This window comes from Electrona antarctica (assembly GCF_951216825.1).
Source record: "Electrona antarctica genome assembly, chromosome: 8".
In the NCBI taxonomy this organism is placed as follows: Eukaryota; Metazoa; Chordata; class Actinopteri; order Myctophiformes; family Myctophidae; genus Electrona; species Electrona antarctica.
In genome coordinates, this window is record NC_136789.1 from 13,857,079 (window position 1) to 13,999,942 (window position 142,864).

Consider the following 142,864-nt stretch of genomic DNA (forward strand, 5'->3'; position numbering starts at 1 on the left):
TTTGTTGTTAATTATCATTTCAAAACATAAATATTTGTTTTGTTTTTTAAAGTTTTACAAACAAATCCGAAGATGCTTTTTCTCAGTAATTGCATGAAGAAATCAAAGAAAAATCATAAATTAGAAAACTAATGTTTTAGGTAGTAATGAAAATAGCCGATCTACAAGCTCACGGTGCTGCTCAAAGCAACGTTTGTGAGCTTGTAGGAATCTTTCGAAGGAATCTTTGGAAAAAAGCAGATCTACAAGCACACAAGTTGCAACGTGTCGCAAGCTTGTATAGGTCGAGAAGTATGACTAAAGTGGATAATGCATGTTTTGTATTTGTTTTAAATCAAAATCGAAAAAGGAACTACTAACTAATGTTTTCAGATAATTGTAGTGGAAAAGTACAACATCAGTCAAATGAATTAACTTATGATGACTGTAACTCATCTAATGGATTGATCAACAACCAGAAAGCTTAAGAAAGAAATGCCACCAAAAAGTCCAAATAAAGTGTGCCATGATGAAACATGAAGCCAAACTCCTTCACACGAGTTGAGTGGTGCTGTGTTTGATCATTCTGCTCCCTGGAGGACGTGGACTGTAATTACAAGTAACCCGATATGCCATTTCTGTGTTAGTTTATAGCTACATCGTTTAAGGCCTCACTGGAATTAATAGCCACGGACATGTCAAGCCATCAATCACCACAAACAAGAGAAGTGAGCCAAGTCAATAGTCCAAAAAGTGTTCCAGTTGCAGGGATGATTACAGTGTTAAATATCACAAGTCTACTCTGTCGAGCAGTTGAGACGAATAACAGTTTAAGTCCAAATTGTATTCTGATCCCTCCAGGCCTAGCTGTCCATCATATCCATCATGTATACATTATGGATAGTGTGGACTTAAACTGTTATTCGTCTCAACTGCGATTAATGCCAAAACACTGGTCATTTTAAAAAAGTTTCATTATTTTTGCATGTTAATAAATCTGATTTGAATCCATGTTGAAAGCGGTACAAAAATAGCCCAGACAGCCAATATTAAGCTTGAATTCAGTTCCTACTCAAAATATGCCTTACAGTATGTTGCAGTTTAATGTAAGAACACACACACACAGTGTGTGTGTGTGTGTGTGTGTGTGTGTGTGTGTCTGCGCTACTCAGGAAGTGAGGCAGTCAAAAAACAGGGATTAGCAAGTGCAGTGGAAGTAATTATAGCTTTATTCTTTAAGATGAGCATAACTCATCCAATCTGACTGAATTTCACCATTGAAATAAAATTTTCAAACAAGGTGCTTTACCAGTTTTAACACAATGCTGATAACTTTCATTTACATAGATTGGTCTATAGCTCTTACTATTCTCAATGATCAAAATGCTGATGCTTTAAAGTATGCTTGAAATTATTGCTGTCACATTAAAAAAATAAATATATATAACACATTTGTAAGGGGAAATAATTGTTCATAATATACTATTTATGCTTTTTGAGAGGACCACGAAAATATTAGTGTGCTGATTTATCAGTTTTCTTCTCCCCGCCAAAGGCATCATCCTATAATTTAGCGTTTCAAACAACTGTGCTCGCTCAGACATTTTTTAAATGGCTGCAGGCACCAATCAACATTGATGTTCACTGTAAACAGTCCCATGGCATACAATATCCCATCGTATACAGAGTGTCCTCCTAACAAATTATTCATTCCCTTTGTCTTAAGCAAACCACAACTTGAACATCTCTCTCTCTCTCTGTGTGGCAATAATGTTGTGAGGCTCTCGTCTCAGTAAAGCCCAGTAACATTGTGACCTTCGTGTTCCATGACACAGAAGGGACTAGCATTACGCTAATAGCCATAACAGATATTTTGGTCCCGGGCCAGACTCAAATGCTCCTGTTTAGTAAACTGGGGCCCGATTCTCGTTCATCAATGTTCATTAAGGGGCAACAAGTGCGTCATAAAGGAAAGAATTCATGGTGGGAAGTCTTTTACAGTACACCTCTTTAGTTTTTCCTGCTTTATGCTGTCCGTACATCTGTACTTTGAGAAGTAATAGGTTGAATCACCACATTTGATTTCCTTTTGACAAACAGATACAAATAATACAGCCATTTCTTTAAAGAAACGAACAGAAAATAACAGTTTGTTATAATTAAGCACTTTTCTTTAAAGAAAGGAACAGAAAATAATGATTTGTTAGACTTCCTGATCATTATTTTCCTGTGCAAACGTCATGTTTCTATACGCTCTGTCATTTCTTTGGCATAGTCCGATATGAAACGGTTTATAAGCCTGATTAACCCTTAGTTGTATGCTCCTGTTGCATGCCGTGAACAGCAGACACACAAGCTCACAACGTGCCACATTCGTGCCGCGTTGAGAGCTTGTAGATCTGCTATTTATTTACCGAGCACAACTCAAGCACACTAACCAAGTCAAGTATAAATCAGGCTTTAGACAGAGATACGGTCCCATGCTGTGCTTGTCCCGGCTCGGCTCAGCTCAGCTCTTCTCCGCCCTCCAGCTGGGCGGGGCAGACTCCACGTTCGTTGGAGAAGGGGGTGGAGTCAGCCGTACGAATGGCACCTGTTTCTGTGCTGCTGGGCCCAGAGAACCCTTCCTGAAGCAGGACAAAAGACATGTTGAGGTGCCAGCACCACGTACCTGTACAGTACAGATTAGCCTACACACTGCATAGAGTACATACTCAGCCGGCATGGACAATGTAACGCTCCAACGGAACTGGCGAGCATAGTTCTCTGAATAAATATGTTCATGTTGAAGTATTAGGGCACCGCCGCCAGGGGTAGAGTGGCTGGATGGTAACCGCAAGGTTGCCAGTTCGAACCCGGACTCCCCCAGAGTCAGTGTCTAAGTGTCCTTGAGCAAGACACTGGACCCCCTAATTGCTCCTGATGTGCTGGTTGGTGCCTTGCATGGTTTCCGCCGCCATCGGTGTATGAATGTGTGTGTGAATGGGTGAATGTAATGCACAATCTATGTAAAGCGCTATATAAATGCACCATTTACCATTTATTAGGCCTACTCACATAGCAGCATGCATCTCAAGAGTACTGTACTATAAATGCAGACTGTAGCTTTTGTTTTGTACTTCTATGAATTAATGAATGCATGAATGAATGTCTTTGTTTTGCAGACTCATGGTCCATAGAAACACGTGTACAATTACAAACCAACATTAACCCAAACCAAATGGCGTTACCCTCAGGGAGAAAAATGTCATGTTATCCGAGCCCCAACAATAATAGTATGCCCTGTATTGGTTCAAATTGTACACATGAACTCTAAATTGGACGAAGAAGCCGTTTAGTGCCCTTGTAAGGGCCTACTAATGTAATAGTTAGAATAGAATATTGGGGCCCAGGCGGTGGCGTAACCGCCTGGGCACCCGACTGGTAATCCAGTCGCAGTGTGCCGCGGGTTCGACTCCCGAGCCCGACACGGCCTTTACTGCATGTCTTCCCCCATCTCTCTCCCATTTCCTGTCAGCCTACTGTCTGTCCCTTCAAAAACCAATAAAAAGGCGTAAGCCGCAAAAAAATATCTTAAAAAAAAAAAAAAAAAAGAATAGAATATTGGCTGCAAACCCTTGATTATTATCTGCTGTTTGCCCGATAGCTCACTCAGGACTTGGATGTCGGCCTTTAGTCATTGACTCATTTGAATCATCACATTTGAATTTGAAATTGAGTGGAGCGGGACAGACAGCTCTATAAAACAGTGGTGTCCGCAGACTTTGAGTTCTTTGAGGAGGTTTCAAATACAAGTCTTGTGATTTGACACTTTTTTATTTTTATTTTTTAAGATTTGTTTTTGCCAATTGATGCCAGGGTATTAAGTTTAAGTTCTTGTTGCAAGATATTCCAAGAATCAGGTGCACCGATGCTGAAAGCAGCCATTCCAAGTTCAGAGTTGGCAAAAAGGGACCAGAAGGCCTAGCCAATCACTGGAGCGAGTTACAATGCGACTAGGTTTCTGATGTAACATGATTATTGTGTCTTTCAGTCAGAGAAGACCAGCCCACATTATCATATAGGGTACAGTGATGAGTATCGTAGCTGTCTCCAGTAATAAACCTCAGAGCCGAGTGGTAAACTTAGTCCAGTGGCTTGAGTGTGGAGGCAGCTGCATGACGATAGATTATGTCTCCATAGTCCAGTACGGATAGAAATGTGGCTTCAATAATACGTTTTCTACAGATCCTGGGAAAATTTGCTTTATTTCTGTATAGGAAGCCAATTTTCTGACGTAGTTTTTTAACCAGATTATCAATGTGGTAGTTGATAGTTACAGTGATAGTTGATAGTTACAGTGAAGACGGACAGGAAAGAGGGAGAAAGAGAAGGGGAGAGACACCCAGCAAAGGTCGTCATGAACGGGACTGGAACACGTGACGTGCTGTCAGACCAAAGCCTATATGTGGCATGTGCCCCATGTGATTTGCCACTTTAATGAAATTGAATTGAATATATAAAAATAATCCCACTCACTCTCACTGTGACCCTTGCATAGCTTACATGTGCACTCATGATGATTTTGCTGTGAGGTTCTTATACCTTTGATCCTCTCCCGCCTTGCCCAGCTGTTCCCTCGCTGGAGAGTCTGGGGTCTGCCCCGAGGACCCCTCGGCCTCGTCATGGCCCATGCGGACCTGCGAGGGCCACCGGGGGTCCTCGCCCTCGTGCTGATCAGTGGGCTCCAGCACGATGGAGGGCAGGCGGTCCCGGTGGTACATGATGTCCTCGCTGAACGAGCTGTCCGAGTCCTTCTCCGTCGGGGTCTCAGGGAAGAGCTGGATGGAAGGAGGAGAGAGGTGATTAATGGACATTGATGATGACACTGACAGGGGGGATGCGACCCCAGACCAGAAGGAGTTAATTTCCCATTCAAACCGGGAAAGCATCTATATCATTCTAGATTTTGGCTATATATATAAACAAGTGCGTCATAAAGGAAAGAATTCGGCTGGTATATATATATATATTAGCAAAATACATACGCATATATATAGCAACATACGCATGTGTTTTTCAGAAAAATCTTATAGGATTTAGAACAGTGGTTCTCAAAAATAGCACATGTACAAGTTCGCAGCACGTCAACATCTGCCATTTTCACATTTTCTTGAAAGTGTTGTCTTGAAATGTTTGAAACACAAAACTGCTCTTCTGGGGTCCCTGGTACAAAACATTTTCAGATGGGGCGGCCAAATACATATCATTTTGGAGGTCCTTGGGACAAAGATTTGTGAACTACTGATTTAGAAGGCATTTGTAGAATCGGCCGCAGAAGGGGTCATCAATATGTCTGTACACGGACAAATGTGTCTGTGGCAAAGACCTGTCCTTGTCCGTGGCAAATGTTTGGTTTTCTCTTTTACACATCATTTTATAATGTTCTTATTTTGATCATGAGACCCAATTACCGAATGTCAGTCTCCAGGTTTTCTTCAGAATACAGTATGTATGACACTGGTTTACTAGGACACTATGGCATATTCCACAGTAGTACTAGTAGTTCTCAAATGTTTTATTTGCAAAGGACCCCCATAACTCAGACCTGTTATGTGTTTATTGTCCACTCATGTTGTATGGCCGTGGCAAAAGAAAATATTTTGACAACATAGCAGGGGAATGACCCCTGGGCCGCAGGTCAGTATGGGTTAAGCCAAATGTTCGTGCGAGCCCACCACGCATGCATCTCAGTGGGACAGAGTAGTGTGATGTGCATTCGTGCAAAATGGACGTGTTCGTTAATAATGCACCTGGTAGACTCTGCTCCCTCTTCTTGGATTCTCTTCCATGGCTGAGTCGGCTGGGTTCAGAGCTGTGATCCCACTGCAAGGGCAAATTAAATGTGTCACGTGTCGCATGTTCCTCGATTACAATGTAATGCTGTAACCGATGCACTCTCTACTTAGCTGCTTACCGATTGTACAACCTTGCCAAATTCACAGATGTAAAAGAAAGGCTTGTAAAAATACGTGACCAGAGAGAAACCTCTCAAGAGGGATTACAAACTCAAACCGAGCCTATAAAACTATGCACCAAAACGTTGTGCCTTACATTAGGCCAAGAGTATGGAAAGTAACGGTCTCAGTGCGTGCATGTGAAAATGACCACATATTATAGACAGGCTCTGGACTGGATAGGAATAACCTACTGAACAGAAAATAAAATCCAAGCTTTCCGCAGATGCTGCGGAAGGCTGTGTGTGAGGTAACTGAGGTTAAGCCAAGACGTGCTCAAGCACATGTTAACGCAAAAGGGGTTCAATTTAGGGAGCAGGCAAGAGTTTCAACAATGCACTAATCCGCAAGTAAGAACTTAATGAGATAATAGACTTGAGGAACTAGTGACTCCTCATCTTCTAAGAATGGAGGAGGGAGGGAAGAGAAAGTATACGATGATGGGGTAGAATATAATTCATACAAATTAACCATTTTACCGCCAGTGGCAGAATTTTGTTTGGAAATAAATATTTTCTCTCTATAAAAAGTATGTGATGAGTTAGTCAATGGGCCAGGCCACTGGTATGCAGAGAACATGGATGGACCTGTCATGGGTCTTGAACAAGGCTTTACGGCCACTGTTTCTTTTTTTTTGCATTCACAATTAACCCAATCACTGCATTTCTATGGCAGGTGTAAATCCAATTATGAGTATACTGTATATATATTATAATAAAGTGCTCATATTGGGGCTATACTACACTTGATTAACAGTTTGCTTAAAGCACAGAGGTACCGTTATACACTAATGTGTGGTCCTGTAGGCCTACACGTATTCAGGTCGTGTCGCAGGGGTAACAGTCCCGGCCACGTTAGCCACTTCATACAGTGTAACATATATATGTTATACATTTCACTTTAGTCTGTGTAGAGGCCTTACCTGTGTGATGCTGGAATACAACTCATCTTCGCTGGGCCGAAAACAAGGATCCACTTGACTGAAATAGGGAGACAACGGTCCACTCCTGTACTCCTGTAAGAAATCACTTTCCTTCAAAAAGCAATGCAAGGTGCTCTATCGGGCCTCATTCTTTCTTGCTGCGGTCCTTTCCCCTCCGTCTGTTCCAGCAGCACTGTCTCATTCGGTGACGCACACGACTGCAAATACTGTACTGATGGTCACGCAAGCCAGCTTTACCAACCAACAGGCTTAGCGTCAGATCCAATTATTAACCAAGCGGTGGGTGCACTGAGTGCACAGCAACGCAGCCGGGCACACAGATTATGGTGAACTCTCCGAGGGATGGACCCATTCGATATTTTACAACTTGGTTACATCATAACCAAGCCGCTATAGCCACAGGCTCTTCCTAAACTGTGTGTCTATCACCCTCGTTGTTGATGCTGGCAGCTAATGGAGTGTCCCTAAAAGTGTGTTTGTGTATTTCATACCTTTTATTTATCTGTGTTAATTAATGACTTAGTTAGTTACAAATACAATACTTACTTATTTAGAAATGATCATCGCTGAAGTGATTTTATAGTACTATTCAACTTTTGTTGTTTTTAAATGTTACTTGATTTGAACACAGGTGTTGTGAGTTGTGGTGAGTCCAAGGGACTTTGATCCATGCATTAACCTTTCCATGTCCTCTACCTACACTGAAAGTAAATGATTGTTCTGTTAATCCTGGGACTGGGAGTGCTTGTTAGGGAACAAGGAAGGTGTGACAAGTCATTTTCTGTCCCAACCACAAGGAGGCACTAACACGTTTGGGGCACTATTGGCTTTTAGAACTATGACGCTGTACTGGATAGGACACATTAACAGGATGACTGATTTTGTATAACTCACAAATCACAACCTTACATTGTTTGGAAGGTTGCATCCTCTTTGATTAACCTGAAACTAATAGACAGAAGGACAGACAGACAGACAGACAGACAGACAGACAGACAGACAGACAGACAGACAGACAGACAGACAGACAGACAGACAGACAGACAGACAGACAGACAGACAGAGTATTTCATACCTATAGATAGATCTAGATGTGTCATTGAAAGCAATACCAAAGTGAAACTTAAACCTGCAGTTATTTGTTTGAAAATAATAAAGAGAAATGCCTACATAATAGTGAACGTGTCACTCCCTAACTTTTTATAGTGCTTCTTTTATATTTATGGTTCACACAACCTGGTCAAAACAAGTACACAAGAACTGCAGTAGAAATAAGTCAAGTATCTTCCAAGATTTGAGATTCAAATGGTGTATATGCAAATCATTCATACTTGACGAACAAATACGCAAGACCATATTCAACCTACTGTATCGGATTCCATTTGAATAGAGATCAGGTCAGTTTTATTATAGTATAGTCTAAAACTAAAGAAAGTTTAGTTTTATTCACATAATTTCACATAACAATGTACTTTTCATTTCATAGCTTTTGTCCCCACACGTCTCAAGATTTGCCATTGACAATGAACGAAGAAATTACGTCAGAATTCCACTAAATAAATTAAACATCAAAACATGAAATGCCATTGACATTGAAGGGAAAATGTACGTCATATGTAAACAATCAAATCAGTTAACCAATCACAGGCAACAGGCATTCTGATTGGCCAGTATGAGATGATGATGTATGATGATGATAATTCCGCTAAATATGAAGTAAATTAAACATCAAAACAAAACATCAAATCCTATGTAAACGAGCAAATCGGCAAACCAATCACATGTTGGTGGGAGAGCTTGACCAATAAGGGACCACCTTGTGTACCTTATGTAGCAATGTCAAATGTCCGCTAACATAAATTGATGTACGATGACAAGAGCGCCCCTCATTTCACATGGGTGTGATTTTTTGAAAGTCATCTAACATTGTAATAACATGTAACTGTCCTTACAACTGCTTGTGAATATTCAAGCTCAAATGCACAAAACACATGTGATGCTTATGTTCCATGTGAGTGAGTGTACCCTCGGCCTCTATTGCAGGCTTGGCAAAACACAATAAAACAAGCACATGTATACGAGTGCCTTTGTAATTGTAACCAGTGGTGGAATTCCATTTGTACTCAAGTAAAAGTACAAAAGCATTTTACATTTTCAAATGGATACAAATCTTTTGAAAATTGCCGATCCATAAGCTCACAATGCGTCGTTGTGGGCTTGTAGATCGGCAATTTTCAAATGGCCGAAATGTATGTAGGGCTGAAGTGATTATTGTATGTTTTGTAATAATCAAACTCTACAAAGTAACTAGCAACTAGTTTTCAAATAATTGTAGTGGAGTAAAAGTACAATATTAGTAAAAGTATTGAAAATCGGAAATACTCAGGTACAAATACCTCAAAATTGTACTTAAGTATACAGTACTTGAGACAGTACTTAGTTACTTGTTACTTTCCACCACTGCTTGTAACACAAGTTCAGCCCAAGGAAAAAAGTAAAGAAACGAATTACAATGTATTGTACAGCCTTGAAACGGAGTGGCTGACAAAAGCAATATTGGAGCAGAGTCTGCACTGTGACCACTCTGGTAATAGCTGAACAGAGAGCAGGAGAGGAAGGAGGCAGGTCACCCAAAAAAGTCACAACAGAAAAGTTTGGAGGGAGGGCGGGAGGGATACAGAGTCAGCGAGCGAGACAGTTGAGACAGACACACACTGAACCACCCCAGGGGAAGAGGAGAGGGACAGCCACAATGAACGGATGAAGGGACACAGAAGTGGAGGATTTTCATTTAACCTGTGAACTGGTGGGAGAGAGAGATCACTGCTGCACCAGAAGAGTGAGCGTGTGAGAGGGAGAAAGAGAGAGTGTGAAAAAGAAAGACAGAGAGAGATGCACACTACAGTGGAGGAAGGCCGAGGTTGACACACAAGTGAGAGAGGAGAAGAGAAAGGGGTGAGATGCCGCCAGCAGGGCCACACACAAAAATTGAGACACCCGAGTGAGAGAGTTTGGACAGTTGACAAAATAGGAGATTTGCACTCTTCCAAACACACGTAGAGGGTAAAGCGCTCCCAGTGATTCAGGTCAGTGGTTCCTGTTTACTCTGCGGACAGGGAAGCTAGTAAATGAAGAACAACAAGACGACAAGGTAATGACAGCCAATCATTAACGAGTCAGCGACTGCGAGGAACTTCATAGATTCTTGTAACGTGGATGCACAAAGGCTGTCTGTCGGTTGTTGCTGAGGTGCAACTTTTTGGAGCACTTTGAATCAAGGGAGTGGGGCAACAGAGAGAGAGAGAGAGAGAGAGAGAGAGAGAGAGAGAGAGAGAGAGAGAGAGAGAGAGAGAGAGAGCACACACCAAAAAAGGTCTGGAGTCAGAGCTGGAAAGAATTGCAGACTTGACAGATGCTGCACAGCCATGGGGAGAGAAAAATAAGGAGGGAGAGAGAGAGAAAGACAAAAGAGAGAGACATATAAAGACAAATAGAATGAGAGAACTAAAAAGAAGAGAACAAAAGAAGCAAAGGGAACAAAGTGGTAGAAAGAAGGGGAACAACAAAATGTTGAAAGAGGATGTGTGCATCATAGGACACACACTCCCCTAGAGAACACAGAACGGCATAGATAGGAAGAAGAGAGAGGTCAGGGGATTGCCCAGAGAGAGAGAGAGAGAGAGAGAGAGAGAGAGAGAGAGAGAGAGAGAGAGAGAGAGAGAGAGAGAGGTCAGGGGATTGCCCAGAGAGAGAGAGAGAGAGAGAGAGAGAGAGAGACAGAAAGAGAGAGAGAGAAGTCCAAAAAGATAGTGACAGGGGGAGCTATTACTGTAAGTGTGAAGTCAAGAGAGAGAGGGACAGTGGGTGACTGATATCAAGCGCAGCGCAACTAGTGAGTCAAAGGTGCAGCTTAGCGCCAGCAGGCGTTGCAGAGACATTGCACCCAGCTCCACACACACACACACACACACACACACACACACACACTCTCACACGCACACATACACAAACACACCCAGGACTCATGGACGCCAGCAGGGATTCCCAGCAGCAGCACTACTGAATCCACAGGCGGAGAAGGCCCTCACCCTGCCGGGCATCATGTCGACACTAGGCCCCGGTCCCGGACGCGCCAGGGACCTGCCAGGCCTGGTCGTGGGCATGGCCGAGGGCATGCAGCTGTCCACGGGGCCGGTGGGGCTGCAGACCCTGCTGGACCTTCTGGTGGGGGTCTACCAGGAGTTCTGCTCCTCGCCCCTCTCCGGGGAGAAGTATGTGTCAGGCTTCCTGCAGTGGGGTGAGTGAGTGCTCACCACTTCTGAACTAATGCCTGATGTTATGTATATGCTTTGTCGTACGGAGGTGTCGCGCGCCGCATCGTTGAGCTTGTGAATTTTTGCTATTTTTGGCACACAACGGACAGCGTACGACAACAGAGTACACGCGTTTCTGTGTGAGCATGTTAGAGAGAGAGAGAATTGTTTTAAACTATTGACCCAAGTTTATATGAAAAAAAACTAAACAAGAAATGAATGGCATTAAACACGGCATGTGACTTTTGTTATGCTTCCACTCTTTCAGTTGAAACACCTATAAGAACGGCTTTGAAAATGTTGAACTTGATATAAATAAGTAAGCCGTTTTTAGACGTCTTCATTTGTTTATCTGCTGCCTATTTTCAGTCTGGTGAGACTATAAGTGGTCATTGTAGCCTAGGCAACAGTACATTTGTTGACATCTCCAACAGTGTGGCACACATGTTCATCACGACACATACTACCGTTCTGATTATCTGCCATATGCTATGTTTTAAGAATCTGTAATATTATTCCCCTTTTAGATAATAATAATAATAATTTGTTATTACTACAAAAATCTCATATTAATCCAAATTAGATATAAATTAAAAAAATGTAGGAATCCCAGGTGAATTTAACAGATAAGGTACAGTCTTAGTCGTAAACAAATTGTTTAGCCTACTAATGGGTACAAAATGTTGACCCAGACATTGGGAAAGCCATAGATTATACTGGATATATATTATAGATCTATACTCATGACCTATAGCTAAGAACACCGTTTCCTAATAGGAATACATTAGATAACGCTGGAAAAAAACAAGGTCATGCAGTCCAAAACTCCTGGGACACTTCAACATGCAGCCAATTTACTCAGTCCGGACTAAAGCCCTTCACACACACACACCAACTGTATGGAGTCACATACAGCACAGTATACACACAACACAACCACACACAGTGTCCCAGGGGACATCCTGACAAACATAATTTACTCGCAAACACGCACGCACGCACGCACACACACCCACGATGGCTCAGAACTGTTGTCCACGGCAGGCTTACTGGCCAACTGCCATCACTCGGTGTTCTTCCGCTGTCACCTGTCACATCTCAACTCCCACAATCCATCCCCGTGTTCTCTTAATCTCTCTCTATCCCTCCATGTTTGTTTATATACTCTCTCTCATTCTCCGTCTCCCCTACCCTCTCTGTCTCACTCTTGTTCTCTCCGACCTCATAATAGTTATCCGTACATTGTGACTTGTGACCGTGCATCTTGTCCAGTGACCGGGGGAGGGGTATCATATGTCCGTTGTTCCATTTTTAACTACAGCATGTGTGTGGAGATGAGGCTCCAGTGTCACGGTTGGCTGGCTGACCTATGATGATGAGGCAGGTTCCTATATGGCTTCAGCCAGACGGACAACAGGCCTGACATACTGAGTGAAGCTGCTGTAAAGCAAGGCTCAAGACAACATCACAGGGGTTATGTCTTGTCTAGTTTGTAGATCATCTGCTACGTTCGTTCGGTGTGCATCACTAGCACGCCACCAAGTAGCCTATAAATCAGACTGACGCTTTCCATGGTTTAGTAGTGTAAAAAAAAGAAAAAGAAAAGTTTGGTGAAAATTATTTCTATTGTGGAAGTCTGTAACGGAGGTGTATTCACTTTGTTTAGATTATAATTCCATCGCCAAATTATGAGCTGAGATGGACAAGACTATATGGGAAAACATCCAAGATGACTGTGTTGAACGTGTCAAGAGATCATGTCGACAAATAGGCTTCCCATCATATCTATCTCAGTCATGTTGTTTCTCAAGCTACCTTTCAGTCGGTTTCCCCCTCCATCTATGACTCTGGGTGTATATGGACTGGTATTCGGTATCCCCCTCCATCTATGATTCTGGGTGTATATGGACTGGTATTCGGTATCTCCCTCCATCTAATGTATGACTTTGGATGTACAGTATATGGAATTTGGAATTGGTATTCATGCAATCTTTCAGTCTGTCGGTATCTCCCTGCGTCTATGAGTCTGCGTTTATAGGGTCTGGTCATTGTCTGTCGGTATCTCCCTCCCATTATGAGTCTGTGGCCATGGTCTGGTCACTGTCTTTTAGTATCTCTTTCCTTCCCTCTATGAGTCGGAGAGTGTTCATGCTACCTTTGAGTCTGTCAGTATCTCCCTCCATCCATGAGTCTGGGTATAGGCCTACATGGTACCTTTCAATCAGTCGGTATCTCCCTGTGTGTGTATTATGGTCTGGTCACTCCCTACATGGCTTTCCAAACAGGACAAGCAGTCGATGGGGACAAGGCCAGAGTCAACATTCACAGGAACAAGCCGTGACTCTGGCTGTTTTTCCACTCTGTGTTTTGAACACAAAGAAATCGTGCCAATACTGTTGACAGTTTATACGGTTGGTGTTCAGCACGGTGGTAACATAATTACATTTTGTACTATATAACTCAGAAGCGTGTTTAGGATGTGTCCATCACACCAGCTAATTTGGAGTAGGCCTTTGGTCTCTGGTATATTGTAGTAGCAATTGAATTACTTCATTGGCACAAAGATAAATGCAATTGATTAAGTGAAGAAAAAAGGGTGTTCCCAGGGCCCAGATGACAATGGAGTGAAAAACTAAAAATACCTTTACTGTGTTAAAAGTTATCAACAAACTACACTATCAAGAACTAGTCAAGAGTAAAAAAATTAAAATAGCGGATCTACAAGCTCACACATGAGCTTGTAGAAACAAATGGAATTTCCGTAGAAAGATGATTTTTTTTTTCAAGGGGGAGTGGTTTACTGGGTCCCCAGTTCAGATATGATTATTTTGGGGGTTCCCAGTTCAGATATGATGGGGGGGGGGGTCGCAGCCTGAAAAGGTGAGAACCACTAGTTTAAAGCATCAGTGACACAGGGCGTATGGTACAGCAGTGCAGTATGGTACAGATGCAAGAGTGAAAACACCCAGCAGTAGAAATTAATTGAAAGGACTGCCAGAAAGTGTAAAAGGTATCTATGTGCAGAGTGCAGACTTCCAAAAATCTATTATTGCGACGAAGGTTGCAGTTAACTATGAAACCTTGCGTTTTTTTTCACGTCACGGCACGTACAATCCCCACACATGGGAAAAGCCCCCATATATTGTACCCAGGTCTCGTGACATCACTATGACATCAGGGATGATAGTAAATCAGGGATCATATCATAGTAAATGCAAATTCTAATACTGCCAGGGGCAGTATTCCCACAAACAACATGCACAACCAAAGCCAACTCTCTGAAGAGGCAGCACAGACCGGCCCGTACATCAATGTGAAGACGACAGATGCTATTTGATTCAATAATAGGAACTCCCAATCCACCTACAGGGAGAAAACATCAAAGAGACAGACCGTACGTAGTCAGCAAATATGGCGGATCAGATAATGATGTCAAGATTAAGAACTGAATCAGCAAAAATCCACAGGGAAGAGAAACGTGGGGATGCCAAAACAGATCAGGGGAACAACGCAAAAACAAGCAGACTGACATGGTTCCATAGCCGAAGATTTGCCGGCCCTATTCCTGCAGAAATAGCTCAAGTCAATTAAGTCAAGCTCCACTTTACAAATACACTTTTATATTCAACAGTGGGAGGCTTCCAGAGAGAATAGTATTTTTCTAGACATTTACATACAGTACATACAGTACAGTCAATAGCAACTTAATCATTACTATGCAGTTTGAACTGTAGAGTTGCATGTTCAGAACTTGATCATTTCCATATCATTATATGAAAAAAGCAAGATGTTCTGGTCTATATTCTGAAGTTGTCCCTTAACTGTTGCCCTGCCTTTAAGGCTACATGTGGTTGCGTATAGAGGCATTCTAGAATGCATGACCTGAGTGGTATTTTCAGCACACAACTTCAGAGACATGTTTTGGGGACCTCCGAGACCTAGATGAACTTGTTGAAAAGGAGCATAAGTGACCTTGTAGCTCACCAAGGCACACGGCCACTTTATGTGCACTTATAACAAAGCCCCCGAAGACCTACAAAGTGAAAGTATTGTTGCACTTTGGTTTCCAGATCTAGGTCATCCATTTCCATTTGCCTTTTCCAGACAGTTGGAGCCAGTGGCCATGCGCACGCATGCACTTCTATACTTGTTGGATGGATAAATGATGCAAGACTTGTAACAGCGTTTCTCTACATAACAATGAGAATGCCTAACTTACAAGGTATTCTGTAGGTCTAAGAATAGCATGACCATCATTCATGAATTAAGGCAAGGCATGTTTATTTTCCTTCCTCCACCTCCTCATTGCACCGTGGAATGCGAGTGAGACAGAGGCATATTGTAAACTGTTTTTCAGAGGAGGAGTACAGAGCAACTCCCAGACTCATTTAGTCACCCAGACCTTAAAAGCTTCCCAAAGTGTAATGCTGTGACTATAATCCTTTATAGCCTCTTATTATGGAGTCCCGTGGTGGTGGCACCAGACCGTGACGGGTGCTGCCGTGTGGTCTTGTGTTTGTCTTAGATGTCTTTGACCATTAATGTTTCACAAAGCAAAACAGACATGATGGAGCTCCTTTTTGAGGCATTTCGAGGACAACCAAAACCACAAGCACGTCGGCAATTGTAGCAAATATTCTACTTTGTTCCAGTTATGTAACTTTCATTGTTTCCGCTCATGAAACCTACCCATCTAAAACCCATCATCTTTGTTATATAAGAAGAAAAAACAAAACAACTACTCCTGCCTGATACTAAAGACTTGATCCATTCTGTGTGATCAATGTGATCCCCTTTTTTAGTGACAAGGATACTGTACGTTTGCATTGACTTGAACTATAGTTCAAAATGTATACAAAATCTTTAGAAAATAGCTACAATATCTACAATCGGAAGCATTGTGAGCTTGTAGATCTGCTATTTTCAAATAGCCAAAATATATTTATATTTAGAGCTGAAGTGGTTAGTGTGTTTTGTAACAATAATCAAAATCTACAAAGTAGAATTTGATTGTAGTGCAGTAAAAGTCCAATATTTTCCTCTGAGGTGTAGTGGGGTAGAAGTAAAAGTATTGGAAATTGTAAATAGCCTACTGAAGAAAGTAAAAAAAAAAATATATACAAAAACCCCTCAAAATTGTACTTAAGTACATGGACTTAATTAATTAAAAATGCTGAATGACCAGTGAAAAGTAGAGAGAGCCGGTATACTGGGTAGGAAGGGTTGGAGGACCAGTGAAAAGTAGAGAGAGCCGGTATACTGGGTAGGAAGGGTTGGAGCACAGGAAGAGTGTTTACTTTCTGTAGATGTCCTTCCTGCAGCTGTATCCTCCCAGCGAGCATGCGAGGCCTTGGCATGCAGTGTGCAGCCATGTACATGTACAGTATGTACTGTGTTAGGTAGAGGCTATCCTGCTGTACAGTATGTGCTGTGTTAGGTAGAGGCTATCCTGCTCCGATGCCTGTGTTTATTCAAGACCTTCACCGATGGAAAACTGCCAACGTTTAGGAATGGAAATGTCCCCCCGACCACCAAGCAAAGAAATGACGGCTACAGTGTGGTGTTTTTAAACCCGGTGATTATTTAGTGATTTACTGGTTGTGGGGTTAGATAGATCGTCTGTGTAGGAGGTCCGTTGTGGGGGGGGGGGGGGGGGGTTCGCGAGACATGGCCAAAGTATTTCCGGGGGTCGTCAGCCAAAAAGGTTGAGCACCGCTGGTGTAGAAGGAGGCCGACATTGTCAGGCAAATGTTGAGGTATTGAAGTTGTTTAATGGAGGTCCACAACATGAGAATGAGCTGATGCTCCCCATGCTCACTCCGGAACTTGTTGCCTCTACACAGCTGTCATCTGCTCCATCCCCATTTCATACAGTATTGTCACTGTCGCGGGAAGAAACCTCTTATCTCCATATTTAACGTTGTGTTTTTCTTCTTAAATGAATGTCTTACTTGATCATACCACAGCGTCACATAAAAGCATCAAAAGTAGCAGATCAACTTATAAGTATTATTGGCAGCTAGTAAAAAAGCTATTACAAGGCTATGGTACAAAGCAGATGCTCCAATGTGTGAGCAGTGGGTGGCTGAGCATTGTGGAGGAGGTATTTGTAATGGAGAAACTAATTCAGAGCATACCTATTTACACGGACATCGACGGTGTGTTATTATTTACTGCCACAATGAAGATCCTGCAAGATCAAAACACTGTCCTGAAATTAAGTAAATCCTTTGCCTGAAACTGGTGTGCGGGCCCCATCTCCTTCCATATGGGCCTTATAGAGGGTATGCGCATGCTTAAAGTGAATGGCAAATCGAGTGGCAAAGCAACATGCAAAGTGAGTTTAACATTGTTTAACGTTGTTTAATGCAATCAGATAGGACTTTTCTGTTTGGATGTATGGGCTGTCAAGGCCAGAAAATAGTTTTTTGCCACTCAGTAGGTATTCCTGCATAACTTCCGGGTTTGATGATGATGTCACGCGCATACCCTCTATTGGCCCAGCACTCACCGTCGATGTGCGTGTATGCTCTGAAATAGTTTCTCTCTCCTTCATATAATGGAGAAACTAACATGAGATTGCAAGACTCTAATCCTCGCAAAATGCGAGAAATGGACTGAATACAGAACACAACTAGAAAAAGTGCCCTTCTGGGCACAGGTCTCCACCAGGAGGATAGGACTGTGTGAGATGTTTGGCAAAATGTTGAGTAGTAATATAAACATGTTTGCCTTGTATGGCAATTGGATGATTTGAGGCATTTTGTTCCAATCAACCTGTTTTGCAAAAATCAACCTGTTGGTGGCGCTATAACAGGCCAATGTGAAAAGGGTGGGATATATTCCTCAGCCTAGTAAGAAAATGTGTGAAAGATTTCACGTAAATTGCATGCTGTGTTCATGATTTGAGGCTTTTGTTAAAAACGGGGCAATCTTGCAAACTGTGAAAGGCAATTATAGCCAATTAGGGTGGAATATGAAATATGGGACAGATCCGACTTGAGCACATGACCATAGAGATACTGTGTAACGATTTGTGAGATTTTTGGACAGAATCTGGAGGAGTAATATCCAAAAATGTGTTTTACAAAAGTCGGCCTCCTGGTGGCGCTATAAAAGGCAGATGCGGAAAATGCAGGTCAAAGGTTTGTCCTTGGCCTCTAGGGAGTGTGCATGCAACGTTTCACGCAGATCAGTGCAGTTTTAGGTAACAAATGTGAAAAGCTGCCTCATGGTGGCGCTATAACAGGCCGTTCTGGAAAATGGGGGGCAGAGGTTCATCGTTGGCATCTAGGGAGTGTGTGTGCAAAGTTTGGCATCGACCGGGTTAACGGTGCCGGAGATTAGCTGGTAACGGACGGACGGAAGGACACACGGACGGACACACACACACACACACACGGACGGACACACACACGGACGGAGTGCAAAACATACTCTCTCACCATGCCTTCGGCCTGGTGGAGACAACAAGACAACACCACTAACAATTTACATTCATGAATGGACTGGAATATGATGCTTGATAATGTTATATGAAACCCTGCACTGTGACTGTAAGTGTGAATGAAAATCTGCAAATAAAAATTAAGTAAAAATAAAAGTAGCAGATCCACATGCTCGAAACACGGCACAAACTGTTTTGGGTTTATGAGGTTTCCACCCAACAGACGATATCAAATAATCCCTGAAAAGGGGACAGGATTATTTGAATGTTTTCCCACTCGATGTAGCAGGGGGAGAGGCAGTCTGAAAAACATGGCAACACTTTGTTGCCATGTTTTCTTATAGACAAATCCATGGAGCAGTGCCCTGTAGGCCAGGTGTAGCTAATCAGTGCTGCAGTGTAAAGCTGCGCTTAATGGTACACCACATATATGGGTGCGCCCAGTGCACCCCTCCGTGGATCTGTCTATAGGCCAGGCAGTCCACAAGAAACTACCTGATTTCAGTGATTTGTCTAATTTCACAGATTAGGCACATCAGAGACCCAAATGTGTGTGCCTAAGTACCGACAAGGTGAGTTTTTCATATATGGGGCCTTTGGAGTTATTATTATGCCCAATCATCTGCCTAATTGGTACCCTAAACATACGGACAGACAGACAGACAGACAGACAGACAGACAGACAGACAGACAGACAGACAGACAGACAGACGGACATTGCTGGTTCTAGGAGTGGTTGCACCACTCAAAAAAGGATAGACTGAGGTAATAAAAACATAATGTGTTTTCTTTTCTGTCAGTCACAGTCTCTCTCATCTCCCCTCCAATCACAGCGGAGCCCCTGGTGAGGCAGGTGAAGAAAACCCGCATCAAACGGGATGACTTTCACATCTTGAAGGTGATTGGCCGAGGAACTTTCAGTGAGGTGAGAGCCGATTCTGAATGGATGAATCAAACCAAGCCAATCAGACACTTCACTCTGTTTTAAGTAAGCGACAAAAAAATCTATATAATTACATCTCCTGAAATGGCTGCCATTTTCAAACAGTGTCTCATGCACTGCACTGTATAATATGTGTATATGTGTGCCTAATGCCAAACATGGTGCATGTATTTATCGCTTGGCAATCAGTAATTCATAGCGAGTGACACTGTCGTGCTACAAAGTATAAATTAGAGCTATATTATTCTGGTCAAATCTATACTACTATACTAGACACTTGTAGGTTTGATGTGTTCACCATGGGTCGCATCATTCTTCTGCCTCTCCTGCAGGTTGCTGTGGCAAGGATGCACAGCACCCAGCAAGTATATGCTCTCAAGATTATGAATAAGTGGGATATGCTGAGGAGAGGAGAGGTAAAAGACCCACAGCGGAATGACACACATTCAAAGCAATTCCTTTGTGTAGTTGTTTTAAGTACTGCATGGATGGTTCCGGTATACACTGTAATCTGTGCACCTGTGTCCGTTTTGTCTTGTGGTTGTTCTGTTTGGATGTGCCCCGGCTCCTGTGTCGTGTGCAGACAGCCTGCTATCAGGAGGAGAGGGAGGTGTTGCTGAGGGGCGATAGACGTTGGATCACAGAGTTGCACTACGCCTTCCAGGATGACAACTACCTGGTATATACATCAACAACATGCATTAACGTCTGCTATACAATTACAATACTGGTGGTTCTCAAACATTTACATTTCAAGGACCGCCATAACTCTGAGTGTACAAATGTTTCCATGTTTACACTCTTAAAAAGGGACACTTCACCCAAAATAATGTTATTGACGTTTAGAAGATTTAGAACACTTTCCTGGGGGTCTTTATGTGTGTAATATGTGGTTTTAGATATTTTAGATTTTAGCAGTGAGCCCAGTGTCTCTGATGTCATCGACACTGGGCTCACTTCTTTCCTGGACTACAATTCCCATAATGCTTTGGTGCACTGCTCCTCCTTGTGGATAGGGGAATGCACATGTAAAATATCTAAAACCACATATTACACACCCAGGAAACCCCCAGGAAAGTGTTTTAAATCTTCTAAATGTCATTAACAGATATGTTTTGTTTCCCTTTAATTAAGAGTTATACACTCAGAATTACAGACCTGTTAGGGTCCATTTGGAACCCTATAGGAACCGTTAAGGACTTGCAGCGTTAATAGGGAATCGTCAAGGAACCTGAATCGTTAAAATCCTAAAGGATCCCAACCTTACAAACGACTGATGATTGTTTATCTGTTCATTTTGCATAATCCAAAGCATGTCTTGTCCCTCTACGGCCCCTGCAGCAGCTCTTCCGTAACCTCGCGGCAAATGACTTCTCTTCCAGTACTTGGTGATGGACTACTATGTGGGCGGTGACCTGTTGACGTTGCTCAGCAAGTTCGGAGACCGGATCCCTGAGGACATGGCTCAGTTCTACTTGGCCGAGATGGTCATGGCCATCGACTCCGTCCACAAACTCGGTTACGTGCACAGGTAGCAGCACAGGTGATGCGTTGCATCGTATTTTCTCTGTTGAAAATCAGTCTTCAACGAGCGCCATACGACGAAGTATGAAGCAGCCAGTAGAGTAGACCATCAGGCCAACATCAGAAAACAAGACAAGACAAAAAACTGCCTTATAGCCTTTGCACCCCTAACCGGTTCATTGGTTTGAAACGAGGACATGCTTAGAGGGGGGCTGCCCATTATAGACAGATTATTCTGGTAATAGGATAGGATATTTCAGAACAATTGGCTAGTGGGCGGTACTCGGAAAGGCCATGGTGTCACCAAAATCAGTAGGGTTCATCCTGCAATCTGCCAATTAAACTGAGATATGCAAAGCTGACATTTGGCCTGAAGGTGGCCATGTCATGTGGTCCCTCAGGTTAGTGCTGCTCATCCAGAATGCTTGGCAAATGCACTCAGCAGGTGGCATGCTAAGTGCAATTTTGAGATACCTTGGGTACATTGTGAGCTTTAGGGAAAAGGCCAAGGCCATTGGGCCAGCTCAATCAATAGGGGGTATTCTCCAGCGGTCATGGAAATGCACAGCAAATTCCATGGCAATCCGAACGTCGTTTCGTTTTTCACATTACTCTATGTTGTTTGGGACCAAAATAATGGACCGACCAACAGACAGAAATAACTATCCTTAGAGTCCCTGCACTAGCGGGGCTAAAAATAGTGTCGACTAGGCATTCTTGTGATTCTGGGGCTTGCTGCTATGAAGTGAGCTCGATAAAAATCGCCCTCCATCCATTCTTATCAACCACGTGAAATCTACGTATGCTCCAAATTGACCACTTTGCATGTCCCTCATATAGACTAGACACTAAACATCTTTGCATGTCCCCCGCAGAGACATTAAACCTCATGTCCCCCACAGAGACATTAAACCTCATGTTGTCCCCCACAGAGACATTAAACCTCATGTTGTCCCCCACAGAGACATTAAACCTCATGTCCCCCACAGAGACATTAAACCTCATGTCCCCCACAGAGACATTAAACCTCATGTCCCCCACAGAGACATTAAACCTCATGTTGTCCCCCACAGAGACATTAAACCTCATGTCCCCCACAGAGACATTAAACCTCATGTTGTCCCCCACAGAGACATTAAACCTCATGTCTTCCACAGAGACATTAAACCTCATGTTGTCCCCCACAGAGACATTAAACCTCATGTCCCCCACAGAGACATTAAACCTGACAACATCCTGCTGACAGCAGATGGACACATCCGACTGGGGGACTTTGGCTCCTGTCTCAGGCTCCTGGAGGATGGAACAGTAAGCGGACACTAAGGAATCTCACTACATGTGGCTACTGACAACAAATATGTATATCCAGCAACCAGGGCCACCGTAAGGGGGGTAAAACACTGAATGATTTAGAGGGCCGAGACCCAGACATGGACCCTGGGACACCCAGACATACTACTAGGCTAAAATGCATCGCTGAGAACCAATTCCTTGTTCCTTTTGGAGTATTAGATTGGTACTGTTTGCCAGTCAATTCAAAGACTTGTTTTTACAAGTGACATCAGACTCATATGCTGCAACTGCATGTTTCTATTAACAACATTGATCCCATAACTATCTAGAAGGGATGGGGCAAGCTGTTTGAATACCATAACCTAGATGCATTTGTAATTGACTCTTAGTTGTTAAACAACTGCCATATGTAATTATTGAGTAAAATTTTTGCATTTATTTCTGTAACTTCAAGGGTGGAAATCCTGCTCAGTATACATTTAAGCTACAATTCTAAATATTGTTGTAATTGTTGCATTTCATACTATATTGTACTCAAGTATATAGTGCTAAAAAAAAGAACTCCTACCTGGCCATTAAAAAGTGTCAGTCAGTTGAAGTTTAGCTGTTTATTGATATTATTAGAGGGCCGGGATCCCAGGTGGCAGGGGGCCCAGGATGTGCCACATTTATTGTCTACTGTAAATGGTGGGTATAGAGGGTATGCGCATGCATAAAGTGAGTGGCAAATCGAGTGGCAAAGGGAGTTTAACGTTGTTTAATGCAATCAAATAGGACTTTTCTGTTTGGATGTATATGGGCTGTCAAGGCCAGAAAGCAGTTTTTTGCCACTCAGTAGGCGTTCCCGCATAACTTCTGGGTATGCGCATACCCTCTATAGTTTACCAATCAATATACTGTAGTCACCAAATGCATGCTCCAAATGTGTGTGTGTGTGTGTGTGTGGTGTGTGTTTTTGCAGGTGAACTCATCCCTGGCAGTGGGAACTCCTGACTATCTGTCTCCAGAGATTCTGAGGGCGGTAGAGGGAGCGGGAGGGTATGGCTCAGAATGTGACTGGTGGGCCCTGGGTATCTGTGCCTATGAGATGCTGCTGGGGACCACGCCCTTCTACGCAGAGTCCATCTCCGAAACGTACGCCAAGATCATACACTTTCAGGTTCGTTGGCTGCGGACGTATATTCAAACACGCTGTTGAGTTCCACTGTTATGTGAAGACACAATGGGCACTCCCTTCCGTTAAGCTTTTATGGTTTTATTTTATGGTTTATTTTATTATTTTATGGTTTTAATTGAAATAAATGGGGTTAATTGCATATGGCGAGGGAAGAATGACCATCATTTCCTTGAAACAGTCCATGCGAGTCCAATTTGAACCACATTATCCACATTTGTTTATCCAAACATAAACATTCCATTCGGATGTATCCAAGGGGCCTATAAATATCAGCTTGGATGACGAAGTAGTATTCTGAGAAACACTATTTTTAACATGAAGACTGAGTAACATAACAAATGTTGAATGGATATTTGCCAGTGACACTCACAGGCAAGTTAACGTTTGCCCGCTAGCCAGCAAAAGAGAGAGAAAGAATATTTACTTAACGGTGAAGTCATGACATCATTTGGAGGAAGAGACTTGAGAGGGAGACAATTACAGCACCGTTCATTCCACTCACATTTACTGTAACTAACCCAGCTGACCTCTGATGCAAGTTGCTAAAACAGACACTTGTCAAGTTTTTACTGTTGTTTTTACTGTTTACTGTGGAAAGAGGACGTGTGCTTCACCTATTCCAGTACAGTCAGGGATGACAGCGCCACGTGCATCACTGCTATAAAACATGATGTACGATGTGTAGCATTCCTAGCGAAGAGGGCAGAACCGGTCACAATTCTAATCCTGAGAGTCCATAGTACACAAGTCCATAGTACACAATAAATCACACTCAACTCAACCATAAATCTACAAGGAAAATACAAAACAATTAAACGGAATTGGCGAAGATGAAAATTGGGATGAACATAACCATGATAATAATGATTATTGTTATTCAAAATACATTTCCCTAAAATAAACATTCCCTCTCATTGTACAGGATTGCTTTGAGATTCCGCTGACTGGCCCAGAGATCTCGGAGGAGGCCCGGTCGTTCATCACGGGGCTGATCTGCGAGAGGGACGAGCGTCTGGGAAACAAGGGTCTGAGCGACTTCAGGAGCCACGCCTTCTTCCGCGGCCTAGACTGGAGGTCCCTGCATAAACTACCTGCCCCTTTCTGTCCCGAAGTGTCCAACGCAACCGACACCTCCAACTTTGACGTACTGGACGACTGTCTGAGTGACATGGTACTGTTTCCACAGGATTTAAGATATCTACAGAAAAATAATGAACATCAAGCATTTATGTCAGTTATGAGTTACAAACTGAGCAAATCATTTCAGTTAATCATTTTTGGGGATTCTTAAAATGTAAATGCAGTTTGTCGCCTACAGGAGACGCTGTCGGATGTCATGGACCGGGCTCCGATTGGGGTACACTTGGCTTTTGTGGGCTACTCATACACGGCCACCAGGTGCTCTTAAATTTATGAAAATATTGACATAGGCCTACATCATCATACACCAAAATGAGGCAGACATGTTTTGCCTATGACCGTGGTTCTCAACCTTTCTAGGCTGTAAAATCATAAACTGGGGACCCCCCAAAATAATCATATTTAAACTGGGGACCCACAAAATTAACATTTGAACTGGGGACCCCCAAAATAATCATATTTGAACTGGGGAGGCGACCCCCCAACCTGATAAGCACTTGGAATGTAGGCATTCAATTTTGTTGAAATATTGTCTACAAGCACACAATGTCACGCAACGCAAGCCATTGTGAGCTGTGGGTTTTGGGGGTCATACTGTAGCTGAACTGGGCTTATCCTTCTTTTAGCTTGACAGGTGCCGTGGACCGCAGTCGAGACATCATGATGCAGATCGACCACAAGAGTCTCAGGGAGGGTGAGAGGATGTACTCCCCAGAGAAGCAGGTGAGAACTGAAGACCGCTGTCAGAAATGACCTCAGCAGCCTGAAATGTGGCAATCAGCTGTTTCGAAACTACACTTCCTGAACAGATGCTGTGTTGAATTTGACAGGTGTAGCCTACGCACTACAGTAATATGTCTGGCAGACTGGTATGCTGAGAGACGATGTTAGGTTTCTGATTACGGTTGCATTTCCCTTGTATTGTGTGTGTGTGTGTGTGTGTGGGCTTCAGAATGAAATCTGGCAGCTTAGAGAAAATGTGCGGGTCAATCTGCCTGCCCTGCTCTCTCTGGAGTGCCCCCTAACACTGGAGCAAAGTATGGCAACCTCTACTCACTCTCCCCCAGCAGAGGAGGAGGAAGAGGAGGAAGAGGAGACTGACCAAATATCAGGACTTGATGAAGACTTGCACAGGTGATACTACATTATACAAATAGACACCATGATATTACTTCGAAGTAGTAATTAAATCGAGTGGAAATGTGAGTTTAACGTTGTTTAATGCAATCAGATAGGACTTTTGTTTGGATGTATGGCTGTCAAGGCCAGAAAGTAGGTTTTTTTGCCACTCAGTAGGTGTTCCCGCAAAACTTTCAGGTATGATGATGTCACACGCATACCCTCTATTCCAGGGGTGTCCAAAGTACGTAAAAAAAGGCTATTTTATTTAATTTTTTACCTTGCACGCACGTCTGGTTATATTGGTAATGTAGTTGGCCCTTGGGTGTTTTAATATTTTCTAATATGGCCCCCTTTGAAAAAGGTTACCTGCTCTATTCCCAAAGCAATGTGCATGCACGGTACAGTAGGCCTACATTAGGAAGCAAGCCAGGCATAAGTCCATGTAACATATAAGGCCATCATTGGGTGTCCATGTTTAGTTCAAACTAAATTATGTAATGATGCTGTCTGACCATCTGTCTATGTCACTCATATCTGTATTATTTTTGTCACTGTCTGCAAAGTTGTCCACTAGAGAGGGTGATGGAAAAACTAGTAAAGCAAACATTGGGTCAAACACAGCTCAACTATGCACACCTCAACGTCAGTGGTTGTCAAACGTTTTAATTTCAAGTACTTGGATTTGGTACGCATCCACTGACCGCCAATAACTCTGAGTGTACAAATGGAAACAAATGTCAACTCGTTAAGTTGTTACATACACCATATGGGTCCATTTGGTTCCCAGCTATCAATCATTGAGACCCCACTTTGAGAACCACCGCTTGACAAAAAAAAAGCACATACCTTCTCAATCTGAAAGCCCACAGGCCACACACACCTAGCCTCGCGTAACGTAGCGATACTCACTGTGTGGGTATTAGTGTCGTGACTCTCGGCCCTCTCAGTATTCAATTGTTTTCCTGCAATGTCCCGCCCCATATTTGCATATTGTGCCCTGGTTGGTTATAGCCTGGTTGGCTGGTTCCAGACGAATCTGGTTGGCTCGTCACCACTTCGACCGTGAAGTCTAATCTGCCTGGGGCAATATGCATTGAAAAGGCAGATAAAGGCTGGCTATGCGAGGCTAACACACACACCTGCATACCAACCCCCCCTCCCCTACAAACACCCATCTTCCCATCCCATTCTTACTTGAAAGCCCCCACCCCACCATTAGCCATCTGTCCTTATTAATTCCCCAGACGGTTACAAGAGGCAGAGAGGAGATACTGTGAGCTGGAAAAGGAGATGGAGAGCCTCAAGGGAGCGATGCAGGACTGCAGGACCCCCAAGGAGACAGGCAAGGAACTAACATCATCCATGCTTCCTCATGGCATCATCCTCACACCTACTGTAGTCTGTATCCATAAACCATCATTTATCTGTGATCCTATCATGACACTGACAGAATCATTGACTTATGTAGTGTTGTGATCGAATCAGCCGTTATTACGACACAGCAGAGACGAGTATCACGAGTTCACACGCAACAGAAAATAATAATTTAAGGATTATTATTATATTATTATTATTAAGAAATTATTAAACAATTATTAAACCACTTAGCTGACCGAGGTCACCCAGCAATTCCCCTGGCACCCTCATTTTCTGCCTCTAAACCAAATCTCCTCACCGGAAATAGAATATTTACAAGCTCACAATGTGCTGTGTTGTGATGAGCTGTGAGGTTGTGGATCTGCTGTTTTTGGCAAATGTTCGACTATTATGATTATTATGTCCAGAATAGGGAGGAACGGTTCATGTGGTTAACCCACAATGTTAACAACACTGATCACTTTTCCACAGTGATGGAAAAAGTATTTGTATTTATTTTACCTATCAATACCACAATGTAGAAGTTACAAGTTAAAGTCCGGAATTCCATTTGTACTTGAGTAAAAGTACAAAAGTATTGGCATCAAAAGTACCAAAAGTACTCACTACACAGAATGTCCCACCCATTTCACAAGTTTTCTGATGATTAAAATGCGTACTGTAGGCTATAAGAATTATTTGAAAATAGCACATCTACAAGTTCACAACGCGTTGCAAAGTGACTCCTTGTGAGCTTTTAGATTGGCTATTTTCAAATAGCCAAACTATATGTAGGGAGGTGGTTAATGTATATTTTGTAAAACTTGTACAAAGTACAATATTTGCCTCTGAGATGTAGTGGAGTAGAAGTAAAAGTATTTAAATTGGAAGTACTCCAATAAAGTAAAAATACATCAAATTGTACTTAAGTACAGTACTTGAGTTCATGTATATTTTCCACATGTATTCATGGAAAATCTGTGAAACTGCAAACATTTTAAGCCAAGGCCATTTAGAGGTATAGTGTTTGTATCTGTACAACTCATTCAAATACTTCTGAGACTCTTGGTCTATTTTCAGAACCCCAGGTATTTGTGTGATATTACCTAATCCCACAGATATCCATACAACTTAAGGAGTACTTTAACAGCCCCCGCAGTACCTAAGAACAACATAACTGTAAGATGGAAGCAGGAGTTCCAGACAATATGAGCCACTCTGAATAAACAGAGAGCCACATGCAGCAGTGCCCCGGCAGCATCTGCTTATGTTGGAGACCTCGGCTAGAACAGGGGGGGATAAATATCTACTCTAAGAATAGCCTTGGTATGCAAGAAGGACCTTGTGTGCCCAATTCCATAAATCAATACAGTGTCGTGAGCTTTTTAAAGATGCAATGTTAAATGTCTCGTCTGAAGCCTGCAGGTCCGTCAACCGACGGGTGGCATTTATTATGCCTTCTTGCCACAGCTCTGATCGATAACAGCATGCGCAGAAAGCATGCTAATAAGCCCCAGCTCCATGTTTTACAGAACATGGCCTGCCTCCTTCCAACACACCCTTTTCCCTCACGGTGGTGGAAGGTTATCTAAAAGCACTGTAGGCACAGTACAAGTACAAAGGTACAGGCATCAAAATGTACTTATATTACCAAAAGTAAAAGTAATAATTATGCAGAATGTCCCATTTCAAGTTTTCATTCAAATGTATAAAAAAAAATAGCAGATCTGTACCTGCTATTTTCAAATGGGCGAAATGTATAGGACTGAAGTGGTTAATATATGTTTTGTGATAATCATCAAAATCTACAAAGTAACTGGCATCTAAAGTTTTAAAATAAATGTAGTGAAGTACATGCACTATATTTGGATCAGAGATGTAGTGGAGTAGAAGTAAAAGTACTTAATTTAAATTGGACTCAAGTACAGTACTTAAGCAAATGTACTCAGTTACTTTCCACCACCGAGTCCCTCATCACTCTTTCCCTGCGTCTGTCACACGCCCGCTCGCTCACTGCAAATCCATGCAAAGCTTCCATCAGCGCAAACCGTGTTGTTGTGGTCCTCTGTCTCTCTCTCTCTCTCTCTTTGTGTGTTGTTTACAAATGTTTGGGTCTGGCCAGACGCGCCGTGCACCCAAGGCAGCGCCGCCGCCCCACCGTGCCACTGGCTCTGATGCACCTCTCTCTCCTCCACTCACAGAGCTGAGTATCTGCCCAGCATCTCTTGCTCTGCCTGCCCACTGTGTGGACTCCCCGGGGGATGTAAGACTCTTCACTCCACTTTTCATGTTCATCTTCTTTTGTGATTTTGTTTAAGAAGACACTTTAAAGAAGGCATGCAAACCTGTTTGGCTGGCTAATTATGCATCGTCAAGACATCTCTGGTGTTTTTGTCACCAATAAGGATGTCCGATATTGACTTTTTTGCCGATATCCCGATATTGTCCAACTCCTAATTTCCGATATCAACCGATACCGATATATGCAGTCGTGGAATTAACACATTATGCTTCATTTTATTGTGATGCCCTGCTGGATGCATTCATAAATGTAAGGTTTTCCAGATAAACATAAATGTGGGCTGATAAATTAAAACCGATAACGATATTATACGATATTACATATTCATGCAAATATCGGCCTATAATATTGGGAGGCCGATAATATCGGACATCCCTAGTCGCCAATAATTTGATGATTCGCCTACCGAGTCTCCTACTGACCGATGACCCGGTCATCAAATTATTGGCTTAGGACTGCAACAAAAACAAAACAAAAAAATCTCCATGAATTCTCTCAAGGCTTCATGGGGTGTGTAAAACACGTCTTTTTTATTTGGGTGAACTACTCCTTTAAGAGCTGCAGCCGGGTTCGCTAAGCGGGCGAACACAAGAAGGTCATATTTATCATGGAAATAGACATGAAAATAGAGGTGCAGGAATGGACAGGCCCTTTATCTTGTGATGTGCCTCTATTTATATTCTGGCAGAAAGGCTGTTATGCGTTCACCTGCCTGACCTAACTGTGTTGCAGAAGCAGAGAGCGCCCCCTGCCTGCCATTATCCACTGGTGATTGCCCTCCACCGCCACATGCTCCTGTTCCACAGGGTATGGAATGGATGGACATGATGATGTTTAAATATGTTTCTGTGTCAGTGCTCAAACCTTTTCATGTCAACGACCCCAAATATACAGTTGGGTGCCACTGATATTGTCCCTTATCATTTGACCCATTTAGGCCTGACCTCAACATTTAAAAAAATCCTTCTAAATCCTCCAGTTTTCTGAAATAAATATTTTCACGATTTTTCAAAAATAGCAGACCTACAAGCTCGTAGCGCGCCACTCGGTGGCGCGCTATGAGCTTGTAGATCTGCTATTTTTCAATAGCTAAATTATAACAATGTTTAAAACACCAAAAGGGGTTCCCGCCCAGAATGGGTTAACTGTCCTTTTGCGCAGATCACGCAAACCTCAGCAAAAAGAAAAGGACAATATCGATGGCCTCCAACTGTAGGCTAATTGACCGCCGACCCCCATCTGAGAATAAGTTGTTCTAGGGACCCCTCAGAAGCAGAAGTTTGAGTTAAAAACGTTTGCCGGGAAAGAATATATGTGTTTTATGAATATATGTTTTCACGATTTTTTAAAAATAGGCTAGCAGATCTACCAAGCTCATAGTGCGGCACTCGGTGCCTCGCTGTGAGCTTGTAGATCTGCTATTGTTCAACCGCTAAAGTTTAAAATAATGGTTAAAAGCTGAGGTTACACAGATGTGTTCCCGGTCTTAATGGGTTAAGTAAAAGTATCAATACTGCAATGCAGAAATAGATCTGTTACAACATGCAAAAGTCTGGATAATCAAAATGTACTTGAGTAATAGTACAAAAGTATTGCCATCAAAATATACCAAAAGTAAAAGTACTACTTGTGCAGAATGTCCCGTCAAAAATGTGTTGAGTCTTTTGAAAGATCTACAAGCTCACAATGTGTCGCAATTGCAACACATTGAGCTTGTAAATCTGGTACTCAAATCAAGATTTTTAGACATTTTGAAAACATGTGAAACAGGACCTTCTACATAATGAGTGCTTTCTACTTTTGGTACTTTAAGTAAATTTTGATACCAATACCTTTGCACTTTTACTCAAGTAATGTTTTTATTCCAGACTATTTCTACATGGCAGTATTGATACTTTTACTTAACATTTTGAGTACTTTTTCCACCACTTTGTACCATGTACCTCTCGCCCATCTTCTTAACGTCTCACTTGGCCTTGCAGGTGCGCCTGCCACAGGTGAGGAGTGAGTCGTACCTGCTGGTGTGTGCAGTAGGTGGAGAGCTCCAAGCCTGGGAGAGACAGCGTTACACAGAGCTCTCCTGAGAGCACCCCCCCCCCCACCCCAGCCCCATGGGGGGGCCTCTCCCTCACCCTCTCCCATTAGAACAATACTATCGCACTCACCCTCACTCCCTGGAACCCAAAGAAGGCCTCCAAAGCTCTCAAGACTAGAAGGCTGCAAAGTGGGGAGAAGGATGGGGAAACCATGAGAAGAAAACAAGGCTTCAGGAACGCCGAAAGCGACCGCGTATTATATCAAAAATAATTGTGAACGTTACGGATATGAAAGTTCAAATGAGAACTGACCGTCTGAGATGATCGTTCATTATATTCACAATTCTTCAGCCCTTGAGATTGGTGAGTGTGTCGTGAACGCTATAATAGGAACATGGGTTGAAACAGCCAGGAACTGTGGCATTGTCAGGCTGACATGGATGAACAGGGAAGAAGGAACCATAAAGGAACTCCTATAGTGACACCTGCTGGTCACATGGGAGAGAAACGCCTCAAAGGTTCAGTTGATACTACAGACAACAAACATGCTCAGGCAGGGGTCATCAATATGTCCATATACACGGACATGTGCCAAAGACTTGGTCTTGTCCGTGGCAAAATTTTGATTTTCTTTTTACACAGCATTTCTCCTTTTGAGAAACCTAGTTGCTGTCAAGTCAAAAAGAGGTTTTTTTCAGAATATGTATGACACTTATTTACTACAACACTATGCATATTCCATAGTCCAACTAGTACAGTGGTTCTCAAATGTTTTATTTGCAAGGACGCCCTTAACTCTGAGAGTGGACAAATGGAACCAAATGGACCTGTAAGTGTCCATTTGGTCCCATTTGAACACTATCAGAGTTACAGACCTGCAATGGTCATTCGGGGCTAGCTCTTTGTGTTTCTGGTAATATGATTGCCTCATTTTGTAAAATTTAATTTTGACAAAACAATGTCCACCACAAGCACAAGCCAGCATGCATGGTGATGACCCCTGCGTGCAGGGTATGAAGAGAGACGTACAGTTGGGATGGGCCTGTGAGGTCATCAGCTGTGCATCTATCACCAGTTGAGATGGGCCTGTGAGGTCATCAGCTGTGCATCTGTACAGTTGGGATGGGCCTGTGAGGTCATCAGCTGTGCATCTATCACCAGCCACGTTTAGATTTGACTGGTGCATTGTAGTTGTTGTTAGAGTGAATATGAGTTCTCTTTTGTATCCTGTATCTCTGCACCTTGGGGGTGGTTTGTATGTACTTGGTGTGTTGCACTACTATAGGCATGTTTTTGTTGTGCCTGTTTTGAGTATTCAAGAGATTATTACTAGTAGCTCGGTATTGCTTGGTATTTTTAAAAGGGATCTGGATATCAATTAAAGCCGTATTGTTCATGGCTTTCAGGGTTAAATGTGTGAGCCGTGATTAAAGGAACACATGGTCAGACCCAAAAACGCAAAACACTGGTTCAGAATCTCAAACAGAGCATGGCTAGAGAATGGATTTTCATTATTGACTTTGATGCCATGATCATTTCTGCATGCACTATTCACATGGCTCCTTGTTACCCCCTAAGATCAGGATGAAACAAATATTTAGAATATGTATTTACAGTGTCAATGGAGGTAATATATATGGAGTGGACCCCTACATGCTGTAACAATGTTCTATATAGTGCACTGAAAGACACCTATCCACTCACAATGGAGGATAAATTATACTTATGTATAACGTAAATATTAGTATAACATTTTTGAGTATTTGATTGGTCATATGTGGTAACAACACCATTTATTGAGACACATGATTTGTAATAGAGAATACATTGTGCCTTTTACCTTGTGTTTTATAATACATTGCATTACATTTTAGGCTATTAATTAGAAGCCCTAAAATGTAATTTAACATTGTCTATGTCTAGATTACAACATTGCCTATGTTCCAATTAGACAGGGAGAGCGCGTTGTACTGTAAGAATCGATCAAGCAAAGGGTTAAAGCAAATTTGTATTATTAAATTGTAGATTCAAGAACGACCCGTATTCAATGCCTTAATGTTTTTCAAAGAAATATCTTGAAGTGATTGAAATTAGTGACTGGGAAATGTACCTACATTTATCATCCCAATTTAGCTACAAGCCCTATATAAACATCTTTTATAACATCTTTTATACGAAATACTGTATAGTATACAGTATTTCGTAAACAGATCTTTTCCCCATTAATGGTCACTGATAGCTAAATATCATTGCAAGTCATGTTTGAATTTAGCTCATAAGTCAACCACCAAGACACCAAGCTGTTATTTGACAGTTTTATTTTACAGCACATTTTTCTCTGGCGGAAATGTTGCAAATAGCTTCAATACTTTTAGAACCGTATGTCTTAATTTTCAAGTCACTGAAATGCTCTTTTATCACATCACATTATATTTTACACGAGGCATTATTTGCTATTGAAATGTATTGCACTGATCTCATTGAGCTGCTCTTATCTCCGCCAGGCCAAAGGCAACAGGGGGGGATTATGTCTCACCCGTCTGTCTGTCGGTCTGTCTGCGCCTAATCTCGCAAACCGCTGGACCAATCACCACCAATTTCCTGTTCACGCTGCCAGTAGGCCAAGGAAGTACCTCTAGTCTATGCATATTTTCCACATACCGTAGGTTATACTGTGTCTTTGTTGTTGAATGGTCATGCATAAATACGTCATAGATGACTGAAGTCATAGATTGGACCTGGTGGAGATAAAATGTGCTCCACCTCTGGTGAATAAATTCATTTGATAAGCTGGCAGGTTATCCATCATTGTGAAGGAGTATGCTATACGCACACCAGTCCTAATAGTGGTACCAGCTCACGGCAGAAACATCTAAAAAGAGTGGCCGCACACACTGATATCCAAAGTGCTGATTATTTAATAGGATGCAGAGTAGGAAAGTAGCCTAAGTAGGTTATCCATCATACCAGAACGACCAAAATAACTAATTGATTCCGATGGACACGATGGAAATGAAGATGACAGATATGATTGGGTCCTTGTGAATGTGAATACAGTATTGTCCACATCACCAATATGCTGTAAAGATGAAAATAAATAAATGTCACTGATTACATTTTCTTTACTTTGAGGGGTGTCCCATTTACAACTTAGCAGCAAGAACTAAAATAAAGCCAGTGATCTAACATAACCTATATTACAAAATAATGAATTAATACAATACTAATACAGGCTAAAAAGAAAGACGGCAACAATGATACAAAAAACAGCAAATGTAAAAAGGACATTACAAAGTGCAATAAACATGAGTATATCTCATCTCAAAACTCACATTCCTCTATTAATATCAATCTCCTTAAAACAATGTGAAATTCAGTCTCACATGAAGTATCCAGCCTGCGTCGAGTAGAGCAAATAAGGGTTGAGTTTACGGTCGGCCGAAACAAAAGATGTGGCATTCTCGTGGGCCTGGCGTCTGTAATAACGCCGTAAGGCCGGGCTTCCCGGGTGACACTGGCGCATGTGGAGGAAGTACTCGTCGGGGCGGTTGGAGGTGAAGCCGCAGTCCTCGCAGACGAAGATCTTGGAGCGTCTCTGGCGATAGGCATACTGCTGCTGCACGCCGTGAATCTTCCTCATGTGTGACTCCAAAGAACAGCGCTGCGTGAAGGCCTTGTCGCACAGCTCACACCGGTACGGACGGATACCTGCAACAGCACAAACATTGTTTAGGCCAGTAGTTCTCAAACTTTGCCTGCACCCTGTGAATAAAAGGCTTTAATTGTCTGAGTTTGCTCCAGTGCCTTCCTTCTACATATACCAGTCCCACTCCTGAGATGCACTGGAGCAGCCTAAAGTTGGCTTGAGTCTCGGTGCAACCCTGTTGCGCTTGTATACAGTATCTGCTATTTTTGAATAGCCCTAGAAAATATGAATAAAGTGGTTAAAATGATTGTGATGCTACATTAACTACTTTTAATGGGGACCCGATGGAACCCCCTCAAGGACCCCTGGGGGTCCCCGGACGCCACTTTGAGAACTTCTGAGTGGTTTAGTCAGTGTGTGTATGTGTGTCTAATGTCTATGCATTCTGCTTCTAGGAATACGAGATACTTTGCATATCTGAAATCCAGGAGCAGGAACAAGCTTATGAATGATACTGTATTGTGTGATTTTAGATTTTAACCATGTCACTTTGTGCCGTGCTATGAGCTTGTAGATCTGCTATTTTTTTCAAAATCTTGAAGATTTGTGCAAATCTTTGAATATACCATATTTTCTATATATATATATATATATATATATATATATATCTCAAAAATAATAACTCATATTTTGAGATGGGCGTCAGCGTCCGCCAGCCAAATGCAGATAATGTAGGGCCATAAAAAGGTTTGAGAACCACTGATAATAGAAACATAGGTTTTCCAGAAAACTGTAAGGATTTAGAAGGCTTTTGTAGAAAGGGCCTCAGGTCTTATTGGGACATGCACCAGACCAGTTTAAAACCTTGCTTGAGGCACAGTGGGAACCGTCTTTGTTCATTAATGACAGTCAAAACACATTGTGTAAACCCGGGTGTGTCCCTCACCTGTATGCGTACGCATGTGCCTCTTGAGGTCAAACGTGTCGTTGAACCCCTTGCCACAGAACCTGCACGGGTGTCTCTTGACGAGGCTGTGGCACTTGAGGTGCCGCGTCAACATGCGCTGCAGGGGGAACACTTTATGGCACACCGCACACAGGAAGTCTCCGGCGCCAGGGGACGAGCGTGGCCGGGACTATAGATGTGGGAAAGAGAGTAGTGGCTGTGTTTTAAATCGGCACACTTAAAACTAAAGCGATGAAACACATTTCATTGAACTATTTATTGCAAGTCAAAAATTGAAGGTTCAATAAATGTCTTCTTTAATAAAAGCAACAGAAATAAAGGTGGAGCATTTTTTGTTTTAAAGATGCATTTGTGTTTGTAAACTGAAACAAATATTAGTCAGATTACAGATATATATTATTATTATTTTTGATCAGGTATAAATTTAGCAAGCAACTGATTTGGACTTTTCTTTTTCAGAAAAGCGAGAGCAGAAGTCAGCCCAACACATTTTAGACAAACATACCTTAGCTCGTGTTGCAAGTGCTAGTGCATTAGGGTGGTAGAAGTGACCCTGAGGCAGCATGGTGGGCCAGTCCAGGCTTGTTTCTGCTGCTGATCCTCCTGGTCCTGACAGTGGCTCTGGACCTTCAAGGCCCGCTGTCTCCACAGACTCTAATGGCTGAGTGAGAGAGGCAGGCTTCGGAGCACCAGTGTTGGTGAGGATCTGCTCATTGGCTTTCCACAAAAAGAAACCATTTAAATTGTTTAATATAATATTCCATTTTTGGTTGATAATTTAAATTGCATGAATTTACATAATTCAGAAAATCGCAAGGCATATGGTCCCAAACTGATAACATTATGATTATGTTAAAAATGGACATTGCTTAACTCTGATCATCTCACCTATTGCATTATCCTCCTTCCATTCAGAGTGCTCTGGCTCTTTCCATTGCCACGCTCCACAAGTTGCCTGCTTCTTTTTAACAAGGAACGACCGTGGCATCCTTGCGACCAGTTCCACTTCTACCTTCCGATTATATTTCCTTGGTTCTGATCGGAGACACTGTGCTCGAATGCTCCACCACTTCTACTTTGTGATCAGCTTAAAAAAGGACCGGTCTAGATATCACCTTCCCTCGAGCTCAACAACATCCCAAGTTCAACTTGCAACCAACCCACGAGATAACCCAACAAAAAAAAATCACTGTGCTCATTTACATAACACTCTCTGCGATGAGTGGCGAAGACATGGATTTCAGGGGGAGGATGGTTGGGTGTTTTGACTGGTGCGCACCTGTGCTGACTGTGTGCATGTGCCTCTTTAACTGGTCCCCCGCTGGTTTTGCATGTCAGGCATTGAGAATCCGGGGTCCTGCGCATTCAAGTGGCCCTCGGCATGCAAATACGGGCTCCGGGCCAAGCCCTGGTCCCAGACAAAGGGCACGGTCTGAGTAACAGGAGCATACACAGAGGAGCCACAATCTTAACTGCTAGGTAAATCAGCCATTTCAGTTTTTTTCACCTCCTGTTGTTTTAATTGTTCTGTGGGATTAAGGAGCTTCAGAAAATGCGGACAAAGGCCATTCAAACGCATTGAAAAGATGTCAAGCATATACCTTTTTACTCTGTTTACTCTATTGTCTAAGTAATGGCATTCACCATCCTCGTGGATTGTTACTACACCACCCCACACTGCTGTTAAGAGTACACAATCTAGATATTTCAGGTGCAATGTCGAAATACATATGTGTCAAATCCAGCATTGGTTAATGCAGTTTAACGTTTATCAGACTGCATCTCTTTTAAATATGAAATAAATTGATAAAGCCTAATCATGCTCAATACGTTGTCTGAAAACAAGGGGGGGGGGGGAAGGGGGGAAAGAATGCTGTTGAAGAATCAAAAGTTAAAGCTGTCCACCTTGTCAGTTGTCTAATGATCTGTGTGGCAAAGTAAGAGAGCGTGCAAATGAGTGAGAGAAGAACATGCATGTGTCTTATTTCACTGGATTCTGCATGGCAAATGCAGCTGCTACCGGCGGCAACTAAACCCCATCATGCAAATGAATACCAACAGAGGTCACTCCAAGAACAGCCAACCCATCAGACAAATTATACAATACCTATTGCGCTTAGTGTTTTATGTATACAGTAGGCTACATGTATGCAGTGCAGCACGTGCTGAATGCCATTGCTTTTATCCTGTGTCCGCTGCCTCAATTTTGAGATTATTGTACAGATTGTTATCTGTTGCTTTTAATCGTTTGAACTTTGAATGCTTTATGCGGTTTTAAATCATACTGCTTTATAATTCATAAAACTGTATGAGAAGTGCTATAAATAATATGTACACTACTAGGCACGCATACAGTATGTACATTTTATGTAGCACATTTATGTGTGTGTGTGTGTGTGTGTGTGTGTACATTATATTATGAAGGTACTCAAGAACGATCTGCAATATATTGGATTGCCATATATATATATATATATATATATATATATATATATATTAAACCCAAAACCTCCCAAATAATTGATGTTAACATTGGCATTACTACAACTACTGACAGGAGACTGTTGACTGTACTGTGTCATGCTGCCGTCCGGAGCTGCGCTCTAACTGTATGCAAAGTCCCATCCCCCTGCTGCAGCAGCATGGAAATCAAATGGTAAAAAGGCAAAGGCCAAAGAAATCAGCTCAGTACGCTCATCAAAAACAGCCAACAGAATGACTCTCTAATCCCACTTAGGATAGAAACCTCAAACATTTTAATTGAAAGGCCCCCCAGTTTGACATGCGTTAAGCCACGGACGCCCGCTTTGATACCACTTTACAATCCTCAGAAATGGAACCATGTGACCACTCTCAGAGTTACAGAGCCATAAGGAAAAATGTGGTTGCTGATCATCAATAAATTAGCTGGGCCCCCTGGAACCCACATATTATCACATATCGAATTTGAAGATTAAAATGATGGGTAACACGCAGATCCGACACACCAAAGGTCCGAAGCGCGGGGAGGGGACTTGCGATGCAATGTGAAAATGCGATGGTCCGACATGCCCATTATAAATTATATACACATTATCATGTTTTACAACATTTTAACACAAAGAAAACACATAAATGGTACCCGCCTCCGGCATTTTTAGCCATGTGATCTTTCTAAGCAATGGCCAAAATGTACCTACTATACCATACTGTACTGTTTTGTATTGGAGGTGACACTATAGACACAAACAGACAAGGCTGTACTAGTGACGTCAACTTCAATACATTAGACAGAGGAACAAACAGTATAGTTACTGTTTGTATGAGCAACAGGCCTGAAAAGCTACATTTACCACATTTGTTTAACTAAAAGATGGGTCAATATTTAAGAAAGAAAGAAAGAAAGAAAGAAAGAAAGAAAGAAAGAAAGAAAGAAAGAAAGAAAGAAAGAAAGAAAGAATAAATATAGCCATGACTGAGGAATAGGCCTACATAGACAGACAGAGGAGGAATTATTGATGGCTGTTAGCCTGTTACGTCAAAGCCCAAAATGACCAAGAGCCACACACAGGGAACACATGCTGTTCCCTAGCTGTTACAACTCACTGCCTATAATGGCAGACACAACACAACACAGGGAACACATGCTGTTCCCTAGCTGTTACAACTCACTGCCTATAATGGCAGACACAACACAACACACCATACAAACTAGCATTCAATTTCAAGCAACTACAGCTTGAATCACATTTGAATACCGGTACACCCAACATACAACACAAGCAGCAGCAGCAGCAAAGAAAAGTTCAGGACTTCCTACCTTGAGCAGTCTTCTACTTGACTGAATCAGTTGTTAATAGAGCAGGTTTCAGGGTCCGGCATTCACAGCTGTATATAAAAACGGACTTTACAAGACTGAGAAGAAGCTTAGCTTGATATGGTGGCCATGCCATTCAGAATGCTCCATGCAAGCGAGGGTGGTCCCCCTGCAACATCTCTGCCAAGATGTCAAGACTGTTGCCGCCTGGGGTCATCACCTTGGCTCTTGTAGCCTTCTTCTTTCGTCGATCATCAGATGACAAGCTTAATCTCATGCCATAATTAATAATTTTCTCATTAATGTCTACTCTATACAGAGGACAGGTGGTGTGATCGGGTTTTGAAGCAGCCAACCCCAGTAAGCAGTCGGTTCAGCAGGGTCCATTGCCGGCATGGCAGGTATTCTCCTTTGATGCCGTCTCCCGGGTCCCGGATGTAGCGTTTGGGCTCAGCTGAATCCCACACCTCCTTGCAGGATGCCGACATCCATGCCTTTGAAGACAGATCCTCTGCAATAGAACTGAGCATCTCTTGCGCGCCTTGTTGTATGGGTGGCGTGACTATATGGTTTCTTGGGTCTGGAGTAGGTTGGGACGAACACCATAAGCCTTGAGTGTCTGAAAGAAAGAAAGAAATGTAGGTGATTAAGAGTCACATACTGTACATACATAATGTAGATGGCATATGACGTGACTGTATCTCATATCAACTTCAAGTACATACTAGACTTAATTTGATGGCCATGGACAAATATCCTAACATTGATTAATTTATTGTGTTCTGCCCTATGGCTACCTAGCCCCTCTAGCGGGCAACATACTAGGCTACTGTACTGCTTTATGGCCACAGCTCCTCTGGGGGTGAGATTTTACCTAGGTGTTATATACCATTCTGTTTTGTAAATTGTCATTCTGAATCTGGTTTGCAGCATCAGAATTACTCTCCTCACACAGGACCTTGGGAGTTATGAGACTGTAAGTTTATGTTGTTTAGTTTTGTCAAAATGTTTGTACTGTGCCAGCAAAGGGCATCTAACTCTTTATTTGTTTCAAGAAATTAGAATCAGAACTAGCCGCAATTTGCAACTCTAGATTTTTTTATAATGGGATGAATCTAGAGTTGCAATACCCTCCATTGACTCCCCATTCATCCAATTTGCGTTTGCGATCTGCTTGTATTAAACAACGTTAAACTCAACAAAATTGCAGCTCTAGGCCAAGCTTGAATTATCCTCTTTCAATCTGCCGAGCTTTTGTTTCATAAAAATCCACCATAGACATGTTATGAGCTACTTTCTGTCAAGAAATTCTGTGCAGGTGATTCTTCTTCTAAGTGTTGGAGTTTGGAAGCACTCGTTTTTATTAACGGGTCACACTGCTGCCTTCTGCATTATGTGCAAATTCGAAACGGGTGGTACGCAGGGCCGTTCAGTGATTTTGACGAGTGCTTCCAAACTCCAACACTTAGAACACTCCTGAATGAAGTGTCTGGTGCTGGGAGTCTGGTGCAATGCACTGGTCCTGGCGGTACTCCTGGTGAGAGCAGGAGTGGACCTGGTGAGACACAGGAGGGTCCCAGACAGGAGTCAACCCACAGAGCCTAGTACCTCCACATGCCAGAATTGTGCCTCCCAGTCCCGGCAGAGTAGTTCCGGAGTGGATCCAATGGATTGTGTGGCCCTGGTCTTTCCCTAGTGGGTCTGATCGAGGGTAGCTACTGGGACGTAAGTCGGGACTTGATCACCCCGGCTGGGTCACCCGATGTGAGGGGTATGATGTTCGCAAAACCCGAAACCCTGATGACCTTGGGATACATCACTGAGGATACGTCCCAGTTGCATCCAAGCGATGTATTTCCGTTCGTTCAGAAAAAGAATCACCTGCACAGAATTTCTTGACAGAAAGTAGCTCATAACATGTCTATGGTGGATTTTTATGTAACAAAAGCTCGGCAGATTGAAAGAGGATAATTCAAGCTTGGCCTAGAGCTGCAATGTTGGTGAGTTTAACATTGTTTAAAGGACCTATAACATAAAATTCAACTTTTTCAATTTATTTTGTGTATAGAGTTGAATATAGCCCGTCTCCGGACCCCCCGGGTTGAGCTCCTTTGGACCCCTACCACGTAGGGTCCGGTATCACCGGCTTCAAGCGACATGGGATGCAATCTGATTTACCCTGACTTAGCCCTGTGCTGCGCTGTGGGTGTCACGCTGACATATTCCAAACGAAGCATATGAACGCTATAGGAGACAACGGACCATCTGACCCCCCCCGCGAACGGCTCACAAGCCGTTAAGTATTTTTAATGTTTGTACGACCGTTTTGGCAGCTACCTGCGACAGAGGCAGGAACGCGCAGATAGCCAGTTCCGGCGCTCTGTCGCAGGTGATGGAGGCGGTACAATAGGATGTCAATAAGGAAGTCAAGGAAGGAAGGAAGAGAGCTGCCAAAACGGTCGTACAAACATTAAAAATACTTAACGGCTTCTGAGCCGTTCGCGGGGGGGGTCAGATGGTTCGTTGTCTCCTATAGCGTTCATATGCTTTGTTTGGAATATGTCAGCGTGACACCCACAGCGCAGCACAGGGCTAAGTCAGGGTAAATCAGATTGCATCCCATGTCGCTTGAAGCCGGTGATACCGGACCCTACGTGGTAGGGGTCCAAAGGAGCTCAACCCGGGGGGTCCGGAGACGGGCTAAGTTGAATATAGAGTTGCAATACCCTCCATTGACACCCCACTCATCATATTGCGTTTGCGATCTGCTGGTCTTAAACGACGTTAAACTCACCAACATTGCAGCTGTAGTCCAAGCTTGAATTATGCTCTTTCAATCTGCCGAGCTTGTTTTTCATAAAAATCCCCCGTAGACATGTTATGAGCTACTTTCTGTCCAAAATATTCCAAGTGATATTCCTGCCGTAATATTCAACCTGCCGTAAAACAAGACGTGTGGGAGAGCGCTTGTTTAATAGAAGGCCGTGTGTGACGGGGCGTCGCGCTGCGTCGGCCTCTTCTTTGGGTGTCTTACCTGTGCAGGTAAGATTCTATTAAACAAGCGCTCTCCCACACGTCTTGTTTTACGGCAGGTTGAATATTACGGCAGGAATATCACTTGTGGAATATTTTGGACTATGTCTACGGGGGATCTTTATGAAAAAAGGTGAGTAGTCTACTTATAATGCCGCTGCAACGGTCTGGGCATAGAGTGACTTAGCCCTGAAACATGACTGCCATGATAATCATGATGATTATCATGGCAGTCATGTTTCAGGGCTAAGAGTGACTATGGAAATGTATGTTTATCACTATCCCGTCTCCGGACCCCCCGGGTTGAGCTCCTTTGGACCCCAAGTCATCAAAATGTCAGAAAACTTTAACGTAGGGTGCCGAGAGGGGCTAGTTTATCACTATCAGTGCATTCCATGTTGCAAAAAACAACAACATTTCAACTGCATTCCCATATGCTATGCACACAGCACCGAACTCCTTCATGCCGGTCTGTTAATTGTTTCAATTCTCAAACACACACCCGTACTGTATAACTCACCTGGAGAATAAACACTCAGTTGGAAAGGAAACACCAATCAATGCAGTTTGTCACGAACTGTCACAGACAGAATTAAGTCACAGTTGCGACTCGGCAGTTCACTCTCAGACAGCACTGCCACTGAGCACTCATCACAACTCTACTGAACTTCCATGACTTGTAATGTTGTTTATTTCATTACCTCCAAATATTATGGAGCTTCTGCTTCACTCGGCTTGTAATGGAGACTTGTGTTGTGTGTTTACAACGGGTGTGGGGGGGAAAGGGGCGTGGCAATTGGAGGATTTAAAGAGCCCGCTTGTCCGCTTGAGTACAGTCTACCAATAACCTGCATTATCAATTAATCTGACAATAACACATTATTGTATGTCTCAATTTGCTCTCCTTTTTCTTTTCTTTTTTTTCTTCTTTTTTAAGACTATTGTGCCCTTTTGGATGTTGCAGATTATTTTGTGGACAGATTACACTCATTCAGCATAATCAAACAATGTTTGTATTTACAATACAAACTATAACATAACAGTGTCATTCACTTCTTTAAACACCCCAATCGCCCAGGACGAAGTTCACCGTCCTTTCAATTAGTAGCCTAACACCCAGTGCCCAGGACGAAGTTTTATCCAAAATACGAAGATTATTGATATCAAAGCCGATCTGGGCCCTAGTGGTAAGAGGGAGGACTGCAGGTGGACCCGTGGATTAATGACGAGGAAACCCCGTGCAGCTGGGCTTTAACATTGGGCAATCGGAGTGGCTATAACTGGCTGTCGATGGTGTCGTAATAAAGATTACATACATAGAGGCATTACCTTTAATCAACCCAACACTGAATGCCTATATATGAATGCCTATATGTACTACTGTATATGTAATTTGTAAATTGATGAGTAGTAGCCTATACTGTGGTTACTTGGGTTGTTTTATGCGTATGCCGTAGCTGCATGATTTGCTTTACAGAGCAATGGAGAAAAACATGATTTGAGAGTGACGTAATGAGGTAGGTTTCAGATTACATATGCCTTGCTTTTATTACGTCACCATCGAGAGCCAGTTATACCCCGGCATTGGTACATATCTTCATGCCCCTGTTTGTTAATTTGGTTGGAAACCCATTAAACTACCATACTAGTACTTCATGGTTGTCTAGAAGAACATAGATATATTAATATTTATATATTTATTCCATGTAATTATTTATTGCATTGTGTATTCTTCTAACTAAAAATACCTTGTTGAAATGCGGTGAATAAACTACAGTTCACTTTCCAGCCTTGTTGCATCCTTTAACAACCAGACCTAAGGGAATGTAACAGATGTCCATGAAATTATACCTGCTTATAAGACAGATATTTTTGCTTCATGCTGCAGGACTAGATTGTTATTACAAAATGTAATGAACTGTCATCAGTATATTATAACATCAATGATATCAAAGAGCATCATCAGGAAACTAGACCCTTGTGAAATAATGTAAATTACTTTGGATTGATGTTCAGGCATGAGTGATTATTTTACTGATGTTTACTTATATATCTTATCTAAATTCTAAGACATTACCCCATAGGGGTCTATATATGTTGGCTATTTACCTTCCAAGAGCACTGCTTTTTAAAGTGTCGATTGTTGAAAGTGTTTGATAGAGAGATTTTATTTTATTTTGTATCTAACTTATACACAGTATACCAATGTTCTTTATATGGTATAAAATAGGTATTGTTGTTTTCTTTTTGAATGCAACAAATGTTATACAAACGTACTGTTAATATGTTCAACCCAGACTTCAGTCAATTGTATAATAATAGTATTCATTAACGTTGCCTGTGTACAGATAATAAACTATATTTGTTTGGTTTAAGTGGTTTTATGCTAAGTTGAATGTCGTGCCAATGCTTGCCCAGCAGGTGGTATCACATGAGAATAATGACACAATGACAAAATGTTTTTGAGCTTGTTCCTCATTTCACTATCTGAGGTTCTCAGCTTATACCCATGGAGCAACAGTGCAGGTGTGAGACACACACACACACACACACACACACACACACACACACACACACACACACACACACACACACACACACACACACACACAGGAAGGCCATAGAGTTAATCTGGAAGAGGCACCAAATGTACTGTAAACACACAACTCCCACAAAGGCATGGAGGGAAAGGGTGAGTTGGGAAGAGTTGAGAATCGCACAATTCTCCAGCAGGGCGAGATCCAGAACTAGTGTTAATTAATCCATTTGTGACACAAATAGTGCACAAATAGCCAGTAACCAAATGGACTGTGAAAGGTGTGGTAGGTCCATTCGGTTATATGTATTCACTCTCAGAGTGAAATGATTTGAACCCTGAGGATTCTGCAGTGCACGTGAAGGGGGGTTAAAGTGGCAATGAACATACAGTAATGATCATGCAGCCAACGCGCTACACGTAGAGATGAGACTAATGCAGGAGGAAGAGAGAGAGAACAAACGCAGTCTAGGAAGTGAGCAGCAGACAAGGTCAGAGGTTGTGGCCATGTGTTGGTCTAGAAGGGGAGAGAAAGGTGTTGCAGAGTGTGACAGCGCATTCGGCTCGACAGAAGGGGAACTGACGAGGAAAGGAGGAAGCAAGTGAACTTAAAAAGTCACTGACAGACGTAGATGCATGGTTGAGTCGAGCTACATTTGCCAGAAGACAATCACATTGCAAACATGGGGTGAGTACAGCTGCCGATATGGGCCATATTTTTTGTCTCTACTGATACTATAACGTGCCAGGCAGCTACTGAGCCTAGATTCAACCTTCATAAATCAGCCAGAAGACAGGAAAAAGGAGAAACAAGCATCTGTCAATGAGCCCAGCAACTATTCCAGTCTATCAGAGGGGTTGCTGGTAAAACATTACTTCATGCATTTCTCATAAGAATTAGATTGTTTGTCTGGAATTGAAAATATTTATCCATAAACAGGAAAAGGCTGTTGAAAAAGTATGTATCCTCATTGTTGGTATTGCATCCATCTTCATGGATTGTTATGTATCTGCAACATTGTGTGGATGCAGTCTTCATCGCGCTTGTCATTGCAGATCATGCAAATACATCTGATATTCATAATCAGTACAATACATAATACATATACACAATAATACACAGTACATAATCAGTACAATACATTTTCAACATAAATACCAAAAGTAGCAGATCTACAAGCTCACAATTTGTTGCGATATGATGGCCAGCTGTACTGTGTGTGTGTGTGTGTGTGTGTGTGTGTGTGTGTGTGTGTGTGTGTGTGTGTGTGTGTGTGTGTGTGTGTGTGTGTGTGTGTGTGTGTGTGTGTGTGTGTGTGTGTGTGTGTGTGTGTGTGTGTGTGTGTGTGTGTGTGTGTGTCTTAACTATAACAAAACCCAAAGGCAGCCGTATGAGAGTGTACTCAAGGTAACAATGTGTAGTTTTAGCCAGTCAGTATATCTCTACCTGGGACACAGAACCATATTAGGCGGTGTGGTGGTAAAAACACAGGAAGTGGTCAGAGCCTGAGAAACTCTGGGGAGGAAGTGGAGATCTTACAAAGGCTTCGTGTCTAAAAATGTAACCCTTGTCTTGTTGCCAAGACTACAATTCACTTTCACACAGTTTACACATTTTCACAATGTACGTGTATTACCGTAATACATGGCACTTTGAGCATAAGCCAATTATCAGCTAGCTTAATACAAATGCTAAATGACATCATATATGACAATCATAACAATGTTGTTGCATACATAATCTTTATCACAAATACTTGGGTCATTTTCTCCCCCTCTCCTGAAATATAAATGTACTGTAAATACACTTTTCGGATTTAGTAGCGATACTAATTTCCATCCGTAGTCCCCAGACAGTTAACACTAAACAATACTGACATACACCTGTAACAAGACATGAGTGGACAGCATACAAATACATAGTACATTTCAAACACACTAAAAGGAGAATTCTTTTTTTTTAGAAGAATAAGAATTGATTAAAATCAATTACTAGGGTAGGCCTACTCTAATTGTGGACTGAAAGTCATACGTGATCACATGGCTGGTTGTTTTTTAACCACTGTTTCATCCATTTTTTCTGTTTTATCTCCTGTGACAGTGAGTCCAGTATCTGCCAGGTGCGGGCTACAGTCATGCTGTATGATGACACCAACAAGCGTTGGGTACCAGCAGGATCTGAAGGCCCAGCCGCCTTAAGTCGTGTTCAGATATATCACAACCCTGTGGCCAATACTTTCCGGGTGGTGGGCCGCAAAATGCAGGCCGATCAGCAGGTAGGGTCTAACCATGCATACTAGCTACTACCGGGCAGAAACCTTGTTGAAAACGCTTACTTTTCATGAAATGGAAAAAAATAACCTTATTCCATTGCATTCAGTGCATTATCATTTAGTCACAATATCTTGTTAATACATTTGACTGGTTAAATATCTATAAAAACCCAGACATAGACAGACTTAAAGGGGAAAACCACCCATTTTCAACATTTTACTATGTCATTAATATACCTTAGAGCTGTTGTGTGGAAATAATAAAAAGCCCCCCCATTTTGTGTTTCCTAGAACTGTAATTATGAAAAAGATCATTAACATGGTGAAACACATCTTGATGACATCATCAAGATGTGTTTCACCATGTTAATGATTTTTTTTCAGACCTCTAGTTCTAGGAAACACAGAATGGGGGAACTTTTTTATTATTTCCACACAACAGCTCTAAGGTACAATAATGACATAGTAAAATGTTGAAAATGAGTGGAATGCCCCTTTAACTACTTTCAGCCTGGTGTATGTATTTGTCATTACAGGGAAAGATACACATTTTCAACATAAATACCAAAAGTAGCAGATCTACAAGCTCACAATGTGTTGTGATATGATGCATTGTAGTATAAAGTCGGGCATTCATTTATTTATGAAAAAAAGATGAAATATGGATGTAACCCTACATGTAAATGTTTTTGTCTAACAGTGACAATATGTAGGCCTACTGTGTGTGTGTGTGTGTGTGTGTGTGTGTGTGTGTGTGTGTGTGTGTGTGTGTGTGTGTGTGTGTGTGTGTGTGTGTGTGTGTGTGTGTGTGTGTGTGTGTGTGTGTGTGTGTGTGTGTGTGTGTGTGTGTGTGTGTGTGTGTGTGTGTGTGTGAAAACTGAAAATGCATAGTGTAGCGACCCTGCAAAAGACCTGGCCGTAACTTACTCATCCAAGGGAGCTAGGCTCTCTTTAAGTGGCTTGTTGCCTGCCGGTCTGCCGAGCTGGAGACCCGGGGTTCGATTCCAGCTCGGTGCGCGAAATGTTACATTGGTGTCAGAAGTGGTTGAGGACCTCTGGAGCATGCCCTGGCATGAGGGACATGAGGGAAGTGAAGCGAGAAGCGCGAGGGCATGCTTCAGAAAGGAGGTGGGTAGTGTAACGACCCTGCAAAAGCCGTGAAATGGCCGTGAAATGCTCCTCTTGGCGTTGCCTCTGCCGAGCTGGAAACCGGGGTTGGAACCGTACAGCTCTGTGCGTGAAATGTTACAATATTATTTTGTGTTGTTGCGTACATATGAACACAGCTTTGGTAGGTGATCCTATCTCTCATCAACCAAGCAGTCCTAGTAATTCTCACTGGAGTCAGAACTGCTCTCACTCTCAATTTCCCACTGTAATCTGACTCATCTCGTCAGACGCCCTTCACTCGGTAACGTGTCATTGTTCGGACCGCTCATTAGTCCGATCCATACTAACCATATCCCAAATCCTAAACGCACGCGGAAGCCACAGGCAGAGTCTTAACCGGCCACGTAGTCGGACTAAAGGCCTATTCATACTCCATTTTTAGGTGATAAGGTGACCACCGAAAACTACAACATGACATCACATGTGAGTTTCTTATCACGCGATGATAAGAAACTCACCGCTCACCCAATCACATCTCTCTGTTTTAGACCTATGTCCAGCTTTGTGTGTTTGTATGTACCAAATTTGAGATGATTCGATTGGCTGAGCATGGAATGTGATGTACTGTACTGTAATGTACTGTATGACGATAAGAGCACCTCTCACTTCACACGAGTGTGATTTTTACTATGGTGGTCAACTTATCACCTACAACTGGAGTATATGAATAGGCCTTAACAGGATGTCAGACTAATAATGTGAAGCCCCCCTTCGCACTCCCTGGACCCCTTCTTGCCACCTTCTCTCTCGATTGATGCTAGTAGCAACTGACCATATGGTTACTATATGCAGACATATCTTGGTCACTGAGTCATTGTCATTAGAGATGTCCCGATACTGTATCGGTATCGGAAAAGTATCGGATCAGCCCTTATTTGGTCATATCGGGTCATATCGGTATCGGCGAATATGCCAGTCTAACCACCGATCCGACACAGGGGTAAGCAGTTGACACTATGGCAGGTAAATACAATGTTGGGTCATGTGGAGTTTGCTTTGGAGTTGCCCAAACTGCAAGTGCACATTTGAGTGAGGAGTCTGCTATAAACACAACACGATATATATATATATATATATATATAGCTAGATAGATAAACACTATTCCCGGTCAGTGGACTTCAAAATAAGATCTTTTTTCTTTTTGTATTATTATAAATATTATTCTCTATCGGTATTCGGTATTGGTATCGGCTAACACAGAAATTGTGGTATCGGGATCGGATCGGAAACGAAAAAAGTGTATCGGGACATCCCTAATTCTCATGTTTTGTTTCTTTAGGTTTGTTTTTCTTGACCAAAAATGCATTTTAATTAGACAGATACCAGTTATTTAATTAGACAGATACCATGCAGGTTCATTATTTAGTTTCAATGTACAGTTGATGTTTAGAGAACATAATTTGTCTCAACAGAAGCTAGGTTCATAGTTTAACTGGTATCTACTATCTAGGCTTCTACACCAGTGGTTCTTAATGTGGGGACCGGGGAGTCGGGGACCCCCAGGGGTCCCCAGCAAAATTAGTTAATATAGCATCACAACCATTTTTAACCACTAAATTCATTTATACGTCAGCTATGCATAAATTGAAGATCTACAAGCTCACAGAGTGTTTGGAAGATTTTGAATAATTTTGATAATCTTCTCTTCGGGGGGTCCCTGGCAAAACATTTTCAAATACATATTAATGTGGGGGTCCTTGACATGAAAAGGTTTGAGAACCACTGCTCTACACTACTCCTTCTGCATGGGATTCTTTAGCCTGGCTAAAATACCCAGCCTGGCTAAATTATCGCTCTGGATAAGACTGTCTGCTAAATACCTAAAGTGTAAATGGTTTCAGTCTTCACTAATCTCAATAGTGCGAAGTAAGTGAACTCAAACCACATAGTGTTTCACAAGATAGCTTTGGGGAAGAAACAACTTTGCATATTTCTTAACTTAGTGTGAACTACTAGATCTACAGTATGAGGTAGGTTTAAAAATACCTTGTCGAAAGCAAATCCTTGGTGCAGATCGAGCTTAAGGCAGTGGTTCCCAACCTGTTCTTGAACTCCCTATAGCCCCTACAAATGTGTGCATGCATGTACGCACGCTACATTTAAGATTTCCAGACATGTTAAACACTTCAGCTCTACTGTATCTAATTATTGTATATTGTACGATGAACACAGAAAGTATCTGAGATAGCTTGTAGACATGCTATTTTGCACATTTTCTTTTATTGTTTTGAGACATTTAAAAAAAATACTTTCTGTATGATATGTTGTAATATAACTGATGGCCAAAATGTATATAGGAGTTTTGTAAGTTTTGTAATAATAATAAAAATCACAAAAAAAGTAACTAAAGTTTTCAAATACTGGTAATCGTAGTGAAGTAAAAGTATAATATTTGCCTCTGAGATCAATGTAGTGGAGCATGCATTACCAAGTACATGTGGAAGTTAGTGGTTATCTGATGGCATCATGACTAGCACCATGACTAAGTCTAACTTCCTGCTTTTCAAAGTATGAAATTAGTAGTTGAGGTTGTACTGTATTTTCTTGGCTTCCTGTGCTCCTCCTACCAACACAGTCCCTGCATCGTGCATTATGTTTGGAACCTTAATCTTAAAGCGTAGATGGTTCATATTTCATTAAAGTGCAGCTGTTAAATGCACACCAAAAGTAAATAAAGTGGGGAGAACCCATTAAAGTGGGTAAGATGAACCACTTTTTGCTTAAGTTGTCCTGGAAGCAAGGCAAAATGAGATGGCAGTAAAATCTAACGATCAACCTAGTTGATCCAAGTCGAGGGGTAAGTTGAACCACATGATATTTTAATGTTAAAAGCTTAAACTTGAACAGATAATGTATTCACTTATCGATAATAATATAATAACAGTTTTACCTTTTGCAAATAGTCTTATTTATTTGTTTATTTATTATTTAATCAATATTAAGACAATTAAATAAAGTTTGTTATTCAGAACCTTATATTTGCAATATTGTTAATACAATATTGCAAACTTCTCTTAAATGAGTATATACATGCAAATTAAAGGTCATTCAGTATAATTTGAGTAGCAAAGACTTATTAAAAAAAATATGAATAGTGATTCCCATTGACTCAATTTACCCCCGGACATTGGTAGAAATAGAATAAGCTACTTCAGACAATTTATTTGCAATTAATTGACTGTGATTGGTATAATATTGGCATGAGTGTAGGCCTATGTTGTTTTCTTTTCTCAATGTTGGGATGAGGCAGACTTTTAGCTGTTCAAACACAGATTCAAACTGTATAACATATATTTTGTAGTACAGTATAGCAAAGTATAACATAGGTAGGCCTACTGTTAGCCCCTTTTCTTTTCTTAAAAAAAAGAAAACCCCTTGACCCATCTTTGAAATTGTCTAAGGAATGTCACTTTTGGAGTGACATTGTGAGGTTGTGTTACTTTTCTTCACCAATATTTCCGTTTTTCAGAGACACCCTTGCTGGAGGACATTTTTGTTACTTTTGACCAAAAACGTCTCAGCTCCATCTAGTGGGCTTTTACTTGTATTGCAATCAGTTCAAACTTCAAACTATTGTGACACAAACATGGAAATTCACAGCCTCCAGGCTGCAACCTCTCAATTCAACTTTTTTTCTTGCTGTTTCTTCTTTTTGTGCCAGGTGGTTATCAACTGTTCAATCATTAAAGGGCTGAAGTACAACCAAGCTACTCCAAGCTTCCACCAGTGGCGTGATGCCAGACAGGTGTGGGGGCTGAACTTTGGTAGCACTGACGATGCCACTTTGTTTGCCAACTCTATGACGCATGCATTACAGGTGGTCAGCGGAACAGACTCGGGTAAGTACAGCAAAGTGAGGATTGGACTATACTTACTGATAGGTTTGGATTGGGTATATAGGGACACTGAACATAAACATGCGTACAGTATTAGGCCTGAAATAATTCATTTTTATTTCATTTTAGGACTTGTGAAAAGTGGGTCTTAATCCACCATTCATAATTAAAATAAATAATTATTTGCATTGAAAGGGGGGATTTCATGATTAACAAATGACAAAAGACCATAAAACAAAACATTTGGCACAGAAGCTCTGAGATTGACAAAAATTGTCATTTTTGTCTAATGGGGGTAACTTTCAGGGTACATCGGGGCCAGGGGTGCCTGCCGGCCTGGTGGCATATAGCCAGTTAGTGCAGGTGTTTGGACATATTATGTAGAGAATATAATAGCTCACATGGCTTGACAAGTGACAACAGACCCATTCACATCTGCTTTCCACCAGGCCAGTCGTCTCTCCCCCGTCCTAAGAGTGGACCCACTCCAGAGGAGATTGAACAACAGAGGAGGTATTTATAATATCCTTAACTATTCATCGGACCGCTATTGCCGTTCTAGATTCACTGGCCACATGCAGTTTATAAACTCAATCGTCTCACACAGACTAGAGCAAGAGAGGCAAGAGGAACAGGAGCGGGAACGCCTTGAGAAAGAACGACAGGCCGCGGCCGCCAGACAGGCAGCTGCTGCTCCCCCAGCTCCCCCAGCTCCCCCTGCTCCTGCGCCCCCCAGCGCCGGCCCCCCACCACCGCCATGCCCACCTCCGCCCCCTGCCGGGGGACCCCCACCGGCACCTCCACCACCTCCCATGGGAGGCGCGGCCCCACCAGCCCCACCTCCGCCCCCGTCCGGAGGGGGTGGAGGTGGAGGCGGAGGGGGTGGGGGAGGAGGAGGAGGGCTTGGTGGAGCCGGAGGTCTGGCATCGGCTTTGGCCGGGGCTAAACTCCGCAAAGTGGCCAAGGTATGCCGGGGTTTCCAAAAATGTTATTCTACATCAGTGGTTTTCAAGCCGCGACCCCCTCAAAATAATTATATTTGAACTGGGGACCCCCAACCATGAAAAGCACTCAAAATAAATATTGTGAAAACAGCAGATCTACAAGCTTACACCGCTTCATCGCGAGGCGTTGTGAACTTGTGAGCTCGGTTATTTTCAAAATGTTTGCCTCTTATATTATTTGACAATTTGGGGGTCCCGATCCACAGGTTGAGAACCACTGTTCTACAATACATGACCAGCCGTTGAAACGTAATAGCTTCATGCAATGTCTCTGTGTGCTTAGAACGAGGATGGAACGCCAGCCCCAGCAGCTTCCTCTCCAGGTTCATCTGGAGGAGGAAGAGGAGGTGGAGGAGGTGGAGGAGGTGGAGGAGGAATGATGGGAGAGATGAGTGCCATCCTTGCCAGACGGTAACTTAACCACTTAAGCCCTATTATATATCCTTAGAAATAGTTGGTGATCTTGCCTAGGGTGCCATGCAGGATGGCCCGAAAGGGACATTGTGAACGCAATCGCAATTACGTTGGCGTACATCTTCATCTGAATGATGCACTCTCTAAATTGTAAGAAAACAATGAGCGTGAAGATGAGCACGTAAGTAATGTAGGCACGGGCCATGAAAATGACTACTACGTCAGTTGGAAACTATAGCAATGACACGTGTGTTCCATTTTTGTGACGCTTTGCACCAGGTGCAAAATAGGGCTCAATGTACTAAACAAATATTGTGAGGATGCATTGGAATTGTTTAAAAAATGAGCAATCAATGTTTGATCAGTAGATATCTAAGGTTTTATGTGTGCACTGGAGCTAAGGCACAGTGTGTCTGAATGCTTGTGTTGTGTCTCTCTGTTAAATAGAAAGAAGGTTTCAGATCCAGTGCAAAAGAAGGCGGAACCCAACAATGTAAGTCTCCTATCAGTCACTTTCTGTTGATGCTCAAATCCATACAAATTGCTTGATGATGTTATAGTATTGCAGATACTGTATAGTAAAAAAATAAATAAAAATAACTTCACAATCTGCCCATACTAAACAATGGGCAGGACAATTGTCTCCACAGCAGCATATTTGTGATCACAATAGATTGACACATACTATGTTAACACATTTGTAATTTAATATTTCCTCTTATCTACAGGATATTTCTGAAACCAACAAACCCACCATGCCTGTGTAAGATTCAATTCCTTTAATTGTTCATGCTGTACAGTATGCAGATGCAGCCGAACAATCAGCTGCAGATATTTCAGTTAATTACAGAACACTAGACCGGTGTCCGGTCATAACGTCATCATGTCGTCATTTGGCTTGCTGGGCTTTTATGCCCATATATGGAGATTTCTGTATCTGTCTCTTGTGTCCCTTTATTCCTATATATGGAGTTCTGTGTCAGGCATGCCCAAATATGGAGTGTTGTGATGTCAGAACAGGCCAGCTCCATATATGGAGCCTGGGCAGGGGCCCTTTCCAGAGCCCAGGCAGAGGCCTTTTGTGGCAGTTCTGGATAACCGTGGGTCCGACCAACTCAACACCGGGCACTGCACTCCCTGTGGGGGTGTGGAACGCGTGTGTCGAATTTGAGGTTGGCGGGGCAAACGGTTATCGAGTTACGCGGACACATACAGAGATGTGGTGGATTTATAGATATTTCAGTATATTACAATAAACCATGCCCATGGAAATATGACACGCAAACATTAGCCAGTTTACAAGTGTATTGCATTGTGAGCTTGTAGATCTGTTACTTTATTTACTTATTTATTTTCTACTTTTAAAATGATTGCCCAAAATAGGGAAGCCAGAGTGAAAGTAGTTAATTTCGTTTTTTGCATGTTGTGAAACAGATCCAGGTCCCCGTCAATGCAGCAACGAGAAGTCAACCACAGTCCTGGCTCCACATCTACCTCGAATTCCACTTCTTCACTATGGTATAAACTCCTTATCTTGTCACAAGCATAGGGCCTTCTGCTCTGTGGCAGCCTGTGGCTACACAATAAAAATGATCAGTGTCTATTTTTAACCTCTGCTTGTGTTCAAATGAAATGTAACCGTATACATTTGTATGCTCACATAGTTACAAATGGATACATTAACAAACACTGAGGTTTTTGTATAATGCATGGAGTCAACCAGAATGGTTTAATAACTACACCCTCCAGAAAAACGCGATTATGCGATCGCATAATTCATTGCATAATCAGCCATTATGCGCTGATTATGCGGGGATCCATTTATTTCTAAAAGGGCGCATATTTCCCGCGATAATCGCATATGTCCGCGCTAATATGCGAATTATGCGGGGCTCGCTTGATTTCACAATCCCCGCATATTTTCGCATAATCGCAACTGTCCGCATATTCCGCAACTTTCCGCATATTCCATAAATTTCCGCATATTCCGCAACTTTCCGCATATTCCGCATAATCGCAACTGTCCGCATATTCCGCAACTTTCCGCATATTCCATAAATTTCCGCATATTCCGCAACTTTCCGCATATTCCGCATAATCGCAACTGTGCATATTCCGCAACTTTCCGCATATTCTGCAACGCTCCGCAAATCCCGCAATTTACCGCATATTCCGCATAATCGCAACTGTCCGCATATTCCGCAACTTTCCGCATATTCCGCAACGTTCCGCATATCCCGCAATTTACCGCATATTCCGCATAATCGCAACTGTCCGCATATTCCGCAACTTTCCGCATATTCCGCAACGTTCCGCATATCTCGCAACGTTCCGCATATTCCGCAATATACCGCATATTCCGCATAATCGCAACTTTTCGCATATTCCGCAACTTTCCGCACATTCCACAACTTCCCGCATATTCCGCAACGTTCCGCATATTCCGCAATTTCACCGCATAAAAGCGCAGAAAAACCCCGCATATTTAATCGCATAATCAAGGATTTTGGCCCGCTAAATCAAGGATTTTAACCCGCACAATCAAGGGTTTTTGCCCGCGCTTTTCTGGAGGGTCTATATAATAACATCACTGCACTAATTAAGTGCTTGCCGATGTGTTGCTACTAGTTGGTGAACATGTTTCGTGTCCTTAACAGGCCGTCCTTGTCAATAGGAATTTGCTCTAAAAGACTAGTGTATGGTCAGCCATGTACTTCTTTGGCAGTACATTGAGTACAATATTAGTGGACTCTGAGCTACTGCCCTATTGCGGTCTGTTGCCGAAAACGGCACAATGCCCACTGCTGTATCACTCTTTAGCCAACAACTCTCCTTGAAATTCAGTATTTTTAACACTCAAGATGTTCTTGACTTCGCTCCCCTGCACAGTACAGCTTGTGCTATGTAGAGGAGGTACAGAATGCTCTTCTGTTCGCTGTTGTGTTGTTTAGCTGAGTGCTCTGCTTAAGTATTACTCAAATTCAATATTCCACACAGGAATAAAGTTGCACTCCAATTTAAAAGGATTAGAAGACATCACCTATTTCTCACACATGACATGTATAACCAATTTATTTTCTGGGCCGTGACAGCCCCAAAAATAAACTGAAAATGAGGTTACTTAGTTATAGCCTATGTGACATATTTTAAATTGGAATGCCACTTTTCATTCCTTTGTGAACTGTTTAGACCAGCGGTTTTCAGAGTTAGCTGGTTCAGGGCCCACTTGGGTGGGCAGAGTGCATTTTCAGAGCATGTTAATTCCGACTTGGATCAAGCAGTATACTTCAAGTTACTATTCATCGGTATCACAATGACAATTGAACATTTTCAATGAACAATGATTTTTTTTTAAATATATATACATATTTTTTATATTAATGTTATAGCCTATTATCAATACAATCTTTTTTACCAATTATTTGGAGGCCAATTGCAATATCCTCATGGCCCACCAGTGGGCCCCGGCCCACAGGTTGAGAATAGCTGGGTTAGACTTTAAAACAGTTAGACTTTTTCCACTTAAATATCTGTCTATCAATGATTATTGTGTAATGTGTCAGCTCCTCTGTCCCTCTCTATCTCTCAGGAAGAAGCCCATGAACAAGGCCCAGTCCTCTGATGGTGGCCGAGCTGACATGGAACAATTCAAAAAGGTTGGCTAACCGCTTCTGCACAGGGCACTTCACAGCTCCTATTACTCTGATATCTGTTAACAATTCACACACTGCAACAAGCTTTATCAGCAGAAACCAACCCAAAAGGCATACAGGTTTGCTGTGTTTTTCCATGCTGTATAGGCGACTAGCTTATCTGTCTAATGACGTCTATTTATCTGTGTGTTTTTGAAGGACATCCTTGAAGAAGTGAAAAAGGAGCTTCAAAAAGTGAAAGATGAAATCATCACAGGTGAGTTCCAAGGCGGACTATAACACTCCATTTAAAGGCATTATTATTAGCCTTCGAATACCACATAAAGCAGTTATTACAGTTTTCTTTCTGGACATCGGGACAGAGTGGTCTATAATGACTGGGACTGAAAGACCTTTCCTCTGTTTCGTCTATCTGGGGGGAAAACACACCTTAATTAATCTTAATCTTAATCTAAACAACCATTAATTGTCATTAACATGACTAAAAGTATTATGTATTAAGTTATTATTTTAGTTTCCTCAGTGTCGTATTAAGGATTTTGTGTGTTATCATGTAAAAATGAAGCAGCTGAACTGATGTAAATTACATCCTATGCATGTTATTCCTCACTGTCTTCCAGCATTTATTCAAGAACTGCAAAAGAGAGTGGTTGAATGATCTACTTGCACATACATGCTGTCATCCAGCAGACATTCAAGATTCCACAAAGACCCAAAAATGGATATAATTAAAATATTTATTTCTTCTTCTTCTTCTTCTTCTTCTTCTTCTTCTTCTTCTTCTTCTTCTTATTATTATTTACCTCTAGTAACCTTGGCTGTTGGTAACTGCATATTACGATTTTCACATATGCTATGCTATTCAAGAACTGCAAAAGAGAGTGGTTGAATGATCTACTTGCACATACATGCTGTCATCCAGCAGACATTCAAGATTCCACAAAGACCCAAAAATGGATATAATTAAAATATATATTTCTTCTTCTTCTTCTTCGTCTTCTTCTTCTTCTTCTTCTTCTTCTTCTTCTTCTTCTTCTTCTTCTTCTTATTTACCTCTAGTAACCTTGGCTGTTGGTAACTGCATATTACATATTCACATATATGCTTATTTTAAGGGCGCTAGCCCCTCCTATGCACAGCTTTGTGTGTGTGTGTGTGTTTGTGGCACGGAATGTGATGATTTGATTGGCTAATGTATGATGATGTATGATGATAAGAGCATCCCTCACTTCACATGTGTGATTTAATTTAATTTAAATAAAATTTAAATGTAATGCGTATTGCGTACACTTACATATTATTAGGCCTACACCTTAGTACAAACTCAAGTAAAACAGCTGCATATAATGCACGGGTGAGGGACGGTAGTAGCAGTTGATTGTTTTAAAATTGTGTTTTTGTGCCACTTTTTTTATTTTATTTATTTTTTTACCACATACTACTACTAAATTGTGAAAATAGCTGAGATCTACAAGTGACATTGTGAGCTTGTAGATGTGCTATTTTCGCTCTTCACATGGGAGCTAGCTATGCTTTTGTACAACATGTTTAAAATGTTGAACCTCCAAACGGGGCATCATGCAGCCCCCTCGTGATCTTTGGCTCCCCCTCAAGGGAGGCCCAGACGCGGTAGGGAAAGGTTGCTGTATATATGTAATATGAGAATTTCCAAATGTATGTGCTTCTTTCCAGCATTCTACTACGTGCTGTGCAACAATATTGCACTTTTGTATTTGTATACTGCAAGCACCGAGGAACAAAATGGAAACTACTGTTTTAACGTTGATTTATTTGATCCTTCATAAAAAACAATACAGTCACAAAAGGTAGTAGAACACCTGTCTGCCACTGGATATCAAAGGTCTTTCCTGACTGCAAATATGGGTGAATAGAATAGCACCAATGCCCACTCCCAGCACATAATATTGCCTAATTTATGCTCCATTGTATGCCAGACTTTTCTTTTTGGCTGTTCCCTTCAGGGGTCACCACAGCGAATCATCTGCCTCCATCTCATCCTGTCCTCTGCCTCCTCTTCACTCACACCAACTAACTTCATGTCCTCCTCTTTCACTACATCCATAAATCGTCTCTTTTTCTTATAGGCCACCTGCCTGGCAGTTCCAACCTCAGCATCCTATACCGATATACTCACTTCACTATCCCTCCCCATGAACATGTCCAATTTCCAAACCATCTCAGTCTGGCCTCTTTGGCTTTATCTCCAAAACATCTAACACACGCTGTCCCTCGGATGTACTCATTCCTGATCCTATCCATCTTTGTTACTCATTTAATCTCTGCTACCGCCCGGTTGGCTTCCTGTCTTTTACACTCTGAAAATAGCAAATCTATTGACACCTGTGTCCGACAATGTCATATGATGAAGTATAGACAATGGTGGAAATAACTAAGTAGGCCTACATGCACTCAAGTATAGTACTTAAGTACAAATTTGAGGATTTCTTTTTACTTTATTGGAGTAATAAATGTAAATCAGTAAGTCCATGTCTAAAAGAGAAGATTGTGATCACTGTGTCCCAATACTGTCATTGTGTAAAGAAAAGAAAGGAAACACTTTTGTTGTTTGTTTAACTTAGTAACCTGTGCAGTTAGCAAGAAGTTAATAATTCTGTAAATCAAAAAAAAAAGGTGGCATATGTTGTTCCTCAAGCATAGTTGTTTGACAACAATGCAGTCAAGGACAGTGACTTCCATGTTCGGGAAAGGAGGATTCCTTCTCTAATCTACAAGCTTGTAGATCAGCAAAAAATAAAATAAATGTGAAAGGGTGCCAATGTGAAAAGGGTGCCATTTCTTCATATGCCTTTGATGGCAATTGGATGATTTTGTTCCAAAAATGTGTTTTGCAAAAATCCACCTGTTGGTGGATAACAGGCCAATGTGAAAAGGGTGGGATATTTTCCTCAGCCTAGAAAGTGCGTGAAAGATTTCACGTAAATTGCACGCTGCGTTCATGATTTAAGGCTTTTTGTTCAAAACGGGCCAATCCTGCGGTGGCGCTATAACAGGCCGTTCTGGAAAATTTGGAGCAGAGGTTCATCGTTGGCATCTAGGGAGTGTGTGTGCAAAGTTTGGCATCGACTGGGTTAACGGTGCCGGAGATTAGCTGGTAACGGACGGATGGACACACACACAGACGGACACACGGACGGACGGACGGACGGAGTGCAAAACATACTCTCTCCAAACTCTCCCATATGCATGCCTTCGGCCTGGTGGAGACAATTAACAGCAAGACATCATTATTGGAGGAAGAAGAAGAAGAAGAAGAAAGACAGACAGACAGACAGACAGACAGACAGACAGACAGACAGACAGACAGACAGACGTGGGTGGAGCTTCATTTCCATCCACCAGCTGTCTAAAAACCCGGAAGAGACCCCGGCAGACAGCTTCCTTTGGCCGCGCATGGAATCTTAGATGTGCCCAGACCCTCTACTGACTTGAGTACATGCATAGATCAGGGGTCATCGCCATGCTGGCTTGTGGTGGACATTCTTGTCAAAATTCCATTTTTGCCATGGTCATGTCCATGGACATGCAAAATGAAACCAGAAACCGATAAAGAGCTATAGCCCTGAATGACCATACAGGTCTGTAACTCTGAGAGTTAAGGGGGTCCTTGCAAATAAAACATTTGAGAACCACTAGTACTATAGTGACTCCTAATATGCCATAGTGTCATTCATAGTATATAGTAGTAGAAATTTGCCACGGACAAGACCAAATATTTGCCTGTGTACAGAGCATATTGATGACCCCTGGTGCCATACATGTACCGGTAATTGGTTGCTTTAGACCAGTGTTTCCCAAAGTGGGGCCCAGGCAGGGGTCCTTGAGGGAGTTCCAGGGGATCCCCAGATAAATGATAGTTAGGAACCAAATGGACCCTTAAGGGTCTGTAACTCTGAGAGCGTACGCTCTCGGAGTTAAATTAGCTTTGATTTTACAATGAAAAATGGGGTCCCAGAGATAGAAATGCACTAATGCATGTCAAACTGGGGGTCCTTGAAATTAAACGGGTTGAGAATCACTGCTAGAGCCATAACATTCTTCTCTTATGGGGGTCCTTGGCATATGTTTTTCAAATGGGGGGCCGCGGGCTGATTAGTGTCAATTTGGGGATCCTTGACATGAAAAGGTTTGGGAACCACTGCTTTAGAGTAGACCACCGCCTACAGGGGGCAGTGAGTCTGTCCCATACACCGTGTTGTAGAGTCCGTGAGAAGAAGACTACTCAGAGAGGAGAGATTCCATGGTGTTTTCCTTCTCGGGTGGATTGGATGGCCTGCTCTGGATTTATCCTGTCAAAACTGCCCTGAGAGAGTCAGAGACACAGAGACACCCGCAACGTGGGGTAAACACACACACACCGCAGCCTTAAAAACACCATTAAAACACACATTACCGTACCTTTCTGTTCCGTGGTGGGACAGCGAGACGACACGAGAGAGAGAGATACATGTCTGCGAGACACACGTAAAGCTGCTACGGACTGGGAGAGGGAGCCTCGATTGGCTACTAGCAATATAAGCTAGCAAGTTCAACAACCACCAGCATTATTCGTTAATGTAAGACAACCGTTTGTTTACTGTCATAAACACAAAGGCCTTTGTTCCGTGTTGATTTAAAGACCACATAACGTCGTGCTGTTTTCAGTGCGTTGATATTGGTATAAAAGGGGATGAGATGAATTGGTTTATTCTGCGGATAGACTGTCATGTCAAAGTGTGTATAATATGTGTGATAATGTTAACTGCAGCTATTGTTGTCTTGTTGGGGCATTCAGGATAAAGTGGTGGAGTTTAATAAATGTAAACGTGTACCACGTTGCTCTACGGTTCAATTAACTGCTGCTTTGTTGACTTTTCGTCCAGTCTAACGTTCGTGTGTTGTTTATTGTTACTTAAACGTTACTGCGGTGGAAGTATTGTATACTTTAAATGATGTTACTGTATGTGTTTGTTAGCTCGATGCTAGCTGCTGTCAACTGCTGCTATGCTCGGTTGTTGTTGGCGTCCATGAGAAACAACCATACGTCATTTGTTCACTGGACAAAAATGACGTAACAGTGCTCTGATTACCTGTACTGCTGCAAGTACAGAGTACATCCTGGCCTCCTTGGTGTTACTTTGACTCTGATATATATATATAGTGTACAATTGGAAGGTACGAGTTAATTTGGTTCTATTTGTACAGTCAGCCTGAGTTTAAAAAATTACAAATTAACACTTGTTGTGACTCAACAATTACTGGCTCTCGATTAAACGGAAATATTTTTCTAACTATCTTGTATAATGTATGTCATTGCACTGTACCACGTACCACACTTGAAGGTTTTTAACTTGCATAAAGTATATGTCACAGTAACTGAAATGTAATCTCATGTCCTGGTGTGATTTTTGCCAACCAGATGACTGTTTCAACTAGGGCTGCTGCAGCTATTGATTATTTTCTATGCACATATTCTATTGATTACTTTTTCAATTGATCGAATAATGGAGGAGCGTGATATCTTCATATATATTTGCATGCATGCATACCGGTGTATATATCAATGTCTGAATCGATTAACCACTTAAACCCCAGCATTCTGTAGTGTATACTGGAAAAAACACAGAAAATAGCAGATCGACAAGGTCACAACAAGCTTGTCAATGGGCTATTTTCTGCAGAGATATTAAATATAGGGGGAAAACAGAAGACACTAGTATAGAGCCCTGAGCGACTCCGCTCAGGGTTTCGGTGCTCATTAATGTTCTATTATACAGTACTTTGCCACACAACAATGTCATATTACTGTACAATAGCCGATTTACAAGGCACATCATCACGCCGAGTTGAGACCATAGTTTGGCTATTTTAACTACTTTTACCTTTTTTATTTGAAGTATTTTGCCTACAATGAAAGCCGGGATTGATTAAATTAGCGATTATCTATTTATGTTTTCATAAATTATCGATTCGATCAATTAGTTAAATTAACTTGCTGCGCCCCTATTTCCAACATTAATACGGTGCTGCATGAAATTAAATCTCAGTTGGTTTTGCCTCTCATTCCACAGGTGCTGTTAAAAGAAGACACTGAATAAAACAGCAACAAGACAAAATCCCTTCCCCCATCCTCCTGTTCCTGACCCTCTCTGAAACAAACCCATTTCACCATGAATGAAGTCAGTGTAGTCAGAGAGGGCTGGCTCCACAAACGAGGTGAGAGAATCTTTATTGAGGTTTTTGCTATGCTAACAATTAATTGTAGAAAGTGGGTATCATCACTCACACCATGGCATTAGTAGAAATGGAGTTGTAGCCGCGCTTGATTTGAGTTCATGGTTAAAATGTTCACAGAGCAGGATATGATTACACCATGTAGCCTTCTCAAAAATGCATCTTGTCTTGTCAAGGTGAGTACATCAAGACATGGAGACCGAGGTACTTCATCTTGAAGAGTGACGGGTCCTTCATTGGCTACAAGGAGAAGCCTGATCTAACCGACCAGAGCTTACCTCCACTCAACAACTTTTCAGTGGCAGGTCAGTCCCAAATCGTTTTTTTTTCACCCATACATTTCTAAAGCCAATGACCTTCTACCAACTAACTAAATGTTGTTATTCTTTGCATACAACTAGAATGCCAGTTAATGAAGACTGAACGCCCCCGTCCCAACACATTTGTCATTCGTTGCCTGCAGTGGACCACAGTTATTGAACGCACCTTCCATGTGGACAGCAACGACGAGAGGTGAGAACAGAGTTATGTCACCGGCACCGCTGTGTTCAACCCAATGAACCCTAGTGTTCTTCCTCCGCAACTGTTGCTATGCAGGTCAAGCTTTCGCCACCTCATAGCTGTCAATGTTATTTTGCATGGCTGTGTTGTTGAACATTTACACGGCTTAACGTCGGGAAAGTTACACGACTGACCCACCCAGGTGATGGCAATAATACTAATGACCGTAGTCTTACCGTGCAACATGAAAACTCCTGTCGGGCGGTCGTTAAAAGTTGATTTCTCCCTCTGTCATTTCCTCGTATTTCTAGTTTATTTAAATAATGTCATGAACTATTTGCCCAGTGCATAGCCTACTGCAGGCCTGGTTGACTAGATTTAGAAGACATTTTGAAGGTTTTGCTTCTGAAATGATCCATTATTTATATGGAGAAATCCCGTCATTTAACATGCATCTCAATGGGTGAGAAGGACAGCTTGACCTGTAATGCAACACGCTGTGAGCTTTGAGCTATGAGCTTTTTTGAAAAATATGAAAACACCCAAGGGCCAACTAAATCTCCTACCTATCATAATGTACCTTTGGATCATATTAAAGTCACATACAAATGCATTGCACTTCAACCATTTCCCCCCCATCAATATCAAATATCAATGGTCTTTTGTCAGGTGTGCAAAACACAAATAACTCCTTTTTTCTGCCTTATGTAATATTACCAAATGTAATCAGTGTGCAATGTCTTTCTATCTGTTTAGCTACCAAGTGGTTTACATTGATGATACAGTACATCTGTTTCTTTTGCATTACAATGACTCACTTTAACTAGAGTTCTCAAATCCTGATTTCAGTTCATTATCAAACTGGCTTGCAGAATGCAAGCTTAGCTAGCTATCTCAATATTGTTTGGGGAATAACGGTATGTACAGTAGTAAGCAGTGGTGTATTGGTGATTCTTTTTCGGTACCACGTCACGCTCGTGTACGTGCATTCGTGCACAGGCGCGCACGTGCCTACAAGTGTGCATGCGCACAGAACAGCTGATAAGCCTAAGCCTATATTGTTTATAGTGTATGAGTTTTAGACACAAACACAAAAGTAGACTGAATCACATCTTGATGAGATCAAGATGTGATTCACAATGTTAATGATTTTCTTTTCATTCGTCTTGATTTTCTCACGTGTACCGTTCCGTTCCGTACCTGCGTGTGCACGTCACAATGTTTTTGGTACCATGGTGTGGTACTGCATTCTACGACCATGACACCACTGGTAGTAAGTCTCAGAGCTGACCCTTGCCATGATGGCACAGCAAATGTTGAAACCAAATTTGAACTTGGACCGCAAGTTAATGTCTTCTGTCATGGTGAACAGCAGTGTCCATGGGCGTCCAACAGCATTTGTTGCACGACTCTCATTGAATGAAAATAGTATAGTTTTGTGCCGCTGTCATCTTGTCCCAAGACTCCCCACAGTGTGGATGTAGCAAGTAAGTTTGACGGAATGAGGCTGTACGCGAAGTAGTCTTTCTTGTGAATTTGGGGAGTCTTAACTTATTTAGAGGGGGATGAAACTCCAGGCTGAGTTTATAGTTTGTTTTCCAGTTTAGGTAAAAAAAAGATATGTTAAAAAAAAACATAAGACCCTATAATACACCATGTTGTAAGCAACACAAATGCAGCTAATTTTGAAAACTTGTGAAATGGGTTATTTTATGCCAATATTTTGTATTTTAGGGCCAAGTACACTTTGAATTCCAGACTTTTACCACCACTTCCTGAATCTTATCACACTGATTATTAATTTGTATCAGCTCCAGCTGTGTTGTTTACTAGCCTGCCATAAAAATAAAACAATCACCCCTACAAAACCAGCCTAGGGTTTCATGCCCCTTTAAGGACTCGTACAGTAGGGGTTTAAAGGTGATCTGCGATGTTTTGTGCCACAGAGAGGAATGGATGCGAGCGATCCAGTCTGTGGCCAACGGCCTCAAGATGCGTGAGCAGGAGGACGAGGAACCCATGGATATGTTTGGCTCGCCGAGTGAATCCAGCCTAGAGGAGATGGAGGTGGCCATGTCCAAGAGCCGGAACAAAGTGGTGAGAGGCCCTAGTATTGTGCAGTGAGAAACATCATTATGTTTAGGAATGCAAATGATTTATGTATGAATAATTTCAGGAATGTAGCACTGTATTAAGCGCGTGATTGTATTTGCGAGCTGTGGGACATCCAAAATGCTGCCACACCAAAGACATAAAATATAATGTCCTCCAGTTGTTACATAGACATGTGTCTAAACAGAGTTCAACCTGAAGCATGATGGTAAAAAACTTGATCGCCTTGCATCTTTGAGAGTTCAAGCGATAATAACGAGCAAGATGTACTAGAATTAGGGCTGGGCGATGATTGAAACCAGGAAAAGACAACATTTATGTCATGTCATATGATATTATTCCATCCAAATCGCCCAGTCCTCGTTCAACTCCACAATTCAAGTTTGTCACAACATTGGTACGGTATTTTATTGCAGCCTTTTTCTGCTTTTCAGACAATGAGTGACTTTGAGTACCTGAAGCTGCTGGGTAAGGGGACGTTCGGGAAAGTCATCCTGGTCAAAGAGAGGGCCACTAGTGTACATTATGCCATGAAGATACTACGCAAAGAGGTCATCATAGCCAAGGTTAGATGGCACATTTAAGACCATATTATTAACCATGTGAACTCCTCCATTTTCAATTCATCAGAACATTTAAAGACGTACAAATATACACTTCTATGCTAGAAAAAAAGATTTGACTGAGGGCCTGCCATCGTGCAGCCTTCAGCTTTATAGGGGGATGCAAGGGTCCATATGCTTGCAATCAGCAATTACTACATGATTATTACAATTGATCATGCAGCGTGTGTGTGTGTGTGTGTGTGTGTGTGTGTGTGTGTGTGTGTGTGTGTGTGTGTGTGTGTGTGTGTGTGTGTGTGTGTGTGTGTGTGTGTGTGTGTGTGTGTGTGTGTGTGTGTGTGTGTGTGTGTGTGTGTGTGTGTGTGTGTGTGTGTGTGTGTGTGTGTGTGTGTGTGTGTGTGTCAGGATGAGGTGGCCCATACAGTTACAGAAAGTAGAGTGTTACAAAACACAAGACACCCTTTCCTCACGGTGAGTACAGCATACTTTATTTATACCCTATACCAGTGGTAACCAACCTTTTCAAGCCCAAGAGCACATTTCATTCCCAATATTGTAAGCCATGATCTACCACTAAAATATGTTAAACAAATACAGTTGTCACGATTGCAATTTCTGACGGGCTCAATGCATGTGCACACATCCACACAAAAACTAGTAGTTTAATTAAATAAGGATAAACACTGATAGTTATATAATGAATGCCTAAATATTAAGACAAACAAATATTTGGACAAAAATACAAAAACCTTTTTTTTAATATAACAAAATGCAAAGCACATGCAATAATTTGCATTGACAGATTTCTTCTCTTCAGTGCACACATATTTAGTTTGATGAATATTCACAGATATTCTGCTCAAATGACATGACCGTATGATATGGTGACAGATACAATACTCTCAGGGTCAGCCCACCTTTAATGAGACTGCTGTGACTGCACATTATCTGCAAGCCCCTTTTGAAATCTGGTTGATAGTTAGTCATTAAGATGTGAGTCAAGTGACCAAAAGTCCTGGGGCTCTATTTTCGTCCATGCTAAACCCCTTATCCCTAAACTTCTTTGTCTTTTTTACTATTTTGAAAAACATCTTTGAATAGTTCAACTAGCCGATCTACAAGCTCACAATGTGTCGATAGCCCATTGTCTCTAGCTCTGCCCTCCAGTTGATAGTCAGTTACTAGTTAAAAAATCTCCATTTCAACACTTGTAGTTAATGCAAACACATCCTGCATTTTAACGGACACGTCGAATCTGAAGATCGTGCAGGTCAGCATTGATTAAAAAAAAACAGTCCCTTTGCATGCGTGCAGTGTAAACAAATGGACCTGCTCGTTCACACAAGACGGCTTAGTTCAATATATTTAACATAATTCCTGCTACTATATCATTTATGAGCAGCAAAACTTTTTCCTAGGTCTTTGCAAAGGATTTGAATGTTTTCTTTGTATGTTTACAGCCAAACGGAACGAGCTATTCTGAATACACAATCTGTGTATTGTTAAAGGGTGCCCGTCTGCCAGCCGCCCACTCTGCGATTGACTCATTCACTCATCACTAATTTAGTAACATTAGGAGCATTTTGGTTAGGTTGTAAAGAGCAGATGCATAAATTGATTGCTAAAACTAAACTAAGTAGTGATTTAAAAAATATTAATAATAATAGCTCCCAATAATTCCTGTTTTCCAGACACTGAAATATGCTTTCCAAACCCATGATCGGCTGTGCTTTGTAATGGAATATGCCAATGGAGGCGAGGTGGGTGTACACACTCGCACGCACACACACACACACACACACACACACGTTCAAACACAGATGTCGCACCGACCACACTACAGTTTCAAATGACATAAGCGGTTTGGCATGCACATTGAAGCACATTCAGTGTTGTTATTCTTCCTCGCTGCCTGCCCTCCTTTAGCTCTTCTTCCACCTGTCACGGGAACGGGTGTTCACGGAGGACAGGGCACGGTTCTACGGTGCTGAGATTGTGTCAGCGCTGGAGTACCTCCATTCACGTGATGTCGTTTACAGGGATCTAAAGGTGAGAATGACAAACCTGTCAATGTTCTTTTAGCTGTGATGTGCAGTACAGACTTGGGGTTTACAACAGTGGTTCCCAAACTGAGGGTCCCAAACCCAGGAGTGTCCAAATAATTCTGGGGGTCCCCAGATGATTAGCTCAATGTGCAACATTGTTTTCTCACTCAACAGTAAACAAACCAACATACAGTTAAAGTGTAAACTATAGTATACAGGGTATCTTCACATTTCTAAAGTTACAATTGAATTACTTTTTAATACCAAAATGGAATCCGACATTAACGGATGCCGGATGCACAATGTGTCATGTCCCGTTGCGATGCCTTGTGTACAGTAGATCTGCTATTTCCGCTGAAAGTTTGCCCCAGAATAGGGACGCTAGGGTTCAAGTGGTTACACCTGGAGACAAAACAATGCAATAATTTACATTTTGGATTCAGATTTTACGGGGGGCAGTTTCGAATTGCAGCCATCCGTAGATGCCCTTTGAGAGCGGTTTTGAAGGAGTCAAGGGATTCGCATGTCTTGATGACTGTTGGTAGGGCGTTCCACATTTTGGTGGCATAGGAGCGAAAATAATTTAGTCCCTTGTTTGTGCCGAATCTGGGTTGTACATAGTTCGTTGCACTCCCTCTGGTGTTGTGGGTGTGGACTTCGTTAACATTAAGGAAGTATCTAGACAGGTACATGGGTATCGCCCCGTTATTTAAGTATAATTGGTATTCTGTTTACAGCTGGAGAATCTGATGCTGGACAAAGACGGTCACATCAAAATAACTGATTTTGGCCTTTGTAAGGAGGGTATTACTCCTGATGCTACCATGAAGACCTTCTGTGGAACTCCTGAGTACCTAGCACCTGAGGTAAGGCACTGATGCTAACTAAGGCCTGTGTTGTGACTACATGCTCCTTACTCCCCCGCCTTCACATTATTAATCAAGTGGATCTTGGAAGCCACATGAACGGTGTGGCTCCAATGTGGATCTCGGACTTCATTTGGCCAGCGTTTGATGTCTCTCGTCCATGACATATACATTATCTAGGACGTGACTCCACATTTGTGTCAGGTTTCAACCCAAACAGTGCCTTATTGACTTATAATATCAGTTTTCTAGAATTAAAGTTAAATATTTGAAAAAACTAATGTGTGGGGCACTGAGGTACTAACTTAGGTAGATCACTCTGGCAGTGTGCACAATACATTTGTCCAGCAGTCCATGAGATGGATGGACAGTGGATACACACACTCTTAAAACACTTTGACTGCCATGGACAGAGATCTCCGTCTTTTCAAAAACATGGACAGATTAAAAGAGGTATTTTATTGATTTTCTACATTTTGTAGCGCTCCAATTCCATTTCATTACAGGTCAGAAATGCCTGACTGTCTATCTACGGCGCTATTGTTATTAACTCTAATGACCATCAAACCTTTCTAAATCACTTCACAAGTTTATGAGGTGCTTTTTTTGAGGGGCGCTAGCCCATCCTATGCCCAGCTTTGTGTGTCTGTGTACCACGGAATGTGATTATGTATATGATAAGAGCGCTCCTCACTTCACACAAGTGTGATTTTTTAAAAATGCCCTTCATTTCCTAGGTCCTAGAGGACAATGACTATGGCCGGGCAGTGGACTGGTGGGGTCTGGGTGTGGTCATGTATGAGATGATGTGTGGCCGGCTGCCCTTCTACAACCAGGACCATGAACGCCTGTTTGAGCTCATCCTCATGGAAGAGATCCGCTTTCCTAGGAATTTAGCCCCTGAGGCCAAGGCCCTGCTGGCTGGCCTACTCAAGAAGGACCCCAAACAGAGGTACCATCCCCTGGCTGGCTGTGTGTCAGGGTTATTATCTTTAACTAAAACTAATGAAAACCAGAATTAAAAAAATATAATGAAAATAAAAGCGAATAAAATAATGACAACTAAATTAAACTGTTGTGTTTACAAAACTAACAAAATCATTGAGAAAATGTCCTTTTGTCGTAGTCTGTCGGTATCTAAGCTCACTTTACTGAGCTTTTGGAATCTGACTACCCCTTATTATAATAAACAGTATTTTCACAAAACTACAACTACACTAAACTAGCAAACCTGCTTTAAAAATGAATTAAAACTGAAATTGAAATTATGTAAAATCAAAATAAAAACAAATTACATTTCTAAACTGTATAACCTTGGTCTGCATTTTGTTCTGGGATCATACATTTTTGCCTTGACGTCAATATGCTTCCATTGACAGGTTAGGAGGAACCGCTAACGATGCCAAAGACGTAATGAGCCACAAATTCTTCACCACCATCAACTGGCAAGACGTGGTGGACAGGAAGGTAGGAACTAGTGAAGCTGAAAGAATGCCAAGATTTGAAGTTTATTTCTAGACATAAAGAGAGTGTGGATCAAATCACATTTTGTAGTCTACATTACAGCTAGCTATTTGAATTACCTGTGGAAACATTGGGTTACTATGATATGCTATTGTCCCATTCCCTTTGTGTCATGCATGCAAAAGGCTGTTTTTCAATCACCCTACGTACATAAAACGGGCAAAGACGTTTTTATTCAACTTTATTCAATTTAAATGCTACTCACTAAAAGCAGCACCAATATTGCACTGCACTTTAGTACTAGCAGTCTTTGGCCCCGACTGTTATGAGTCCTAGAGGTTAAATCTGCAACTGATTATATGTATCGGTGTACACTCATACTCAGTAACTATACTCGCTCATTGCTCCATCCCACCTCAGCTTACCCCGCCCTTCAAGCCGCAAGTGACATCAGAGACAGACACCCGGTACTTTGATGACGAGTTCACAGCACAGACCATCACACTCACACCTCCAGATAAGTGTAAGTATTATTGTGTGTGTTGGGGGGGGGGGGGGGGGGTAACATTCTATTTGTGGGCTAACTGTTCTCACCCCAGGTTAGGTTTATGTACAACCAGTTCTAACAGTTTGCACACACTGACATTTCCTGTTTTTGTTTGTTTGTTTTACAGTTGACAGTCTGGATTGTGAGGACCCCAGGGAGCAATCACATTTCCCCCAATTCTCCTATTCAGCTAGCATAAGAGAGTGATAATCTCAACCACACACACTCATACACACACATACAACCTAAAACACACACTTAGGACATGGACACAGACAGCTCCTGTGGCCATACCTAAGCAGCTTTTCAGTGACCAGTATTGCCATACAACATACTGGAGTTTTGGTCCTGGCAAGATATAACCCCTGATTTATATTTGGTTGCGCGCAGTGTCGCACACCGAAAATAGACGATCTACAAACTCAACTTGTCACAGGGTGACGCGCCGTTAGCTTGTGGATCTGCTATTTTCGGTGTGTGACACCGACGCATATAAATCAGGCTTAAGTGCCTAGACCTGGTGGCCATATTGTACTGTATGAACCCCCTTATCCACACTACGGACAAAGCCTGGCTGCATTGGCTGTACTGTAACAAACTGGACTTCAGAACCTCATATTGTCCTCAGCACAAATCACCATTATCAGGACTTAGCCTAGTACCTTCAGATGGCTTATAGATACCTGCTGCTGCTTCTTTGGACTATACCCCCCCCCCCCCCCCCCCCCTCCAAAGCAACTGTCTCATTTGTTATGGTCTTATAAAAAGCCATACAGTTTCTCTATGACTTTTCCAAGTGCTCTTCTCGGGAACTAACTGTCACCAGTGGTGGTGACAGACTAGTCTTTAAATGAGGGAGGATGAAGTGTGGCAAGTTATCCGCTATGTTTTTCTTCTACATTTTGTGTTTCTCAAGAAAACAAGGGGCATAGAATGCAAACCGAATGTCATCATTTTAGTCACGGCGTGTGTGAGAGGAGGAGGTTTTGTGTGTGGGTGTACACGTGTTTAGATGCTTGCCCACTATGCCTCAGCAACAACAGGAATTTATGAATTGGTTAGCATGGCAAAATACAAGTGATTATGTCATGGAATTCTATCGCAAAGCAAAAAAATGTGCAGTGATGGAGAGAGATATCCTTTTTAAAATGTATGCAATGAAAAAAAAAGTGTAATTAGTTTGCTCTTGTCTCGGAATGTGATCTCTGTTAATAAATCTATGTCAAGTGCTACACAGCAATGAATGGGAACTGGGAATAGCTAAATGCACAAGGTGTATATGTTTTTTTTTAATGTTTTTTAATTCTAACATTTTATTTTTTTTAATCAGTGAATGAAACACCAGCCATGTGATGTTAAAGAGGGTCAAAGAGCACTTAAAAGTTACTTAAAGAAAGCAGACCTCGTTATTCTCAAATGGACCATGTGCATAGTGTACAGTAGCTGACCGCTTCCTGGTTTAATGTCCTAATCTTTTCTCATACCTGTACTAGGTGTGCAGTTGCCAGGTGCACTGGAATGTTGGGAATTGCTAGAAAAACAACTGGACCCTATAAATTCACAGTACATTCAGAATACCAGTTCATATTTTCAGTTTCATTCTTCAGAGAGTGCAATGACTCTGTTGTATCTGATAATATTTCTCTTTACATGGTTTACAGTCTTGCCAGAATATTTTAAGAAGATTCCTGCCATCTAAAATAACGAAATAGTGTTCAGATGACGACTCCCTATTAACGTCTAATTTGCTAGTCTTAATAAATAAATACATTTGACATTTTGTCAAATTGTGACATTATCATACTTTACCTACCCTTTGACTGTGTGTGCAGATCCTTCCAATGTTGTTCCAAAGGAACCAAAGTGCTGTTTTCTTACTTTTCTTTGTGCCCAACTTTGACTTTGCATTGAATCAGAAATGCTCTTGCTGGATTGTGTGTGGGAAGGCGCTGGAGAAAGGACAAATTAATCATCTTATCCGAGGCTGACTTATACTTTGTGAACACGGTCCATTGTGAGCTTGTGTTTCTGTGCAATTGTGACTTGCAAGGGTGTGTGTGTGTGTTATTTTCAGTTCTCTCATTCGTCTATAAAAACCGGCCACACAAGTGGAACGTCATTGATGAATGACTGGGGTGCAACATTTCAGTTTCCATAATGGGTTGTATGATTAAAGATGAGGATGTATCTGGCACTAGGCTGTTGACTGGCTAGTGATATAATAAGGGCAGGTGCAGAACATCCAGTTAAACCTCCTTTACACTCATCAAGCCATCTGCCCCATGCTGTTTTGAAATGATTTCTGTTATGTTTTGGTATGTCTTTGTTTTTATTTTCCAACTTGCTGTTTCCCCTGTGTTCCTTTACCCTTAAACTCAATACATAGTCTGAAATTAAGGAAATTCATAATGGTTGAAAGAAATGTATGTTTTTCAATTGCATTATGCTATTCAAACAATTCATTTATATTTGTCTATGAATGTAATTCTGGAAGACAATGAATGAATACACATTTTTATCTCTGTAATTGTCTTAATTGCACGTCTGTCTTCACAATTGTATGCAAAAAAATATGCACATTTTCCCTATAATGTTATGTTTTGGGGATACAAATTATATAGGCCTAGGTTGGAACCATCACCACATAGCCTATAACATTGTATTTGAGTAATGCATTTGCAGACCATAAATGTCAGTGTCACACCGATATTGAAATGACCACAGTGGAGAAATATGTCAAAAAGCAAATAATTAAAAATCTTATCAATTTTATTCACATTATCTTGCATCCAAATAACCTTATAGGCAAAGTTAACGAATTAAATTGACACAATGTGTTAATTCATTTGTATTTGACATGGGGCTTATAGACTAACAGTAGGCTACAGGAACAGTTGTGTAGTTTTTTGGAGAACAGAAGCATTTCAAACGCATTACCAGGCGAATACAATAGGCTTTTTTTGATTGATTTATTAACAGTTTGCAGAATTGCAGTATATTTCAAGTACAAGCGGGGGCGGGCCCCCATGACGATTATAAAAACATTTCGTCTCTGACATAAGGGATAAGGTAATGAATCATCTGTACTCTTCACGAAGCGCACTGACTATAGTGTGCGGTGCGGCGCGGACATGACGTCCTGGAGAGTAGGCTATACGCACGGACACTAGCCGGCCTCATGCGTGAATGCTGGTGAAAACGTGCTCTGTTGACGGGAACGACCCCGCCTCTGTTCCCTCCCTTCTCACATCATTCATGTCACATGTCACTACGAGTGTCCACTGAGACATGGCAATAAATAATAATAATTATAATAATAAAAAGACATGGCAATAAGAGACTTTGGCCTTCATTTTCTGTAAAGTTGCTTGTTGGTGTTTTTCTTTTTTGGGGAGGGCTTGTTTTTGTAGTTGGGCTTGCTTCCAAAAGTTGTAATGATTTTTCTTTCTTTCTTTTTTTAATTGTTCGTAACTAACATAACAAGGAAGGGAGCCCCGTATCATATTTGTTTTGTTAGAATGTTTAATACAATCTTCTAAATATTCCGCATTGTGTTTCGAAACAGAAGACAGATCTAGGCTACAACAAGCTATAACGCAACGCGCTGTGAGCTTGCATAATGCATATCGTCTATTTTCAAATAGTGTGGCTTAAAGGACCACTTCACCACTTTTCAAACCTATCTTCAAGTTCATATAGGCCTACAGTAAAAAACTAAAAATCTGCTCGGTCTGTGTCTCATATAGGAAGGCTGTAGTGTGGACAGTTCAGAAACCCATCCACCAGTGACATCATCATCAACCATAGTAGGCCTATATAGGCTAATATAGATTTTTGAGTGGTGCAAACCACTCCAACAACCAGCTTTGTCTGTATGTTTGTGTACCTGTACCTATACGTGTCCGTGCACAGGTGAGCATGGTTACCATGGTCACTGACATTACGTCAGACCACAGCTGATCAGGCTATTATAAGACCTTGCACCACTCAGTTCACACAGGTGTGATTTTTATTATTGTGAGAAGTGAGAACAATGGCTTCCATTTTCACATTGCAACTTTTCAGGAATAGAAAGCCTGCCGTTTCTATTAGCTTAGATTCCCCATCGATGATGTCACTGGAAGACAGGTTTCTGAACTGCCCACAGCTAGCCCTCAGGCTCCAGACAGAGTAGCCTAGAAATAAATGAACATTTTCTCATGAACAGCTTGAAAAGTGGTGAAGTGGTCCTTTTAGTGCTCATGGTCATGGCCTAATAATAGTTGCTTCTTTTGGGCTTATATGACCTACAAGCTTGTAGATCTGCTATTAGGCAATGCATGCAATGCATGCAATGCATTCAACATTTATTTCGTATTAATTTCATTTATTATTTCATCTAAGCAGTTGTCAGTCAGTGACTCAGTGTGCGCAGACCAGATGGGCACTTAATTCTGTTGCCCTCCCTGCACGATTTGGCTTCAACTCTGACAACTGTGTGTATTTGTTGTTCCTCCCTCCACCCTCACTCACTCACGTGGACTCTACAGTGTTTCCGCCCACACACGTGTTTTCACACGGTATTGGCCAGGGCACCGCTGTCTGTGATGACTACGTCAATGCCGATATTTCTATTTAAATAAGGGGGCGTGCCCATGCCTAATAGCCACCATGGATGTTTTCTTGCACATCGAATGGGGGGAAAAGTGCTTTCAAGGGCACACAGGTACCTCGATCCTCATCAACAGCGTTGCGTTACTATACCCTCTCAAGGAGTCACCCACTATCACTTGGTCCCGAGTTAACCCATATGTCGCACTTCTCTTCTTGGAGGGAAATAGAGTGTCATCGTTTGCTTCATGATGATGATGAATATGGATGGCACCCTTCCCAAAACCTAAATACTTCGTATAGGCTTGGCAGTGAGTCGCCTCCTGGATGCGAATATGTTATGGATGTGCCCAAACCTAAAAGAGCAAGGATAAAGCACATTCGTGGAATATAGCCTACAAACGTGAGTATAAAGCACTTTCACTTGCAGATACATGTCACTTAAGTTTTGTACACTGCCTACAGCTGTGTGTGTGTGTGTGTGTGTGTGTGTGCGTGCGTGCGTGTGTGCGCGCGCAGTGTGTGTGTGCGCGCACGTACGTGCGTGCGTGTGTGTGTGTGTGTGTGTGTGAGAGTGAGAGAGAGAGAGAACCTGTAGGCTAAACACGCGTAGCCTGGCTTTGATCAAGACTATCATTTGCTCGATTTTGGCGTTAGCATAATGATCCGAAAGTAAAAGTCAGACTCAATAAAAATGAAAATACATCTATGATAGTCTGGATCCAAAGCTAAATGTACATGCAAATACATATGGGTGGAAATGAAATGGTTATACTCATCAGTCACTTTTCTGTAACCACAAAATATATTCTTGTTTTATTATTTATTTTATGATTTAGTATCAGTATCATACTAAGGAACTAGGACCATGCATTCTAAAACAGTGGTTCTCAAAGTGATGTTCGGGGACCCCCAGGGGGTCCTTGAGGAGTTGCAGCCCTGTAACTCAGAGAGTGTCTTATCAGAGTTAAATTAAAGGTAGGTTAAGTGATTCATATTCATGTTTTCATATGGCTCTATACTGTGATAGTAATCATTGCTATAGTGTTTGTTCAGTATACAGCAGACTTTCAGTCTCTCCAGCTCTTTAATGAACATAAATTTACATTTTCAGGTGGGTTGTCAATTTCAGCCAATCAGGAGAGAGTACCCATTCATCAGCTTCAATTATATAGTGTTCCATTTCCATTTGTCTGCTCGTTTCTTTGCATCATCATCGCTTCAAATTTCACTTGTTTTTCCTGTGTCCTGTATGAGTTCTCTCTCCTGATTGGTCCTGATCTGAAAATGCATTCTCTGTTTTTTTACTAAAGAGCTGGAGAGACAGGGAGACCCATGGTGTTGAACAAACACTCTATACTATAGCAATGATTACGATCACAATATATTTGAGTTATTTAACACTTATTTTAAAGACAAACCACTTGCCTTACCTTTATCACTGAGGATTTTACAGTGTAGACTTGGGACCCCCAGAGGTAAGTTCATATCAAACTCAGGGTCCTTTATTGAGAACCACTGTTCTAAAGACATGTACGGTACAGTTCATTGTGAGCTGCCGGGGCTGTTATTTCCATGGACCGGTGTCAGGAGCAGACGATTACATAATAGGCAGGGGGTGGGAAGCAACAGTCATATTCCCACAGACAGATGATTTGATCAGGTTACTGGCACTGCTGCCTCATCCGCATGCATGTGCACATTCTGCTGTTTACACAGTCAGTCTGCACTATTGGACCACGTACGCAGCAAAAAGCCAACACTACACAAACAACCGTGAATCACAGGTTACTTGGATTTACGTGCAAGACTACATTTATGCTGGGATGTTTCTTTTGCAGATTATTATACAAATATTATACAAACACTGAACTGTTAACAAAAGCAGTTACATTGTGATACAGTAAAACTCATGGTTTTATTAAACAATGTGTCAATGTCTCATGTAAGTAATTTATGGATTGGATACCTAAGTCCACCAAATGAAGACATTGATTGTCCTGATGCATTCTCTCCATCTCAGAGTGTCAGGGCAGCAGGGCTACTGGGATATGTATAAAAGATTTTGAAGTTGAGGCCTGTTTATGTTTTGAATAATGTTGCCAAAAATCGTTATCAAATCGTTATCACACTGATGGTGTTAATAACCATTAACACCATCAGTATCTGACTGATGGTGTTAATGGTTATTATTATTATTATTATTGTTATAATGACTGTTATTATGTGATTGTTTTACCGATGTTATGTGACCTTCGTGTAGGACGCACTTCGACAATGAGTTTTTATAAAGGACCACATCCTTCTCCAGCAGAGCATCCCTGTCTCTCATATAGACTCTATCAGGGATGCTGTGCTGGGGAAGGATCCACTGTTCCTCTATAATTTATAGAGGAACAGTGCATTCTTTTTGTGGTGGTGGACATATCTGCATGTGCTTCTCTGACGTTTCCATTAGGGTCTCCGTAGACTCAGGGGAGGAGGACTGCTCCAAGACGTATTACAGTACCTACTTGAACCCAACGGCCATTCAGGAGTAGAAGATGCTTCATGCTCAGAAGAACGTCTCACATCAGGGAGAGGCGAGGTACGCTATATCTGTATTGTCATTATCTGTGTATTTGTGCTATTGTTTACATTACACATTTGTGTTGCACGTAGTGCATGTACTGTACATTTAAGATAAATGTTCCACAGTCATACTGCTTTTAATTGTATCTAAAATTGTGATATCCTGGGAGATAGACGTCTTATCTAATGTTTTTTATTTTTTTCATATTTGTGCCTGTTGGGATGAATGATCATTATTCAATCAATTATCAATCTATTATTATTATTATTTTTTATTTTTTAAATACATTGGCTTCTCTCTTATTTCAAAGGTTTGTAACAGAGGGACACTTTGGGGAGCATGTTGCCCGCTGCACCTCAAAGAATGCTAAGGATAAGAGTAACAGTGCCACTCTCCGAGCATCTCAGGGTGCCACTCACAGGTACCTGTTGGGTATGGAGAACATGAGTAGTAGGAGATCGTACTGGGACTCAGAGAAGGACTCCGGATACTCAGGTGAACAAAGGGTCCCTTTGATGTATAGAAATACATTTAAAATGGGGGCATGGTGGCACAGTCGGTAGAGCTGTCACCTCACAGCCAGAAGGTCCTGGGTTCCATTCCCGCTGAGGGCGTGTTTTCTCCTCTGCGTCATCAGTGCCCATACCCTAGGTGGGGTTGTCAAAAGGGCCTCTGTGTGGCGTCACAAAAACATGCAGTAATCCTGGTCTCTAAACTGATGGAGGGGAAAGGAACTGGTTGGAATAACGTGTTCCTTCCACGTGCTACGTCCAACCGGGGAAACTCCCCCTTTTCAGGTGAAAAGAAGGGGCTTGGACTCCTCATGCATTGAAGGAAGCATGAGGTCAGTCCGTTGCTCTCCCCAGGTTGTCAGAGGGAGTGTAGTGCCAAGGTTACATTGATTAGACAAGTGCCCCTGGGTGAAGAAAATGTGTTACAAAAATCATGGGATAAAAAAAAAGAAACATTTTTACAGCTCTTAATCATGCTCCACTTCCATTCTAATCTTCCTTTTTATTCCTCCTCCACCAAAATGCAGAGGCTGGTTCTGACTCACTGCAGAATGATACAGACGAACAGTTCAGTAGCGTGAGCGGCCATCAGAGAGAAAGCAACATCGGCTGTAACAAGAACAGCAGTGATGCTCCTGGCTGCAGCATGCTCCCTTATGAGGAGCTCAGTCCCATCTATGTCATCAACAACCTGCTGGTGAAGCCGGTGAGACGCTCAGTCACATTTAACAATGTTTTTTTTAATCCCCATTAAGACATGAGGCACGGTGGCACAGTCGGTAGTGCTGTCGCCTCACAGCTAGAAGGTCCTGGGTGCGATTCCCGCTGGGGACGCCGTGGGCGCTGGGGGCGTGTTCTCTCCTCCGCGTCATCAGTGCCCATACCCGAGGTGGGGTTGGCGAAAGGGCCCTTCTGTGTGGAGTTTGCATGTTCTCCCCGTGTCCCCTAGGGTAGGTACCCTCACAAAAACATGCAGTAATCCTGGTCTCTAAAACTACCTCCCCCTGGCCAGCCGGGGCGCCTGATGGAGGGGAAAGGAACTGGTCGGAATAACGTGTTCCTTCCACGCGCTACGTCCGGCCAGGGACATTCCCCCTTGTCAGGTGAAAAGAAGCAGCTTGGACTCCTCATGCATAGAAGGAGGCATGAGGTCAGTCCGCTGCCCCCCCAGGTTGGCAGAGGAAGTGTAGCGCCCAGGATTACATTAGATAATTGGCACTGGGTGAAAAAACTGGGTTGCAAAATCGTGGGATAAAGATTATATATAAAAAAAAGACTGATTCTTAAAAAGAAAAGAAAAGAAAAAAGTTTCCTGAAAAAACTTGCTATATCAGTGGTGCTGAAACGTTTTCATGTCAAAATTGTAATTGTATTTGGCCGTGGACCAATGGATGGATTTACAAGCAAGGTTTTTACGAAGCCCAAAAAACCCTCGGTGAGGCCTTTAGGAGGGGCATTATAATCCACCACTCCTGAATGAAGTGCCTGGTGCTGGGAGTCTGTTGCAACGCACAGGTCCTGGGCCTGGTGAGAGCAGGAGTGGACCTAGGAGGGCCCCGGACAGGAGTCAACCCACAGAGCCTAGTCCTTCCACACACCAGAATCTGGTTCTCCCAGTCCTGGCAGAGTAGTTCCGGAGCAACGGATTGTGTGGCCTTGGTCTTTCCCTAATGGGACTGATTGAGGGTAGCTACTGGGACGTAAGTCGGGACTTGATCACCCCGGCTGGGTCACCTGAGTGAGGGGTATGATGTTGCCAGACCCGAAACTCCGATGACCTTGGGATACATCACTGAGGATACGTCCCAGGTGCATCCATGCAATGTTTTTTTAGTTATATACCTGTATAATAAAGGTTTTTGATCTACAATATATATTGAAGGTTTTTGATCTACAAGCTCGTAGCGTGTCAGGAAGTGACGCAGTCTGAGATTGTATATCAGCCATTTTTGAATAGCCAAAGTATAAAATTAAATAAAAAATGACACAGATGCTTTCCCGGTTTTTGTGTGTTATAGTTGCTTTGCTTCAGGGCCATTCTGATATTTAAACAGCTGTGTCTTTTCATATGTTTCTGGCCTTGGATGTTTTACTTTACCACCCTCACCATCTTTTGCTCTTTTGTCTTACTCTCATCCTGCTCATAAAACACCCCTGGCTCACAACCTCTTCATGGTACAGTCCAGACCAGAGCAGCTTCTGCACAGCCCCCTGGCATGGGGCAGAGGATGGCACAGTCTTACTGGCACCAAGGCACCCGCCCAGCTCTTACTGATCCAGCAGCCAGCGATTCCCGCCCCCACCTCCTCTTCCCCAGCTATCTCCACCAGTGTAGCTAGCTCGCAGAGCCAACCGAAGAAAGGAGTCAGTCGAAGCAATAAGAACCACAGAAGTACGATTTCTTACCTCCCCATCCTCAACTCGTACCCTCGCATCGCACCCCACCCCAGGAAAGATTGCCACGACAAGGGCAAGGTCGGGGCATGTAAGGAGAGCGGCGACGAAGGCCATTGCCTGAGTAAGAGGGTGTGTACCGAAGAAGAGAAGATGGAGGCTGTGTCGACCACCAGCCACCATCTGACGCCCCGGCGGCAGCTGCAAAATCAGAGAGAGGCCAATCGGCCTCAGTTTAAAAAGAGAAGTAACCACAGTTCCTCCCACAAGCCACCTCACCACCCTCTGACGACATCCTCCCCTGCTTCTTCTACCACACAACACAAAAAGCACCATCGACACCGCAAATCCCACTCTGACAGTGTGGGCTCGCCCTCTTTGACCTGCAGCTCCCACACATTTTCACCACCCGCATTTTTGGACTCCCCGCCATCGTCCTCTCCCTCCTCTACCTCGTCAGTCTCGCACAGACCCTACCAACCGGCCTCTGACGCAGCAGCAGGCAGCCTTTCGGAGTCCCAGTCAGACTGTTCGTCTGTACGGCAGAGGCGTTTCCTCAACACGGCAGACATCCTTAACCAGTCGGGCTTGCTGGCCATCACGCTGAGCACCAAGGAGCTGCGGGAGCAGAATGCCGCCACCGAGAGGGACATTGCCCAGCTCCATCAGCATGCACGTCTCCTCTGCCAGATAGCACAGGCAGGCCAGCAGGGCTCCAGTGATAGCTCCAACACCCTGAACAAACTCCTTCAAGCCATGTCCCAGGCAGGCTCCTACCCAAACCTGGACCCAAACAAATTTAAAGTCTTCTGTGACAGTCACCCACAGGCTGAGAAGGGAGACGAGGGCGATGAGAAGCGGGAAAGAGGCAGAAAGGCAGACAACGGTGCACCTCAACCTCTGGTGTCTCTAAATAACCTTTATGAAGGAATTTCACCACCTTCCCCTCTGTTTGCCCAGTCTCCTGAAGCATCTCTGCTTCAGGAGACTGAAGCTGCTGATAGCATGCGTTGCCATTCTGCCTATCCACCAGCCAGGCCTATGCCAGATCAAGGATGCAGACAGGCAGGCTTGGATATGGTCCCAACAGATCTTATTATGATGCCAGAGAGCTCTTCCCACAATAACTATCTACTATAGTCCCCAACGGAAAAGGGTATTGATGACGAAACAATTGCCACAAGTGGACCTAGCTAAGATGTATGATATTATTATGATTATTACTCTCTATTATTCTGTCTGTCTGTCTGTCTGTCTGTCTGTCTGTCTGTCTGTCTGTCTGTCTGTCTGTCTGTCTGTCTGTCTGTCTGTCTCTCTGTCTCTCTCTCTCTCTCTCTCTCTCTCTCTCTCTCTATATATATATATATATATATATATAATTTGAAAGCGTGCAACAAATGTTTCTTTCAGCACATCCATGTTATGATTTAGAGTAATATGATTGAATAGTTTTATTTAAATATAACATCTGGAATTACTGTATTCCAAAGAGGTGAGTGGAGTCGGGTTAGTCCTGGACTGCTTCTGTCTGTTTTTCTATCATGTCTGCCTTACTGCTTTATTCCTGACATTCTTTATACGTAGGAGATAGAAACAAATACAAATAAAAACATCAAACATGCCAAAAGAGATACTAATCAGCTTCATTTTCTGTCGGGATTTCAATTGTTTGGTTTGAGTCCTACAGTCATGAGTCCGACACCCTACCCACAACCCTACCCTAACCCTAACCGCACACGGATGCCACGGGTGATTTTTAACCCGCCACAGGTTCATTTTAACCCACCACACATGTCGAGAGCCACGGGTGATTTTTAACCCGCCACAGGTTAGTTTTAACCCACCACACATGGCGAGAGCCACGGGTGATTTTTAACCCGCAGCACGGGTGTTGTCGGACTAATGACTGTAGGACTGTTGGTATGTCTAACCAACGTATGCACCCCTAGCTATGCTTCAGTCAAACTACTGCTTCTTGTAGTTTGCTTGAAACCTTTGACAAAAGAGATTCACTTCATCACTTGACTAATTGTCAGTACACATTCACAAGGTTAGCTAATGAAGAACAGGACTGGTACATTTCTCTGATACTGTATGATGTAAATTTCTGAATTTGATCATCTGTACATGATTAGGCAGAATCCATTTTTTATTTGCAGACTTCCTGTGTGACACAAAGATATTGTCACTGTCGGAGAGAAACATTGTATCTCTTTGTGTGTGTGTGTGTGTGTGTGTGTGTGTGTGTGTGTGTGTGTGTGTGTGCGCGCGTGCCGTGCGTGCATGCGTATGTATGTACATTACAGTTTGGACATTATTTGTCATCAAAGTTTTTTAATGATTTTACAATAAAGCATACAAAATACACATGACTTACACAAAAGAAAGAGACAAGAAAAACAAACAAAAAAAACCAAAAACAACTAGCAGTCAAAAAAGAAAAACCCCAATGGACAACACCCCTCCACATTCTGTTGCTGACAATAGTGATTATATCCGTAATGTATTACCAATTACAAATTGTTAATGCAACCATCCTTTAATATACAAATAAAAGTAGTCCCATATTTCATGGAACTTCCCTTTGACATTGTTCCTCCTGGCAATTGAGTATTCGAAGGATGCAGTTTCCGTCATAAGTTGGGTCCAGTCTGTGATCTCTGGTGTAACAGAGCTTTTCCAGTTTCTCAAAATCAACCTGGCTGCAGTAATAAGACCTGCAGTCACTAATGCATGTTGTGCCTTGGTGACCCCCTGTGGCAGCACTGTGCGATCACCCAAGAGACATAACCTCGGGCATTCTGGTAGTATTAGCCCCATCCAGTCTCCAAGTTTCCCCAGTACCTCTTTCCAGAATGGTATAACCACAGGACATTCCCAAAAAGCATGTAAAAATGTACCATTTTCCCCTTTACATTTCCAACACCGTTTGTCTTCCACCAAGCCCATCCTAAACAGTTTCACAGGGGTATAGTAGAATCTATGTATAATTTTGTAATGTATAAATTAGCTTTTAATATCCCTAGTGGCCCACCCAACTTTGGAAATTATATTTGACCATTTCTCTTCACTTATTTCACATCCTAAATCCCTTTGCCATATTAATCTAAGATTTTCAGTCTTTGCACTATTATATTTTTGTAAATTATTGAGGCCCTATGCATTGTTGGTGGCCAGTCAAAAATAGTTTTCAACATATTAGATTCCTCTATACCCCTGTTAAGGTTGAACACACTTCCAACACTACTTCTTAGTTGAAGATATTTCCAAAATTCACCCCTACCCATCAGGTTAAATTGATTCCCCAACTCCTGATATGACTTACAAGTTGCATCCACATATAAATCATCAATTACACCTATGCCATTTCTTTGCCAAGGCTCCCAGCAGAATGAATGTTTACCTATCGAGATGCGTGGATTATCCCATATAGAAGAATATCCCTGTTTATATTTGGATTTCCCCATCAGCCTATGGACCTCAGACCATACCCAATGGGAATGTTTCAAAATGGGACTCTTCCCCCCTTCTACCATTTTAATCTGAGAGAGAACCTGTATGGGCTTGAAAGGAGCTACCATAGACGTTTCTATCTTTACCCAGTCCAGTTGGTTATCCCCTTCAGCCCAATCAGTTTGGACATTATTTGAACTTGAGCATTATTCTCCCTTTGGGATGTTTTTTGTTGCCTTTGCAAATTGCCTCATGTTGGCCTACTTGAGTTATTAACCTGCGGGAAAAATAAACCTTGTTTCCTTTTACCCTGGATTTTGCCTGTTTGTGCTGCACTGCCTCTATTTGTCTCATGACTACAACTACAGATTACAATCTGTCTGTCTAGATCTGTTTAATTTGATGATTGACAATGATTATAGATAAGGTTACAGGTAAATTAAACTAGTTTGACTCTAGATATAGAGATGGATCACAATAAGATTGGAAATTAGTTTGCTGTAAAAACAACGCTATGATTCTGAAATAATAAAATCACACTGACTTGTGGAAAGATTGTTTCGACCCAAATCCTAACTCTGAGAGTGCTATGTTTATGACCTCTGAGGAGTTACAGTGACCCATGACTCCTCAAGAACCCTATAGTTTGAGAACCACATTCCTTATGAAATCATACAAAACAATCATCACAAAATGATCACCTGTATCTATAATGTACCTTTTATGCGTGTGTGGGTTCACCAGCTGGGGGAATCAGAAATTGCATGACAATGATAAAGTTACATTCTCTGTAGCATTGCAGAATTTGTCAGTCAGAAGAACCACTTATAGGCCTATAACCTTCATACTTAGTCGTATGACGAATATTGAAAATATCCGATCTACAAGACACACACCAGGTTGAAAGTGGTTAAACATGAAACTGGAGAATTGACCTGCACACCAGCATTGTTGTATGTATGACGTTATATAGGGCCTTGCTTGCAATGGGTAGCACTAAGTGTCATGGAGCAATATCATCCAGTGCATATATCTGCTTAGTGCACTTGAATGTCCTGAGATATAACTACAGAACCACGATATATTATATATATATATATATATATATATATATATATATATATATATATATCACTATAAGTCACTTGTATATATATTTAGGCTTTATTAGATTAAGTCACTTGTAATATGCCAAATGTGCTGGTGTTATAAAATACAGCACAGTCTGAAGAGAACACAATGTCCTGTCATACAATGGTACAACTCACCCCATACTATAGCCCTGCTATCCCTAATTAAATCCTAACCGCACGCGAAGCCACATAGTCGGAGTAATGGAAAGTCGGAATTATGGGCAGTCTGTATAATAAGGCCTATACTGTATAATAGAACATGTGTTACGGCTCACTCCTCCTCACCTTCACATGCAAGTACTGCTTAGCCACTCCCCCCTCTCTGACTACTCCTTGGCTCTACTCAGCACACCTGCTCTCCTTCACCAATTCTCTGCACCTGTCTTCCATCCTGCAATCAAGCACTGCCTCTACAAAAGCCCAGTCTGCCCTTCATTCCACGCCAGAGCTTCACATGTCTACATGTATGGTAAAGTACAGGCCAAGCTTATTGTATTGTTAAACTGAGTTATAGTGCTAGTTACAGTTTTAGCTTTACACGACTATTTCCCAGTTTGTTGTTGTTCTCTGAAGACTTGACGCTTCCTCTCCTCCTCCTCCCCAGTGCTTGGATTCCCATGCTGAGTTTGGCCAACCTGGAGAGCCACCACCCATCTACTATTATCCCACTCCTTCCCCCTGTTTGTGAATAAACCTGAACTACCCCTGAACAACGCCTCCTCTATTGCTGTGCACTTGGGTCACACTTACTAAATATAACATGATTTCTTAAGGGAAGTTGTATTTATACAACGCAGTTTTGGGAGAAGAGGCCTCCTTCCGCTCGACCTTAACCACTCCCGACTCCCCCCTCCTTATCAATCACTCTCCCCTCCTTATCAAACTCACCTGCCTTTCATTATCACCTGGCCAATCCTGCCACAATCACCACAGTATAAATACACCTGTGCGCCGCCTCCGACACCTACCCGTTCTTACTGCCTACGTGGTCTTCTCACCCATCCCGGGTTCCCCCCCTCCTCCCCCCATTTATCATTCAATAAACTGTTAAACTTGAGCGAAGGTGTGGTCTCTTACTAAGTGAAATGGCCTTTACACTTGTTGATTGTGCAGGATTAGAGTAAGGATCAATAATTAGGTTTCTGTGGTTTCTGTGCTGCTGTAGGCCAGGAAGTGTAATTATTGAGTCTGATATAGTCACTTAGCTCCATCTAGTGATAGTAGCCTAATCCATTTTTTACCTACATTTTTAACACTTTTACTCAACAATTGCCTTTTCAGAATTCATACGTATACTTACTCTTTACTTTCATACTCTGAGTCTACGTAATAATTATTGAGAGTGGTATATTCATAGCTTTGAAACGTTTATTTCTCAAACAATACTTCAAACTTAACACAAACAGCAATAGCATGTTAAAAAGTATTTTAGGCTCAGCACTCACAAACCAATGCAGTCTAAATCAGGCCAATCTTATAATATAATTTTGAAAATATTGCATACAAATGCGTACCATCGATGAATATTATCTAGAGGTTGGAAATCAATTTGCTCAGTCACTTCTGACAGTAAAGGCATCTTGGTAATAGTCTATACTCTATACTAAATAGAAATGCATGCAAGCCACTGACATTAAATATAAATACACATAGGCCTACATATTGGTTAGGCCTACCTTACCATATAATAAAAGTACAAAAACACAATTAATCTATTAAAAAGTGAGATTTCTGTATATCATCAACACGCTTACAAGCCACATAATGCACATTTTCTCTCTAAAACTTAATCTGTCTCTTGTCTACAGCAGTCGCAGCAGCAGCAGTGAAACCAGTAATGTCGTAGCAGATCCAGCAGTCCACTGGACGCTTCTTGAACTGACATGTCTTCTTGCACACTCATCCCTGCTTCCTCTTTGACATTTGCCCCCTTTGTTTGTGTCCACTTCTTCTTTGGTGTCAATCCAAGTGTCTTGGCAGGTGTAGTCTCCCCCTGTTCTTCCATCACCTCTAGCACTGAAATGTCTGTGGATATGTCCACCAGGAACGTTTGTATGGCTTTGTCCACAGTTTTGAGTGTAGATTTATTTTCTTGGGAATTGAGTTTTTCAGTCTCTTTGAACATCTGAACTTTTAATGACTCAATTTCTTGGCATTTGTCATGTAGTATACATAGGTCTCTTTCCAATTTGTGTTGAAGTGTTATTTTTACTTCTTCCAGTTTTGCCTCCAATTCCTCTGATGGATCTTTTTTTCTCTGTAATATAACTCTTTGAAGAAATGTGTGGACAGACTTTAGCCGGTTTTCTAGACTTGCTCTCATCTCATAACCTTTGTGCCTCATCTTGGTGATCTCTCTTCGTTTCAATTCGGTCACTTTCCAGATTCCCCGCAAATAATCTGTCTTTGAGATGTCCTCGGTCTGCACTGGTGTTTCAAAATATTCTGGGTCCACAAACGTATATTGTGTGGTTCTGCTAGCTTCTTCTTCTGCTTGTCTTTGTTTATCAACCTCATTGACCTGGCTCTTAGGGTCTTTCTGCTCGAGCTTCTCTTTGGTCATTTGACCCTCCCTCTCCTTTGTCTCATGTAGGACCTGAACAATGTCTCCAGGTTTTGTTTGTAACTTTGCCTTAATCTTCTCCAGATTTTTCTTTGCACTTTGCACCTCTTTAATTTTGTCTTGCAATTGTTGCTGCTGTTTTCCCATCTCCACATTAGCCCTGTCAATATCCATCAGTGAGACTTCCAAATCTTTGTTTTTGACCTTCCAGAGTTCCAGATCATCTGACTTTTCCTGGATGATTTTGGATTTCAAAAGGCATTCGATTGTCTCCCTCATGTGTTGGATAGCCATGTCATCATCCTTTACCGTCTCCATTTTTGCTTCCTCCATTAAGCAGGCAACATTCTCTGATTGCGTTTGCAAATCAGCTTTAATCTGTTCCGCATTAGATTTCTCAGTTTGTATCTTCGCATTTTCAAGTTCTATTTCCTCACTTTGGTGTTGCATTTCCTTCAGTTGTGTGTTAACATCCACCATTAACTTGGCTATATATGTTTTGTCTTGTTCCACTTCCTCTGTATGGTAGTGTATTTCTTCCCATTGCCTCTGATTCTGGGTGTTAACATGCATTCCAACCTCGTCTTTGACTTTGTCAGTTGTCTCATTTGTGCCCATCTCTGAGCTTTCTGTTCCAGGAAATGACCTTTCCACTTCATATTTTGCTCTTTCAATATCAGATTTTATCGTCTTTAGACGTGCCATATTTCTGGCAATCTGGTTCCTGATATTGTCAATTTGTTGCTGCTTCCTTTCCATTTCACACCTAATTTGGTTCAGGTTTTGTGTCACATCTGACACAGTGAATGTCATCTCATCAGTCTCTTGTGTCTTCACCTTGATCTGAACTTCAAGGCCACCTGCCATTTTCATGAAATGCTCAACATGTGCTTCCAGTGCCATGTCCTCCACACTGACACTGTCTTTCTTTTTCTCAATGATGGGGTAATCAAAATCACCCAGTTGTAGTTGAACATCAACCTGTTCTACGCCTGGTGTTTCCATTTGTGTTTTGAGTTTTTTATTTTCTCTTTGAATTTTCAGATCTTTGGCTTGTTCCATTGCTCCCTCCTCAATGACGTCTCGCCCTTGTTGTATTTCAGCATTCAATTCTAATTCTTGTTTTTCATGGACTTGGGCCCTCGTCTGTTCCAACTCTTTCTCATCTATTTGTAATGTGTGAAGTGTGTCATGTTCTTGCCTCTTCTTGATAACTTGAAGCTTAATTTGGTTATTTTTCTCTTTTGCTATCATGTCCTTATTGTTCTCCATGATCTGTTTTTCATGTGCTATATCAGCCCTCAACTGTGTTAGTGCACCTTTATAATCATCCATGTCCTTGAACATAACTTCAATCCTTTCTTTCTTCTGGGTCTTTATTTCCATTTGCTTTTGTGCCATCTCCTCTTTCTGGATATTAATATAATGCTTTTGTTTTTTAACATCAGCGAGAACCATTTCCAGCTCTTTCTTTTGAATACTTAACTCATCCATACTTTTTTGGATGTCCTCTCTATGTTGTTGTATTACAACAGCCATGTGTTCTGTGCTATCTATCACTAATTGACTCACATTTTCCTGCATAGATATTTCTCCTTTCAATTTAGCCAGAATGTTCTTTTGATCAAAGTCAGCCTTTCTTTGTTCCAGGGCTTTCTTCGTCTCTTCAAATTCATCCCATTCATTTTGAAGTTTTTGTTTTTCATGTGCAAACACTTCTCTTTGAATTTGTATTTCCTGTTCTTGAGTGATATTTGTCAGCATTTTTCTCTCTATGTCATCCTTCTGCTCCAATATTTCAACACTGATTTGTTCAAGGTTGTCTTTTATCTTATCAACAATCTCTGTAAGACTTTGTTCTTTTTCTTTCAATTCAGTAGGCCATCTTACTCCAGCTTTTCCCTTTTCCAACGAAGATTTTTTCTGTATCAGATAAAGAGCAAATAGGGACATCTCACGTTTGAAATCATGTATTAGATCTTGTTCTCTTTCTATTTCTGTTCTGACTTGAAACAGCTTGTCCTTCACCTCTTCCATGTGTTGCTTCTGCTGACCTATTTCATTAATTTGCTCCTGCTTAAAAGAATGCATGTCAATATTCTTTTGGGACATCAAAGGATGAACGCTGACCTCATACAGACTGTCTTTCCCTCGCCGATCAGGTTCAAGACCTTCAACTACAAACTGCTCCATTGGTTCAATCTCCATTTCATCTGTTTGTGTAGCTATCTCAGATATCAGGTGCGTCAGAGTGATTCTTGTCTTGTTCTCATTGTATTGATAATTGTTCATGTCTTTCTCTTTTCTTATTACTTCGTTTTCTCGTCTTTTCACATCAGTCTTTAATAGTTCCAGTTCCTCTCTCTCTGCAGTGAGGATTTCAAGACTATTTTGCAAGTGCTGTATTTGTCTTTTGATATCGCCAATTTGATTCAACTCATCTGATTGCTTTAGAAGGTCAGCCTTCATCATCTCAATGTCAATTTTCTCTTTGTCCATGTTGTTCTTAAACCTATCAACTTCTTCCCACTCTCTCCCAAGCTCTTCCTTAAGTTGGTTAAGTACCTGACTTTCAAACAAAATGTCCTGCTTCCAATCATTTCTCATGTCCTGTTTGAGTGTTTTTATGTCTGACTTCATTATCCTCAGGGCATCCATCTCTTTCGTTATGAGGGCAAGGTGTGCATCCAAGTTTTTCTTCTGCTCATTTAGCTCATTGAACTGATGCTCCAGTGTCATTTTTAGTCTTTGTACATCATCATTTTTATGACCAATTCTATCCATTTTCCTTTTGATTTCTTCATTTGTTTTCTCGCTAAGCTCTTTGAGTTTAGTTTTTTGTTTTTCAATGGTATTCAATGTAATCAACATATCATCCTCTTTCATTTTCAATTCTGACAAATCCTTTTCCAGATATATCTTCTGCTGATCCACATCAGTCTTCATTTGTTTTAGATGTTCTTTTCCTTGAGTGATGGTCTCCATGAAGATTTCATTGTCTGCTTTCTTCTGCTTTACATCGTTCTTTACCTTTTCCAGTTCTGCTTTTTCCACTTGGATCAAGGCATTATTGTTTTGCAGGTCTGTTATTTGTATTTTGATGTCATCGTCTTTCATTTCCTGTTCCTTTTGTTTGGTAGAAAGATCATCCTTCACTTTCTCAAGATCTCTCTTTTCATTTTCAACTTGGACAATCTGATCGTTTATCATATCCTTATCTCTGTTTACCTCATCAAATAAGCTGTCATACTTTTCTGATTTGTTCATGAGGTCGACCTTCATGGCTTCCATATGTTCCCTTTCTTCTTGCACTTCTGTCTTAATTTGATCCAACTCATCTGATTGCTTTTGAAGGTCAGCCTGCATCATTTCATTGTCAACTTTCTCTTTGTCCATGTTGTTCTTCAGCATGTCAACTTCTTCCCTTTCTCTCCCAAGCTCTTCCTTGAGCTGGTTAAGTACTTGACTTTCAAACAAAATGTCCTGCTTCCAATCATTTCTCATGTCCTCTTTGAGTGTTTTTATGTCTGACTTCATGCTCATCAGAGCACCCATCTCTTTCATTATGAGGGCAAGGTGTTCATCCAAGTTTTTCTTCTGCTCATTTAGCTCATTGAACTGATGCTCCAGAGTCATCTTTAGTCTTTGTACATCATCATCTTTGTGGCAAATGCTGTCAATTTTCCTTTTGATTTCTTCATTTGTTTTCTCGCTAAGCTCTTTGAGTTTTGTTCTTTGGTTTTCAATGGTATTCAATGTTATTAACACTTCATCCTCTTTCATTTTCAATTCTGACAAATCATTTTCCAGATATATCTTCTGCTGATCCACATCAGTCTTCATTTGTTTTAGATGTTCTTTTCCTTGAGTGATGGTCTCCATGAAGATTTCATTGTCTGCTTTCTTCTGCTTTACATCGTTCTTTACCTTTTCCAGTTCTGCTTTTTCCACTTGGATCATGGCATTATTGTTTTGCAGGTCTGTTATTTGTATTTTGATGTCATCGTCTTTCATTTCCTGTTCCTTTTGTTTGGTAGAAAGATCATCCTTCACTTTCTCAAGATCTCTCTTTTCATTTTCAACTTGGACAATCTGATCGTTTATCATATCCTTATCTCTGTTTACCTCATCAAATAAGCTGTCATACTTTTCTGATTTGTTCATGAGGTCGACCTTCATGGCTTCCATATGTTCCCTTTCTTCTTGCACTTCTGTCTTAATTTGATCCAACTCATCTGATTGCTTTTGAAGGTCAGCCTGCATCATTTCATTGTCAACTTTCTCTTTGTCCATGTTGTTCTTCAGCATGTCAACTTCTTCCCTTTCTCTCCCAAGCTCTTCCTTGAGCTGGTTAAGTACTTGACTTTCAAACAAAATGTCCTGCTTCCAATCATTTCTCATGTCCTCTTTGAGTGTTTTTATGTCTGACTTCATGCTCATCAGAGCACCCATCTCTTTCATTATGAGGGCAAGGTGTTCATCCAAGTTTTTCTTCTGCTCATTTAGCTCATTGAACTGATGCTCCAGAGTCATCTTTAGTCTTTGTACATCATCATCTTTGTGGCAAATGCTGTCAATTTTCCTTTTGATTTCTTCATTTGTTTTCTCGCTAAGCTCTTTGAGTTTTGTTCTTTGGTTTTCAATGGTATTCAATGTTATTAACACTTCATCCTCTTTCATTTTCAATTCTGACAAATCATTTTCCAGATATATCTTCTGCTGATCCACATCAGTCTTCATTTGTTTTAGATGTTCTTTTCCTTGAGTGATGGTCTCCATGAAGATTTCATTGTCTGCTTTCTTCTGCTTTACATCGTTCTTTACCTTTTCCAGTTCTGCTTTTTCCACTTGGATCATGGCATTATTGTTTTGCAGGTCTGTTATTTGTATTTTGATGTCATCGTCTTTCATTTCCTGTTCCTTTTGTTTGGTAGAAAGATCATCCTTCACTTTCTCAAGATCTCTCTTTTCATTTTCAACTTGGACAATCTGATCGTTTATCATATCCTTATCTCTGTTTACCTCATCAAATAAGCTGTCATACTTTTCTGATTTGTTCATGAGGTCGACCTTCATGGCTTCCATATGTTCCCTTTCTTCTTGCACTTCTGTCTTAATTTGATCCAACTCATCTGATTGCTTTTGAAGGTCAGCCTGCATCATTTCATTGTCAACTTTCTCTTTGTCCATGTTGTTCTTCAGCGTGTCAACTTCTTCCCTTTCTCTCCCAAGCTCTTCCTTGAGCTGGTTAAGTACTTGACTTTCAAACAAAATGTCCTGCTTCCAATCATTTCTCATGTCCTCTTTGAGTGTTTTTATGTCTGACTTCATGCTCATCAGAGCACCCATCTCTTTCATTATGAGGGCAAGGTGTTCATCCAAGTTTTTCTTCTGCTCATTTAGCTCATTGAACTGATGCTCCAGAGTCATCTTTAGTCTTTGTACATCATCATCTTTGTGGCAAATGCTGTCAATTTTCCTTTTGATTTCTTCATTTGTTTTCTCGCTAAGCTCTTTGAGTTTTGTTCTTTGGTTTTCAATGGTATTCAATGTTATTAACACTTCATCCTCTTTCATTTTCAATTCTGACAAATCATTTTCCAGATATATCTTCTGCTGATCCACATCAGTCTTCATTTGTTTTAGATGTTCTTTTCCTTGAGTGATGGTCTCCATGAAGATTTCATTGTCTGCTTTCTTCTGCTTTACATCGTTCTTTACCTTTTCCAGTTCTGCTTTTTCCACTTGGATCATGGCATTATTGTTTTGCAGGTCTGTTATTTGTATTTTGATGTCATCGTCTTTCATTTCCTGTTCCTTTTGTTTGGTAGAAAGATCATCCTTCACTTTCTCAAGATCTCTCTTTTCATTTTCAACTTGGACAATCTGATCGTTTATCATATCCTTATCTCTGTTTACCTCATCAAATAAGCTGTCATACTTTTCTGATTTGTTCATGAGGTCGACCTTCATGGCTTCCATATGTTCCCTTTCTTCTTGCACTTCTGTCTTAATTTGATCCAACTCATCTGATTGCTTTTGAAGGTCAGCCTGCATCATTTCATTGTCAACTTTCTCTTTGTCCATGTTGTTCTTCAGCGTGTCAACTTCTTCCCTTTCTCTCCCAAGCTCTTCCTTGAGCTGGTTAAGTACTTGACTTTCAAACAAAATGTCCTGCTTCCAATCATTTCTCATGTCCTCTTTGAGTGTTTTTATGTCTGACTTCATGCTCATCAGAGCACCCATCTCTTTCATTATGAGGGCAAGGTGTTCATCCAAGTTTTTCTTCTGCTCATTTAGCTCATTGAACTGATGCTCCAGAGTCATCTTTAGTCTTTGTACATCATCATCTTTGTGGCAAATGCTGTCAATTTTCCTTTTGATTTCTTCATTTGTTTTCTCGCTAAGCTCTTTGAGTTTTGTTCTTTGGTTTTCAATGGTATTCAATGTTATTAACACTTCATCCTCTTTCATTTTCAATTCTGACAAATCATTTTCCAGATATATCTTCTGCTGATCCACATCAGTCTTCATTTGTTTTAGATGTTCTTTTCCTTGAGTGATGGTCTCCATGAAGATTTCATTGTCTGCTTTCTTCTGCTTTACATCGTTCTTTACCTTTTCCAGTTCTGCTTTTTCCACTTGGATCAAGGCATTATTGTTTTGCAGGTCTGTTATTTGTATTTTGATGTCATCGTCTTTCATTTCCTGTTCCTTTTGTTTGGTAGAAAGATCATTCTTCACTTTCTCAAGATCTCTCTTTTCATTTTCAACTTGGACAATCTGATCGTTTATCATATCCTTATCTCTGTTTACCTCATCAAATAAGCTGTCACACTTTTCTGATTTGTTCATGAGGTCGACCTTCATGGCTTCCATATGTTCCCTTTCTTCTTGCACTTCTGTCTTAATTTGATCCAACTCATCTGATTGCTTTTGAAGGTCAGCCTTCGTCATCTCAATGTAAATTTTCTCTTTGTCCACGTTGTTCTTCAGCGTGTCAACTTCTTCCCTTTCTCTCCCGAGCTCTTCCTTGAGCTGGTTAAGTACTTGACTTTCAAACAAAATGTCCTGCTTCCAATCATTTCTCATGTCCTCTTTGAGTGTTTTTATGTCTGACTTCATGCTCATCAGAGCACCCATCTCTTTCATTATGAGGGCAAGGTGTGCATCCAAGTTTTTCTTCTGCTCATTTAGCTCATTGAACTGATGCTCCAGAGTCATCTTTAGTCTTTGTACATCATCATCTTTGTGGCAAATGCTGTCAATTTTCCTTTTGATTTCTTCATTTGTTTTCTCGCTAATCTCTTTGAGTTTTGTTCTTTGGTTTTCAATGGTATTCAATGTTATTAACACTTCATCCTCTTTCATTTTCAATTCTGACAAATCCTTTTCCAGATATATCTTCTGCTGATCCACATCAGTCTTCGTTTGTTTTAGATGTTCTTTTTCTTGAGTGATGGTCTCCATGAAGATTTCATTGTCCGCTTTCTTCTGCATTACATCGTTCTTTACCTTTTCCAGTTCTGCTTTCTCCACTTGGATCAAGGCATTATTGTTTTGCAGGTCTGTTATTTGTATTTTGATGTCATCGTCTTTCATTTCCTGTTCCTTTTGTTTGGTAGAAAGATCATCCTTCACTTTCTCAAGATCTCTCTTTTCATTTTCAACTTGGACAATCTGATCGTTTATCATATCCTTATCTCTGTTTACCTCATCAAATAAGCTGTCACACTTTTCTGATTTGTTCATGAGGTCGACCTTCATGGCTTCCATATGTTCCCTTTCTTCTTGCACTTCTGTCTTAATTTGATCCAACTCATCTGATTGCGTTTGAAGGTCAGCCTGCATCATTTCATTGTCAACTTTGTCTTTGTCCACGTTGTTCTTCAGCGTGTCAACTTCTTCCCTTTCTCTCCCGAGCTCTTCCTTGAGCTGGTTAAGTACTTGACTTTCAAACAAAATGTCCTGCTTCCAATCATTTCTCATGTCCTCTTTGAGTGTTTTTATGTCTGACTTCATGCTCATCAGAGCACCCATCTCTTTCATTATGAGGGCAAGGTGTTCATCCAAGTTTTTCTTCTGCTCATTTAGCTCATTGAACTGATGCTCCAGAGTCATCTTTAGTCTTTGTACATCATCATCTTTGTGGCAAATGCTGTCAATTTTCCTTTTGATTTCTTCATTTGTTTTCTCGCTAAGCTCTTTGAGTTTTGTTCTTTGGTTTTCAATGGTATTCAATGTTATTAACACTTCATCCTCTTTCATTTTCAATTCTGACAAATCATTTTCCAGATATATCTTCTGCTGATCCACATCAGTCTTCATTTGTTTTAGATGTTCTTTTCCTTGAGTGATGGTCTCCATGAAGATTTCATTGTCTGCTTTCTTCTGCTTTACATCGTTCTTTACCTTTTCCAGTTCTGCTTTTTCCACTTGGATCATGGCATTATTGTTTTGCAGGTCTGTTATTTGTATTTTGATGTCATCGTCTTTCATTTCCTGTTCCTTTTGTTTGGTAGAAAGATCATCCTTCACTTTCTCAAGATCTCTCTTTTCATTTTCAACTTGGACAATCTGATCGTTTATCATATCCTTATCTCTGTTTACCTCATCAAATAAGCTGTCATACTTTTCTGATTTGTTCATGAGGTCGACCTTCATGGCTTCCATATGTTCCCTTTCTTCTTGCACTTCTGTCTTAATTTGATCCAACTCATCTGATTGCTTTTGAAGGTCAGCCTGCATCATTTCATTGTCAACTTTCTCTTTGTCCATGTTGTTCTTCAGCGTGTCAACTTCTTCCCTTTCTCTCCCAAGCTCTTCCTTGAGCTGGTTAAGTACTTGACTTTCAAACAAAATGTCCTGCTTCCAATCATTTCTCATGTCCTCTTTGAGTGTTTTTATGTCTGACTTCATGCTCATCAGAGCACCCATCTCTTTCATTATGAGGGCAAGGTGTTCATCCAAGTTTTTCTTCTGCTCATTTAGCTCATTGAACTGATGCTCCAGAGTCATCTTTAGTCTTTGTACATCATCATCTTTGTGGCAAATGCTGTCAATTTTCCTTTTGATTTCTTCATTTGTTTTCTCGCTAAGCTCTTTGAGTTTTGTTCTTTGGTTTTCAATGGTATTCAATGTTATTAACACTTCATCCTCTTTCATTTTCAATTCTGACAAATCATTTTCCAGATATATCTTCTGCTGATCCACATCAGTCTTCATTTGTTTTAGATGTTCTTTTCCTTGAGTGATGGTCTCCATGAAGATTTCATTGTCTGCTTTCTTCTGCTTTACATCGTTCTTTACCTTTTCCAGTTCTGCTTTTTCCACTTGGATCAAGGCATTATTGTTTTGCAGGTCTGTTATTTGTATTTTGATGTCATCGTCTTTCATTTCCTGTTCCTTTTGTTTGGTAGAAAGATCATTCTTCACTTTCTCAAGATCTCTCTTTTCATTTTCAACTTGGACAATCTGATCGTTTATCATATCCTTATCTCTGTTTACCTCATCAAATAAGCTGTCACACTTTTCTGATTTGTTCATGAGGTCGACCTTCATGGCTTCCATATGTTCCCTTTCTTCTTGCACTTCTGTCTTAATTTGATCCAACTCATCTGATTGCTTTTGAAGGTCAGCCTTCGTCATCTCAATGTAAATTTTCTCTTTGTCCACGTTGTTCTTCAGCGTGTCAACTTCTTCCCTTTCTCTCCCGAGCTCTTCCTTGAGCTGGTTAAGTACTTGACTTTCAAACAAAATGTCCTGCTTCCAATCATTTCTCATGTCCTCTTTGAGTGTTTTTATGTCTGACTTCATGCTCATCAGAGCACCCATCTCTTTCATTATGAGGGCAAGGTGTGCATCCAAGTTTTTCTTCTGCTCATTTAGCTCATTGAACTGATGCTCCAGAGTCATCTTTAGTCTTTGTACATCATCATCTTTGTGGCAAATGCTGTCAATTTTCCTTTTGATTTCTTCATTTGTTTTCTCGCTAATCTCTTTGAGTTTTGTTCTTTGGTTTTCAATGGTATTCAATGTTATTAACACTTCATCCTCTTTCATTTTCAATTCTGACAAATCCTTTTCCAGATATATCTTCTGCTGATCCACATCAGTCTTCGTTTGTTTTAGATGTTCTTTTTCTTGAGTGATGGTCTCCATGAAGATTTCATTGTCCGCTTTCTTCTGCATTACATCGTTCTTTACCTTTTCCAGTTCTGCTTTCTCCACTTGGATCAAGGCATTATTGTTTTGCAGGTCTGTTATTTGTATTTTGATGTCATCGTCTTTCATTTCCTGTTCCTTTTGTTTGGTAGAAAGATCATCCTTCACTTTCTCAAGATCTCTCTTTTCATTTTCAACTTGGACAATCTGATCGTTTATCATATCCTTATCTCTGTTTACCTCATCAAATAAGCTGTCACACTTTTCTGATTTGTTCATGAGGTCGACCTTCATGGCTTCCATATGTTCCCTTTCTTCTTGCACTTCTGTCTTAATTTGATCCAACTCATCTGATTGCGTTTGAAGGTCAGCCTGCATCATTTCATTGTCAACTTTGTCTTTGTCCACGTTGTTCTTCAGCGTGTCAACTTCTTCCCTTTCTCTCCCGAGCTCTTCCTTGAGCTGGTTAAGTACTTGACTTTCAAACAAAATGTCCTGCTTCCAATCATTTCTCATGTCCTCTTTGAGTGTTTTTATGTCTGACTTCATGCTCATCAGAGCACCCATCTCTTTCATTATGAGGGCAAGGTGTGCATCCAAGTTTTTCTTCTGCTCATTTAGCTCATTGAACTGATGCTCCAGAGTCATCTTTAGTCTTTGTACATCATCATCTTTGTGGCAAATGCTGTCAATTTTCCTTTTGATTTCTTCATTTGTTTTCTCGCTAAGCTCTTTGAGTTTTGTTCTTTGGTTTTCAATGGTATTCAATGTTATTAACACTTCATCCTCTTTCATTTTCAATTCTGACAAATCCTTTTCCAGATATATCTTCTGCTGATCCACATCAGTCTTCATTTGTTTTAGATGTTCTTTTTCTTGAGTGATGGTCTCCATGAAGATTTCATTGTCTGCTTTCTTCTGCATTACATCGTTCTTTACCTTTTCCAGTTCTGCTTTCTCCACTTGGATCAAGGCATTATTGTTTTGCAGGTCTGTTATTTGTATTTTGATGTCATCGTCTTTCATTTCCTGTTCCTTTTGTTTGGTAGAAAGATCATCCTTCACTTTCTCAAGATCTCTCTTTTCATTTTCAACTTGGACAATCTGATCGTTTATCATATCCTTATCTCTGTTTACCTCATTAAATAAGCTGTCACACTTTTCTGATTTGTTCATGAGGTCGTCCTTCATGCCTTCCATATGTTCCCTTTCTTTTTGCACTTCTGTCTTAATTTGATCCAACTCATCTGATTGCTTTTGAAGGTCAGCCTTCGTCATCTCAATGTCAATTTTCTCTTTGTCCATGTTGTTCTTCAGCGTGTCAACTTCTTCCCTTTCTCTCCCAAGCTCTTCCTTGAGCTGGTTAAGTACTTGACTTTCAAACAAAATGTCCTGCTTCCAATCATTTCTCATGTCCTCTTTGATTGTTTTTATGTCTGACTTCATGCTCATCAGAGCACCCATCTCTTTCATTATGAGGGCAAGGTGTGCATCCAAGTTTTTCTTCTGCTCATTTAGCTCATTGAACTGATGCTCCAGAGTCATCTTTAGTCTTTGTACATCATCATCTTTGTGGCAAATGCTGTCAATTTTCCTTTTGATTTCTTCATTTGTTTTCTCGCTAAGCTCTTTGAGTTTTGTTCTTTGGTTTTCAATGGTATTCAATGTTATTAACACTTCATCCTCTTTCATTTTCAATTCTGACAAATCCTTTTCCAGATATATCTTCTGCTGATCCACATCAGTCTTCATTTGTTTTAGATGTTCTTTTTCTTGAGTGATGGTCTCCATGAAGATTTCATTGTCTGCTTTCTTCTGCATTACATCGTTCTTTACCTTTTCCAGTTCTGCTTTCTCCACTTGGATCAAGGCATTATTGTTTTGCAGGTCTGTTATTTGTATTTTGATGTCATCGTCTTTCATTTCCTGTTCCTTTTGTTTGGTAGAAAGATCATCCTTCACTTTCTCAAGATCTCTCTTTTCATTTTCAACTTGGACAATCTGATCGTTTATCATATCCTTATCTCTGTTTACCTCATCAAATAAGCTGTCACACTTTTCTGATTTGTTCATGAGGTCGACCTTCATGGCTTCCATATGTTCCCTTTCTTCTTGCACTTCTGTCTTAATTTGATCCAACTCATCTGATTGCGTTTGAAGGTCAGCCTGCATCATTTCATTGTCAACTTTGTCTTTGTCCACGTTGTTCTTCAGCGTGTCAACTTCTTCCCTTTCTCTCCCGAGCTCTTCCTTGAGCTGGTTAAGTACTTGACTTTCAAACAAAATGTCCTGCTTCCAATCATTTCTCATGTCCTCTTTGAGTGTTTTTATGTCTGACTTCATGCTCATCAGAGCACCCATCTCTTTCATTATGAGGGCAAGGTGTGCATCCAAGTTTTTCTTCTGCTCGTTTAGCTCATTGAACTGATGCTCCAGAGTCATTTTTAGTCTTTGTACATCATCATCTTTGTGGCAAATGCTGTCAATTTTCCTTTTGATTTCTTCATTTGTTTTCTCGCTAAGCTCTTTGAGTTTTGTTCTTTGGTTTTCAATGGTATTCAATGTTATTAACACTTCATCCTCTTTCATTTTCAATTCTGACAAATCCTTTTCCAGATATATCTTCTGCTGATCCACATCAGTCTTCATTTGTTTTAGATGTTCTTTTTCTTGAGTGATGGTCTCCATGAAGATTTCATTGTCTGCTTTCTTCTGCATTACATCGTTCTTTACCTTTTCCAGTTCTGCTTTCTCCACTTGGATCAAGGCATTATTGTTTTGCAGGTCTGTTATTTGTATTTTGATGTCATCGTCTTTCATTTCCTGTTCCTTTTGTTTGGTAGAAAGATCATCCTTCACTTTCTCAAGATCTCTCTTTTCATTTTCAACTTGGACAATCTGATCGTTTATCATATCCTTATCTCTGTTTACCTCATCAAATAAGCTGTCACACTTTTCTGATTTGTTCATGAGGTCGACCTTCATGGCTTCCATATGTTCCCTTTCTTCTTGCACTTCTGTCTTAATTTGATCCAACTCATCTGATTGCGTTTGAAGGTCAGCCTGCATCATTTCATTGTCAACTTTGTCTTTGTCCACGTTGTTCTTCAGCGTGTCAACTTCTTCCCTTTCTCTCCCGAGCTCTTCCTTGAGCTGGTTAAGTACTTGACTTTCAAACAAAATGTCCTGCTTCCAATCATTTCTCATGTCCTCTTTGAGTGTTTTTATGTCTGACTTCATGCTCATCAGAGCACCCATCTCTTTCATTATGAGGGCAAGGTGTGCATCCAAGTTTTTCTTCTGCTCATTTAGCTCATTGAACTGATGCTCCAGAGTCATCTTTAGTCTTTGTACATCATCATCTTTGTGGCAAATGCTGTCAATTTTCCTTTTGATTTCTTCATTTGTTTTCTCGCTAAGCTCTTTGAGTTTTGTTCTTTGGTTTTCAATGGTATTCAATGTTATTAACACTTCATCCTCTTTCATTTTCAATTCTGACAAATCCTTTTCCAGATATATCTTCTGCTGATCCACATCAGTCTTCATTTGTTTTAGATGTTCTTTTTCTTGAGTGATGGTCTCCATGAAGATTTCATTGTCTGCTTTCTTCTGCATTACATCGTTCTTTACCTTTTCCAGTTCTGCTTTCTCCACTTGGATCAAGGCATTATTGTTTTGCAGGTCTGTTATTTGTATTTTGATGTCATCGTCTTTCATTTCCTGTTCCTTTTGTTTGGTAGAAAGATCATCCTTCACTTTCTCAAGATCTCTCTTCTCATTTTCAACTTGGACAATCTGATCGTTTATCATATCCTTATCTCTGTTTACCTCATCAAATAAGCTGTCACACTTTTCTGATTTGTTCATGAGGTCGACCTTCATGGCTTCCATATGTTCCCTTTCTTCTTGCACTTCTGTCTTAATTTGATCCAACTCATCTGATTGCGTTTGAAGGTCAGCCTGCATCATTTCATTGTCAACTTTGTCTTTGTCCACGTTGTTCTTCAGCGTGTCAACTTCTTCCCTTTCTCTCCCGAGCTCTTCCTTGAGCTGGTTAAGTACTTGACTTTCAAACAAAATGTCCTGCTTCCAATCATTTCTCATGTCCTCTTTGAGTGTTTTTATGTCTGACTTCATGCTCATCAGAGCACCCATCTCTTTCATTATGAGGGCAAGGTGTGCATCCAAGTTTTTCTTCTGCTCATTTAGCTCATTGAACTGATGCTCCAGAGTCATCTTTAGTCTTTGTACATCATCATCTTTGTGGCAAATGCTGTCAATTTTCCTTTTGATTTCTTCATTTGTTTTCTCGCTAAACTCTTTGAGTTTTGTTCTTTGGTTTTCAATGGTATTCAATGTTATTAACACTTCATCCTCTTTCATTTTCAATTCTGACAAATCCTTTTCCAGATATATCTTCTGCTGATCCACATCAGTCTTCATTTGTTTTAGATGTTCTTTTTCTTGAGTGATGGTCTCCATGAAGATTTCATTGTCTGCTTTCTTCTGCATTACATCGTTCTTTACCTTTTCCAGTTCTGCTTTCTCCACTTGGATCAAGGCATTATTGTTTTGCAGGTCTGTTATTTGTATTTTGATGTCATCGTCTTTCATTTCCTGTTCCTTTTGTTTGGTAGAAAGATCATCCTTCACTTTCTCAAGATCTCTCTTTTCATTTTCAACTTGGACAATCTGATCGTTTATCATATCCTTATCTCTGTTTACCTCATTAAATAAGCTGTCACACTTTTCTGATTTGTTCATGAGGTCGTCCTTCATGCCTTCCATATGTTCCCTTTCTTTTTGCACTTCTGTCTTAATTTGATCCAACTCATCTGATTGCTTTTGAAGGTCAGCCTTCGTCATCTCAATGTCAATTTTCTCTTTGTCCATGTTGTTCTTCAGCGTGTCAACTTCTTCCCTTTCTCTCCCAAGCTCTTCCTTGAGCTGGTTAAGTACTTGACTTTCAAACAAAATGTCCTGCTTCCAATCATTTCTCATGTCCTCTTTGATTGTTTTTATGTCTGACTTCATGCTCATCAGAGCACCCATCTCTTTCATTATGAGGGCAAGGTGTGCATCCAAGTTTTTCTTCTGCTCATTTAGCTCATTGAACTGATGCTCCAGAGTCATCTTTAGTCTTTGTACATCATCATCTTTGTGGCAAATGCTGTCAATTTTCCTTTTGATTTCTTCATTTGTTTTCTCGCTAAGCTCTTTGAGTTTTGTTCTTTGGTTTTCAATGGTATTCAATGTTAACACTTCATCCTCTTTCATTTTCAATTCTGACAAATCCTTTTCCAGATATATCTTCTGCTGATCCACATCAGTCTTCATTTGTTTTAGATGTTCTTTTTCTTGAGTGATGGTCTCCATGAAGATTTCATTGTCTGCTTTCTTCTGCATTACATCGTTCTTTACCTTTTCCAGTTCTGCTTTCTCCACTTGGATCAAGGCATTATTGTTTTGCAGGTCTGTTATTTGTATTTTGATGTCATCGTCTTTCATTTCCTGTTCCTTTTGTTTGGTAGAAAGATCATCCTTCACTTTCTCAAGATCTCTCTTCTCATTTTCAACTTGGACAATCTGATCGTTTATCATATCCTTATCTCTGTTTACCTCATCAAATAAGCTGTCACACTTTTCTGATTTGTTCATGAGGTCGACCTTCATGGCTTCCATATGTTCCCTTTCTTCTTGCACTTCTGTCTTAATTTGATCCAACTCATCTGATTGCGTTTGAAGGTCAGCCTGCATCATTTCATTGTCAACTTTGTCTTTGTCCACGTTGTTCTTCAGCGTGTCAACTTCTTCCCTTTCTCTCCCGAGCTCTTCCTTGAGCTGGTTAAGTACTTGACTTTCAAACAAAATGTCCTGCTTCCAATCATTTCTCATGTCCTCTTTGAGTGTTTTTATGTCTGACTTCATGCTCATCAGAGCACCCATCTCTTTCATTATGAGGGCAAGGTGTGCATCCAAGTTTTTCTTCTGCTCATTTAGCTCATTGAACTGATGCTCCAGAGTCATCTTTAGTCTTTGTACATCATCATCTTTGTGGCAAATGCTGTCAATTTTCCTTTTGATTTCTTCATTTGTTTTCTCGCTAAACTCTTTGAGTTTTGTTCTTTGGTTTTCAATGGTATTCAATGTTATTAACACTTCATCCTCTTTCATTTTCAATTCTGACAAATCCTTTTCCAGATATATCTTCTGCTGATCCACATCAGTCTTCATTTGTTTTAGATGTTCTTTTTCTTGAGTGATGGTCTCCATGAAGATTTCATTGTCTGCTTTCTTCTGCATTACATCGTTCTTTACCTTTTCCAGTTCTGCTTTCTCCACTTGGATCAAGGCATTATTGTTTTGCAGGTCTGTTATTTGTATTTTGATGTCATCGTCTTTCATTTCCTGTTCCTTTTGTTTGGTAGAAAGATCATCCTTCACTTTCTCAAGATCTCTCTTTTCATTTTCAACTTGGACAATCTGATCGTTTATCATATCCTTATCTCTGTTTACCTCATTAAATAAGCTGTCACACTTTTCTGATTTGTTCATGAGGTCGTCCTTCATGCCTTCCATATGTTCCCTTTCTTTTTGCACTTCTGTCTTAATTTGATCCAACTCATCTGATTGCTTTTGAAGGTCAGCCTTCGTCATCTCAATGTCAATTTTCTCTTTGTCCATGTTGTTCTTCAGCGTGTCAACTTCTTCCCTTTCTCTCCCAAGCTCTTCCTTGAGCTGGTTAAGTACTTGACTTTCAAACAAAATGTCCTGCTTCCAATCATTTCTCATGTCCTCTTTGATTGTTTTTATGTCTGACTTCATGCTCATCAGAGCACCCATCTCTTTCATTATGAGGGCAAGGTGTGCATCCACGTTTTTCTTCTGCTCATTTAGCTCATTGAACTGATGCTCCAGAGTCATCTTTAGTCTTTGTACATCATCATCTTTGTGGCAAATGCTGTCAATTTTCCTTTTGATTTCTTCATTTGTTTTCTCGCTAAGCTCTTTGAGTTTTGTTCTTTGGTTTTCAATGGTATTCAATGTTATTAACACTTCATCCTCTTTCATTTTCAATTCTGACAAATCCTTTTCCAGATATATCTTCTGCTGATCCACATCAGTCTTCATTTGTTTTAGATGTTCTTTTTCTTGAGTGATGGTCTCCATGAAGATTTCATTGTCTGCTTTCTTCTGCATTACATCGTTCTTTACCTTTTCCAGTTCTGCTTTCTCCACTTGGATCAAGGCATTATTGTTTTGCAGGTCTGTTATTTGTATTTTGATGTCATCGTCTTTCATTTCCTGTTCCTTTTGTTTGGTAGAAAGATCATCCTTCACTTTCTCAAGATCTCTCTTTTCATTTTCAACTTGGACAATCTGATCGTTTATCATATCCTTATCTCTGTTTACCTCATCAAATAAGCTGTCACACTTTTCTGATTTGTTCATGAGGTCGTCCTTCATGGCTTCCATATGTTCCCTTTCTTTTTGCACTTCTGTCTTAATTTGATCCAACTCATCTGATTGCTTTTGAAGGTCAGCCTTCGTCGTCTCAATGTCAATTTTCTCTTTGTCCACGTTGTTCTTCAGCGTGTCAACTTCTTCCCTTTCTCTCCCGAGCTCTTCCTTGAGCTGGTTAAGTACTTGACTTTCAAACAAAATGTCCTGCTTCCAATCATTTCTCATGTCCTCTTTGATTGTTTTTATGTCTGACTTCATGCTCATCAGAGCACCCATCTCTTTCATTATGAGGGCAAGGTGTGCATCCAAGTTTTTCTTCTGCTCGTTTAGCTCATTGAACTGATGCTCCAGAGTCATCTTTAGTCTTTGTACATCATCATCTTTGTGGCAAATGCTGTCAATTTTCCTTTTGATTTCTTCATTTGTTTTCTCGCTAAGCTCTTTGAGTTTTGTTCTTTGGTTTTCAATGGTATTCAATGTTATTAACACTTCATCCTCTTTCATTTTCAATTCTGACAAATCCTTTTCCAGATATATCTTCTGCTGATCCACATCAGTCTTCATTTGTTTTAGATGTTCTTTTTCTTGAGTGATGGTCTCCATGAAGATTTCATTGTCTGCTTTCTTCTGCATTACATCGTTCTTTACCTTTTCCAGTTCTGCTTTCTCCACTTGGATCAAGGCATTATTGTTTTGCAGGTCTGTTATTTGTATTTTGATGTCATCGTCTTTCATTTCCTGTTCCTTTTGTTTGGTAGAAAGATCATCCTTCACTTTCTCAAGATCTCTCTTTTCATTTTCAACTTGGACAATCTGATCGTTTATCATATCCTTATCTCTGTTTACCTCATTAAATAAGCTGTCACACTTTTCTGATTTGTTCATGAGGTCGTCCTTCATGCCTTCCATATGTTCCCTTTCTTTTTGCACTTCTGTCTTAATTTGATCCAACTCATCTGATTGCTTTTGAAGGTCAGCCTTCGTCATCTCAATGTCAATTTTCTCTTTGTCCATGTTGTTCTTCAGCGTGTCAACTTCTTCCCTTTCTCTCCCAAGCTCTTCCTTGAGCTGGTTAAGTACTTGACTTTCAAACAAAATGTCCTGCTTCCAATCATTTCTCATGTCCTCTTTGATTGTTTTTATGTCTGACTTCATGCTCATCAGAGCACCCATCTCTTTCATTATGAGGGCAAGGTGTGCATCCAAGTTTTTCTTCTGCTCGTTTAGCTCATTGAACTGATGCTCCAGAGTCATCTTTAGTCTTTGTACATCATCATCTTTGTGGCAAATGCTGTCAATTTTCCTTTTGATTTCTTCATTTGTTTTCTCGCTAAGCTCTTTGAGTTTTGTTCTTTGGTTTTCAATGGTATTCAATGTTATTAACACTTCATCCTCTTTCATTTTCAATTCTGACAAATCCTTTTCCAGATATATCTTCTGCTGATCCACATCAGTCTTCATTTGTTTTAGATGTTCTTTTTCTTGAGTGATGGTCTCCATGAAGATTTCATTGTCTGCTTTCTTCTGCATTACATCGTTCTTTACCTTTTCCAGTTCTGCTTTCTCCACTTGGATCAAGGCATTATTGTTTTGCAGGTCTGTTATTTGTATTTTGATGTCATCGTCTTTCATTTCCTGTTCCTTTTGTTTGGTAGAAAGATCATCCTTCACTTTCTCAAGATCTCTCTTTTCATTTTCAACTTGGACAATCTGATCGTTTATCATATCCTTATCTCTGTTTACCTCATTAAATAAGCTGTCACACTTTTCTGATTTGTTCATGAGGTCGTCCTTCATGCCTTCCATATGTTCCCTTTCTTTTTGCACTTCTGTCTTAATTTGATCCAACTCATCTGATTGCTTTTGAAGGTCAGCCTTCGTCATCTCAATGTCAATTTTCTCTTTGTCCATGTTGTTCTTCAGCGTGTCAACTTCTTCCCTTTCTCTCCCAAGCTCTTCCTTGAGCTGGTTAAGTACTTGACTTTCAAACAAAATGTCCTGCTTCCAATCATTTCTCATGTCCTCTTTGATTGTTTTTATGTCTGACTTCATGCTCATCAGAGCACCCATCTCTTTCATTATGAGGGCAAGGTGTGCATCCAAGTTTTTCTTCTGCTCGTTTAGCTCATTGAACTGATGCTCCAGAGTCATCTTTAGTCTTTGTACATCATCATCTTTGTGGCAAATGCTGTCAATTTTCCTTTTGATTTCTTCATTTGTTTTCTCGCTAAGCTCTTTGAGTTTTGTTCTTTGGTTTTCAATGGTATTCAATGTTATTAACACTTCATCCTCTTTCATTTTCAATTCTGACAAATCCTTTTCCAGATATATCTTCTGCTGATCCACATCAGTCTTCATTTGTTTTAGATGTTCTTTTTCTTGAGTGATGGTCTCCATGAAGATTTCATTGTCTGCTTTCTTCTGCATTACATCGTTCTTTACCTTTTCCAGTTCTGCTTTCTCCACTTGGATCAAGGCATTATTGTTTTGCAGGTCTGTTATTTGTATTTTGATGTCATCGTCTTTCATTTCCTGTTCCTTTTGTTTGGTAGAAAGATCATCCTTCACTTTCTCAAGATCTCTCTTTTCATTTTCAACTTGGACAATCTGATCGTTTATCATATCCTTATCTCTGTTTACCTCATCAAATAAGCTGTCACACTTTTCTGATTTGTTCATGAGGTCTTCCTTCATGGCTTCCATATGTTCCCTTTCTTTTTGCACTTCTGTCTTAATTTGATCCAACTCATCTGATTGCTTTTGAAGGTCAGCCTTCGTCGTCTCAATGTCAATTTTCTCTTTGTCCACGTTGTTCTTCAGCGTGTCAACTTCTTCCCTTTCTCTGCCGAGCTCTTCCTTGAGCTGGTTAAGTACTTGACTTTCAAACAAAATGTCCTGCTTCCAATCATTTCTCATGTCCTCTTTGAGTGTTTTTATGTCTGACTTCATGCTCATCAGAGCACCCATCTCTTTCATTATGAGGGCAAGGTGTGCATCCAAGTTTTTCTTCTGCTCATTTAGCTCATTGAACTGATGCTCCAGAGTCATCTTTAGTCTTTGTACATCATCATCTTTGTGGCAAATGCTGTCAATTTTCCTTTTGATTTCTTCATTTGTTTTCTCGCTAAGCTCTTTGAGTTTTGTTCTTTGGTTTTCAATGGTATTCAATGTTATTAACACTTCATCCTCTTTCATTTTCAATTCTGACAAATCCTTTTCCAGATATATCTTCTGCTGATCCACATCAGTCTCCATTTGTTTTAGATGTTCTTTTTCTTGAGTGATGGTCTCCATGAAGATTTCATTGTCTGCTTTCTTCTGCATTACATCGTTCTTTACCTTTTCCAGTTCTGCTTTCTCCACTTGGATCAAGGCATTATTGTTTTGCAGGTCTGTTATTTGTATTTTGATGTCATCGTCTTTCATTTCCTGTTCCTTTTGTTTGGTAGAAAGATCATCCTTCACTTTCTCAAGATCTCTCTTTTCATTTTCAACTTGGACAATCTGATCGTTTATCATATCCTTATCTCTGTTTACCTCATCAAATAAGCTGTCACACTTTTCTGATTTGTTCATGAGGTCGACCTTCATGGCTTCCATATGTTCCCTTTCTTCTTGCACTTCTGTCTTAATTTGATCCAACTCATCTGATTGCGTTTGAAGGTCAGCCTGCATCATTTCATTGTCAAGTTTCTCTTTGTCTACGTTGTTCTTCAGCGTTTCAACTTCTTCCCTTTCTCTCCCGAGCTCTTCCTTGAGCTGGTTAAGTACTTGACTTTCAAACAAAATGTCCTGCTTCCAATCATTTCTCATGTCCTCTTTGAGTGTTTTTATGTCTGACTTCATGCTCATCAGAGCACCCATCTCTTTCATTATGAGGGCAAGGTGTGCATCCAAGTTTTTCTTCTGCTCATTTAGCTCATTGAACTGATGCTCCAGAGTCATCTTTAGTCTTTGTACATCATCATCTTTGTGGCAAATGCTGTCAATTTTCCTTTTGATTTCTTCATTTGTTTTCTCGCTAAGCTCTTTGAGTTTTGTTCTTTGGTTTTCAATGGTATTCAATGTTATTAACACTTCATCCTCTTTCATTTTCAATTCTGACAAATCCTTTTCCAGATATATCTTCTGCTGATCCACATCAGTCTCCATTTGTTTTAGATGTTCTTTTTCTTGAGTGATGGTCTCCATGAAGATTTCATTGTCTGCTTTCTTCTGCATTACATCGTTCTTTACCTTTTCCAGTTCTGCTTTCTCCACTTGGATCAAGGCATTATTGTTTTGCAGGTCTGTTATTTGTATTTTGATGTCATCGTCTTTCATTTCCTGTTCCTTTTGTTTGGTAGAAAGATCATCCTTCACTTTCTCAAGATCTCTCTTTTCATTTTCAACTTGGACAATCTGATCGTTTATCATATCCTTATCTCTGTTTACCTCATCAAATAAGCTGTCACACTTTTCTGATTTGTTCATGAGGTCGACCTTCATGGCTTCCATATGTTCCCTTTCTTCTTGCACTTCTGTCTTAATTTGATCCAACTCATCTGATTGCGTTTGAAGGTCAGCCTGCATCATTTCATTGTCAACTTTCTCTTTGTCCACGTTGTTCTTCAGCGTGTCAACTTCTTCCCTTTCTCTCCCGAGCTCTTCCTTGAGCTGGTTAAGTACTTGACTTTCAAACAAAATGTCCTGCTTCCAATCATTTCTCATGTCCTCTTTGAGTGTTTTTATGTCTGACTTCATGCTCATCAGAGCACCCATCTCTTTCATTATGAGGGCAAGGTGTGCATCCAAGTTTTTCTTCTGCTCATTTAGCTCATTGAACTGATGCTCCAGAGTCATCTTTAGTCTTTGTACATCATCATCTTTGTGGCAAATGCTGTCAATTTTCCTTTTGATTTCTTCATTTGTTTTCTCGCTAATCTCTTTGAGTTTTGTTCTTTGGTTTTCAATGGTATTTAATGTTATTAACACTTCATCCTCTTTCATTTTCAATTCTGACAAATCCTTTTCCAGATATATCTTCTGCTGATCCACATCAGTCTTCAATTGTTTTAGATGTTCTTTTTCTTGAGTGATGGTCTCCATGAAGATTTCATTGTCTGCTTTCTTCTGCATTACATCGTTCTTTACCTTTTCCAGTTCTGCTTTCTCCACTTGGATCAAGGCATTATTGTTTTGCAGGTCTGTTATTTGTATTTTGATGTCATCGTCTTTCATTTCCTGTTCCTTTTGTTTGGTAGAAAGATCATCCTTCACTTTCTCAAGATCTCTCTTTTCATTTTCAACTTGGACAATATGATCGTTTATCATATCCTTATCTCTGTTTACCTCATCAAATAAGCTGTCACACTTTTCTGATTTGTTCATGAGGTCGTCCTTCATGCCTTCCATATGTTCCCTTTCTTTTTGCACTTCTGTCTTAATTTGATCCAACTCATCTGATTGCTTTTGAAGGTCAGCCTTCGTCATCTCAATGTCAATTTTCTCTTTGTCCATGTTGTTCTTCAGCGTGTCAACTTCTTCCCTTTCTCTCCCAAGCTCTTCCTTGAGCTGGTTAAGTACTTGACTTTCAAACAAAATGTCCTGCTTCCAATCATTTCTCATGTCCTCTTTGATTGTTTTTATGTCTGACTTCATGCTCATCAGAGCACCCATCTCTTTCATTATGAGGGCAAGGTGTGCATCCACGTTTTTCTTCTGCTCATTTAGCTCATTGAACTGATGCTCCAGAGTCATCTTTAGTCTTTGTACATCATCATCTTTGTGGCAAATGCTGTCAATTTTCCTTTTGATTTCTTCATTTGTTTTCTCGCTAAGCTCTTTGAGTTTTGTTCTTTGGTTTTCAATGGTATTCAATGTTATTAACACTTCATCCTCTTTCATTTTCAATTCTGACAAATCCTTTTCCAGATATATCTTCTGCTGATCCACATCAGTCTTCATTTGTTTTAGATGTTCTTTTTCTTGAGTGATGGTCTCCATGAAGATTTCATTGTCTGCTTTCTTCTGCATTACATCGTTCTTTACCTTTTCCAGTTCTGCTTTCTCCACTTGGATCAAGGCATTATTGTTTTGCAGGTCTGTTATTTGTATTTTGATGTCATCGTCTTTCATTTCCTGTTCCTTTTGTTTGGTAGAAAGATCATCCTTCACTTTCTCAAGATCTCTCTTTTCATTTTCAACTTGGACAATCTGATCGTTTATCATATCCTTATCTCTGTTTACCTCATCAAATAAGCTGTCACACTTTTCTGATTTGTTCATGAGGTCGTCCTTCATGGCTTCCATATGTTCCCTTTCTTCTTGCACTTCTGTCTTAATTTGATCCAACTCATCTGATTGCGTTTGAAGGTCAGCCTGCATCATTTCATTGTCAAGTTTCTCTTTGTCTACGTTGTTCTTCAGCGTTTCAACTTCTTCCCTTTCTCTCCCGAGCTCTTCCTTGAGCTGGTTAAGTACTTGACTTTCAAACAAAATGTCCTGCTTCCAATCATTTCTCATGTCCTCTTTGAGTGTTTTTATGTCTGACTTCATGCTCATCAGAGCACCCATCTCTTTCATTATGAGGGCAAGGTGTGCATCCAAGTTTTTCTTCTGCTCATTTAGCTCATTGAACTGATGCTCCAGAGTCATCTTTAGTCTTTGTACATCATCATCTTTGTGGCAAATGCTGTCAATTTTCCTTTTGATTTCTTCATTTGTTTTCTCGCTAAGCTCTTTGAGTTTTGTTCTTTGGTTTTCAATGGTATTCAATGTTATTAACACTTCATCCTCTTTCATTTTCAATTCTGACAAATCCTTTTCCAGATATATCTTCTGCTGATCCACATCAGTCTCCATTTGTTTTAGATGTTCTTTTTCTTGAGTGATGGTCTCCATGAAGATTTCATTGTCTGCTTTCTTCTGCATTACATCGTTCTTTACCTTTTCCAGTTCTGCTTTCTCCACTTGGATCAAGGCATTATTGTTTTGCAGGTCTGTTATTTGTATTTTGATGTCATCGTCTTTCATTTCCTGTTCCTTTTGTTTGGTAGAAAGATCATCCTTCACTTTCTCAAGATCTCTCTTTTCATTTTCAACTTGGACAATCTGATCGTTTATCATATCCTTATCTCTGTTTACCTCATCAAATAAGCTGTCACACTTTTCTGATTTGTTCATGAGGTCGACCTTCATGGCTTCCATATGTTTCCTTTCTTCTTGCACTTCTGTCTTAATTTGATCCAACTCATCTGATTGCGTTTGAAGGTCAGCCTGCATCATTTCATTGTCAACTTTCTCTTTGTCCACGTTGTTCTTCAGCGTGTCAACTTCTTCCCTTTCTCTCCCGAGCTCTTCCTTGAGCTGGTTAAGTACTTGACTTTCAAACAAAATGTCCTGCTTCCAATCATTTCTCATGTCCTCTTTGAGTGTTTTTATGTCTGACTTCATGCTCATCAGAGCACCCATCTCTTTCATTATGAGGGCAAGGTGTGCATCCAAGTTTTTCTTCTGCTCATTTAGCTCATTGAACTGATGCTCCAGAGTCATCTTTAGTCTTTGTACATCATCATCTTTGTGGCAAATGCTGTCAATTTTCCTTTTGATTTCTTCATTTGTTTTCTCGCTAATCTCTTTGAGTTTTGTTCTTTGGTTTTCAATGGTATTTAATGTTATTAACACTTCATCCTCTTTCATTTTCAATTCTGACAAATCCTTTTCCAGATATATCTTCTGCTGATCCACATCAGTCTTCAATTGTTTTAGATGTTCTTTTTCTTGAGTGATGGTCTCCATGAAGATTTCATTGTCTGCTTTCTTCTGCATTACATCGTTCTTTACCTTTTCCAGTTCTGCTTTCTCCACTTGGATCAAGGCATTATTGTTTTGCAGGTCTGTTATTTGTATTTTGATGTCATCGTCTTTCATTTCCTGTTCCTTTTGTTTGGTAGAAAGATCATCCTTCACTTTCTCAAGATCTCTCTTTTCATTTTCAACTTGGACAATATGATCGTTTATCATATCCTTATCTCTGTTTACCTCATCAAATAAGCTGTCACACTTTTCTGATTTGTTCATGAGGTCGTCCTTCATGCCTTCCATATGTTCCCTTTCTTTTTGCACTTCTGTCTTAATTTGATCCAACTCATCTGATTGCTTTTGAAGGTCAGCCTTCGTCGTCTCAATGTCAATTTTCTCTTTGTCCATGTTGTTCTTCAGCGTGTCAACTTCTTCCCTTTCTCTCCCAAGCTCTTCCTTGAGCTGGTTAAGTACTTGACTTTCAAACAAAATGTCCTGCTTCCAATCATTTCTCATGTCCTCTTTGATTGTTTTTATGTCTGACTTCATGCTCATCAGAGCACCCATCTCTTTCATTATGAGGGCAAGGTGTGCATCCAAGTTTTTCTTCTGCTCGTTTAGCTCATTGAACTGATGCTCCAGAGTCATCTTTAGTCTTTGTACATCATCATCTTTGTGGCAAATGCTGTCAATTTTCCTTTTGATTTCTTCATTTGTTTTCTCGCTAAGCTCTTTGAGTTTTGTTCTTTGGTTTTCAATGGTATTCAATGTTATTAACACTTCATCCTCTTTCATTTTCAATTCTGACAAATCCTTTTCCAGATATATCTTCTGCTGATCCACATCAGTCTTCATTTGTTTTAGATGTTCTTTTTCTTGAGTGATGGTCTCCATGAAGATTTCATTGTCTGCTTTCTTCTGCATTACATCGTTCTTTACCTTTTCCAGTTCTGCTTTCTCCACTTGGATCAAGGCATTATTGTTTTGCAGGTCTGTTATTTGTATTTTGATGTCATCGTCTTTCATTTCCTGTTCCTTTTGTTTGGTAGAAAGATCATCCTTCACTTTCTCAAGATCTCTCTTTTCATTTTCAACTTGGACAATCTGATCGTTTATCATATCCTTATCTCTGTTTACCTCATCAAATAAACTGTCACACTTTTCTGATTTGTTCATGAGGTCGTCCTTCATGGCTTCCATATGTTCCCTTTCTTTTTGCACTTCTGTCTTAATTTGATCCAACTCATCTGATTGCTTTTGAAGGTCAGCCTTCGTCGTCTCAATGTCAATTTTCTCTTTGTCCACGTTGTTCTTCAGCGTGTCAACTTCTTCCCTTTCTCTCCCGAGCTCTTCCTTGAGCTGGTTAAGTACTTGACTTTCAAACAAAATGTCCTGCTTCCAATCATTTCTCATGTCCTCTTTGATTGTTTTTATGTCTGACTTCATGCTCATCAGAGCACCCATCTCTTTCATTATGAGGGCAAGGTGTGCATCCAAGTTTTTCTTCTGCTCGTTTAGCTCATTGAACTGATGCTCCAGAGTCATCTTTAGTCTTTGTACATCATCATCTTTGTGGCAAATGCTGTCAATTTTCCTTTTGATTTCTTCATTTGTTTTCTCGCTAAGCTCTTTGAGTTTTGTTCTTTGGTTTTCAATGGTATTCAATGTTAACACTTCATCCTCTTTAATTTTCAATTCTGACAAATCCTTTTCCAGATATATCTTCTGCTGATCCACATCAGTCTTCATTTGTTTTAGATGTTCTTTTTCTTGAGTGATGGTCTCCATGAAGATTTCATTGTCTGCTTTCTTCTGCATTACATCGTTCTTTACCTTTTCCAGTTCTGCTTTCTCCACTTGGATCAAGGCATTATTGTTTTGCAGGTCTGTTATTTGTATTTTGATGTCATCGTCTTTCATTTCCTGTTCCTTTTGTTTGGTAGAAAGATCATCCTTCACTTTCTCAAGATCTCTCTTCTCATTTTCAACTTGGACAATCTGATCGTTTATCATATCCTTATCTCTGTTTACCTCATCAAATAAGCTGTCACACTTTTCTGATTTGTTCATGAGGTCGACCTTCATGGCTTCCATATGTTCCCTTTCTTCTTGCACTTCTGTCTTAATTTGATCCAACTCATCTGATTGCGTTTGAAGGTCAGCCTGCATCATTTCATTGTCAACTTTGTCTTTGTCCACGTTGTTCTTCAGCGTGTCAACTTCTTCCCTTTCTCTCCCGAGCTCTTCCTTGAGCTGGTTAAGTACTTGACTTTCAAACAAAATGTCCTGCTTCCAATCATTTCTCATGTCCTCTTTGAGTGTTTTTATGTCTGACTTCATGCTCATCAGAGCACCCATCTCTTTCATTATGAGGGCAAGGTGTGCATCCAAGTTTTTCTTCTGCTCATTTAGCTCATTGAACTGATGCTCCAGAGTCATCTTTAGTCTTTGTACATCATCATCTTTGTGGCAAATGCTGTCAATTTTCCTTTTGATTTCTTCATTTGTTTTCTCGCTAAACTCTTTGAGTTTTGTTCTTTGGTTTTCAATGGTATTCAATGTTATTAACACTTCATCCTCTTTCATTTTCAATTCTGACAAATCCTTTTCCAGATATATCTTCTGCTGATCCACATCAGTCTTCATTTGTTTTAGATGTTCTTTTTCTTGAGTGATGGTCTCCATGAAGATTTCATTGTCTGCTTTCTTCTGCATTACATCGTTCTTTACCTTTTCCAGTTCTGCTTTCTCCACTTGGATCAAGGCATTATTGTTTTGCAGGTCTGTTATTTGTATTTTGATGTCATCGTCTTTCATTTCCTGTTCCTTTTGTTTGGTAGAAAGATCATCCTTCACTTTCTCAAGATCTCTCTTTTCATTTTCAACTTGGACAATCTGATCGTTTATCATATCCTTATCTCTGTTTACCTCATTAAATAAGCTGTCACACTTTTCTGATTTGTTCATGAGGTCGTCCTTCATGCCTTCCATATGTTCCCTTTCTTTTTGCACTTCTGTCTTAATTTGATCCAACTCATCTGATTGCTTTTGAAGGTCAGCCTTCGTCATCTCAATGTCAATTTTCTCTTTGTCCATGTTGTTCTTCAGCGTGTCAACTTCTTCCCTTTCTCTCCCAAGCTCTTCCTTGAGCTGGTTAAGTACTTGACTTTCAAACAAAATGTCCTGCTTCCAATCATTTCTCATGTCCTCTTTGATTGTTTTTATGTCTGACTTCATGCTCATCAGAGCACCCATCTCTTTCATTATGAGGGCAAGGTGTGCATCCAAGTTTTTCTTCTGCTCGTTTAGCTCATTGAACTGATGCTCCAGAGTCATCTTTAGTCTTTGTACATCATCATCTTTGTGGCAAATGCTGTCAATTTTCCTTTTGATTTCTTCATTTGTTTTCTCGCTAAGCTCTTTGAGTTTTGTTCTTTGGTTTTCAATGGTATTCAATGTTATTAACACTTCATCCTCTTTCATTTTCAATTCTGACAAATCCTTTTCCAGATATATCTTCTGCTGATCCACATCAGTCTTCATTTGTTTTAGATGTTCTTTTTCTTGAGTGATGGTCTCCATGAAGATTTCATTGTCTGCTTTCTTCTGCATTACATCGTTCTTTACCTTTTCCAGTTCTGCTTTCTCCACTTGGATCAAGGCATTATTGTTTTGCAGGTCTGTTATTTGTATTTTGATGTCATCGTCTTTCATTTCCTGTTCCTTTTGTTTGGTAGAAAGATCATCCTTCACTTTCTCAAGATCTCTCTTTTCATTTTCAACTTGGACAATCTGATCGTTTATCATATCCTTATCTCTGTTTACCTCATCAAATAAGCTGTCACACTTTTCTGATTTGTTCATGAGGTCGACCTTCATGGCTTCCATATGTTCCCTTTCTTCTTGCACTTCTGTCTTAATTTGATCCAACTCATCTGATTGCGTTTGAAGGTCAGCCTGCATCATTTCATTGTCAACTTTCTCTTTGTCCACGTTGTTCTTCAGCGTGTCAACTTCTTCCCTTTCTCTCCCGAGCTCTTCCTTGAGCTGGTTAAGTACTTGACTTTCAAACAAAATGTCCTGCTTCCAATCATTTCTCATGTCCTCTTTGAGTGTTTTTATGTCTGACTTCATGCTCATCAGAGCACCCATCTCTTTCATTATGAGGGCAAGGTGTGCATCCAAGTTTTTCTTCTGCTCATTTAGCTCATTGAACTGATGCTCCAGAGTCATCTTTAGTCTTTGTACATCATCATCTTTGTGGCAAATGCTGTCAATTTTCCTTTTGATTTCTTCATTTGTTTTCTCGCTAATCTCTTTGAGTTTTGTTCTTTGGTTTTCAATGGTATTTAATGTTATTAACACTTCATCCTCTTTCATTTTCAATTCTGACAAATCCTTTTCCAGATATATCTTCTGCTGATCCACATCAGTCTTCAATTGTTTTAGATGTTCTTTTTCTTGAGTGATGGTCTCCATGAAGATTTCATTGTCTGCTTTCTTCTGCATTACATCGTTCTTTACCTTTTCCAGTTCTGCTTTCTCCACTTGGATCAAGGCATTATTGTTTTGCAGGTCTGTTATTTGTATTTTGATGTCATCGTCTTTCATTTCCTGTTCCTTTTGTTTGGTAGAAAGATCATCCTTCACTTTCTCAAGATCTCTCTTTTCATTTTCAACTTGGACAATATGATCGTTTATCATATCCTTATCTCTGTTTACCTCATCAAATAAGCTGTCACACTTTTCTGATTTGTTCATGAGGTCGTCCTTCATGCCTTCCATATGTTCCCTTTCTTTTTGCACTTCTGTCTTAATTTGATCCAACTCATCTGATTGCTTTTGAAGGTCAGCCTTCGTCATCTCAATGTCAATTTTCTCTTTGTCCATGTTGTTCTTCAGCGTGTCAACTTCTTCCCTTTCTCTCCCAAGCTCTTCCTTGAGCTGGTTAAGTACTTGACTTTCAAACAAAATGTCCTGCTTCCAATCATTTCTCATGTCCTCTTTGATTGTTTTTATGTCTGACTTCATGCTCATCAGAGCACCCATCTCTTTCATTATGAGGGCAAGGTGTGCATCCACGTTTTTCTTCTGCTCATTTAGCTCATTGAACTGATGCTCCAGAGTCATCTTTAGTCTTTGTACATCATCATCTTTGTGGCAAATGCTGTCAATTTTCCTTTTGATTTCTTCATTTGTTTTCTCGCTAAGCTCTTTGAGTTTTGTTCTTTGGTTTTCAATGGTATTCAATGTTATTAACACTTCATCCTCTTTCATTTTCAATTCTGACAAATCCTTTTCCAGATATATCTTCTGCTGATCCACATCAGTCTTCATTTGTTTTAGATGTTCTTTTTCTTGAGTGATGGTCTCCATGAAGATTTCATTGTCTGCTTTCTTCTGCATTACATCGTTCTTTACCTTTTCCAGTTCTGCTTTCTCCACTTGGATCAAGGCATTATTGTTTTGCAGGTCTGTTATTTGTATTTTGATGTCATCGTCTTTCATTTCCTGTTCCTTTTGTTTGGTAGAAAGATCATCCTTCACTTTCTCAAGATCTCTCTTTTCATTTTCAACTTGGACAATCTGATCGTTTATCATATCCTTATCTCTGTTTACCTCATCAAATAAGCTGTCACACTTTTCTGATTTGTTCATGAGGTCGTCCTTCATGGCTTCCATATGTTCCCTTTCTTTTTGCACTTCTGTCTTAATTTGATCCAACTCATCTGATTGCTTTTGAAGGTCAGCCTTCGTCGTCTCAATGTCAATTTTCTCTTTGTCCACGTTGTTCTTCAGCGTGTCAACTTCTTCCCTTTCTCTCCCGAGCTCTTCCTTGAGCTGGTTAAGTACTTGACTTTCAAACAAAATGTCCTGCTTCCAATCATTTCTCATGTCCTCTTTGATTGTTTTTATGTCTGACTTCATGCTCATCAGAGCACCCATCTCTTTCATTATGAGGGCAAGGTGTGCATCCAAGTTTTTCTTCTGCTCGTTTAGCTCATTGAACTGATGCTCCAGAGTCATCTTTAGTCTTTGTACATCATCATCTTTGTGGCAAATGCTGTCAATTTTCCTTTTGATTTCTTCATTTGTTTTCTCGCTAAGCTCTTTGAGTTTTGTTCTTTGGTTTTCAATGGTATTCAATGTTATTAACACTTCATCCTCTTTCATTTTCAATTCTGACAAATCCTTTTCCAGATATATCTTCTGCTGATCCACATCAGTCTTCATTTGTTTTAGATGTTCTTTTTCTTGAGTGATGGTCTCCATGAAGATTTCATTGTCTGCTTTCTTCTGCATTACATCGTTCTTTACCTTTTCCAGTTCTGCTTTCTCCACTTGGATCAAGGCATTATTGTTTTGCAGGTCTGTTATTTGTATTTTGATGTCATCGTCTTTCATTTCCTGTTCCTTTTGTTTGGTAGAAAGATCATCCTTCACTTTCTCAAGATCTCTCTTTTCATTTTCAACTTGGACAATCTGATCGTTTATCATATCCTTATCTCTGTTTACCTCATCAAATAAACTGTCACACTTTTCTGATTTGTTCATGAGGTCGTCCTTCATGGCTTCCATATGTTCCCTTTCTTTTTGCACTTCTGTCTTAATTTGATCCAACTCATCTGATTGCTTTTGAAGGTCAGCCTTCGTCGTCTCAATGTCAATTTTCTCTTTGTCCACGTTGTTCTTCAGCGTGTCAACTTCTTCCCTTTCTCTCCCGAGCTCTTCCTTGAGCTGGTTAAGTACTTGACTTTCAAACAAAATGTCCTGCTTCCAATCATTTCTCATGTCCTCTTTGATTGTTTTTATGTCTGACTTCATGCTCATCAGAGCACCCATCTCTTTCATTATGAGGGCAAGGTGTGCATCCAAGTTTTTCTTCTGCTCGTTTAGCTCATTGAACTGATGCTCCAGAGTCATCTTTAGTCTTTGTACATCATCATCTTTGTGGCAAATGCTGTCAATTTTCCTTTTGATTTCTTCATTTGTTTTCTCGCTAAGCTCTTTGAGTTTTGTTCTTTGGTTTTCAATGGTATTCAATGTTAACACTTCATCCTCTTTCATTTTCAATTCTGACAAATCCTTTTCCAGATATATCTTCTGCTGATCCACATCAGTCTTCATTTGTTTTAGATGTTCTTTTTCTTGAGTGATGGTCTCCATGAAGATTTCATTGTCTGCTTTCTTCTGCATTACATCGTTCTTTACCTTTTCCAGTTCTGCTTTCTCCACTTGGATCAAGGCATTATTGTTTTGCAGGTCTGTTATTTGTATTTTGATGTCATCGTCTTTCATTTCCTGTTCCTTTTGTTTGGTAGAAAGATCATCCTTCACTTTCTCAAGATCTCTCTTCTCATTTTCAACTTGGACAATCTGATCGTTTATCATATCCTTATCTCTGTTTACCTCATCAAATAAGCTGTCACACTTTTCTGATTTGTTCATGAGGTCGACCTTCATGGCTTCCATATGTTCCCTTTCTTCTTGCACTTCTGTCTTAATTTGATCCAACTCATCTGATTGCGTTTGAAGGTCAGCCTGCATCATTTCATTGTCAACTTTGTCTTTGTCCACGTTGTTCTTCAGCGTGTCAACTTCTTCCCTTTCTCTCCCGAGCTCTTCCTTGAGCTGGTTAAGTACTTGACTTTCAAACAAAATGTCCTGCTTCCAATCATTTCTCATGTCCTCTTTGAGTGTTTTTATGTCTGACTTCATGCTCATCAGAGCACCCATCTCTTTCATTATGAGGGCAAGGTGTGCATCCAAGTTTTTCTTCTGCTCATTTAGCTCATTGAACTGATGCTCCAGAGTCATCTTTAGTCTTTGTACATCATCATCTTTGTGGCAAATGCTGTCAATTTTCCTTTTGATTTCTTCATTTGTTTTCTCGCTAAACTCTTTGAGTTTTGTTCTTTGGTTTTCAATGGTATTCAATGTTATTAACACTTCATCCTCTTTCATTTTCAATTCTGACAAATCCTTTTCCAGATATATCTTCTGCTGATCCACATCAGTCTTCATTTGTTTTAGATGTTCTTTTTCTTGAGTGATGGTCTCCATGAAGATTTCATTGTCTGCTTTCTTCTGCATTACATCGTTCTTTACCTTTTCCAGTTCTGCTTTCTCCACTTGGATCAAGGCATTATTGTTTTGCAGGTCTGTTATTTGTATTTTGATGTCATCGTCTTTCATTTCCTGTTCCTTTTGTTTGGTAGAAAGATCATCCTTCACTTTCTCAAGATCTCTCTTTTCATTTTCAACTTGGACAATCTGATCGTTTATCATATCCTTATCTCTGTTTACCTCATTAAATAAGCTGTCACACTTTTCTGATTTGTTCATGAGGTCGTCCTTCATGCCTTCCATATGTTCCCTTTCTTTTTGCACTTCTGTCTTAATTTGATCCAACTCATCTGATTGCTTTTGAAGGTCAGCCTTCGTCATCTCAATGTCAATTTTCTCTTTGTCCATGTTGTTCTTCAGCGTGTCAACTTCTTCCCTTTCTCTCCCAAGCTCTTCCTTGAGCTGGTTAAGTACTTGACTTTCAAACAAAATGTCCTGCTTCCAATCATTTCTCATGTCCTCTTTGATTGTTTTTATGTCTGACTTCATGCTCATCAGAGCACCCATCTCTTTCATTATGAGGGCAAGGTGTGCATCCACGTTTTTCTTCTGCTCATTTAGCTCATTGAACTGATGCTCCAGAGTCATCTTTAGTCTTTGTACATCATCATCTTTGTGGCAAATGCTGTCAATTTTCCTTTTGATTTCTTCATTTGTTTTCTCGCTAAGCTCTTTGAGTTTTGTTCTTTGGTTTTCAATGGTATTCAATGTTATTAACACTTCATCCTCTTTCATTTTCAATTCTGACAAATCCTTTTCCAGATATATCTTCTGCTGATACACATCAGTCTTCATTTGTTTTAGATGTTCTTTTTCTTGAGTGATGGTCTCCATGAAGATTTCATTGTCTGCTTTCTTCTGCATTACATCGTTCTTTACCTTTTCCAGTTCTGCTTTCTCCACTTGGATCAAGGCATTATTGTTTTGCAGGTCTGTTATTTGTATTTTGATGTCATCGTCTTTCATTTCCTGTTCCTTTTGTTTGGTAGAAAGATCATCCTTCACTTTCTCAAGATCTCTCTTTTCATTTTCAACTTGGACAATCTGATCGTTTATCATATCCTTATCTCTGTTTACCTCATCAAATAAGCTGTCACACTTTTCTGATTTGTTCATGAGGTCGTCCTTCATGGCTTCCATATGTTCCCTTTCTTTTTGCACTTCTGTCTTAATTTGATCCAACTCATCTGATTGCTTTTGAAGGTCAGCCTTCGTCGTCTCAATGTCAATTTTCTCTTTGTCCACGTTGTTCTTCAGCGTGTCAACTTCTTCCCTTTCTCTCCCGAGCTCTTCCTTGAGCTGGTTAAGTACTTGACTTTCAAACAAAATGTCCTGCTTCCAATCATTTCTCATGTCCTCTTTGATTGTTTTTATGTCTGACTTCATGCTCATCAGAGCACCCATCTCTTTCATTATGAGGGCAAGGTGTGCATCCAAGTTTTTCTTCTGCTCGTTTAGCTCATTGAACTGATGCTCCAGAGTCATCTTTAGTCTTTGTACATCATCATCTTTGTGGCAAATGCTGTCAATTTTCCTTTTGATTTCTTCATTTGTTTTCTCGCTAAGCTCTTTGAGTTTTGTTCTTTGGTTTTCAATGGTATTCAATGTTATTAACACTTCATCCTCTTTCATTTTCAATTCTGACAAATCCTTTTCCAGATATATCTTCTGCTGATCCACATCAGTCTTCATTTGTTTTAGATGTTCTTTTTCTTGAGTGATGGTCTCCATGAAGATTTCATTGTCTGCTTTCTTCTGCATTACATCGTTCTTTACCTTTTCCAGTTCTGCTTTCTCCACTTGGATCAAGGCATTATTGTTTTGCAGGTCTGTTATTTGTATTTTGATGTCATCGTCTTTCATTTCCTGTTCCTTTTGTTTGGTAGAAAGATCATCCTTCACTTTCTCAAGATCTCTCTTTTCATTTTCAACTTGGACAATCTGATCGTTTATCATATCCTTATCTCTGTTTACCTCATTAAATAAGCTGTCACACTTTTCTGATTTGTTCATGAGGTCGTCCTTCATGCCTTCCATATGTTCCCTTTCTTTTTGCACTTCTGTCTTAATTTGATCCAACTCATCTGATTGCTTTTGAAGGTCAGCCTTCGTCATCTCAATGTCAATTTTCTCTTTGTCCATGTTGTTCTTCAGCGTGTCAACTTCTTCCCTTTCTCTCCCAAGCTCTTCCTTGAGCTGGTTAAGTACTTGACTTTCAAACAAAATGTCCTGCTTCCAATCATTTCTCATGTCCTCTTTGATTGTTTTTATGTCTGACTTCATGCTCATCAGAGCACCCATCTCTTTCATTATGAGGGCAAGGTGTGCATCCAAGTTTTTCTTCTGCTCGTTTAGCTCATTGAACTGATGCTCCAGAGTCATCTTTAGTCTTTGTACATCATCATCTTTGTGGCAAATGCTGTCAATTTTCCTTTTGATTTCTTCATTTGTTTTCTCGCTAAGCTCTTTGAGTTTTGTTCTTTGGTTTTCAATGGTATTCAATGTTATTAACACTTCATCCTCTTTCATTTTCAATTCTGACAAATCCTTTTCCAGATATATCTTCTGCTGATCCACATCAGTCTTCATTTGTTTTAGATGTTCTTTTTCTTGAGTGATGGTCTCCATGAAGATTTCATTGTCTGCTTTCTTCTGCATTACATCGTTCTTTACCTTTTCCAGTTCTGCTTTCTCCACTTGGATCAAGGCATTATTGTTTTGCAGGTCTGTTATTTGTATTTTGATGTCATCGTCTTTCATTTCCTGTTCCTTTTGTTTGGTAGAAAGATCATCCTTCACTTTCTCAAGATCTCTCTTTTCATTTTCAACTTGGACAATCTGATCGTTTATCATATCCTTATCTCTGTTTACCTCATCAAATAAGCTGTCACACTTTTCTGATTTGTTCATGAGGTCTTCCTTCATGGCTTCCATATGTTCCCTTTCTTTTTGCACTTCTGTCTTAATTTGATCCAACTCATCTGATTGCTTTTGAAGGTCAGCCTTCGTCGTCTCAATGTCAATTTTCTCTTTGTCCACGTTGTTCTTCAGCGTGTCAACTTCTTCCCTTTCTCTCCCGAGCTCTTCCTTGAGCTGGTTAAGTACTTGACTTTCAAACAAAATGTCCTGCTTCCAATCATTTCTCATGTCCTCTTTGATTGTTTTTATGTCTGACTTCATGCTCATCAGAGCACCCATCTCTTTCATTATGAGGGCAAGGTGTGCATCCAAGTTTTTCTTCTGCTCGTTTAGCTCATTGAACTGATGCTCCAGAGTCATCTTTAGTCTTTGTACATCATCATCTTTGTGGCAAATGCTGTCAATTTTCCTTTTGATTTCTTCATTTGTTTTCTCGCTAAGCTCTTTGAGTTTTGTTCTTTGGTTTTCAATGGTATTCAATGTTATTAACACTTCATCCTCTTTCATTTTCAATTCTGACAAATCCTTTTCCAGATATATCTTCTGCTGATCCACATCAGTCTTCATTTGTTTTAGATGTTCTTTTTCTTGAGTGATGGTCTCCATGAAGATTTCATTGTCTGCTTTCTTCTGCATTACATCGTTCTTTACCTTTTCCAGTTCTGCTTTCTCCACTTGGATCAAGGCATTATTGTTTTGCAGGTCTGTTATTTGTATTTTGATGTCATCGTCTTTCATTTCCTGTTCCTTTTGTTTGGTAGAAAGATCATCCTTCACTTTCTCAAGATCTCTCTTTTCATTTTCAACTTGGACAATCTGATCGTTTATCATATCCTTATCTCTGTTTACCTCATCAAATAAGCTGTCACACTTTTCTGATTTGTTCATGAGGTCGACCTTCATGGCTTCCATATGTTCCCTTTCTTCTTGCACTTCTGTCTTAATTTGATCCAACTCATCTGATTGCGTTTGAAGGTCAGCCTGCATCATTTCATTGTCAAGTTTCTCTTTGTCTACGTTGTTCTTCAGCGTTTCAACTTCTTCCCTTTCTCTCCCGAGCTCTTCCTTGAGCTGGTTAAGTACTTGACTTTCAAACAAAATGTCCTGCTTCCAATCATTTCTCATGTCCTCTTTGAGTGTTTTTATGTCTGACTTCATGCTCATCAGAGCACCCATCTCTTTCATTATGAGGGCAAGGTGTGCATCCAAGTTTTTCTTCTGCTCATTTAGCTCATTGAACTGATGCTCCAGAGTCATCTTTAGTCTTTGTACATCATCATCTTTGTGGCAAATGCTGTAAATTTTCCTTTTGATTTCTTCATTTGTTTTCTCGCTAAGCTCTTTGAGTTTTGTTCTTTGGTTTTCAATGGTATTCAATGTTATTAACACTTCATCCTCTTTCATTTTCAATTCTGACAAATCCTTTTCCAGATATATCTTCTGCTGATCCACATCAGTCTCCATTTGTTTTAGATGTTCTTTTTCTTGAGTGATGGTCTCCATGAAGATTTCATTGTCTGCTTTCTTCTGCATTACATCGTTCTTTACCTTTTCCAGTTCTGCTTTCTCCACTTGGATCAAGGCATTATTGTTTTGCAGGTCTGTTATTTGTATTTTGATGTCATCGTCTTTCATTTCCTGTTCCTTTTGTTTGGTAGAAAGATCATCCTTCACTTTCTCAAGATCTCTCTTTTCATTTTCAACTTGGACAATCTGATCGTTTATCATATCCTTATCTCTGTTTACCTCATCAAATAAGCTGTCACACTTTTCTGATTTGTTCATGAGGTCGACCTTCATGGCTTCCATATGTTCCCTTTCTTCTTGCACTTCTGTCTTAATTTGATCCAACTCATCTGATTGCGTTTGAAGGTCAGCCTGCATCATTTCATTGTCAACTTTCTCTTTGTCCACGTTGTTCTTCAGCGTGTCAACTTCTTCCCTTTCTCTCCCGAGCTCTTCCTTGAGCTGGTTAAGTACTTGACTTTCAAACAAAATGTCCTGCTTCCAATCATTTCTCATGTCCTCTTTGAGTGTTTTTATGTCTGACTTCATGCTCATCAGAGCACCCATCTCTTTCATTATGAGGGCAAGGTGTGCATCCAAGTTTTTCTTCTGCTCATTTAGCTCATTGAACTGATGCTCCAGAGTCATCTTTAGTCTTTGTACATCATCATCTTTGTGGCAAATGCTGTCAATTTTCCTTTTGATTTCTTCATTTGTTTTCTCGCTAATCTCTTTGAGTTTTGTTCTTTGGTTTTCAATGGTATTTAATGTTATTAACACTTCATCCTCTTTCATTTTCAATTCTGACAAATCCTTTTCCAGATATATCTTCTGCTGATCCACATCAGTCTTCAATTGTTTTAGATGTTCTTTTTCTTGAGTGATGGTCTCCATGAAGATTTCATTGTCTGCTTTCTTCTGCATTACATCGTTCTTTACCTTTTCCAGTTCTGCTTTCTCCACTTGGATCAAGGCATTATTGTTTTGCAGGTCTGTTATTTGTATTTTGATGTCATCGTCTTTCATTTCCTGTTCCTTTTGTTTGGTAGAAAGATCATCCTTCACTTTCTCAAGATCTCTCTTTTCATTTTCAACTTGGACAATATGATCGTTTATCATATCCTTATCTCTGTTTACCTCATCAAATAAGCTGTCACACTTTTCTGATTTGTTCATGAGGTCGACCTTCATGGCTTCCATATGTTCCCTTTCTTCTTGCACTTCTGTCTTAATTTGATCCAAATCATCTGATTGCGTTTGAAGGTCAGCCTGCATCATTTCATTGTCAACTTTCTCTTTGTCCACGTTGTTCTTCAGCGTTTCAACTTCTTCCCTTTCTCTCCCGAGCTCTTCCTTGAGCTGGTTAAGTACTTGACTTTCAAACAAAATGTCCTGCTTCCAATCATTTCTCATGTCCTCTTTGAGTGTTTTTATGTCTGACTTCATGCTCATCAGAGCACCGATCTCTTTCATTATGAGGGCAAGGTGTGCATCCAAGTTTTTCTTCTGCTCATTTAGCTCATTGAACTGATGCTCCAGAGTCATCTTTAGTCTTTGTACATCATCATCTTTGTGGCAAATGTTGTCAATTTTCCTTTTGATTTCTTCATTTGTTTTCTCGCTAAGCTCTTTGAGTTTTGTTCTTTGGTTTTCAATGGTATTCAATGTTATTAACACTTCATCCTCTTTCATTTTCAATTCTGACAAATCCTTTTCCAGATATATCTTCTGCTGATCCACATCAGTCTCCATTTGTTTTAGATGTTCTTTTTCTTGAGTGATGGTCTCCATGAAGATTTCATTGTCTGCTTTCTTCTGCATTACATCGTTCTTTACCTTTTCCAGTTCTGCTTTCTCCACTTGGATCAAGGCATTATTGTTTTGCAGGTCTGTTATTTGTATTTTGATGTCATCGTCTTTCATTTCCTGTTCCTTTTGTTTGGTAGAAAGATCATCCTTCACTTTCTCAAGATCTCTCTTTTCATTTTCAACTTGGACAATCTGATCGTTTATCATATCCTTATCTCTGTTTACCTCATCAAATAAGCTGTCACACTTTTCTGATTTGTTCATGAGGTCGACCTTCATGGCTTCCATATGTTCCCTTTCTTCTTGCACTTCTGTCTTAATTTGATCCAACTCATCTGATTGCGTTTGAAGGTCAGCCTGCATCATTTCATTGTCAACTTTCTCTTTGTCCACGTTGTTCTTCAGCGTGTCAACTTCTTCCCTTTCTCTCCCGAGCTCTTCCTTGAGCTGGTTAAGTACTTGACTTTCAAACAAAATGTCCTGCTTCCAATCATTTCTCATGTCCTCTTTGAGTGTTTTTATGTCTGACTTCATGCTCATCAGAGCACCCATCTCTTTCATTATGAGGGCAAGGTGTGCATCCAAGTTTTTCTTCTGCTCATTTAGCTCATTGAACTGATGCTCCAGAGTCATCTTTAGTCTTTGTACATCATCATCTTTGTGGCAAATGCTGTCAATTTTCCTTTTGATTTCTTCATTTGTTTTCTCGCTAATCTCTTTGAGTTTTGTTCTTTGGTTTTCAATGGTATTTAATGTTATTAACACTTCATCCTCTTTCATTTTCAATTCTGACAAATCCTTTTCCAGATATATCTTCTGCTGATCCACATCAGTCTTCAATTGTTTTAGATGTTCTTTTTCTTGAGTGATGGTCTCCATGAAGATTTCATTGTCTGCTTTCTTCTGCATTACATCGTTCTTTACCTTTTCCAGTTCAGCTTTCTCCATTTGGATCAAGGCATTATTGTTTTGCAGGTCTGTTATTTGTATTTTGATGTCATCTTCTTTCATTTCCTGTTCCTTTTGTTTGGTAGAAACATCAACCTTCACTTTCTCAAGATCTCTCTTTTCATTTTCAACTTGGACAATCTGATCGTTTATCATATCCTTATCTCTGTTTACCTCATCAAATAAGCTGTCACACTTTTCTGATTTGTTCATGAGGTCGACCTTCATGGCTTCCATATGTTCCCTTTCTTCTTGCACTTCTGTCTTAATTTGATCCAACTCATCTGATTGCGTTTGAAGGTCAGCCTGCATCATTTCATTGTCAACTTTCTCTTTGTCCACGTTGTTCTTCAGCGTGTCAACTTCTTCCCTTTCTCTCCCGAGCTCTTCCTTGAGCTGGTTAAGTACTTGACTTTCAAACAAAATGTCCTGCTTCCAATCATTTCTCATGTCCTCTTTGAGTGTTTTTATGTCTGACTTCATGCTCATCAGAGCACCCATCTCTTTCATTATGAGGGCAAGGTGTGCATCCAAGTTTTTCTTCTGCTCATTTAGCTCATTGAACTGATGCTCCAGAGTCATCTTTAGTCTTTGTACATCATCATCTTTGTGGCAAATGCTGTCAATTTTCCTTTTGATTTCTTCATTTGTTTTCTCGCTAAGCTCTTTGAGTTTTGTTCTTTGGTTTTCAATGGTATTCAATGTTATTAACACTTCATCCTCTTTCATTTTCAATTCTGACAAATCCTTTTCCAGATATATCTTCTGCTGATCCACATCAGTCTTCATTTGTTTTAGATGTTCTTTTTCTTGAGTGATGTTCTCCATGAAGATTTCATTGTCTGCTTTCTTCTGCATTACATCGTTCTTTACCTTTTCCAGTTCTGCTTTCTCCACTTGGATCAAGGCATTATTGTTTTGCAGGTCTGTTATTTGTATTTTGATGTCATCGTCTTTCATTTCCTGTTCCTTTTGTTTGGTAGAAAGATCATCCTTCACTTTCTCAAGATCTCTCTTTTCATTTTCAACTTGGACAATCTGATCGTTTATCATATCCTTATCTCTGTTTACCTCATCAAATAAGCTGTCACACTTTTCTGATTTGTTCATGAGGTCGACCTTCATGGCTTCCATATGTTCCCTTTCTTCTTGCACTTCTGTCTTAATTTGATCCAAATCATCTGATTGCGTTTGAAGGTCAGCCTGCATCATTTCATTGTCAACTTTCTCTTTGTCCACGTTGTTCTTCAGCGTGTCAACTTCTTCCCTTTCTCTCCCGAGCTCTTCCTTGAGCTGGTTAAGTACTTGACTTTCAAACAAAATGTCCTGCTTCCAATCATTTCTCATGTCCTCTTTGAGTGTTTTTATGTCCGACTTCATGCTCATCAGAGCACCGATCTCTTTCATTATGAGGGCAAGGTGTGCATCCAAGTTTTTCTTCTGCTCATTTAGCTCATTGAACTGATGCTCCAGGGTCATCTTTAGTCTTTGTACATCATCATCTTTGTGGCAAATGCTGTCAATTTTCCTTTTGATTTCTTCATTTGTTTTCTCGCTAAGCTCTTTGAGTTTTGTTCTTTGTTTTTCAATGGTATTCAATGTTATTAACACTTCATCCTCTTTCATTTTCAATTCTGACAAATCCTTTTCCAGATATATCTTATGCTGATCCACATCAGTCTTCATTTGTTTTAGATGTTCTTTTTCTTGAGTGATGGTCTCCATGAAGATTTCATTGTCTGCTTTCTTCTGCATTACATCGTTCTTTACCTTTTCCAGTTCAGCTTTCTCCATTTGGATCAAGGCATTATTGTTTTGCAGGTCTGTTTTTTGTATTTTGATGTCATCATCTTTCATTTCCTGTTCCTTTTGTTTGGTAGAAACATCATCCTTCACTTTCTCAAGATCTCTCTTTTCATTTTCAACTTGGACAATCTGATCGTTTATCATATCCTTATCTCTGTTTACCTCATTAAATAAGCTGTCACACTTTTCTAATTTGTTCATGAGGTCGTCCTTCATGGCTTCCATATGTTCCCTTTCTTTTTGCACTTCTGACTTAATTTGATCCAACTCATCTGATTGCTTTTGAAGGTCAGCCTTCGTCATCTCAATGTCAATTTTCTCTTTGTCCATGTTGTTCTTCAGCGTGTCAACTTCTTCCCTTTCTCTCCCAAGCTCTTCCTTGAGCTGGTTAAGTACTTGACTTTCAAACAAAATGTCCTGCTTCCAATCATTTCTCATGTCCTCTTTGATTGTTTTTATGTCTGACTTCATGCTCATCAGAGCACCCATTTCTTTCATTATGAGGGCAAGGTGTGCATCCAAGTTTTTCTTCTGCTCATTTAGCTCATTGAACTGATGCTCCAGAGTCATCTTTAGTCTTTGTACATCATCATCTTTGTGGCAAATGCTGTAAATTGTCCTTTTGATTTCTTCATTTGTTTTCTCGCTAAGCTCTTTGAGTTTTGTTCTTTGGTTTTCAATGGTATTCAATGTTATTAACACTTCATCCTCTTTCATTTTCAATTCTGACAAATCCTTTTCCAGATATATCTTCTGCTGATCCACATCAGTCTTCATTTGTTTTAGATGTTCTTTTTCTTGAGTGATGGTCTCCATGAAGATTTCATTGTCTGCTTTCTTCTGCATTACATCGTTCTTTACCTTTTCCAGTTCTGCTTTCTCCACTTGGATCAAGGCATTATTGTTTTGCAGGTCTGTTATTTGTATTTTGATGTCATCATCTTTCATTTCCTGTTCCTTTTGTTTGGTAGAAAGATCATCCTTCACTTTCTCAAGATCTCTCTTTTCATTTTCAACTTGGACAATCTGATTGTTTATCATATCCTTATCTCTGTTTACCTCATCAAATAAGCTGTCACACTTTTCTGATTTGTTCATGAGGTCGACCTTCATGGCTTCCATATGTTCCCTTTCTTCTTGCACTTCTGTCTTAATTTGATCCAACTCATCTGATTGCGTTTGAAGGTCAGCCTGCATCATTTCATTGTCAACTTTCTCTTTGTCCACGTTGTTCTTCAGCGTTTCAACTTCTTCCCTTTCTCTCCCGAGTTCTTCCTTGAGCTGGTTAAGTACTTGACTTTCAAACAAAATGTCCTGCTTCCAATCATTTCTCATGTCCTCTTTGAGTATTTTTATGTCTGACTTCATGCTCATCAGAGCACCCATCTCTTTCATTATGAGGGCAAGGTGTGCATCCAACTTTTTCTTCTGCTCATTTAGCTCATTGAACTGATGCTCCAGAGTCATCTTTAGTCTTTGTACATCATCATCTTTGTGGCAAATGCTGTCAATTTTCCTTTTGATTTCTTCATTTGTTTTCTCGCTAAGCTCTTTGAGTTTTGTTCTTTGGTTTTCAATGGTATTCAATGTTATTAACACTTCATCCTCTTTCATTTTCAATTCTGACAAATCCTTTTCCAGATATATCTTCTGCTGATCCACATCAGTCTTCATTTGTTTTAGATGTTCTTTTTCTTGAGTCATGGTCTCCATGAAGATTTCATTGTCTGCTTTCTTCTGCATTACATCATTCTTTACCTTTTCCAGTTCTGCTTTCTCCACTTGGATCAAGGCATTATTGTTTTGCAGGTCTGTTATTTGTATTTTGATGTCATCGTCTTTCATTTCCTGTTCCTTTTGTTTGGTAGAAAGATCATCCTTCACTTTCTCAAGATCTCTCTTTTCATTTTCAACTTGGACAATCTGATCGTTTATCATATCCTTATCTCTGTTTACCTCATCAAATAAGCTGTCACACTTTTCTGATTTGTTCATGAGGTCGACCTTCATGGCTTCCATATGTTCCCTTTCTTCTTGCACTTCTGTCTTCATTTGATCCAACTCATCTGATTGCGTTTGAAGGTCAGCCTGCATCATTTCATTGTCAACTTTCTCTTTGTCCACGTTGTTCTTCAGCGTGTCAACTTCTTCCCTTTCTCTCCCGAGCTCTTCCTTGAGCTGGTTAAGTACTTGACTTTCAAACAAAATGTCCTGCTTCCAATCATTTCTCATGTCCTCTTTGAGTGTTTTTATGTCTGACTTCATGCTCATCAGAGCACCCATCTCTTTCATTATGAGGGCAAGGTGTGCATCCAAGTTTTTCTTCTGCTCATTTAGCTCATTGAACTGATGCTCCAGAGTCATCTTTAGTCTTTGTACATCATCATCTTTGTGGCAAATGCTGTCAATTTTCCATTTGATTTCTTCATTTGTTTTCTCGCTAAGCTCTTTGAGTTTTGTTCTTTGGTTTTCAATGGTATTTAATGTTATTAACACTTCATCCTCTTTCATTTTCAATTCTGACAAATCCTTTTCCAGATATATCTTCTGCTGATCCACATCAGTCTTCATTTGTTTTAGATGTTCTTTTTCTTGAGTGATGGTCTCCATGAAGATTTCATTGTCTGCTTTCTTCTGCATTACATCGTTCTTTACCTTTTCCAGTTCTGCTTTCTCCACTTGGATCAAGGCATTATTGTTTTGCAGGTCTGTTATTTGTATTTTGATGTCATCGTCTTTCATTTCCTGTTCCTTTTGTTTGGTAGAAAGATCATCCTTCACTTTCTCAAGATCTCTCTTTTCATTTTCAACTTGGACAATCTGATCCATTATCATATCCTTATCTCTTTTTACGTCCTCAAATAAGCTGTCACACTTTTCTGATTTGTTCATGAGGTCAACCTTCATGGCTTCCAATTTTTTCCTCTCTTCTTGCACTTCTGTCTTAATTTGACCCAACTCATGTGATTGCTTTTGAAGGTCAGCCTTCGTCAACTCAATGTCAATTTTCTCTTTGTCCACGTCGTTCTTCAACATGTCAACTTCTTCCCTTTTTCTCCCAAGCTCTTCCTTGAGCTGGTTAAGTACTTGACTTTCAAACAAAATGTCCTGCTTCCAATCATTTCTCATGTCCTCTTTGAGTGTTTTTATGTCTGACTTCATGCTCATCAGAGCACACATCTCTTTCATTATGAGGGCAAGGTGTGCATCCAAGTTTTTCTTCTGCTCATTTAGCTCATTGAACTGATGCTCCAGAGTCATCTTTAGTCTTTGTACTTCATCAGCTTTGTGGCAAATGCTGTCCATTTTCCTTTTGATTTCTTCATTTGTTTTCTCGCTAAGCTCTTTGAGTTTTGTTCTTTGGTTTTCAATGGTATTCAATGTTATTAACACTTCATCCTCTTTCATTTTCAATTCTGACAAATCCTTTTCAACGTTAATCTTCTGCTGATCCACATCAGTTCTCATTTGTTTGAGATGTTCTTTTTCTTGAGTGATGGTCTCCATGAAGATTTCATTGTATGCTTTCTTCTGCATGACTTCGTTCTTGAGTTTTTCCAGTTTTGCTCTCTCTACTTGGATCAACGCGTTACTTCTTTGCAGATCTTGTAATTGTCTTTTGATTTCATTGGCTTTCATTTCTTCTTCGGTTTGTTTGATATCTTTTTCAAGATCTTTCTTTTTCTTTTCAAGTTGTACCATCTTCTGCTTTATCATTACCTTTTCTCTGTTCATATCCTCAAATAAGTGGTGACTCTTTTCTAATTTGTTCATTAGGTCAGCCTTTATGATTTCCAATGTTTCCTTTTCGTCTTGCATGTCTATCTTCACTTCAGGCTGTTCGGTTTGCTTTTGAGTGTCAGTTTTCGTTAACTTAACACCTACTGTCTCTTTGTCCATCCGGTATTTCAACCAATCAACTGCATCTTTTTCTTCCTCCAAATCATCCTTGTGCAGGTCAAGTTCTTGCCTTTTCACCAAAAGTTCCTGCTCCCCTACATTTCTCATGTCCTCTTTGAGCGTTGTCATGTCTGACTTAATTATTCTCAAAGCATCCATCTCTTTTTTTATGAGGGCAAGGTGTGCATCCAAGTTTTTCTTTTGTTCATTTAGCTCTTTGAACTGTTTCTCCATTTTCATTTTAAGTTTTTCTACATTATAATTTTTGTGGCCAATGCTGTCCATTTTCCTTTTGATTTCTTCATTTGTTTTCTCTGTCAGCTCTTTGAGTTTTGTTCTTTGTTTTTCTTGTTCCTCTTTGAATCTAGAAACTTGGTTCTGGAGAATTTTCCTCTCTCTGTCATGCTCTGCTTCTTTACGTATCAACTCAGATGACTGTTTATCAATTCTCTCTTTCTCCTTGTCCATTGCATTTTGGTCTTCGGTTATGTTCCTCTTCTGTTGTTCCAGATATGCTTTTTCATTCTTCATGTCCTCCAAAGCAGAAGTCATATCTGCCCTCTTCTTTTCAATATCAATTTCCATGTGTTCCAGTTGAGCTCTGTCCTGGACTATGGTACTTTGCAATTTCAACATGTCCCGTCTCTCATTCTCAACTTGTTCCTTAAAATTGTCTAGTTGTTGTCTGTGGAATTTATTTTCCTCCAAAATGGTTTTGATTTCTTCCCGTTGGTTGTGAATTATATTCATCAAGTCTGTTATGGGCTTGATTTCCTTCATGGACTCATTCATTTCCTCCTTTTGCCTTTGCATCTTTATCTTCATGATGTCCAACTTGTCCCTCTCTCTCAAGGTCTTCTCCAGCCTTTGGTCCAGCTCTCTTCTTCTTTTTCTTGTTTCTGTGTTGAGTAAATCTCTTTCTCTTTTTATATCAGCCCTCGTCATTTCCATCTCCTCCCTCTTTCTCAAACTCTTTCGAGCGGCATGCTCATTTTCTCTCCTGCTTTTCTCCAACTCAGACTTCAACAATTCCATCTCTCTTATTTCTCTCGTCATTGCTTGCATCTTGTCATCAAGCTCTTGTTTTTGTCTTTGAATGTCATCTCTCGCTTGATTGGTCTCATCTCGTTCCATTTGAGTTCGATTTACTATATGTTTTAACTCCTCTCTTTTGGCTTCCATTTCAGATTTCACTCTTGCGATGTTATCTTTCCAGATAGTCTTCTTGGCTCTCAGCTTTTCAATCTCATCTCGTTGCTTCTTCAAATTAGCCTTTAGGATACCCAGACTTTCTATTTCCCCTTTACTCGTTTCCAAGCAAACCTGGATCTCTTGCCTCATCTTTTGAAGGGAAGTGAAGTCAATACTGAAGCCCTCAGTTACATGTTTTTTCCCTTCTTTTTCCAGTTCCATTTCATCTCTCTTTCTAAGTTTCAGCTCACCCAGACTCTCATCCACTGTATCATCCATTAAGTCTCTGTTTATCTCTGTTTTCAGTTGTTTCAAATCTTCTCTCTTGCTTGCTGCATCCTCTATGACAGGTGTCATGGCCTGTTTCAGCTGTTCTATCTCAGACCTCTGTTTCAGCTCAGCTTTTCCTTCCTTTTGTGCATCTTTGTCAGAACCATCCTTCATGATTTCTATTTGACTCTTCTTTTGTTCTTTTCTCACAGTCATTTCAAATTCCTCCCTTTGTTGCTGAATAACAGCAGCCTGGTTCTCCATGTTTTTCTTCTCTCTGTTGATTTCTTCCATGGACTCATTCATTTCCTCCTTTTGCCTTTGCATCTTTATCTTTGTGATGTCCAACTCGTCCCTCTCTCTTAAGGTCTTCTCCAGCCTTTGGTCCAGCTCTCTTCTTCTCTTTCTTGTTTCTGTGTTGAGTAAGTCTCTTTCTCTTTTTACTTCAGCCCTCATCATCTCCATCTCCTCCCTCTTTCTCGTGCTCTTCCGAGCGGCTTGCTCATTTTCTCTCCTGCTTTTCTCCAACTCAGACTTCAACAAATCCATCTCTCTTATTTCTCTCGTCATTGCTTGCATCTTGTCATCAAGCTCTTGTTTTTGTCTTTGAATGTCATCTCTCGCTTGATTGGTCTCATCTCGTTCCATTTGAGTTTGATTCACTATATTTCTTAACTCCTCTCTTTTGGCTTCCATTTCAGATTTCACTCTTGCGATGTTATCTTTCCAGATAGTCTTCTTGGCTTTCAGCTTTTCAATCTCATCTCTTTGGTTCTTCAAATCAGCCTTTAGGATACCCAGATTTTCTATTTCCCCATTAGTCATTTCCAAGCAAATCTGGATCTCTTGCTTCATCTTTTGAAGGGAAGTGATGTCAACACTGAAGCCTTCAGTCACATGTTTAGTCCATTCTCTTTCCATTTCCATTTCATCTCTCTGTCTAAGTTTCAGCTCACCCAGACTCTCATCCACTGTATCATCCATTAAGTCTCTGTTTATCTCTGTTTTCAGTTGTTTCAAATCTTCTCTCTTGCTTGCTGCATCCTCTATGACAGGTGTCATGGCCTGTTTCAGCTGTTCTATCGCAGATCTCTGTTTCAGCTCAGCTTTTCCTTCCTTTTGTGCATCTTTGTCAGAACCATCCTTCATGATTTCTATTTGACTCTTCTTTTGTTCTTTTCTCACAGTCATTTCAAATTCCTCCCTTTGTTGCTGAATAACAGCAGCCTGGTCCTCCATGTTTTTCTTCTCTCTGTTGATTTCTTCCATGGACTCATTCATTTCCTCCTTTTGCCTTTGCATCTTTATCTTCATGATGTCCAACTCGTCCCTCTCTCTCAAGGTCTTCTCCAGCCTTTGGTCCAGCTCTCTTCTTCTTTTTCTTGTTTCTGTGTTGAGTAAGTCTCTTTCTCTTTTTATATCAGCCCTCGTCATTTCCATCTCCTCCCTCTTTCTCAAACTCTTTCGAGCGGCATGCTCATTTTCTCTCCTGCTTTTCTCCAACTCAGACTTCAACAATTCCATCTCTCTTATTTCTCTCGTCATTGCTTGCATCTTGTCATCAAGCTCTTGTTTTTGTCTTTGAATTTCATCTCTCGCTTGATTGGTCTCATCTCGTTCCATTTGAGTTCGATTTACTATATGTTTTAACTCCTCTCTTTTGGCTTCCATTTCAGATTTCACTCTTGCGATGTTATCTTTCCAGATAGTCTTCTTGGCTCTCAGCTTTTCAATCTCATCTCGTTGCTTCTTCAAATTAGCCTTTAGGATACCCAGACTTTCTATTTCCCCTTTACTCGTTTCCAAGCAAACCTGGATCTCTTGCCTCATCTTTTGAAGGGAAGTGAAGTCAATACTGAAGCCCTCAGTTACATGTTTTTTCCATTCTTTTTCCAGTTCCATTTCATCTCTCTTTCTAAGTCTCAGCTCACCCAGACTCTCATCCACTGTATCATCAATCATGGTTTTGTTTTTGTCCATCTCTGTTTTCAGTTGTTGCAAATATTCTCTCTTGCTTCCTTCACCCTCCATATCAGGTATAATGTCCTGTCTCAGATGTTCTATCTCTGTCCTCTGTTCCAGCTCAGCTCCTTCCTTTTGTGCATCTTTGTCAGAACCATCATTCATGATTTCTATTTGACTCTTATTTTGTTCTTTTCTCACAATCCTTTCAAATTCCTCCCTTTGTTGCTGAATAAGAGCAGCCTGGTCTTCCATGTTTTTCTTCTCTCTGTTGATTTCCTTCATGGACTCATTAATTTCCTCCTTTTGCCTTTGCATCTTTATCTTCATGATGTCCAACTCGTCCCTCTCTCTCAGGGTCTTCTCCAGCCTTTGGTCCAGCTCTCTTCTTCTCTTTCTTGTTTCTGTGTTGAGTAACTCTCTTTCTATTTTTATTTCAGCCCGCATCATTTCCATCTCATCCCTCTTTCTCGTGCTCTTCCGAGCAGCTTGCTCATTTTCTCTCCTCCTTATCTCCAACTCAGACTTTAACAATTCCATCTCTTTTATTTCTCTCTTCGTTGCTTGCATCTTGTCATCAAGCTCTTGTTTTTGTCTCTCGATATAGTCCCTCAAGAGGTCTGCTTGCTTAACATCATCTTGGTGGAGACCATCCTTTTCATCTATCACCGTTGTCTTTTGATTTCTCTTTAATTGTAACCTCAAAATATCTGTTTGAGTATGCATCTCCATTTCGCTTTGTTCCAAATGTGTCATTTTTAACCCAATTTGTATCTCTTGTTTGTGGCTTTGAAGGTCAGTAATTTCTTTTATTAGTCTTTCAATTTCATAATTTTCTTTCTGCAAGTTGTCCATTTCTCTCTTTATTTGGTCTTTTATGCTCTCCTCCTCCTCCATGAGTTTGGAGATCTGATTCTCTGTGTATTTCTCTTGTTCATTCTCAGTTTCTTCACCTTGTTGCTGAACTTGGATTTGAACTGATGTTTTTGTTGCTTGTCTTAAAGAACTTGTGTGTTCATCCTTTGCTTCCTCTTTGTTGGCCAGTGTTTCAAAAGTTATATGTCGTAGCTCTATCTTTTGACGGGTTTCCTCTGTTTTCCATCTTCTGAGATAATCCTTCATGTAATTCAGCGTATCCTTTGTGAATACAAATAAATAAATTGTTATTTCATGCCCAGTTAACATTAACATAGCAACCATTTAAAAAATAATATACAGTGTATATACATTTATAAGCACTAAGACACTTTGGTAGATGTTTGGGTTTTCTAGTTGCATTAGACCGGTCCTGAAATACCAAAAGCCTGAAGCCTGTAGGCATTCTTGCAGAAAAGTACTTAATGTGTTTTTCTATATGATTTTGATGTGCTGAATCCATTTCTGCCATATGCCAAGTGATACCAGTCACCGTTTTGTCAGAAATTAAGAAATTAGCATAATTAACCACAAAAAACTGAAAATTGGCTATAACTCTGATTAATAATTGTGTGCTTAATGTGTTGTTTCTATATTATTTTGATGTGCTGAATCCAACGAGTCACCGTTATGTTAGAAATTGAGTAATTAGCATAATGAATCAATTAAAAACTAGAAATAGCTATAATTTTGTCCAGTCAGCTATAATTTTAGCTGACTGATCTCATTATTATCATTATCATTTTTAAGAATGACTTCTACTTGAATTACTACTTTGGAATTTTTGTATTAGCAATATACCAATATAGAAAAGGCTTTTTTACTTGACTGTAGGCTTGGACCTCTTTTTGTATTCCCAATACCAATATAGAAATTGCCAAACAACTGGACAGTGTAGAAGAAGGATCACTTACCTTATCCCTTCTTATTTTCTTTTTGTCCTCCTCGATCAGCCTTTGCATCCTGTGGACCTCCTCCATAGCATTGTGGACCTCTGTCGTTGCTTTTTGTATGCTTGCTTTAATCTCACTCACATTCTGAATCTTACTCAATGTCTCCTGCATCATCTGTCCGAGCTCTTCCTTTTGACGCTGTATCTTCAGCCTCATGATTTCTAACTCATCCCTCTCCCGCACGCTCTTCTCGGTCTTGAGTTCCACCTCCCGTCTCTTCTTCTGTGATTTATAATTCATCCATTTGATTTGGCTCTTTTCTTCTTCCAAATCCTTCCGACTCTGCTCTGCATCTTCTTTCACTACCCTCAATACATTTCTAATTTCTTCCACCTCTGTAACCAATTTACGGATTTCAGCATTAACCTGGTTTGTCTCATCCCGTTCTATGTCACCGTGCTCTGTTTCCTTATGGTTTTCCATTCCTGTGTCTCTTTGCCATAACATATCCCTGGTTCTGTCAACCTCTTCAGATAGTCTCTGGATGTCAGTTGTTATATTTTTTATTTCATCACTGTCCTCAATGCGGTCCTCAATGTTGGCCTCCGACATCTGTAAATCAACCAATGTTGTCTCAATCTGTTGTGATGCATCTCTTTCTCCCATCTCCTGTTTGGCTTGCTCTACCTCGGTTTTCATCTTCTCTATAGCTTCCTTTTTTCTCCTGACAACCTTCATTCTCTTTTCCAGGTCTTTTTTCTTTAGTTCAATCTCAGAGTTCAACACTTCCAGCTCTCTTATCTCCCTTTTGGCCTTATGGAACTTGTCGTCAAGCTCCTGTTTTTCCCTTTGGATGAGTTCCCTTGTGCGATTCAGTTCATCCATCTCTGTTTTTGCAAGTTTCTTGTCTCTTTCTAGTTGCTCTCTCTGTTTGACGATTTCAGTTTTCATTTGGTCTATCTCGTCTTTCTCAGATTGTGCCTTTGACATCTTCTCTTCAGTGTCGTTTTTTTGTCTCTGCACATCCAGTTTCATCTGCATCAACTTGTCCATTTCCATCTTTATCATAGCCATCTGTATATCATTCTCTTCTCTTTGACTTTGATCTTCTATAGTAATTACATGTTCCTCTCCCAACCTCAGTTTCATTTGCTGATCCTGCTCTCCCTTGTCCAGCTCATCCCAAAGGCTTTCTATCTCTCTCTTAACTTTGTTGAGCTCATCAATTTGCCTTTCATAGGGGTCCTTATCAAGCGTATGTTTTTCTCCTTGTTCCACTGCTTCAGTGTTGTCCTTTTGGTCCTCATCTTGTTGAATGCTGAGGCCAGCCGTCTCTTTACCTCCCTCTGTCTCATCATGCACTCTGACAACTTGTTGCATTGTGGATTTCTGCTCACTGTCCGTTTCAGCCCACCTTTGTTTATATGTCTTCATATTGTGCTTCATCTGCTCAATTTTCTCTTTATGTTGTGCAATTTCCTCTCTTTTCTTCTCCAATTCTTGGCGTAGGTTTGCAATCATATTTTCCATTCTGTCTTTTGCTTGGTTTGTTTCAACAACAATGTTCTTATTGTGTTGTATCTGGTTTTGGATATCAGTATTCATCCTCTCTATTTGGTCCTGCTCTTGTGAAACTTTCTTTTTGTATTCTAAATGTTGTGGCGTCAGATAGCTGTACCTCATCAATTGTAATTTGTGTCGGTAACTGATGATCTCATTGCATCCTCTGTTCAGAATGTCTC

General features: G+C 40.4%; 8 protein-coding genes across 18 annotated transcripts in view; 4 read left to right on the plus strand and 4 right to left on the minus strand.

Annotated features, from left to right (window-relative positions):
• Positions 1-1,292: 1,292 nt before the first annotated feature.
• Positions 1,293-7,453, minus strand: LOC306927849 (uncharacterized protein). The gene is made up of 4 exons (XM_079507713.1): positions 6,898-7,453; positions 5,772-5,844; positions 4,564-4,799; positions 1,293-2,606 (listed from the first exon to the last, which is right to left on the minus strand). The coding sequence occupies exons 1-4, from the start codon at positions 6,921-6,923 to the stop codon at positions 2,489-2,491; spliced, it is 453 nt and encodes a 150-aa protein (XP_079363839.1). The 5' UTR covers positions 6,924-7,453; the 3' UTR covers positions 1,293-2,488.
• A 2,127-nt stretch (positions 7,454-9,580) lies between these two features.
• On the plus strand, positions 9,581-33,156 carry dmpk (DM1 protein kinase). Of its 9 annotated transcripts, XR_013790557.1 has the most exons (17): positions 9,581-10,647; positions 10,725-11,215; positions 19,512-19,603; positions 19,954-20,037; positions 20,205-20,300; positions 21,004-21,152; positions 22,360-22,453; positions 23,400-23,597; positions 24,538-24,786; positions 24,934-25,013; positions 25,382-25,478; positions 25,708-25,889; positions 27,122-27,219; positions 29,435-29,496; positions 30,268-30,342; positions 31,518-32,620; positions 32,707-33,156. XR_013790557.1 is itself a non-coding variant. In XM_079507511.1 (15 exons), exons 1-15 carry the CDS (start codon positions 11,020-11,022, stop codon positions 31,617-31,619), a joined length of 1,854 nt encoding a protein of 617 aa, XP_079363637.1. In that variant the 5' UTR covers positions 10,658-11,019; the 3' UTR covers positions 31,620-33,156. The 9 variants fall into 9 exon arrangements, 2 of the variants coding, with proteins under 2 accessions (XP_079363637.1, XP_079363638.1); XR_013790558.1 differs by lacking the exon at positions 9,581-10,647 and having other exon boundaries at positions 10,658-11,215; XR_013790559.1 differs by lacking the exon at positions 9,581-10,647 and having other exon boundaries at positions 10,658-11,215; positions 30,274-30,342.
• A 1,296-nt stretch (positions 33,157-34,452) lies between these two features.
• On the minus strand, positions 34,453-37,235 carry LOC306927686 (putative transcription factor Ovo-like 1). The gene is made up of 4 exons (XM_079507513.1): positions 37,073-37,235; positions 36,690-36,901; positions 36,164-36,353; positions 34,453-35,279 (listed from the first exon to the last, which is right to left on the minus strand). Exons 1-4 carry the CDS (start codon positions 37,170-37,172, stop codon positions 34,951-34,953), a joined length of 831 nt encoding a protein of 276 aa, XP_079363639.1. The 5' UTR covers positions 37,173-37,235; the 3' UTR covers positions 34,453-34,950.
• Positions 37,236-43,054: 5,819 nt separating this feature from the next.
• LOC306927998 (vasodilator-stimulated phosphoprotein-like) lies at positions 43,055-59,675 on the plus strand. 2 transcript variants are annotated; one of them, XM_079507918.1, is made up of 12 exons: positions 43,055-43,146; positions 47,651-47,825; positions 52,654-52,831; positions 53,278-53,341; positions 53,436-53,793; positions 54,116-54,243; positions 54,694-54,739; positions 54,975-55,009; positions 55,681-55,764; positions 57,836-57,902; positions 58,098-58,155; positions 58,520-59,675. In XM_079507918.1, the coding sequence occupies exons 1-12, from the start codon at positions 43,118-43,120 to the stop codon at positions 58,555-58,557; spliced, it is 1,260 nt and encodes a 419-aa protein (XP_079364044.1). In that variant the 5' UTR covers positions 43,055-43,117; the 3' UTR covers positions 58,558-59,675. The 2 variants fall into 2 exon arrangements, with proteins under 2 accessions (XP_079364044.1, XP_079364045.1); XM_079507919.1 differs by lacking the exon at positions 43,055-43,146 and adding an exon at positions 46,071-46,237.
• Positions 59,676-62,110: 2,435 nt separating this feature from the next.
• LOC306927473 (RAC-beta serine/threonine-protein kinase-like) lies at positions 62,111-74,776 on the plus strand. 2 transcript variants are annotated; one of them, XM_079507230.1, is made up of 14 exons: positions 62,111-62,494; positions 63,989-64,133; positions 64,328-64,456; positions 64,553-64,664; positions 66,599-66,749; positions 67,199-67,330; positions 67,733-67,798; positions 69,019-69,087; positions 69,254-69,376; positions 70,110-70,238; positions 70,976-71,190; positions 71,618-71,705; positions 72,123-72,225; positions 72,377-74,776. In XM_079507230.1, exons 2-14 carry the CDS (start codon positions 64,088-64,090, stop codon positions 72,454-72,456), a joined length of 1,443 nt encoding a protein of 480 aa, XP_079363356.1. In that variant the 5' UTR covers positions 62,111-62,494; positions 63,989-64,087; the 3' UTR covers positions 72,457-74,776. The 2 variants fall into 2 exon arrangements, with proteins under 2 accessions (XP_079363356.1, XP_079363357.1); XM_079507231.1 differs by having other exon boundaries at positions 62,111-62,280.
• Positions 74,777-79,303: 4,527 nt separating this feature from the next.
• LOC306927615 (CLOCK-interacting pacemaker-like) lies at positions 79,304-83,596 on the plus strand. Its single transcript, XM_079507416.1, has 4 exons — positions 79,304-79,426; positions 79,722-79,906; positions 80,451-80,629; positions 82,105-83,596. Exons 1-4 carry the CDS (start codon positions 79,383-79,385, stop codon positions 83,455-83,457), a joined length of 1,761 nt encoding a protein of 586 aa, XP_079363542.1. The 5' UTR covers positions 79,304-79,382; the 3' UTR covers positions 83,458-83,596.
• A 4,661-nt stretch (positions 83,597-88,257) lies between these two features.
• On the minus strand, positions 88,258-92,002 carry LOC306928216 (uncharacterized protein). The gene is made up of 2 exons (XM_079508153.1): positions 89,938-92,002; positions 88,258-89,898 (listed from the first exon to the last, which is right to left on the minus strand). The coding sequence occupies exons 1-2, from the start codon at positions 91,963-91,965 to the stop codon at positions 88,690-88,692; spliced, it is 3,237 nt and encodes a 1,078-aa protein (XP_079364279.1). The 5' UTR covers positions 91,966-92,002; the 3' UTR covers positions 88,258-88,689.
• Positions 92,003-132,467: 40,465 nt separating this feature from the next.
• The window catches only part of LOC306928018 (uncharacterized protein), a gene marked incomplete at its 3' end in the record, with an annotated part of 12,766 nt that continues 2,369 nt past the window's right edge, over positions 132,468-142,864 (minus strand). The window contains exons 4-8 of the mRNA XM_079507937.1: positions 141,144-142,864; positions 135,413-140,451; positions 134,867-135,289; positions 133,051-133,465; positions 132,468-132,482 (exon numbers count right to left, since the gene is read on the minus strand). The exon at positions 141,144-142,864 is cut by the window's right edge and continues 396 nt beyond it. Coding sequence (XP_079364063.1) covers positions 132,468-132,482; positions 133,051-133,465; positions 134,867-135,289; positions 135,413-140,451; positions 141,144-142,864 — 7,613 coding nt within the window. The remainder of the gene's footprint in view (positions 132,483-133,050; positions 133,466-134,866; positions 135,290-135,412; positions 140,452-141,143) is intronic.

Coding starts and splice junctions, on each gene's coding strand:
- LOC306927849 (XM_079507713.1), bottom strand. CDS start 6,923: ATGAGTTGTATTCCAGCATCACACAG. Junction 5,845..6,897: donor TGTATTCCAGCATCACACAG/GTAAGGCCTCTA, acceptor TTGCCCTTGCAG/TGGGATCACAGCTCTGAACC. Junction 4,800..5,771: donor GAGGGAGCAGAGTCTACCAG/GTGCATTATTAA, acceptor CCTTCCATCCAG/CTCTTCCCTGAGACCCCGAC.
- dmpk (XM_079507511.1), top strand. CDS start 11,020: ATGTCGACACTAGGCCCCGGTCCCGGACGCGCCAGGGACCTGCCAGGC. Junction 11,216..19,511: donor GTCAGGCTTCCTGCAGTGGG/GTGAGTGAGTGC, acceptor CTCCAATCACAG/CGGAGCCCCTGGTGAGGCAG. Junction 25,014..25,381: donor TACTCATACACGGCCACCAG/GTGCTCTTAAAT, acceptor TCCTTCTTTTAG/CTTGACAGGTGCCGTGGACC.
- LOC306927686 (XM_079507513.1), bottom strand. CDS start 37,172: ATGCCACGGTCGTTCCTTGTTAAAAAGAAGCAGGCAACTTGTGGAGCG. Junction 36,902..37,072: donor GAAGGAGGATAATGCAATAG/GTGAGATGATCA, acceptor TTTTGTGGAAAG/CCAATGAGCAGATCCTCACC. Junction 36,354..36,689: donor CACTTGCAACACGAGCTAAG/GTATGTTTGTCT, acceptor CCACATCTATAG/TCCCGGCCACGCTCGTCCCC.
- LOC306927998 (XM_079507918.1), top strand. CDS start 43,118: ATGTCTACGGGGGATCTTTATGAAAAAAG. Junction 53,342..53,435: donor GAGATTGAACAACAGAGGAG/GTATTTATAATA, acceptor CGTCTCACACAG/ACTAGAGCAAGAGAGGCAAG. Junction 57,903..58,097: donor ACATGGAACAATTCAAAAAG/GTTGGCTAACCG, acceptor GTGTTTTTGAAG/GACATCCTTGAAGAAGTGAA.
- LOC306927473 (XM_079507230.1), top strand. CDS start 64,088: ATGAATGAAGTCAGTGTAGTCAGAGAGGGCTGGCTCCACAAACGAG. Junction 64,134..64,327: donor GGGCTGGCTCCACAAACGAG/GTGAGAGAATCT, acceptor TGTCTTGTCAAG/GTGAGTACATCAAGACATGG. Junction 67,799..69,018: donor CAAGACACCCTTTCCTCACG/GTGAGTACAGCA, acceptor CCTGTTTTCCAG/ACACTGAAATATGCTTTCCA.
- LOC306927615 (XM_079507416.1), top strand. CDS start 79,383: ATGCTTCATGCTCAGAAGAACGTCTCACATCAGGGAGAGGCGAG. Junction 79,907..80,450: donor GAAGGACTCCGGATACTCAG/GTGAACAAAGGG, acceptor ACCAAAATGCAG/AGGCTGGTTCTGACTCACTG. Junction 80,630..82,104: donor ACAACCTGCTGGTGAAGCCG/GTGAGACGCTCA, acceptor TTCATGGTACAG/TCCAGACCAGAGCAGCTTCT.
- LOC306928216 (XM_079508153.1), bottom strand. CDS start 91,965: ATGGACAAAGAGAAAATTGACATTGAGATGATGAAGGCTGACCTTCTA. Junction 89,899..89,937: donor TAGCCAAGTTAATGGTGGAT/GTTAACACACAA, acceptor CACCAAAGTGAG/GAAATAGAACTTGAAAATGC.